The sequence below is a fragment of the Arachis ipaensis genome, chromosome B1 (assembly GCF_059453495.1).
Source record: "Arachis ipaensis isolate K30076 ecotype BB chromosome B1, ASM5945349v1, whole genome shotgun sequence".
Taxonomy (NCBI): Eukaryota; Viridiplantae; Streptophyta; class Magnoliopsida; order Fabales; family Fabaceae; genus Arachis; species Arachis ipaensis.
This window is the reverse complement of record NC_142436.1, coordinates 127,087,319-127,231,497: the sequence shown is the minus strand read 5'-3', so window position 1 is coordinate 127,231,497 and position 144,179 is coordinate 127,087,319. Positions and strand designations below refer to the sequence as shown.

General features: G+C 35.2%; 11 protein-coding genes, 2 non-coding genes and 1 pseudogene across 14 annotated transcripts; 5 read left to right on the top strand and 9 right to left on the bottom strand.

The window, feature by feature from the left end:
* The first annotated feature begins 3,128 nt into the window (after nt 1-3,128).
* LOC148578313 (small nucleolar RNA R71) lies at nt 3,129-3,236 on the top strand. Its single transcript, XR_015903911.1, has one exon. It is a non-coding gene; the product is annotated as a small nucleolar RNA R71 (small nucleolar RNA).
* Nucleotides 3,237-27,215: 23,979 nt separating this feature from the next.
* On the bottom strand, nt 27,216-27,323 carry LOC148578312 (small nucleolar RNA R71). The gene has a single exon (XR_015903324.1). It is a non-coding gene; the product is annotated as a small nucleolar RNA R71 (small nucleolar RNA).
* A 14,161-nt stretch (nt 27,324-41,484) lies between these two features.
* LOC107618997 (myb-related protein 306) lies at nt 41,485-43,024 on the bottom strand. The gene is made up of 3 exons (XM_016321205.2): nt 42,714-43,024; nt 42,514-42,643; nt 41,485-42,372 (listed from the first exon to the last, which is right to left on the bottom strand). The coding sequence occupies exons 1-3, from the start codon at nt 42,844-42,846 to the stop codon at nt 41,718-41,720; spliced, it is 918 nt and encodes a 305-aa protein (XP_016176691.1). The 5' UTR covers nt 42,847-43,024; the 3' UTR covers nt 41,485-41,717.
* A 4,218-nt stretch (nt 43,025-47,242) lies between these two features.
* Nucleotides 47,243-66,997, bottom strand: LOC107633213 (alpha/beta-Hydrolases superfamily protein). The gene is made up of 5 exons (XM_016336856.2): nt 66,187-66,997; nt 49,386-49,802; nt 48,881-49,193; nt 48,139-48,298; nt 47,243-47,926 (listed from the first exon to the last, which is right to left on the bottom strand). Exons 2-5 carry the CDS (start codon nt 49,551-49,553, stop codon nt 47,458-47,460), a joined length of 1,110 nt encoding a protein of 369 aa, XP_016192342.1. The 5' UTR covers nt 49,554-49,802; nt 66,187-66,997; the 3' UTR covers nt 47,243-47,457.
* LOC148578311 (uncharacterized) lies at nt 49,904-55,488 on the bottom strand. The gene is made up of 5 exons (XM_088499309.1): nt 53,995-55,488; nt 52,167-53,671; nt 51,032-51,959; nt 50,866-50,952; nt 49,904-50,764 (listed from the first exon to the last, which is right to left on the bottom strand). The coding sequence occupies exons 1-5, from the start codon at nt 55,486-55,488 to the stop codon at nt 49,904-49,906; spliced, it is 4,875 nt and encodes a 1,624-aa protein (XP_088355435.1).
* LOC107633217 (Tetratricopeptide repeat (TPR)-like superfamily protein) lies at nt 66,463-69,074 on the bottom strand. Its single transcript, XM_088501704.1, has one exon. It carries the CDS (start codon nt 68,922-68,924, stop codon nt 66,993-66,995), a length of 1,932 nt encoding a protein of 643 aa, XP_088357830.1. The 5' UTR covers nt 68,925-69,074; the 3' UTR covers nt 66,463-66,992.
* A 4,042-nt stretch (nt 69,075-73,116) lies between these two features.
* On the bottom strand, nt 73,117-73,797 carry LOC107610568 (uncharacterized). The gene has a single exon (XM_016312607.2). The coding sequence runs from the start codon at nt 73,795-73,797 to the stop codon at nt 73,117-73,119; it is 681 nt and encodes a 226-aa protein (XP_016168093.2).
* Nucleotides 73,798-78,185: 4,388 nt separating this feature from the next.
* Nucleotides 78,186-80,069, top strand: LOC110266426 (uncharacterized; annotated as a pseudogene).
* A 12,279-nt stretch (nt 80,070-92,348) lies between these two features.
* LOC107633223 (Pentatricopeptide repeat (PPR) superfamily protein) lies at nt 92,349-97,164 on the bottom strand. 2 transcript variants are annotated; one of them, XM_016336867.3, is made up of 3 exons: nt 96,414-97,150; nt 95,885-95,932; nt 92,349-95,164 (listed from the first exon to the last, which is right to left on the bottom strand). In XM_016336867.3, the coding sequence occupies exon 3, from the start codon at nt 95,037-95,039 to the stop codon at nt 92,718-92,720; it is 2,322 nt and encodes a 773-aa protein (XP_016192353.1). In that variant the 5' UTR covers nt 95,040-95,164; nt 95,885-95,932; nt 96,414-97,150; the 3' UTR covers nt 92,349-92,717. The 2 variants fall into 2 exon arrangements, with proteins under 2 accessions (XP_016192353.1, XP_016192357.1); XM_016336871.3 differs by lacking the exon at nt 95,885-95,932 and having other exon boundaries at nt 96,414-97,164.
* Nucleotides 97,165-100,544: 3,380 nt separating this feature from the next.
* Nucleotides 100,545-101,115, top strand: LOC148578310 (uncharacterized). The gene is made up of 2 exons (XM_088501302.1): nt 100,545-100,589; nt 100,681-101,115. The coding sequence occupies exons 1-2, from the start codon at nt 100,545-100,547 to the stop codon at nt 101,113-101,115; spliced, it is 480 nt and encodes a 159-aa protein (XP_088357428.1).
* An 11,611-nt stretch (nt 101,116-112,726) lies between these two features.
* On the bottom strand, nt 112,727-114,324 carry LOC148578309 (uncharacterized). The gene is made up of 4 exons (XM_088503003.1): nt 113,973-114,324; nt 113,559-113,821; nt 113,342-113,438; nt 112,727-113,118 (listed from the first exon to the last, which is right to left on the bottom strand). Exons 1-4 carry the CDS (start codon nt 114,322-114,324, stop codon nt 112,727-112,729), a joined length of 1,104 nt encoding a protein of 367 aa, XP_088359129.1.
* A 4,883-nt stretch (nt 114,325-119,207) lies between these two features.
* Nucleotides 119,208-120,250, bottom strand: LOC148578308 (uncharacterized). Its single transcript, XM_088503002.1, has 2 exons — nt 119,408-120,250; nt 119,208-119,303 (listed from the first exon to the last, which is right to left on the bottom strand). Exons 1-2 carry the CDS (start codon nt 120,248-120,250, stop codon nt 119,208-119,210), a joined length of 939 nt encoding a protein of 312 aa, XP_088359128.1.
* A 1,768-nt stretch (nt 120,251-122,018) lies between these two features.
* On the top strand, nt 122,019-124,973 carry LOC107633236 (transcription regulator/ zinc ion binding protein). Its single transcript, XM_088501702.1, has 4 exons — nt 122,019-122,217; nt 122,843-123,520; nt 123,605-123,703; nt 124,250-124,973. Exons 1-4 carry the CDS (start codon nt 122,062-122,064, stop codon nt 124,607-124,609), a joined length of 1,293 nt encoding a protein of 430 aa, XP_088357828.1. The 5' UTR covers nt 122,019-122,061; the 3' UTR covers nt 124,610-124,973.
* Nucleotides 124,974-126,883: 1,910 nt separating this feature from the next.
* Nucleotides 126,884-129,264, top strand: LOC107610577 (putative methyltransferase PMT2). The gene is made up of 6 exons (XM_021123682.2): nt 126,884-127,436; nt 127,512-127,713; nt 127,807-128,095; nt 128,370-128,723; nt 128,820-128,897; nt 128,977-129,264. The coding sequence occupies exons 1-6, from the start codon at nt 126,921-126,923 to the stop codon at nt 129,206-129,208; spliced, it is 1,671 nt and encodes a 556-aa protein (XP_020979341.2). The 5' UTR covers nt 126,884-126,920; the 3' UTR covers nt 129,209-129,264.
* Nucleotides 129,265-144,179: the final 14,915 nt, after the last annotated feature.

Here is a 144,179-nt window from a genome sequence, read left to right as displayed (position 1 = left end):
AACCATGTACTTCTTGTTCTTTTGTTTTTAGAACTTTTTTTTCTTTTAAGAGAGGTTATGGATTCATATTCATAACTTTAAGGCATAGACACTTAGACACTAGTGATCATATAGTAAAGACACAAACATAAATAAAACATAAAGCATGGAAACCAAAAACAGAAAATAAATAGACAAGGAGATTAAGGAATGAGTCCACCTTAGTGAGGGTGGCGTCTTCCTCTTCTTGAAGAACCAATGGTGATTTTGAGCTCCTCTATGTCTCTTCCTTGTCTTTGTTCCTCCTCCCTCATAGCTCTTTGATCTTCTCTAATTTCATGGAGGATGATGGAATGCTCTTGGTGTTCCACCCTTAGTTGTCCCATATTGGAACTTAATTCCCCTAGGGAGGTGTTGATTTGCTCCCAATAGTTCTGTGGAGGAAAGTGCATCCCCTGAGGCATCTCAGGAATTTCATGGTGGGGAATTTCCTCATGCTCTTGCTGAGGTCCATGATCTCTTGTTTTGCAGTCAAATGCTCTACTACTGAGCTATGGACCCTTGAGATGAATCTCTTCATCTCCCATGACTCAGAGGTGGAAGCTTTTGTCTTCCCTTTCCTCTTTCTAGAGGTTTCTCTGGCCTTAGGTGCCATAAATGGTTATGGAAAAATAAAAAGTAATGCTTTTACCACACCAAACTTAAAATGTTTGCTCGTCCCCGAGCAAAAGAAGAAAGAAGTGAATAGAAGAAGAAGAGAATGGAGGAGATGGAGGGAGGTGAGTGGTTCGGCCATGTGTGGGTGGGTTTGGGAGGGGAGAGTGTTGAAGAGGTGATGGGAAAGAGAGAATGAGGTAATTGGTGAAGGGTATTTGTGGAAGAGAGTTATGAAAAGGTGTGAAGAGGAGAGAAGAAGTGGTGGGGATACTGTGGGGTCCACAGATCCTGAGGTGTTTGAGGATTTCTCATCCTTGCACCTATTAGGCGTGTAAACGCCCTTTGTAGGCAATCCTGGCGTTTAACGCCAGAATGCAGCATGTTTCTGGCATTAAACGCCACTTCCATGCTTGTTTTGGGCATTCAACGCCAGTCTATAGCATGTTTTTGGCGTTGAACGCCAGTGTGGTGCATGTTTCTGGCGTTAAACGCCAGTCTGATGCTTGTTTCTGGCGTTTAACGCCAGCTTTCCTCTGGGTGCAATCCTGGCGTTTAAACACCAGACTGCTGCTTGTTTCTGGCGTTTAACGCCTGTTTCATGCTCTGTTCTGGCGTTAAATGCCAGCCAGATGCTCCTTACTGGCGTTTAAACGCCAGTAAGCCCTTCCTCCAGGGTGTGCTGTTTTCAATGCTGTTTTTCATTCTGTTTTTGATTTTTCAGTAGTTTTTGTGACTCCACATGATCATCACCTAATAAAACATGAAATAACAAAGAGAAAATAAAATAAAAATGATTAAATAACATTGGGTTGCCTCCCAACAAGCGCTTCTTTAATGTCAATAGCTTGACAGTGAGCTCTCATGGAGCCTCACAGATAATCAGAGCAAGGTTGGAACCTCCCAACACCAAACTTAGAGTTTGACTGTGGGGGCTTTGGTTGACTCTGCATTGAGAGAAGCTTTTCATGCTTCCTCTCCATGGTTACAGAAGGAGATCCTTGAGTTTTAAACACAAGGTAGTCCTCATTCAGTTAAAGGACCAACTCTCCTCTGTCCACATCAATCACAGCTCTTGCTATGGCTAGGAAGGGTCTTTCAAGGATGATGGATTCATCCTCATCCTTCCCAGTGTCTAGGATTATGAAATCAGCAGGGATGTAAAGGCCTTCAACCTTTACTAACACGTCCTCTACTAGTTCATAAGCCTGTTTTCTTGAGTTGTCTGCCATCTCTAATGAGATTCTGGCAGCTTGCACCTCAAATATTCCCAGTTTCTCCATTACGGAGAGGGGCATGAGGTTTATCCCTGACCCAAGGTCACATAGAGCCTTCTCAAAGGTCATGGTGCCTATGGTACAAGGTATTAAGAACTTTCCAGGATTCTGTTTCTTCTGAGGCAATCTCAGTTGATCCAGATCACTCAGTTCATTGGTGAACAAGGGATGTTCATCTTCCCAAGTCTCATTACCAAATAATTTGGCATTCAGCTTCATGATTGCACCAAGGTACTTGGTAACTTGCTCTTCAGTAACATCCTCATTCTCTTCAGAAGAAGAATATTCATCAGAGCTCATGAATGGCATAAGGAGGTTTAATGGAATCTCTATGGTCTCCAGATGAGCCTCAAAGTCCTTTGGTTCCTCAGAGGGAAACTCCTTATTGATCTCTAGACGTCCCAGGAGGTCTTCTTCACTAGGGTTCACGTCCTCTCCCTCCTTTGTAGGTTCGGCCATGATGATCAATTCAATGGCCTTGCACTCTCCTTTTGGGTTTTCTTCTGTATTGCTTGGGAGAGTACTAGGAGGGGTTTCAGTGATCCTTTTACTCAGCTGGCCCACTTGTGCTTCCAAATTTCTAATTGAGGACCTTGTTTCATTCATGAAACTTAGAGTGGCCTTAGATAGATCAGAGACTATGTTTGCCAAGCTAGATGGGGTCTGCTCAGAACTCTCTGTCTTTTGCTGAGTGGATGATGGAAAAGGCTTGCTATTGCTAAACCTGTTTCTTCCACCATTATTAAAGCCTTGTTGAGGCTTTTGTTGATCCTTCCATGAGAGATTTGGGTGATTTCTCCATGAGGGATTATAGGTGTTTCCATAGGGTTCACCCATGTAATTCACCTCTGCTATTGCAGGGTTCTCAGGATCATAAGCTTCTTCCTCAGAAGATGCCTCTTGAGTACTGTTGGATGCAGCTTGCATTCCATTCAGACTCTGAGAAATCATATTGACTTGCTAAGTCAATATTTTGTTCTGAGCCAATATGGCATTCAGAGTATCAATTTCAAGAACTCCCTTCTTCTGAGGCTTCCTATTACTTACAGGATTCTTCTCAGAAGTGTACATGAACTGGTTCTTAGCAACCATGTCAATGAGTTCTTGAGCTTCTGCAGGTGTTTTCTTTAGGTGAATGGATCCACCTGCAGAATGGTCCAATGACATTGATAGTTCAGATAGACTATCATAGAATATATCCAGAATGGTCCATTCTGAAAGCATGTCAGAAGGACACTTTTTGGTCAGTTGCTTATATCTCTCCCAAGCTTCATAGAGGGATTCACCTTCTTTTTGTCTGAAGGTTTGAACATCCACTCTAAGCTTACTAAGCTTTTGAGGAGGAAAGAACTTGGCTAAGAAAGCCGTGACCAGCTTATCCCAAGAGTTCAGGCTATCCTTAGGTTAAGAATCCAACCATATTCTAGCTCTGTCTCTTACAGCAAATGGGAAAAGCATAAGCCTGTAGACCTCGGGATCAACCCCATTGGTCTTAACAGTATCACAGATCTGCAAGAATTCAATTAGGAACTGAAAAGGATCTTCTGATGGAAGTCCATGAAACTTGCAGTTCTATTGCATCAGAGAAACTAATTGAGGTTTAAGTTCAAAATTGTTTGCTCCAATGGCAGGGATTGAGATGCTTCTTCCATGTAAATTGGAATTAGGTGCAGTGAAGTCCCCAAGCATCCTCCTTGCATTGTTATTATTTTCGGCCATATCTTCTTCTTTTTCGAAAATTTCTATCAGATTTTCTCCAGAGAGTTGTGCTTTAGCTTCCCTTAGCTTCCTCTTCAGAGTCCTTTCAGGTTCAGGATCAGCTTCAACAAGAATGTTCTTATCCTTGTTCCTGCTCATATGAAAAAGAAGAAGAACGCAGAAAAGAAACTATGGAATCCTCTATGTCACAGTATAGAGCTTCCTTTATGTGAGTAGAAGAAAGTAAGAATAGAAGAAGGAAAAGATGAGAATCCAAACACAGGGATGAGGATAGAAGTGTTAATGGATGAATAAATAAATAGAAGGAGATTAGAGATGAGAGAAGAATTCAAAAATTTAACAAAATAAAATAAAAATATTTTAAATTTAAATTTAAAATTGGAAAATTAAAATTGAAATTAAATTAAATTAAAATTAAAACAATTAGTTAATTAAAACAAAATTTTGAAAAAAGAGGGAAGGGATTTTCGAAAATTAAAGGTAGAGAGTTAGTTGGGCAGTTTTGAAAAAGATATGATTGATTAAAAAAGATTTGAAATTTGTTTTTGAAAAAGATATGATTGAAATTGAAAAAGATATGATTGAAACAAAAAGATAAGATTGATTGAAAAAGATTTGAAAATCAATTTTAAAAAGATAAGAGGTTAGGGGAGAAGTTAGAAAGAATTTTGAAATTGATTTTGAAAAAGATGTGATTGAAACTTAATTTGAAAAAGATTTGAAAAAGAAATTTAAAAAGATTTGATTTTGAAAATTAAAGTTGATTACTTGACTAACAAGAAACTAAAAAGATATGATTCTAGAGTTTAAAGATTGAACCTTTCTTACTAGGCAAGTAACAAACTTAATATTTTTTTGAATCAATCACATTAATTGTTAGTAAAGATTTGAAATTATGAAACAAAATAAGAAAAAGATTTTTTTTAAAATCATTTTGGAATTTTCGAAAATTATGAAAGAAAAAATGAAAAAGATTTGATTTTTGAAAAAGATAGAATTTTTAAATTAAAAATTTGATTTGACTCATAAGAAATAACTAAATTTTAAAAATTTTTGAAAAAGTCAACTCAAATTTTCGAATTTGATGAGAAGAAAAAGGGAAAGATATTTTTTTTATTTTTGAATTTTTAATGATAAAAGAGAAAAACATCAAAAAGACTCAAAACATGAAAATTATGAATCAAAACAAGAAAAATATGCAAGAACACTTTGAATGCAAAGATGAACACTAAGAACACTTGAATGTCAAGATGAACACCAAGAACTTATTTTTGAAAAATTTTCAAGAAAAGAAAATATGCAAGACACCAAACTTAAAAATTTTTATTCTTTAGACATTAATAATTCAAGAATGCATATGAAAAACAAGGAAAGATACAAAACAAGAAAATATGAAGATCAAACAAGAAGACTGGCCAAGAACAACTTGAAGATCATGAAGAATGTAATGCATGAAATTTTCGAAAATAAAATTTTTTTTAGAAAATAAAAAAAATGCAATTGACACCAAACTTAAAACTTGACTCTAGACTCAAACAAGAAACACAAAAAATATTTTTTATTTTATGATTTTATAATTTGTTTGGATTTTTTTTTCGAAAATTGTTTTGGAAAAACGAAAAAGAAGAAATATTTTTTTGTATTTTTCGAAATTAAAAGAGTAAAAACAAAAAGGTTAAAATTAAAATAAAATTACCTAATCTGAGCAACAAGATGAACCGTCAGTTGTCCAAACTCGAACAATCCCCGGCAACGGCGCCAAAAACTTGGTGTGCGAAATCGTGATCATTCCTTCCTTGGTAACGGCGCTAAAAACTCAATACGCACGTTCATGTTCTTAATTCTGTTTCACAACTTCGTATAACTAACCAGCAAGTGCACTGGGTCATCCAAGTAATAAACCTTACGTGAGTAAGGGTCGATCCCACAGAGATTGTCAGCTTGAAGCAAGCTATGGTCACCTTATAAATCTCAGTCACGCAGATTCAACTGATTTTATGAATTGATAAGTAAAAGATAAATAAAATATAAAATAGGATAGTGGTACTTATGTAATTCATTGGTGAGAATTTCAGATAAGCGTATAGAGATGCTTTCGTCCCTCTGAACCTCTGCTTTCCTGCTGTCTTCATCCAATCCTTCCTACTCCTTTCCATGGCAAGCTGAATGTTAGGCATCACCGTTGTCAATGGCCACCTGTCCTCTCAGTGAAAATGGTCCAATGCGCTGTCACTGCATGGCTAATCATCTGTCGATTCTCGATCATACTGGAATAGGATCCATTGATCCTTTTGCGTTTGTCACTACGCCCAGCACTCGCGAGTTTGAAACTCGTCACAGTCATTCAATCCCTGAATCCTACTCAGAATACCACAGACAAGGTTTAGACTTTTCGGATTCTCAAGAATGGCTGTCCATGGGTTCTAACTTATACCACGAAGACACTAATAACTCGGACTCGGTCACCTGTATTAGATATCCAAGAGATATCCATTCAATCTAAGGTAGAACGGAAGTGGTTGTCAGGCACGCACTCATAAGTTGAGAATGATGATGACTGTCACGATCATCACATCCATCATATTGAAGTGCGAATGAATATCTTAGAAGTGGAATAAGTTGAATTGAATAGAAAAACAGTAGTACTTTGCATTAATCTTTGAGGAACAGCAGAGCTCCACACCTTAATCTATGGTGTGTAGAAACTCTACCGTTGAAAATACACAAGTGATAAATGTTCAGGCATGGCCGAATGGCCAGCCCTCACAAAAGTCTAAGATATCATAAAACTAATCAAAGATGATCCAAAGATATAAACATAATAGTAAAAAGTCCTATTTATACTAAACTAGTTACTAGGGTTTGCAGAATTGAGTAAATAATGTAGAAATCCACTTCTGGGACCCACTTGGTGTGTGCTTGGACTGAGCATTGAGCTTTACACGTGTAGAGGCTTCTCTTGGAGTTGAACGCCAGTTTGTAGCCTGTTTCTGGCGTTGAACTCCACTTTGCAACCTGTTTCTGGCGTTTGACTCCAGAATGTAGCATGGAACTGGCGTTGAACGCCAGTTTACGTCATCTATCCTTATTCAAAGTATGGACTATTAAATATTGTTGGAAAGCCCTGGATGTCTACTTTCCAACGCAATTAAGAGCGCGCCATTTGGAGTTTTGTAGCTCTAGAAAATCCATTCCGAGTGCAGATAGGTCAGAATCCAACAGCATCAGCAGTTCTTTTTCAGCCTGAATTAGATTTTTGCTCAAGTCCCTCAATTTCAGCCAGAAATTATCTGAAATCACAGAAAAACTCACAAACTCATAGTAAAGTCTAGAAATGTGATTTTTAATTAAAAACTAATAAAAATACAATGAAAATTAATTAAATCATACTAAAAACATACTAAAAACAATGCCAAAAAGCGTATAAATTATCCGCTCATCAAACTTCTACAACACTGGGCTCATGATACTGTTGATTTTTGCATTTAAGACAAGAACACCTACTCTCTCTCTCTCTCTCTCTCTCTCTCGCTGTGTGTGTGTGTGTGTGTGTGTGTGTGTGTGTGTGTGTGTGTGTGTGTGTGTGTGTGTGTGTGTGTGTGTGTGTGTCACAAGAAAAAGTTACAAATTCGCATAAGTCTATCAGCAAGTCATCTATGTATCCATCTTTGTTCGGAAGAATCTTATTGTTGTACATCCATCTACGATGGTCTAAAATTTTTATTTGCCTCCTAATCAAGTTAATTAGCAAAATAAGGCATTGAGTGGGCTAGGGTTTAGTTTGGCCAAAAAAACATATTGTAATTAAGGAATTAGAAAATCACAACTAAGGTGGTGGTTCAAGGATCTCAAGCATAGAAAAACAAATAATAAGATTAAAGGAGGCAAGAACTAGATAGACAAAGGATTAAAGAAAATTTACCAGGACTACATATGACTGCACGTGGGAGTAAAACATCAAAACTAGATCTTGCAATTTGTGGGCTCTTTCACACTTGTTTGCTACTCTTCAATATTTTTGTAGATGGAAAAATGATTTATTAGATCCAACCCAATAAATCTATGCTGAACACCAGGGGAAATCAAATATTGTTACTCTCATTGCATTAAATTATGTGGAAATAATGCAACTATATAATACTTCTTTCGATTATTATATTAGAGCAAGATAATTTCAAAGCAACAAGTAACTCATGAATACACATCAAAGTAAAGCAAAAACTAAGCAAGTAAGGCCGAAGCGGCAAACTAGAGGCAAATCAGGGGCGAGGAGCGAGCAGCGATGGCGAGGAGGAAGGAGCTTGCAACAACCGCAACAGAGAAGTAAGGTTTTGATAAAGTGGGTGAAGAAATTGTCAAATCATCGTTCCTTACCACGAGGTTGAGGGTGATAAAGAGGGTTTTGATAGAGTGGGTTTCTTACCGTGAGTTTCAATTTTTTTAAAAATATTAGGTGTGAGAATATTAGTTGAGTAAATGAAAATTTTGGTGTCAAACTTTTATCATGTTAAAAAAGATTTTTAATTAATTTATAAAATATTTTATGAAATTTGCAGAAAAATTTGCAGAAAATAAAATTTTCAACTAATTCTACAATATAATTTTTGCAACTAAAATCATAGGAATGAAATTTTCAGTAAAATTTGTCAGAATGAAATTCACAGCTAATTCTACGACAAAATTTTTGCAACTAAACCTACAACAATGAAATTCACAGCAAAAATTTGTGAGTAATGAAAGTCATAGCAAATTCTGCAACAAAATTTCTGCAACTAAAATCACAATAATGAAATTTGCGGCAAAATTTGCGAAAAATAAAATTTGCAACTAAACCTGTAACAAAGAAATCTATAGCAAAATTTGTAGGTAATGAAAGTCGCAGGAAATTCTGTACCAATATTTTTGCAACAAAATCTGCAGCAATATAATTTGTAACAAAATTCACAAGAAAGTTTATTCGAAGCTAAATGCACAACAATTTTCTCGCAGCTAAATTCGCAAGAAATAAATTCGCAACAAAATTCACATAAAACTAAAATTTGCAACTAAAAATTCGCAACAAAAGTTTGCCATTAAATCTGCAAATTTTGTTGCTAGGAATTTTGCTGCAAATATGACATGACTCAAACTTGTTGCCAAATTACCTACAGATTTTGCTGCGAATATTTATTCGCGAATTTTTTGTAGCAACAATTTGCAAGTAATATTTATCGATAAAATGATCCCTGAATGATTGTCAAATTTAACAAATGTGACCATCCATCGTTTGATTCCATTTTCATTGACGGAAAACGCTAAGTTGGCCAACAAATTTGATAAAATCCTTAATTTACCAATAGTCACAAATCAGAATCCCATCCTCTCCCAACCTTTCCCTCTCTCCCCAATTACCACTGCCACCAACCTCTCACCCTATCCCAATTCTATCATCCGCTCTAACTTCTTACCATACAACTTCATCATCATCTTGTTCTTCATCAATAATATCAAGAACAGATTTTTTACAGACAAGAAATAAAAAAGACAGATCTAGAAGAAAAGAAAGATTGAGATTCTTTGAGACCATGAGAAACAAATTACTAAAAAAGAACATCGCAGTGCCCTAAGCTTCTTCCATGGCGGCTGCTACTGCTAATTCTCCACCGCACCGTAACAATGATCATCCTTATGCCATTGTCTTCGTGCTTCTCTTGGGGTTCTCTTTGTTTCTATCGCATCATGTTCTCTAAGGTTGGGATCTGGTATTTGTGTTCTTCTTCTTCTTCTTCGTTATGGTGGTAGTGTTCTTGGAGGTGGAGGTCTTCTTTGTTGACGAAGGAGATGCTCTAGTGCGGTTCGGCTAAGCTTCACCAGGCTATTCTATGGTGCTATTTTCATTTTTTTCTTATTGATTGTTTCTTTAATAATGTGTTTTGCTTTAATTATATTTGATTTTCATTGTTTCTATTTTTCTTTTCAGCTACGTTGTTGTTACTTCCATTTTTCTTCTTCCCCACTTCCCTGTGGGCGTATTGGGCCAAGGGGGTTGTGTTTATGGAAACACAAAGGACCACTTGATATCTGAAAAGAATGGTTGGCTCACTTGAAATTTATTTAAAACCAAAGACTAGATGCAACTTCCCATTTATGAAAGTTCTTCAGTTGCTCAAAAATGTCTCATCCCGATCTGAGAGACAAAAACCTCAAACAACACATAAGCAAAGTTAAAACAAGAATTCATAACTGAGTATATTAGCCAAAGATTTGGTAAATATATCATCCAGTTGTTCCCCCTGATTTAACAAATTGAATGTTAATATTCCCCTTTTAAACATGTTCATTATTGAGTGAAATCGCACTTCAATATATTTTGTTCTTGAGTGCAAAACGGGATTTTTGAAAATATTAATGGCACTCATGTTATTACAAAATAAAAGAATATTATCCGCATTTAATTTGTAATCACCTAACTAAGTTTTCAACCATAATAATTGAGAACAACACGATGAAGCAGCAATATATTCGGCTTCAGTAGTGGAGAGTGCCACTATGGGCTGTTTCTTGCTTGACCAATGACGATAGCCAAATTGCATAGGTTAGGAATTTTCCATCAAAATAGAATTGGCGTTGTAAGTATAGTCATAACCCGAAAATTGACCATCAATCAAAAGAAAAGTCACAATCAACACAATAATAAACCGAGAGTATTTCGACTCCTGGGTCGTCTTCCCTAGGAGTTGCAATTAAGTGTCATGTTATTGGCTATGAGAGAAATGGGGATTGGATGACAAGAAAATGTAAATGACAATAAAATAAACAAGCATGCAATTAATTAAATGGAAAGCAAGTAAAGAAAGAAAAAAAAGGAAAATTAAATACTAAAAAGGACTCTTGGCAAGAAGTGGGTAGTTAGGGTTTGCTATCCTAGTTGTGGACCACAAGCATGGTAATTGTGTGTGGATTAATCCCAATTAGTCAACCCTACATCAAGGATAAGTCAACTAGGCATAATTACCTCAATCCCTAAGTCCTAAGTTAACACTAGTGGGTTACTTAGAGTCAAGGAAAACTAAATTAATTAACAATCCTCACACAATGTGGAATGGACATCCACCACTCAAGTTCACCCAAACACCCAATTTCTCAACTAAGAGTGGGATAAACTAGACTAAACCAACCCAAGCATTTTATCAAACACTTGGGAGGCATGAAAATAAAGCATGGTAAAATAATAAGAATAAATGCTACATCTACCAAGCAAGAAAAGTAAAGATAGCAACTCAATAAAGCAATAAATGACATGAAAACATAAATTGTATTAAATGTAAATTAAAATAACAAAGGTGTGCATAGACATGAAAGGCAAGGAAAATAAGAAATTAACAAGATAACATAAGGAAATTAAGACAATAAAATAAAGAAAGGTAGAAGAAACTAGATGACAACAAGAATTAAAAAGAGAAATTACATAGAAATTAAACTAAAAACCCTAGGTTCTAGAGAGAAGGGGGAGCTTCTCTCTCTAGAAAATGAACTACATGACTAAAATCAAACCCTAATTGCTCTCCCCCCCCCCTTTCACATGGAAATAGGCCCTCTTTGATATAGCACTCAATTAGCTTTAGAAGGTCCAAAACTGGGCTCTGGAGGCCCAGAAATCGCCCCCAGCGATTTTCATTAAGTGAGTCACGCGCTGGGACCTGTGCGTACACACACACCTGATATTTTCCTCATGTTTTCTCCCAATTCCATACTTTTCTTCCACTCTTATCAAGCCATTCCAACCTATTACACCTAAAATCACTCATCAAAACCATCAAGGCATCGAATTGAATGAAAGTGGGATAAAATTGATTAAATTTAAGCACAAAATAATATGTTTTCGCAATTAAGCTCAATTTAGGGAGAGAACACAAAAGCATGCTATTTGGATGAATAAATGTGGGTTTATGTGATGAAATCCACTCAAATCAAACCAAAATATATCGTCAAATATGGATTCATCAATTCCCCCACACTTAAACAATAGCATGTCCTCATCCTAATCACAATCAAAGGAGAAGGGTAAAGGGGAAAACAATTTATTCAATGTACTAACTACATGCATGCAACTATGCAAAATGCTATCTATCTATATGTATAATATGATGTCCTATGAAGTTTGGCACAAAACAAACAAGAGAATCTCAATCAATCCAAAATTAGTCTTAGGGCCAAGGTAAGAAAACATAGCAATATGATCCATGTCCAAAGATTTGGTTTGAAATTTTTAAAATTAAGTTCAACAACTTACAAGAAGATACAAGATAAGCGATGGAACATAGAATTGAACAATTGAAACCCTCACCGGATGTGTTTACACTCTAATTGCTCAGTGTGTAGGGTTCGATCACTCAATCCTCCTTTAATCATATTTTTCTAAGATTTTCAAGTCATCTAACAATCAACTAATATTTGATAAATGAATGCAAATATCATGAGGACTTTTGTGGGTTGTAATGGGGCTTCGGTAAAGGTAGGATTAATATGGTTAAGTGGACTAGCAAATTGGACCTTTGATTAGCTCAAGTATCCCACCTAATCCTATATTAACCTATTTACACTCAAGAAACAACCTAACTTTCCATTCTTTTCCTTTTCTCACATTCACTCATGCATCTTCTTTCTAATTCACACATATATGCATCCTTTATTTACATCCTTATTGTCATTTCTTTTTCTTTTCTTTTTTTTCTTATTTTTTTTTTATATACACCAAAATTTTTTTTTCTTTTATAATAAAAGAGAGATGCATATGTTTCAAGTAATGAATACATGAGTGTTTACCCATTTTCCAAAATTTTTCTCAATGAATACCCAAAGAAAACTAACTACCAATGTTTCCCACAAATTTTCCCACATTTGAATAATACACACTCCTCAAACCCAAGCTAATCAAAGATACAATTCATGATCACAATGGTTTTTCACTTAGGGAAAATGGTGTGCTTAAAATTAGAACAAAGGGGAATTAAAAGCTCAAAAGTGGTTTTCAAAGGTAGATGTAAGAGTTGACCATATGGATTAGTGAGTTCAACATCAAAAATGGCCTCAATCATACTAAATACATACAAAACAACAAATATAGGACCTAAAGATTAAAGCAAATCTAAGATCACAATCATAAAAGAGTATAACACACAAGAACAAAATTTTGTGGTTGAAAATGTGCAACCATCCATTAAAGATCAAATCTCACCAGGTAATTTTTTTGTTCAAGATCTTTTCTATGTTCCACAAAAAGATACTTCAAGCAACTTCAAAAACACGTTTCAAATCTAATCAATGGAACGCCCTAGAAGGGATTTCTTGAAAATTCTTTGTTGTTTTACAAACTTATTTACTATTCTAGGTAATATGCAAATTTTACTACTATAAAGCTATAAGCAAACTAAGATATATACAAGCATACTAAGAAAAATGAAATGTCATGCAACACTAAACAAATATTCACAAAGAAATAACTACTAAAAACTAGAAAATAATGCAAAGTGTTGAGAAAGAGAGTTTTACGCCCCAAAATTGTGGATCCTCCCCCACACTTAAACGTTGCACGGTCCTCCATGCATGCACTCAATCTGGGGGTGAAGAGATGTGAGGTTCCACCTTCAGCTGGTGGGCACTGGGACTCCGGGTTGCGGTATAAACACATAAATAACAATTGAGGAAAAGTAAGATGTGTGGCATGATGAAAGACAATGGGTGTTCTAAATGTGCACAGTTTAGAAAACACGCATTGGCCGGATAAAATGGTAACCACAAAAGTAAAAGAAATAGCATATTCCCCAATCAAGTATTCCTAGGTTGCAAGTAGAGAAAAATAAGAGATAGGACACAAACAAACCTAGGTGACTACAACTAAAGTGCATTGAATATATAAGACATTGGTTATTCAAGTTGTGCAAGTGAAAGCGCAAGGTGAATAGAAAATGGCACAATCAACAATAACCAATCCACTGAAGAAAAGCAAATTACTTGTTCATCATGACACATAATGCAATAGTCACATAATAAAGGTACTTGTTGCAAAAAGTAACAAGCTAGATAAGAATCAAGTTAAGTCACTCAAACAAATGCAAAGTATTAAAAAGAAACAAGTACCGGACATGTGATGAATTTGATATGAAAATCATGATGAACAAGTAATTACAACTCAATTCACTAAAGTAAAAGTGCACAATTCAAGATGCTACACAAGGATAAAGTCTAACACATATTGTCGCGACAACATATGAATCAAACTCACAATTCAATTAGGCAATCAAGCAAATGCTTACTGCTTAGTGCACATATTCATCAACAATTAAACCAAGACTTAAGTAAGAAGCAACCCATTCAACATCAATCAAATACTTGCAACTTATTTAATCATAAACACTTAAACTAAAACTAATATAATCACTAAAACAAAAATGAGATGCAATGAAAACTAACAAGAAAAAGTAGAAAATGGGGCAAAAGTAAGAGAAGAGAGGGGTGGAAGAGAAAAGAAGAGAAGGAGTAGAGAGAAGAGAAGAAGAGAAGTATAGTGGTGAGAAAACAGGGGCGTGCATACGCACAGGTACGTGTGCATACGCACACTAGGTGAAAATGGAGTTATGCGTGCGCACAGCAGCGTGCGGGCGCTGCAAACAGAAAGGAATTTGGTGTCTGTGCGCGCGCACAAGAGATGTGTGCGGGCACACAAGAGGGAAAAGAAGGGGTGTTCTCACGCACAAGGGGTGCATGTGCTGCGAGCAGAGGGGTTGCTGAGGGTTGTGCGTGCGCACAAAGCTGTGCGCACGCACAGGTAGGGTTTTTTTTGGATGAGGATCATGTGTGCGTGCGCACACAGGTCCGTGCGCTCACACATGAACAAAATTGGACAGGGATTCATGTGCAAGGCTGTGCCAGCGCTGTGAACAGAAGGCAAAAATCATGCGTGTGCGTGCGCACAGGTTGGTGCGCGCGCGCACATCGCTGAAAATAGAAGTTGTGTGCGCATGCACAAGTGGGTGCGTACACACAGATGCTCTGTTTTTCAAAAATTTTTCTTTCAAATACTAAGGCACCAAGCCTTTGCTCAACCAAAATTAAACCCCAAAACATGCAAGAACCCATATATTCATGATCCAAACCAAAATTAACCTAACAAAACTCAAAATTAAACTAATTCTAAGCTAACCAATCAAACAAAAGTATGCAATTAAGGCAAATTATAAACAAAGAAAAGGGTTGAAACAATGTTACCATAGTAGGGTGTCTCCCACTTAGCACTTTGGTTTAATGTCCTTAAGTTGGACTTATGGAGAGCTCTAATGGAGACTTGTGCTTATACTCATCTTGGAGCTTCCTCAATGTTTGAATCTCCAAAATTTCCAATTGATTGTACCAATGCTTGGATGGAGTGTCCAACAAGCTATGAGCTCCCAACAAGAAAAACAAAAAGTAAACAAGATAAATATATTCACAATATCAACCAAAAAGCAATATATCCACATATCAACATATTCACAATAACAAAAATTAAGCAAGCAACATATGTACAATCACCAAAAATAAGCTATTCACAATATGCACAATAGCCACTAACATAACACCATTGCAACTCCTCGGCAACGGCGCCAATTTTGACGATAGCCAAATTGCATAGGTTAGGAATTTTCCATCAAAATAGAATTGGCGTTGTAAGTATAGTCATAACCCAACAATTGACCATCAATCAAAAGAATAGTCACAATCAACACAATAATAAACCGAGAGTATTTTGACTCCCAGGTCGTCTTCCCTAGGAGTTGCAATTAAGTGTCATGTTATTGGCTATGAGAGAAATGGGGATTGGATGACAAGAAAATGTAAATGACAATAAAATAAACAAGCATGCAATTAATTAAATGGAAAGCAAGTAAAGAAAGCAATAAAAGGGAAATTAAATGCTAAAAAGGACTCTTGGGAAGAAGTGGGTAGTTAGGGCTTGCTATCCTAGTTGTGGACCACAAGCATGGTAATTGTGTGTGGATTAATCCCAATTAGTCAACCTTACATCGAGGATAAGTCAACCAGGCATAATTAATCTCAATCCCTAAGTCCTAAGTTAACACTAGTGGGTCACTTAGAGTCAAGGAAAACCAAATTAACTAACAATCCTCACACAATGTGGAATGGACATCCACCACTCAAGTTCACCCAAACACCCAATTTCTCAACCAAGAGTGGGATAAACTAGACTAAACCAACCTAAGTATTTTATCAAACACTTGAGAGGCATAAAAATAAAGCATGGTAAAATAACAAGAAAAAATAAATGCTACATCTACCAAGTAAGAAAAGTAAAGATAGCAACTCAATAAAGTAATAAATGACATGAAAACATAAACTGCATTAAATGTAAATTAAAATAACAAGGGTGTGCATAGACATAAAAGGCAAGAAAAATGAAAAATTAACAAGATAACATAAGGAAATTAAGACAATAAAATAAAGAAAGGTAGAAGAAACTAGATGAAAACAAGAATTAAAAAGAGAAATTACATAGAAATTAAACTAAAAATCCTAGGTTCTAGAGAGAAGGGGGAGCTTCTCTCTCTAGAAAATGAACTACATGACTAAAATCTAACCCTAATTACTCCCCCTTTCACATGGAAAGAGGCCCTCTTTGATATAGCACTTAATCAGCTTCAGAAGGTCCAAAACTGGGCTCTGGAGGCCTAGAAATCGCCCCCAGTGATTTCCATTAAGTGAGTCACGCGCTGGAACCTGTGTATACGCACAGGTGTGTGCGTACGCACACATGCTGATTTTCCTTCTGTCTGTGGGCACAGGCTGAAATATTTTTCTCCTTTGTTTTCCTAATGTTTTCTCCCAATTCAATGCTTTTCTTCCACTCTTATCAAGCTATTCCAACCTATTACACCTGAAATCACTCATCAAAACCATCAAGCATCGAATGGAATGAAAGTGGGATAAAATTGATTAAATTAAGCACAAAATAGCAAGTTTTCTCAATTAAGCAAAATTTAGGGAGAGAACACAAAAGCATGCTATTTGGATGAATAAATGTGGGTTTATGTGATAAAATCCACTCAAATCAAACCAAAATATATCGTCAAATATGGATTCATCAACCAAACATTCAGAGACCTGCCAAAAAAATAGTAAATACCAGAAGTACTTCTCCTATCAACTCTATCTCCAGCAAAATCTGTATCAGAATAACCAACTATAGAAAAATCATCAGACCTAGGATATCATAAACCAAATTTGGATGTATCATGAACATATCTAATGATTCTTTTAACTATAGAAAGTTGTGACTATTTAGGTTGTGATTGGAATCTTAAACAAACTCCAACACTTTGCACAATATCAGGTCTAGAAGAAGTAAAATACATAAAAGAACCTACCATACCTCTATATCTTATTTCATCAACATCTTTCTCAGTTATATCCTTTTCCAACCTTGAATTCAAATATATTGGAGTGCCCAAAGGCTTGGCATTCTCCATTCCGAATTTCTTAACTAATTTCTTGGCATACTTCTCTTGATCAATAAAAATACAATTTGAAGTTTGTTTTCTTTGAAGCTTGATAAACCACTATTTTGCGGTTTATTTTGTATTGAATTGAGTGGATTTTATCAATTATTCATACACTTATTCATATAAATTTCATGGTTTTACAAATCCTTCCCAATTTTATGCTATGATTGAAAACATATTTTTTTGGCCTTAAATTTGCTAATTTTAATCCTCTCTCATTAGCATTCGATGTCGTGATATATTTGTTAAGTGTTTTCAAGGTTTATAGGGCAGGAATGGCTTAGAGGATAGAAAGGAAGCATGCAAAAGTAGAAGGAACACAAGAAATTGAGAATTTCAGATGCTGGTAGACGACGCGTATGCGTGACTAGTGCAACAGACATACGACGCGCACGCGTGGCTGACGCCTACGCGTGGCCAGGTGCAAGGTTAAACGACGTGTACGCGTGACTGATGCGTACGCGTGACTAGTGTCACGTGCCTCAATAAAGCGAATTCGCTGGGAGCGATTTTTGGGCTGCTTTTGACCTAGTTTCAGGTCCGAAAATACAGATTAAAGGCTGCAGAGTGAAGCTGGAAGGGGGATCATTCACTTTTCATTCATTCATACTTTAGGTTTTAGATGTAGGTTTCTAGAGAGAGGCCCCCTCCTCTCTCTAGGTTTTAGGATTTTTAGTCTTGTTCCTTCTCAAATTCAGATTTCTACCTTACTTTAATTTAGTTTTCTTCTACTTTTATTTGTTCTAGTACTTTACTTATCTACTTCTATCATTGACTCCTTTATGTTGCCAATTGAGTTTATGAATTTTACTTGTTTCCTTTAATCCATATTAATGCAAGTTATGTTTTCATGTTTAGGATTGCTTTGTTCTTCATTTGTTATTATTGATTCCTTGCAATTGTTGGTCTTAGATTTTACATTCTCTTATTACTTCTCTACGCTTTTAATTTGTGCCTTCCAATTGTTTGATAAAATGCTTGCTTGGATTTTAAATTAGATTTTTGTATTCTTAGCTTGGATTGAGTATTTAGAGACTCTTGAGTTATCAAAAGTCTTTTGTTGAATGGTAATTGGAGATTGCTGGTTAGCTTGAACTTCACCAAAGCTAGTCTCTCACTATGAGTTGACTAGGACTTGTGAACTCAAGTTGATTGTATGCACTTGACCTTCCTCCATTGGTTAGAGGTTAACTAAGTGAAGGCAATTTACATTTACCATCACAATTGACGATGATAATGAGGATAAGACTTCTAATTCTCCTTCCTTGCTAAGAGCTTTCTTAGTTATTAATTTATTTTCTCGCCATTTTACTTTCTTGTTTCTTATTACAAAACCCAAAAATATGCTTTTTCATAACCAATAATAAATACACTTCCCTACAATTCCTTGAGAGACGACCCGAGGTTTAAATACTTTGGTTAATTTTATTGGGTTTGCTTAAGTGACAAACAATTTAAACTTTGATTGAGGTTTAATTGTCAGTTTAGAACTATACTTGCAACGCGATGTTTTTATAAAAATTTTTACCGACATTTTTCCTCCCATCAAAGCCCAAGGAAAAAATGAAGTTCACACATCATACTCATGTCAAATTCACTAGTCATGAGTTTACTAAAATCATCACAAAGCAACTCATCGGCTGAACCAAAAATTATTTTATCAACATAAATTTGCACTAGCATGAAAGAATCATTAGAATTCTTAATGAAGAGAGTAGTGTTGGTGGTGCCTCTATGAAAATTATTTTTCAAAAGGAAAGAATTAAGTCTTTCATTACCAAGATCTTGGAGCTTGTCTTAAACCATAAAGTGCTTTAGAAAGCTTAAAAACATGGTTTGGAAATTCTTTATTTTCAAATCCAGGAGGCTGAGCCATATACACTTCTCTATCAATAATACTTTTCAAAAATGCACATTTCACATCCATTTGAAAAAGTCTAAAGCCACAATAGGCAGAATATGCAAGGAGAAGCTTTATTGCTTCTATTCAGGTCACTGGTGCAAAGGATTCATCAAAATATATTCCTTCCTCTTGATCATATCCTTGAACCACCAATCTTGCTTTGTTCCTAGCTATGCTTCCATCTTCACCCAATTTGTTCCTAAAAATCTACTTAGTAGCCATCACTTTCTTTCAAATTGGATATAGAACAAGTGTCCACACTTGATTCTCTCAAACTATTGTAGCTCTTCTTTCATGACTTTGACCCAAGAAGGATTACCAAGAGCTTCATTAACATTTCAGGGCTCTATTTGAGAAAGAAAGGCCAAATTATTTTTCTCCAACACCCTTCTTGAAGTGGATCTTGTGGTGACACCTTGGGAAGAATCCCCAATGATGAACTCTTAAGGATAGCTCTTTAGAAATCTCCATTCACGAGGTCTTGGTGATTTAGGAACAAATTCAAACAGATTTAGTTCAATGGTGCTGGTATTCCAAGGAATTTCACCAGTTGTAGGAGAAAGATGAGATTGTTTCCTGCAGAATTTTCTGCAGCAGCTGATTCAGGATCAGGTTGCCCAGTTCCACCTTTTTCTTGATTTTGGGCTTCACTTCTATTGCTTTTCACTTGATTGCCTGCATCACAGTCTTTCAACACACTTGAAACAATATTAGAATCACAAAATATAATATGTATGGACTCCTCAATTATTCTAGCATCTTGATGATAGGCTTTGCTAGTTGTGAAATAATTAACAAAGATACATTCATAAGATTTTGGATCAAATTTTTTCTAGATTTTTTTTGTATGTTTAAAATAAAGCATTTGCATCCAAAAATATGAAAGTAATTCAAATTTAGTGGATTTCCTTTCCAAAGTTCATAAGGGATTTTTTTCAAAAATTTTCTTATGATTGTTCGATTCAAGATGTAGCATGCCATGTTTATGGCTTCAGCCCAAAGGAATTTAGGAACTTTATTTTCACACAACATGGCCCTAGCCATTTCTTGAAAACTTATATTTCTTCTTTTCACAATACCATTTTGTTGGGGTATTCTTGGATAAGAGAAATTATGTGAAATTTCAAGTTCATCAAAAAAGGATTCAAAAAGTTAATTTTCAAACTCTTTACCATGATCACTTCTAATAGAAGCAATCTTTAAATCCTTTTCATTTTGAATTCTTTTGCAAAACACTTGAAAGGTAGAGAATGCATCATTTTTATGTGTAAGAAATAGAATCTAACAAAATCTTGTATAATCATCCACAATTACTAAGCAATAGTGTTTACCATATAGACTTTGAGTTCTAGTTGGACCAAAGAAGTCAATATATAGCAATTCAAAAGGTCTTTTAGTAAAAATGTCTTCCTTTGGTTTGATAGAATTCTTTGTTTGTTTTCCATTTAACAAGCATCACAAGTGATATATTTGTCAAACTTGATTTTAGGAAGACCTTTCACTAAATCCCTTTTAACAAGCTTGTTAATTTAAAATATGCTAGCATGGTCCAATCTTTTGTGCCATAGCCATTTTTCAGATTCTTTTGAATGAAAATAAGCTATATTTTAACTCTTAAGTTCATCTAAAGTGAAGCCATACATGTTACCACAATGTTTTGCCACAAACAACACTTCATCAAATTTTTCATTCAAAACAAGACATTCTATCTAATCTTTTAAAAATTACCAAGTAACCCAAATCACATAGTTGGCTAATACTCAAAAGATTGTGTTCCAATCCATCACTCAAGAAAACATTATCAATGAAAGTGGAGAGACCTTTACTAACTTTTTTAATTGCAATGGTTTTTTCTTTACCATCATCATCAAAAGTCACAAATCCTCCATCATACTTGTTGAGTTTGACAAAAAAAATATTGACTTTTCCGTGATGTACCTAGAGCATCCGCTGTCCAAGTACCATATGTCTTTCTTCTTCTTGGATGCTAGGCAAATATGTATACATTCTTAAGTAATATTAGGTATCCAAACTAACTTAATTGGATCTTTTGAAGTTAATCCATCTTGGTTATCCAAGAGCATTGAAATCACAAACAATCTTGTATGTTTTGTTTCCCACTACTCTTTTGACAATGAAGCATTGAAAGAAAGAATGACCATGTTTATTGCAAGTTGAACAATGATTTCTAAATGCATGATGTTAAAAATGATTAAAGGTTTTGAATTTTATGATTTTTGGGTTAAGTGCATCTCTTTTGATAAACCTATTTCTAGCATCAGCACCTCTTTTAGCCATATAGCTCAAATTAGAATTTTTGACACAAATTTAGTTCTTGAAGATGAGGCTTTTTTGTCAAAGTATGATTTTTCAAAAGCAACATCATTGTTAGCAAAATAACCCATACCATAATTTTTTGACAATTGTTTGGTCTTTGATGATGATGTATCTTTATCAAAAAATAGTTTTCCAAAACTAGCATTAGTTTTAGTGAAGTAACCTAAGCCAGAATTTTTAAATGAGGGTTTATTTCTTGAGGATGATGTCTCAGTTTTAGTGAATGATTTTTCAAAAACTGCGTCATCTTTTGTCACATAACCCAAACCAGATTTTTCAAACAATGGTCTTTGATTAGTAAGTAATTTGTCCAAGTTGCTGGAATTTTGTGCAAATTTTGCTAAATCATTTTTCAACCCTTTAACCATTTCATTTAATCTTTTGTTTTCAGCAATGAGTTCTTGAGAAGGATCAACCACATGCTTTCCTTTAAATTTTTCAATTTCAAATTTTAAAAATCTGTTTTCTTCAACAAGATCAATAGCATATTCGATTTCCTTCACTTTTTCTTTCAAAAAATCATTTTCTGCTTTCAAAGTTTCATTTTCAGACTTGTATTTATTGTATTTATTCAGCAATTTTTCAAAGTGATGAGTGAGATCATCAATAATAACATGTAAATCTTCAATGGACAAGTCAAAGTAATTTACCTTATCTAACTGATCATGACTAGCCAACAGATTTGTGCTTCGTATTCGGAGTCTTTATCCTCATCAGAACCCTTGAATCCATAAGTACTTTCTTCTTTTCTTTCTTTGCCTTGTCTTCTTTCTTAAGCTTAGAACAGTTGAACTTAAAGTGTCCTACCTCCTTGCAGTGATGGCAAATGACTTTGCTAAGATCTTTCTTTTGCTCCTTTGAACTTGATCCTTTGCACTTGCCTTTACTCCTCATTAGCCTTCTTATTCTTCTAGCAAAAAATACAAGTTCATCATCTGAAAAACTATTATTGGAGTCATCATCCAATGATTCAACTTTTGATTTTAGGGCTACTCCTTTCCTTTTTGTGTCTTGACTGGTGTGTGTGGTTTCATATGCTAGAAGTTGCCTCTCAACTCATCATAGGTTAAAGGACTCAGGTTGTTGCTCTCGGCTACCACAGTGGCTTTGGTTTCCCACTCTTTTGATAAGCTTCTAAGAAATTTTCTCACAAGTGTTTGTTTAATGTGGGTCATACCCATAGCATCCAACTGTTTATGATGATTGAGAACCTCTCAAACATCTGATCAATAGTTTCTCCATCCTTCATGGAAAATATTTCATACTCTTTTCGCAGTATATCAATACTTATTTCTTTGATTTGTTTGGTACCTTCGTGTGTGACTTGGAGTTTATCCCAAATCTCTTTAGCCGTCTTGCATCTAGATACCTTCTGATACTCCTCGAAGCTGATAGCACAATGCATCGAGTTGATGACTTTGGTATTTAACTCCACCTTCTTCTTGTCTTTATCATTCCATTTAGCTTCTTTAATTGGAATCACTACTCCTTCAGCCCTTGTCTTGGTAGAAACTTGAGAACCATTTACAATGATCTTCCATATATTGTAGTCAATGGATTGAATAAAGATCTGCATCCTTTTCTTCCATTAGGCATAGTTCTTCCCATTAAAGAAAGGATGCCTATTGTTTGACTGACCCTCTGTTAGAGTGTAGGTCACAGTGTTTGCACCCAAGTTGTTAGTCATTTGACCTTTTGATGAGCGGATAATTTATACGCTTTTTGGCATTGTTTTTAGTATGTTTTTAGTAGGATCTAGTTACTTTTAGGGGTGTTTTCATTAGTTTTTATGTTAAATTCACATTTCTGGACTTTACTATGAGTTTGTGTTTTTCTGTGATTTCAGGTATTTTCTGGCTGAAATTGAGGGACTTGAGCAAAAATCAGATTCAGAGGTTGAAAAAGGACTGCTGATGCTGTTGGATTCTGACCTCCCTGCACTCAAAGTGGATTTTCTGGAGCTACAGAACTCGAAATGGCGCGCTTCCAATTGCGTTGGAAAGTAGACATCCAGGGCTTTCCAGCAATATATAATAGTCTATACTTTGGCCAAGAATAGATGACGTAAACTGGTGTTCAACGCCAGCCTTCTGCCCAAATCTGGCGTCCAGCGCCAAAAAAGGATCCAAAACCAGAGTTGAACGCCCAAACTGGCACAGAAACTGGCGTTCAACTCCACAAATGGCCTCTGCACGTGCTACACTTAAGCTCAGCCCAAACACACACCAAGTGGGCCCAGGAAGTGGATTTATGCATCAATTACTCACTCATGTAAACCCTAGTGACTAGTTTATTATAAATAGGACCTCTTACTATTGTATTAGACGTCTTTTTGACCATCTTTGAATGCATTGTTCTTAGACCATAGGGGCTGGCCACACGGCCATGCCTGGACCTTCACTTATGTATTTTCATACGGTAGAGTTTCTACACTCCATAGATTAAGGTGTGGAGCTCTGCTGTTCCTCAAAGATTAATGCAAAGTACTACTGTTTTCTATTCAATTCTTCTTATTTCTCTTCTAAGATATCCATTCGCACCCAAGAACGTGATGAAGGTGATGATTATGTGTGACGTTCATCATCCTTCCCCCTTATGAACGCGTGTCTGACAAACACTTCCGTTCTACATGAATTAAGCTAGAATGAGTATCTCTTAGATCTCCTAACCAGAATCTTCGTGGCGTAAGCTAGAATGATGGCGGCATTCAAGAGAATCCGGAAGGTCTAAACCTTGTCTGTGGTATTCTGAGTAGGATTCAATGATTGAATGACTGTGACGAGCTTCAAACTCGCGAGTGCTGGGCGTTAGTGACAGACGCAAAAGGAGGGTGAATCCTATTCCAGCATGATCGGGAACCGACAGATGAATAGCCGTGCCGTGACAGGGTGCGTGAGCATATTATTCACTGAGAGGAGGGGATGTAGCCACTGACAACGGTGATGCCCTTGCATAAAGCCAGCCATGGAAAGGAGTAAGACTGATTGGATGAAGATAGCAGGAAAGCAGAGGTTCAGAGGAACGAAAAGCATCTCCATTCGCTTATCTGAAATTCCTACCAATGATTTACATAAGTATCTCTATCCCTATTTTATTATATAATATTCGAAAACACCATTATCACTTTATATCTGCCTGACTGAGATTTACAAGGTGACCATAGCTTGCTTCATACCAACAATCTCCGTGGGATTCGACCCTTACTCACGTAAGGTATTACTTGGACGACCCAGTGCACTTGCTGGTTAGTTGTATCGAAGTTGTGACAATTATGTATTGAGATCAGAGCACCAAGTTGCTCACGTTGCCGGGGATTGTTTGAGCCTGGACATCACAATTTCGTGCACCAAGTTTTTGGCGCCGTTGCCGGGGATTGTTCGAGTTTGGACAACTGACGGTTCATCTTGTTGCTCAGATTAGGTAATTTTCTTTTTGTTTTGTTTTCAAAAAAAAAAAATTTTCTTTCAAAAATATTTTCAAAAATCTCTCATCTGTTTTCGAAAAAAAAAAATAAAAATGTTTTCAAAAATTTATTCAAAATTTTTAAGAATGAATTCTAGTGTTTCATGAAGCATGTGAAGCCTGGCTGGCTGTAAAGCCATGTCTAAATTCATTTGGACTGAGGCTTGCAATTTGTTATCAAGAGCAAATTAGTTGTTGCTCATCCACCTGCTGCTGATCCATGATCACCTGCTGAAGCTTGGCTGGCCATTGGCCATGTCTAGTGTTTTGGACTAGAGCTTTCTTTGAAAGCTTGGCTGGCTAGTGAGCCATGTCTAATTCCTGGACTGAAGCTTTAGACTAACATGGCAAGATTCCTGGAATTCATATTAAAAATTTTTGGAATCCTTATTTTTCCTTTTAATATGCGAAAAATATAAAAGAAAAATCCAAAAAAATTAGAAAATCATAAAAATCAAAAATATTTTGTGTTTCTTGTTTGAGTCTTGAGTCATATCATAAGTTTGGTGTCACTTGCATATGCATCTTGCATTTTTTCGAAAATATCATGCATTCATAGTGTTCTTCATGATCTTCAAGTTGTTCTTGGTAAGTCTTCTTGTTTGATCTTGATGATTTTTTGTTTTGTGTCTTTTCATGTTTATCATATGCATTCTTGAATTCTTAGTGTCTAAGCATTAAAGAATTCTAAGTTTGGTGTCTTGCATGTTTTCTTTGCATTAAAAATTTTTCAAAAATATGTTATTGATGTTCATCATGACATTCAAAGTGTTCTTGGTGTTCATCTTGACATTCATAGCATTCTTGCACGCATTCATTGTTTTGATCTAAAAAAAAAAATTCATGCATTGCATATTTTTCATGTTTTTTCATAAAAATTTCAAAAATCAAAAAAAATATCTTTCCCTTTTTCTCTCATCAAATTCGAAAATTGAGTTGACTTTTTCAAAAACTTTTAAAAAATCAAGTTGTTTCTTATGAGTCAAATCAAATTTTCAATTTGAAAATCTTATCTTTTTCAAAATCTTTTTCAAAAATCAAATCTTTTTCAAAATTCTTAGTTATTTTCGAAAATTCCAAAAATATTTTTCAAAAATCTTTTTCTTATTTTTATACCAAATTTTCGAAAATAACATAATCAATTAATGTTTTGATTCAAAAATTTGAAGTTTGTTACTTGCTTGTTAAGAAAGATTCAAACTTTAAGTTCTAGAATCATATCTTGTGATTTCTTATGAATCAAGTCATTAATTGAGATTTTAAAAATCAAATCTTTTTCAAAATTAGTTTCAAAAATATCTTCTTATCTTATCTTTTTCAAAAATATGTTTTCAAAATATCTTTTCTAACTTCCTAACCTCTTATCTTTTCAAATTTGTTTCAACTAACTAACTAACTTTTTGTTTGTTTCTTAACTTTTTCAAAACTACCTAACTAACTCTCTCTCTCTAATTTTCGAAAATATCTTCCCTCTTTTTCAAAAATTTCTTTTTTATTAACTAATTATTTTTATTTTTTATTTTTGATTTCAAAAAAAAAATTTACTAACATTTTTCAAAAACCATTTTTCAAAAATCACTAACTCTTTTTCAAAATAATTTTCGAAAATTATCCCTCCCCCATCCTATTCTATTTATTCATTCATATCCTAACATCTCATCTCACATCTCTTCCATCCGTACAGTTGTGTTTCTTCCTTTACATCACATTCTTTGTCTCCCCCTCTTTTCTTCCACTCACAAAGGGATCCCTATACTGTGGTATAAAGGATCCATATTATTATTACTATTTTTTCTGTGCCATCTTCTTTGTCATATGAGCAGGAGCAAGGACAAGAACATTCTTGTTAAAGCAGATCCAGAACCTGAAAGGACTCTGAAGAAAAAATTAAGAGAAGCTAAAATACAACAATCCAGAGATAACCTTTCAGAAATTTTCGAACAGGAAAAGGAGATGGCAGCTGAAAATAATAATAATATAAGGAAGATGCTTGGTGACTTTACTGCACCAAATTCCAATTTACATGGAAGAAGCATCTCCATTCCTGCCATTGGAGCAAACAACTTTGAGCTGAAACCTCAATTAGTTTCTCTGATGCAGCAGAACTGCAAGTTTCATGGACTTCCATCTGAAGATCCTTTTCAGTTCTTGACTGAATTCTTGCAGATATGTGATACTGTTAAGACTAATGGAGTAGATCCTGAAGTCTACAGGCTCATGCTTTTCCCTTTTGCTGTAAGAGACAGAGCTAGATTATGGTTGGATTCTCAACCCAAAGACAGCCTGAACTCTTGGGATAAGCTGGTCACGGCTTTCTTAGCCAAGTACTTTCCTCCTCAAAAGCTGAGCAAGCTTAGAGCTGATGTTCAAACCTTCAGACAGAAAGAAGGTGAATCCCTCTATGAAGCTTGGGAAAGATACAAACAGTTGACCAAAAAGTGTCCTTCTGACATGCTTTCAGAATGGACCATCCTGGATATATTCTATGATGGTTTATCTGAGCTATCAAAGATGTCACTGGACACTTCTGCAGGTGGATCCATTCACCTAAAGAAAACGCCTGCAGAAGCTCAAGAACTCATTGACATGGTTGCTAATAACCAGTTCATGTACACTTCTGAAAGGAATCCTGTGAGTAATGGGACGCCTATAAAGAAGGGAGTTCTTGAAGTTGATACTCTGAATGCCATACTGGCTCAGAACAAAATATTGACTCAGCAAGTCAATATGATCTCTCAGAGTCTGAATGGAATGCAAGCTGCATCCAACAGTACTCAAGAGGCTTCTTATGAAGAAGAAGCTTATGATCCTGAGAACCCTGCAATAGCAGAGGTAAATTACTTAGGTGAACCTTATGGAAACACCTATAACTCAACATGGAGAAATCATCCAAATTTCTCATGGAAGGATCAAAAGCCCCAACAAGGCTTTAATAATGGTGGAAGAAACAGGTTTAGCAATAGCAAGCCTTTTCCATCATCAACTCAGCAACAGACAGAGAACTCTGAACAAAATGCCTCTAATTTAGCAAATCTAGTCTCTGATCTATCTAAGGCCACTGTAAGTTTCATGAATGAAACAAGGTCTTCCATTAGAAATCTGGAAGCACAAGTGGGCCAGCTGAGTAAAAGGATCACTGAAATCCCTCCTAATACTCTCCCAAGCAATACAGAAGAGAACCCAAAAGGAGAGTGCAAGGCCATTGACATAAGCGCCATGGCCGAACCTGTGAAGAGAGGAGATGACGTGAATCCCAAGGAGGAAGACCTCCAGGGACGTCCAGTGATCAATAAGGAGCTTCCCTCTGGGGAACCAAAGGATTCTGAGGCTCATCTAGAGACCATAGAGATTCCATTGAACCTCCTTATACCCTTCATGAGCTCTGATGAGTATTCCTCTTCAGAAGAGAATGAGGATGTTACTGAAGAGCAAACTGCCAAGTTTCTTGGTGCAATCATGAAGCTGAATGCCAAATTATTTGGCATTGATACTTGGGAAGTTGAACCTCCCTTGTTCATCAATGAACTAAGTGATCTGGATCAACTGACATTGCCTCAGAAGAGACAGGATCCTGGAAAGTTCATAATACCCTGTACCATAGGCACCATGATCTTTAAGGCTCTGTGTGACCTTGGTTCAGGAATAAACCTCATGCCCCTCTCTGTAATAGAGAAACTGGGAATCTATGGGGTGCAAGCTGCTAAAATCTCACTGGAGATGGCAGACAGCTCAAGAAAACAGGCTTATGGACAAGTAGAAGATGTATTAGTAAAGGTTGAGGGCCTTTACATTCCTGCTGATTTCATAGTCCTGGATACTGGAAAGGAAGAGGATGAATCCATCATCCTAGGAAGACCTTTCCTGGCCACAGCAAGAGCTATGATTGATGTTGACAGAGGTAAAATAGTCCTTCAATGGAATGAGAACTCCCTTGTATTCAAAACTCAAGGATCTCCCTCTGCAACCATGGAGAGGAAGCTTGAAAAGCTTCTCTCAAAGCAGAGTCAACCAGAACACCCACAATCAAACTCTAAGTTTGGTGTTGGGAGGCCACAATCAAACTCTAAGTTTGGTGTTGAACTCCCATATCCAAACTCTAAGTTTGGTGTTGGAGAGTCTCAACAAAGCTCTGCACATCTGTGAGGCTCCATGAGAGCCCACTGTCAAGCTATTGACATTAAAGAAGCGCTTGTTGGGAGGCAACCCAATGTTTATCTAATTCTTATTTTTATTGTTTTTCATGTTTTCTTAGGTTCATGATCATGTGGAGTCACAAAATAAATATAAAAATTGAAAATGGAATCAAAAACAGCAGAAGAAAAATCACACCCTGGAGGAGCATCTATCTGGCGTTCAGCGCCAGAACAGAGCATGGTTCTGGCGCTGAACGCCCAAAATGGGCAGCTTCTGGGCGCTGAACGCCAGAACAGGCATGGTTCTGGCGTTCAACGCCAGAAATGGCACACAAATGGGCGTTGAACGCCCAAAATGGCCACCAACCTGGCGCTGAACGCCCAGAGTTGGGTACAAAGGCATTTTTACATGCCTAATGGGTGCAGGGATGTAAATCCTTGAACACCTCAGGATCTGTGGACCCCACAGGATCCCCACCTACCTCCACTCACTTCTTCTCACCACTCTCTTTCACACAACCCCATAAACACTCTTCCCTAAAAACCCCTCACCAATCACCTCAATCTCTCTTCCCCACTAAACCTTCACCACTCACATCCACCCACTCTTCCCAATAAACCTACCTCATAAACTCCACCTACCTTCAAAACTCAAAACCAATTTCCCACCCAAACCCACCCATATGGCCGAACCTTAACCCCCCCCCCTCCCTTCCCTATATAAAGACCTCCATTCTTCATCAAATTCACACAACACACCCCTCTACACTCCTCTTGGCCGAAACCACATCTCCCTCTCCCTCTCCATATTTCTTCTTCTTCTTCTTCTCTTCTTTTGTTTATTGCTCGAGGGCGAGCAATATTCTAAGTTTGGTGTGGTAAAAGCATAGCTTTTTTTGTTTTTCCATTACCATTGATGGCATCTAAGACCGGAGAATCCTCTAGAAGAGGGAAAGGGAAGACAAAAGCTTCCACATCCGAGTCATGGGAGATGGAAAGGTTCATCTCCAAAGCCCATCAAGACCACTTCTATGATGTTGTGGCCAAGAAGAAGGTGATCCCTGAGGTCCCTTTTAAACTCAAAAGAAATGAGTATCCGGAGATCCGACATGAAATTCAAAGAAGAGGTTGGGAAGTTCTAACAAATCCCATCCAACAAGTCGGCATCCTAATGGTTCAAGAGTTCTATGCCAATGCATGGATCACCAAGAACCATGATCAAAGTAAGAACCCGGATCCAAAGAACTATGTTACAATGGTTCGGGGGAAATACTTAGATTTTAGTCCGGAGAATGTGAGGTTGGCGTTCAACTTGCCATACATGGAAGAGAACGCACGCCCCTACACAAGGAGAGTCAACTTTGATCAGAGGTTGGACCAAGTCCTTATGGACATATGTGTAGAAGGAGCTCAATGGAAGATTGACTCCAAAGGCAAGCCGGTTCAACTAAGAAGATTGGACCTCAAGCCTATAGCTAGAGGATGGTTGGAGTTTATTCAATGCTCAATCATTCCCACTAGCAACCGGTCTGAAGTTACTATAGACCGGGCCATCATGATCCATAGCATCATGATTGGAGAAGAGGTGGAAGTTCATGAGATTATACCTCAAGAACTCTACAAGGTGGCTGACAAGTCCTCCACTATGGCAAGGTTAGCCTTTCTTCACCTCATTTGCCACCTATGCAATTCAACTGGGATTGACATAGAGGGAGATATCCTCATCAAAGAGGACAAGCCCATCACTAAGAAAAAGATGGAGCAAGCAAGAGAGCCCAGTCATGAAGCTCAAGAGGCGCAGGAAGCTCATCACCATGAGATTCTGGAAATGCCTCAAATGCACTTTCCTCCACAAAACTATTGGGAGCACATCAACACCTCCCTAGAAGAATTGAGTTCCAATATGGGACAACTAAGGGTGGAACATCAAGAGCACTCCATCATGCTTCATGAAATAAGAGAAGATCAAAAAGCAATGAGGGAGGAGCAACAAAGACAAGGAAGAGACATAGAAGAGCTCAAGGACATCATTGGTTCCTCAAGAAGGAAACGCCACCATCACTAAGGTGGATTCATTCCTTGTTCTTATTTCCTCTGTTTTTCGTTTTCTATGTTATGTGCTTATCTATGTTTGTGTCTTCATTACATGATCATTAGTAGTTAGTAACTTTGTCTTAAAGATATGAATGTCCTATGAATCCATCACCTCTCTTAAAAGAAAAATGTTTTAATTCAAAAGAACAAGAAGTACATGAGTTTCGAATTTATCCTTGAACTTAGCTTAATTATATTGATGTGGTGACAATGCTTCTTGTTTTCTGAATGTATGCTTGAACAGTGCATATGTCTTTTGAAGTTGCTGTTTAAGAATGTTAAATATGTTGGCTCTTGAAAGAATGATGACTAGGAGACATGTTATTTGATAATCTGAAAAATCATAAAAATGATTCTTGAAGCAAGAAAAAGCAGCAAAGAACAAAGCTTGCAGAAAAAAAAAATAAAAAAAAAATTTAGAAAGAAAAAGAAAAAGCAAGCAGAAAAAGCCAATAACCCTTAAAACCAAAAGGCAAGGGCAAATAAAAAGGATCCCAAGGCTTTGAGCATCAGTGGATAGGAGGGCCTAAAGGAATAAAATCCTGGTCTAAGTGGCTAAACCAAGCTGTCCCTAACCATGTGCTTGTGGCGTGTAGGTGTCAAGTGAAAACTTGAGACTGAGCGGTTAAAGTCAAGGTCCAAAGCAAAAAAAAGAGTGTGCTTAAGAACCCTGGACACCTCTAATTGGGGACTTTAGCAAAGCTGAGTCACAATCTGAAAAGGTTCACCCAATTATGTGTCTGTGGCATTTATGTATCCGGTGATAATACTGGAAAACAAAGGGCTTAGGGCCACGGCCAAGACTCATAAAGAAGCTGTGTTCAAGAATCATCATACTGAACTAGGAGAGTCAATAACACTATTCGAAATCTGAAGTTCATATAGATGCCAATCATTCTAAACTTCAATGGATAAAGTGAGATGCCAAAACTATTCAAGAGGCAAAAAGCTATAAGTCCCGCTCATATGATTGAAGCTTTGCTTCATTGATAGTTTGGAATTTATAGTATATTCTCTTCTTTTTATCCTATTTGATTTTCAGTTGCTTGGGGACAAGCAACAATTTAAGTTTGGTGTTGTGATGAGCGGATAATTTATACGCTTTTTTGCATTGTTTTTAGTATGTTTTTAGTAGGATCTAGTTACTTTTAGGGGTGTTTTCATTAGTTTTTATGTTAAATTCACATTTCTGGACTTTACTATGAGTTTGTGTGTTTTTCTGTGATTTCAGGTATTTTCTGGCTGAAATTGAGGGACTTGAGCAAAAATCAGATTCAGAGGTTGAAAAAGGACTGCTGATGCTGTTGGATTCTGACCTCCCTGCACTCAAAGTGGATTTTCTGGAGCTACAGAACTTGAAATGGCGCGCTTTCAATTGCGTTGGAAAGTAGACATCCAGGACTTTCCAGAAATATATAATAGTCCATACTTTGACCAAAAATAGATGACGTAAACTGGCGTTCAACGCCAGCCTTCTGCCCAAATCTGGCGTCCAGCGCCAGAAAAGGATCCAAAACCAGAGTTGAACGCCCAAACTGGCACAGAAACTGGCGTTCAACTCCACAAATGGCCTCTGCACGTGCTACACTTAAGCTCAGCCCAAACACACACCAAGTGGGCCCAGGAAGTGGATTTATGCATCAATTACTCACTCATGTAAACCCTAGTGACTAGTTTATTATAAATAGGACCTCTTACTATTGTATTAGACGTCTTTTTGACCATCTTTGAACGCATTGTTCTTAGACCATAGGGGCTGGCCACACGGTCATGCCTGGACCTTCACTTATGTATTTTCATACGGTAGAGTTTCTACACTCCATAGATTAAGGTGTGGAGCTCTGCTGTTCCTCAAAGATTAATGCAAAGTACTACTGTTTTCTATTCAATTCTTCTTATTTCTCTTCTAAGATATCCATTCGCACCCAAGAACGTGATGAAGGTGATGATTATGTGTGACGCTCATCATCCTTCCCCCTTATGAACGCGTGTCTGACAAACACTTCCGTTCTACATGAATTAAGCTAGAATGAGTATCTCTTAGATCTCCTAACCAGAATCTTCGTGGCGTAAGCTAGAATGATGGCGGCATTCAAGAGAATCCGGAAGGTCTAAACCTTGTCTGTGGTATTCTGAGTAGGATTCAATGATTGAATGACTGTGACGAGCTTCAAACTCGCGAGTGCTGGGCGTTAGTGACAGACGCAAAAGGAGGGTGAATCCTATTCCAGCATGATCGGGAACTGACAGATGAATAGCCGTGCCGTGACAGGGTGCGTGAGCATATTATTCACTGAGAGGAGGGGATGTAGCCACTGACAACGGTGATGCCCTTGCATAAAGCCAGCCATGGAAAGGAGTAAGACTGATTGGATGAAGATAGCAGGAAAGCAGAGGTTCAGAGGAACGAAAAGCATCTCCATTCGCTTATCTGAAATTCCTACCAATGATTTACATAAGTATCTCTATCCCTATTTTATTATATAATATTCGAAAACACCATTATCACTTTATATCTGCCTGACTGAGATTTACAAGGTGACCATAGCTTGCTTCATACCAACAATCTCCGTGGGATTCGACCCTTACTCACGTAAGGTATTACTTGGACGACCCAGTGCACTTGCTGGTTAGTTGTATCGAAGTTGTGACAATTATGTATTGAGATCAGAGCACCAAGTTGCTCATGTTGTCGGGGATTGTTTGAGCCTGGACATCACAATTTTGTGCACCACCTTTCCTCCAAGATGTGAAGCTTGATTCATGAGACCTAGATCTTGATACCAATTAAAGGTTTTTGATGGCCTAGAGAAGGGGGTTAAATCTGTGGCCTTCTTTTAAACTTGATTAATTTTTCCTCAAACCAAAAAAATAAAACTTGGCTTCTGTTCTGTCTGCGAGATGGATTATGCAGGAGAAATTTTATTTTGTCTCATAAATTGTGAAAAATAGAATCAGTGCAGGGAAGAAGAATATGACACAATCATATATCTTGGTTCAGTTGCTTTATACAATGCAACCTATATCCAGTTTCCACCACAACGTTGGTGGAATTTCACTATCATTTCAAGTATTACATACACCAATTTCCAAGGACTCAATATAATCCTATCAGGGACAAATCAAGTTTCAACATAAACTTGACTTAGCTAGGCAACATCCTAGACTCTCAATGCACTAAGTTCTTACCCAACTTAGCAAGGGATATATCAGATACAAGATGCAAAATAGAAATACAATCAAAAGAGGCAAGAAATAAATTTTGGCTTTTTTTTCAAGTTTTTCTCTATACCTTTTCTCTTAATGGCTTTTTTTAATGCCTTATTTATATGCCTTTTACCACTGAATATAAACAAAGAAAGATACAACATACAAACAGAATACTCAATGATAAACCATGAAGGAGATGATGTTGAATAGCTCAAACTCTATATGCTGAACCTAGATTCTGAACTCTCAAATGTAGCTATTCATCTTGACAGAATGCTCCCTTTAGTGTAGGTGCAATGCTTCCAAGACTTCAAACCAAGATTTGTGAGGTTTCTCTCTTCTCTTCTCACGGATTCTCTCTCTTTGAGCAGAAATAAAGATTATTTTTCTTTTTGTATGAGCTCTGTTTCCTTAGCTAGGGTTTGCTTCCCAAGTCAACTCCTTGAATCTTGAACCAGCTGAGATCTTCCTTTTTTTTTCTTTTCTCAGATCAGAAAATCAGGGATTTGAATTTAGAAATAAGCAATATAGTGAAGGATGAGCAGTGGCAGCTTCATTGATCTTGGATTCCTCAATGGATTTTCCAAATCTAAACCCTTAATCTTATGCTTTGACTCCAAGAAATAATATTAGCCATTGACTCACATAAGAGAAAAGTAACCACCACTTTTTTCACATTGTCTGAAATGGTTGTGCAGATGGAAGAAGAAAACAGCAAGCAATTGACTTGCATATAAATGAAAACTATATTTAACCTTTGATTTTGCTTAACTTGTTTGTGTTGATATTGATTTGACATAGCCTCCTTGATTAGCTTTTCTGTCTTCTTTGGCTCTTGGTAAGAGAAAATTGAACTCTCTTTTCTTCTCTGAGCATTACTCGAAACAACATAGCTTTAGCTAAGGGTTGCTTCTCGTTTTCTTGAATGTCAATGGACTGGGTTATGGATTCATCTCCATTTAGCAGCCTTGGTCCAAGAAACGATGGCTCATATGCTAGGTTTTCTTTGATTGAGTTGATTAATGATATTTAGGCCTGCAACACTAAACAACTTCATCAAATCCTACTTGAGCTTTTAACCAACCATCAACATGTTTTGTCATCATCAATTATTGTTATTATTTATTAAACTCAAAATATATTTTGGATGGATTGTTGAGTGACAATTTGCTTTAATCTATAGGTGTTGTTGTTCCTAAGGACGAAGAGTTTAGAATCAGAATAGAATATAGTTCTAGACAGTCGATCGTCGCAGCAATTAGGAGTTCCACTATCTCTAGAAGAGTCGATTATATTGTGTGTGAGTCTGAGCCACAGACATTCTATGCAAAATGCAAGATGTTTGGTTGCGGGTGCGATTGGCTTATTCGAGCCAGCTTGATTCAAAAAAAATATTATTAGAAGATACAGTGATACACAATGGGAGGCACACGTGCCCATGGGAACGATTTCACCGGATTATTCCAAGTTAGACTCAGACACGGTTGCGAAGGCTAAGAAACCATTGGTTGAAATTGACCCATCCCTAAAGGTGAAATATATAATTGTGGAAGTCCAACCCAAGTTCAACTACACATCAATTATCGAAAGGCTTGGTTGACAAAACAGAAGTCGATCAAAAAAATCTTCGATGGTTAGGAAGAATCTTACCAAGCTTTGTCATTGTGGTGAACAATATAATGGTTCAAAGATGCCTGGCTCAGTTGTCCAAATAGAAACACAACTCCTATATAATAGGAGTAAAAACATGGATGATATCAGAATACTTCGCCAGATTCTGGAGTTTTAATTCCTACATTAGACCGTTTCAACATTACAAGTCTCTAGTTTAGGTTGACGACAGCACACGCCAAAGGTGCCCTTTTGGTTGCAATTGCACAAGATGGAAACCAAAATATTGTGTCGATTGCTTTTGTCATTATGGAGGGGGAGACCACTGATGCATGGTACTTTTTCCTCAGTAATTTACAAAGACATGTTGTTAGGAGAAACTGTGTGGGGATAATCTTTGATTGTCATGAGTGAATAAGGGCAACAGTAAATCGTAGCAACGGTGATTGGGAACCTCCAAAATCATGGTGGATATTTTGTATTAGGCACATCGGTAGCAACTTCTTAAGGGCATTCAAGACCATGTACTTGCATAAGCTTGTTGTCAATATAGATTTTTTATGCTATTATTATTTCTACTTATGATGTGTTAGTGGTGCCTAATACGATAATGTATTGTGTGATTTGCAAGCTATTCAAGGACATTAGAAGAGTATAATATCAACTATAAGAAGTTGGAAGAGTGAGGCGAGGCACATGCCCAGTGGTGTGACAACATCGAACTTCGCTAGTGAGTATTGGCATTTGACGAGGGACATCAATGGTGTCACATGACGACAAACCTATTTGAGTGCATAAATTCAGTGTTGAAGGGTTCCCAAAATGTTCATGTGTTTGCACTCGTCCGAACAACATTTTATCAGTTGAACAAGCTATTTACGCAAAAGAATGTCGAGGCTCATGAGTGCAAGTGTGCTGGATTTACTTACTCTGAATTTGTCACTCAGCGGATAGAAGCAAATATGCAATGTGCAGAAAATATAATTGAATGTACACCGGTTTGATAGACAAAATGAGGTGTTTGAGGTGCGCAAAATGCCCAGTGAAAAAGTGTTAACGGTTAATCTTGTGTGATGGATGTGTGACTGTGGACACTTTTAAGTGGAGCAACTGACTTGTCGCCATGTTATTGCTTGTTGTGCTAACCAACACTTCGATTAGCAAGTGTATGTCAATAACATGTACAAGATATCAGAGATTCATAAGGTTTACATATTTGAGTTTGTTTCGTTGAGCAACATGGAGGCATGAACTACTTACCTAGGACTGATGATGGTCGCTAATCCTACCTTAAGGCGAGTGACAAAAGGTCATAATGGACCCGCTATCTTATTGAAATGGATTCATAGAAAATGTGTGGTCCTTGAATATGTTGTCTTTGTGGAAGACAGGGTCATAGTCGTAGTCGATGTCCTTAGCGTACTGAACCGAGTGGAGATACCGAGATTGGTGGCAATGGTGGTGCGTAAGTTCCTTTAGGTTGTTATATTTAAATTAATGTATTTGTATTTTCAAATTAATTTTATAAATTAATGTATTTAAAACTTTGTGTTAATTTTATGAATTAATGTATTTAAATTTATCTATTAATTTTATGAATTAATGTAATTGAAAGTTTCTGTTAATTTTATGAATTAACGTATTCGAATTAATAAGTTAAGTTTTGAATTTTTTTAATATTAATTTAAAGTTAATATCAGAAATAACAACTAAATACAACTTTTTTGTAAATAAATTAATTTTATTATTAATATAAAAATCTGATATAAAGAACATATACGAAAAAAAAAAAACTAAAAACCTTTTTATTTTTTCTTTTCTAGCCACTTCAACTCTTTTTTTTCATCAACTTTCCAATAGGTGATGGAATAAATTTATCAGGTGAATTAATTTCCGTTCATAAGTTATACGGATGACCTATATCAAAAATATTGATCTCTGTCGTACCCATTTCACCTGCCTCTTTTGGAGAAGACGTACCAAGATTGTATTCATCAACATCCTCTTCTAACGCATTTTTCAAGTCAAACTTAATTGACCTACGTGAAAATATCGGCACACGAGCTATGTCGATTAAAAGATGTAGAGTGATGTTACCACTCCTTCTAAAATCAACTAATGTACAACCTGAGGTGTGGTTAGAAGTAGTATGTCTTCGTTATCGATCGATGCCCGACGTTCATAGGTTACAATAATATAATATTATAATAAAAATTATCCATAAAAGTAAAAATTCGAAATATACAATTTTTATTATTTGCAAAATATAATAAAAATTTTAAAAATATAATTATTTATTAGTTATAATAATAGAAAATTATAATAACATAATGAACATTACAATTATTTAACTTATAATAATATAATATTATAATTACAACTTTTTTTAAAAAAATAATATGTGAAACTATTTTTAATTTCTTAGAGAATATATTATTATTAAAATATTATTATTTATTAGTTATAATCATATGAAATTAAAATAAAATAATATTGTTAAATACAAATATTTAAGTTAAAATAATATTATATTATAATAAAAATTATCCAAAAAATAAAAATCTAAAATATATTATTTTTATTATTTTCAAAAAATAATTAATGTTTAAAAAATACTAATTATTTATAAATTACACTAATAGTAAATTATAATAATATAATAAACATTACAACTATTTAACTTATAATAATATAATATTATAATTAAAACTATTTTAAAATAACAATATCCAAAATTATTTTTATTTTCTTGCATAAAATATAATTATTAAAATATTAAAATTATTATTAATTATAATAATTACAAATTAAAATAATATTACTAAATAATATTAACAAAATAAACGATAACAAACTAATTATAAATGGTAACACTAAAATAATATTAACCAAATAATAAGCTCTAAATAAGTGAAAATAATAAAATATAAATTTTTAAGTACATACTTATAATTTTTTTATGTGTAAAATTCACTCTAAATACACTAAATATTCTCTAAGTCTCTATTTTTTTTTTTGCAAAAGTCGCACAACAATATATTTCTTCCTTCAAATCCTCTAGAGGCTCTCATATTTTTTGTCTATTTCATTCCTTCATATCATTCTCTTTCTCTTACTCTTTCTATTCTTTCATTCTCTATTTTACTGATTGAAGAGAGTTTCATTTATGTCAAATTTAACAACGAAATCTCTTGTTGTGTCGTCTATTTTCAGAGCATGTATTGTCTTCTGCATGCAAGCAATTGCAGCACGCAGTTTCCACACATATTACCAACACGCGACTTATATGTAGAAAAAATAGTTAAACTATTCTAAAAAACTTGAGCATAATTTTTGAAAAAATTACTCTAAACGTAGCAACACGTCTCCTACGTGTTGCGTTAGGGAGCGCCACGCCATCTGAACGAGATTAACACGCGATTTGCGTGTTGTGTCAGAATTTTCACCTACAATTCTAAACATCATAAAATATTCTAAATGTTAATATTCTAAAAATGCATCGCTTACTTTATTTTCTATATAAAAAATAATTTTTGAAGATGATAACATCATTTTGTAACTACCCTTCTATGCAGAACAACATTCTGTAACTACCCTTTATACCAACTTTGCTAACATTCTCTTTGTATGTATCTTTAATTTAATAATTAACTATTTATATACAATAGGTAAAAAAGTACTTTTAGCTTTTAAAATAAATTACTAATAAGTGGATTTGGAAATGCACTCTAGACTGTGAAATATATATGTGGACTCAATGCAAATTGATTAACTTGAATAAACAGCGGATTATACTATACCATGCATAGCGCAAGTTGCTAAATTGTAAGGTTACAAGTTATTGCCTTATTGGCTACACTATGCATGTTTCTATCTTCTAATTGTTTCATCACCGACCATAATTAGCTTCTTTGTTGTTTAATTTTAATTTTTCCTATTCTGTTATTGTTACTCTCTTAGCTTATAGTTATCGGGTTAAGCCTTTATATAGTTCGTAATTAAGTGGAATGAATGGATTTTATAGAATAAAAGATCGAAGTCTTTGAAGAAATCAATAGAACCTGGAAAAGTTGTGGCGACTGGTGTGGCTTCATTATTATTTGTTGATAACAATACTAGAGACAACAATAATACACGTTGATACTATAGATGATAAATTTTTTTTGGTCAATATTAACTAATATTTTAAAAAGATTTTTATTTTTATTATCTTAAATTATAAATTTTAAATTTTTAAATTTTTTGAATTTTAAATTTTAGAAGTTTCATATATTTTTTTAAAAATATACATTAAAATATAAATAAAAATAAACTATTAAAAAAGAAGGCAACATTTTAGATATTTCTTATACATAAATTTTGGATGTTTAAATTTTAAAAGTTTTATGTGTTTTTTTTTTTTTTTTTTTGAGAATGTACATTAAAAAATAAATGAAAACAAATAATATCTTTAAATTTTATATGTTTAAATTTTAGATGTTTCAGATTTTTTTATGATTTTGGATATTTTGTTTCATTAGATTTTGAATGTTCTTTTTAATAATTTTGAAATTTTTTTTGTTAATTTTTGAATTTTTTTTTAATAATTTTAAATGTTTCTACTTCCTTTTTATTCATCGTCTTGTTATAAAATTTGTTGATTTGTTGAAATGTTAGTTGGAGAGAGTGTTGATTAACTGAATTTTTTTATACGTGTATATATATTTTAACAAAAATGTTAGAGAGCTAATAAAATTTATTATTTTTTACTAACAGTTATCAATATTAAAAATGTGAATTAAAAATATGTTGTTAAATTAATAAAATAAAAAATTAGACTGATAACTAAAAAAATTGACTAAAAATAATAAATTATATTAGTTCTTTAACTTTTCTCTATTTAAAATGTTCATCAAGTAGTTATAAGAATCTAAATTAAATTTGGAGAGATTCAAATTAATAAATTTAATTAAAAAATCCATAAAAAGGCCAAACATCACATTTTAAAGCAAAGTACGAAGACATCCGATCTTAATTAATATGTGACCCCGACATTTACTTAAGCAGATGAGTGGGCTGACCACTCGACCAATTCAAATTGGTTACTTACATGACACACTTGAAATCATCATAATTAACAAAGTCTTATTTTTTATAATAACAATTAATTTCTACATACTTTTTTGTTCCCTCTAAATACTTTAATATTAACATATCAAAGATTCTAAAAGGAGTTCAAGAAAATAACATCTAACTATCATTATTCAGATGGATTCTTTGTTATGGAATGCGTTGCTTCTGTTCTCATCAGTAACACAGTGCAGTAACCCTAAAAGGAGGCAATAAAATAGATTATTAGGTTTTTTTATTTATTATTAATTTTCATGATCCAACTTCACTAAATTTTAAGATGGATGGAAGGATCGATCCATTCTTTAAGTAGTCCTCCATCAAAGTTAAAGGATTAGTAACAAATAAGCTTGATAAAATTCTAATAAAATTCTTGGTATGAACTAACCCTAGCTAGCTAGACAATTTGTAATAACCGAAACAACTTTGAAACAATAATTAAATTAATTAAGGTCAAATAATACACATACATAAACTGAACTCTTAATTATTAATTAACAGATACACTCATAATAATAATGAACAATTCTTGATATATGGGAGCGAAGCTAATTAGGGAAGTTACTCTTGACACCTAAACATAGTTCCATTTACACAAAGAGTTCAGCAACACTTGAAATTGGAAGAAAAGAAACCATAACAAAAGGAACCCTAATTAATTCCTAGTTTGAACCTTGTTTGTTTCTTTGTTTTTCTAGAACAAACCTGAAGTACTTTCCTCCAATGACATGTTCATAAGATCTTCATGGCACTGAGCAGCACCATCATCAAAGAGCCACTTCTCGAGCAACGTTAGAGGCACCTGTTGCTGCGCCTCTGATGAGGACAAGTACTTTGGTTTCCTTTCATCGTCGGATTTGAAGCTCAAGAGAGAATCAAAGCCATGATCTGCTTCGCTGTTATTAGAACTAAATGAATTTCCCGAATTTGTGGTCATTTCAGCACACAAGTTCGGGGATTTCATCCAATTCTCCAGCAACTTGGATATGTTTTCATAGCTTGAGGCGTACGAAGAAGAAGAAGAAGCAGCCTGGCTTGTTCTTGTGACAAATGTGGAAGCATCATAAGATGATGACGACTCAGATAAGACATTGTTGTTATTATTGGAGGATTTGCTGAGGGACAAGGCTTCAGACAGGGCTTGTTTGGCCATGTGAATATCTGTCTGAAGCCTTCTCTCCCACTGTCCCTTTGGCTGGGATCTTGAAGAGTTTCCATCTTGGTAGTCGCCGCCGTCTTCGGCCGCTCCGCTTTGATTCTTGGCGAGCTTCTTCTTGAGATGCGTGTTCCAGTAATTCTTAATATCATTGTCCGTTCTTTGTGGAAGGTAGGATGCTATAGCAGCCCATCTGCAGCCATTATATAATTTATATATAACCAGCTCATCATTTCACAAAGTTAGTAAATTAATTAAATGAACATAAAATATTTGACTTGTTTTAGATAATTAATATAAAAAAAATTATTAGCAAATTAGAGATCCAGAATACCTATTCCCTAAAAGGGCTTGGAGGTGGATAATCATCTTCTCCTCATGGTCGGTGAAGTTACCTCTTTTGATACCTGGTCGAAGATAATTAGTCCATCTAAGCCTGCAGCTCTTACTGCATCTCATCAACCCTAGAAAATTAAACATAAAACAAATTAATTAATTAAAAATAATTACTAGCTAGTTAATTAATTACATTACCTGTATTGGTGGGAACGGATCTCCAATTGGAAGGTCCATGTTCTTGGATATAAGAGACTAAGATGATGTCTTCCTCAGGAGTCCAAGGCCCTTTCTTGATCCCAATTTTCTCACAGCAAGGTGGCCTCCCCATTACCCTATCTTTACTTTATGAACTTACTTTGAGATCCAAATGAAGATTTGTATGGTGTTAAAGAGTAGTAGTGGGTAGGGTATGTGGTTTTGTAAATTATTACTACATGATGAGGAATAGAGGAATTGAGAAGGCTAGGTTAGTTTCCTTCTTTGGAATGAAGAGACAAAGCATTCACAATTGGACTTGTCTTCGAAAATACGTTTGTATATATGTATATATAAATATAGAAACAAACCTCGGTTTTAATTTGAGACCATAGGTTAAAGCGGTTACGTTGCCACCGCTCCATTTACTCTTACCTTCCAAATATCACCTAAGTGTCACAACTCACAACTAAACTTTTCACTCATATGCCTATTTTCATCATTTAAACACATTGTAATTTTCTTTATACACGTATCTTATTATTGTTATTATTGTTATACCAATATATATACGTGATTCCTTTAATATGAATTATTAATATTTACTATGTACAAAAACATTCTTATTAATTAGTTCGTATTTTTCCGATAATTATAAAAATAGTTGACTCCCACAGGGAAAAAAAATTACATCAAACTTTAGAATATTCTTTCTTATGAGTAGTCAAACATAGAGCCCAATGTTTACTTTGTTTGATAAATCTTTTTTTTTTTTTTGTAAATTCTGATTACAATCAATAACTAATTAACAAAATGCTTTAATTTTTGTCATTAATTGCTAAAAGTATAACTTGAACTGAGAAGCAAGGTAACATTATGTAGGAGTCATTGTTACACTAATTATTTTAGATTTTTATTTCCCACACACCAAGTGGTTTTCTTTATTGCTCTTTTATATTTTTAGTTATTATATGTGGTTGAAATATGCAAGATCTTTTTCTACTATATATAAGTGTGTTTTTTTTTCCTCTTTATTATCCTTAAATTTGAGTAGTTATGTTTTTATGTCATCTAGCTAATTATTAGATTTTGTATAGAGATTGTTATTTTCGGAAGTAATTAGCCCTCTGACCTTGTGATATGTGACTGATTGATAATGATCTTGCTCCAATGTGCGTGTGTTTGTTTGTTTTTTAATTAATGTGTGGCTCTAAAGTCGTTCATAATTATTATAATTATTATTATTATCTGATCCTACCCTCACTACTACTACTCGTTAAAAATATAGAGGCAGTTGGTTTGGTTTAAGACTTTAGGTTTCAAACGTTGTTGCCTTTTTCAAAGTAAATTCTTAATCAAGCTTTAATCTCTGGTAATTGCCATCATAAATTCATAATATATAATAGGTAGCTATCGTCTTTATTCGGAGCAGCGGTGTAATGCTAATGTGAAGTAGAAGAGATTATTAATCACCTTTATTCTTCACTTGTCGTCATCATCATTATGCATGGTTGCTATAGATTATGTTTAAATATTAGAAGGATATAATTAGAAGAACAAATTAGTACTGTGGTCATTATTCATTAAAATAATCTCTATCAATCATTTGCTGGCTGCAACATATATCTAAGATATATATATAGCAGCTCTTAAGAATTAATGAATTTCACACTATACCATCTATCTTAATCACAGTATCGTCTTAATTAAGTCTTAACATATATTCTTAAATACCCAAAGGCTGAAGCAACATATAATAAAGAAAGTAGTGTTTTAAAACCTACCGCAGCATATGGAATTCACAATAATCATACATTCTAACTGCCATATATATATACTTGATGAAAGCATATATTTCGCCGTTATTGATGATAACCGTCTTTTAAAATTTTAGTACGTACATACTACATACATACATTAAAAAAATATTGAAGTTATGCATATTATTTTGATAAAATATTTTATTTAATACTTCATTCTCAGTTGTGATTATAAACATAAATTTAAAAAATATTTTGTATAAATTAAAATATGAAAATACAATTATCTTATTATTCTTATTCTATTTTATTTCCACTTATTCTAGTAAATGATTACTAATAATGGAAAAAATTAATTAATGTTGCTTAATCTTTTCAAATATACAATTATTTATAATTAAATGAAATTTTAAAAATAAAAAATAACTATTTAAATTTGAGAAAATAAATACAAAATAATAATTATTACAGTTTGAGAGGATTCATTATACTAAAGGAACTAAAAGTAGTAGTACATATTTATTATTAAAAGTAAAAGGTAAACTACTAAAATTATGCATTCGAGTTTTGGAAACATTGACAAAAATAATTCTTACTTTTGACCATAACAAAATTATTCTTAAAAAATTATAAAATACAATAAAAATAATTAAAATAATAATTTTTTTAATAAGTAATAAATTATTTTTGTATTTGGAAAACTATTTATGTATTTAATCTAAAATTTTATTAAAATATTTAGATAACTATTTAAAAATTACATACAAAAAATCAGATAAAAATTTGACCTCTAATTTTTTTTTTAATTTTAAAAAATATTCTTGGCTATTGATAAAAAATCATCAAAAAGAATATACTTAACATAAAATTATTAAATTTTAAATTTATAACTGTCTTATTTTTTAGTAATGCTTAAAAAAATTATATCAAAATTTAATGTATAAACTATTTTTTGAGAATATATATTTAATGATAAATACTTTTGTCGTATTTTAAAATATTTTGAGGACATTTTTATCGTTAATAAAGTAGAGATCATTTTTGTTAATATTCTCATCAGAATTGACTCTAAATAAAAGTAAAAATATTAATTTTAAAAAACAGTTATTACTGGGAAGAGGTAACAACTAACTGCATCAACTTTATATGAAAATATGAAATCAAAGGAGAGGAGAGATCAGAGTAGGTGTATTGTGAAGCAAACAAATCTTAATCGTCTTGCAAGACCAAATCGATATCTGACTAGGTAATACTTCAATAATAATCTTCTTCTTCTTCTTCTTCTTCTTCTTCTTCTTCTTATTATTATTATTATTATTATTATTATTATTATTATTATTATTATTATTATTATGTTAAAAATGACGTGACACACCTAGTGGCTGCAACTACGATTGAGACCAATGTTTTGTATTTAATAATTTAATTGGGTTTGAAAATTGGATGTTGTGGCATATGCAAATGAATGAATTGGGAGGAGTTATTAGGCAACAATGAGCTGTTTGCATGGTCCCATATATATATACCTAAACTTATTAGTTTCTACCTCAATGTAAACCAACCATTATTTTTGAAAGAACCAACTATATAGATATATTAGGTTCCTCATTTTTTGTAAATCTAAACGAAAGCATAGTTTAAATCAAACCCAGCCGTAGGTTCGAACTTCCTCTTTCTGCTCGTTTCAATACTCAATATATTATAGGCTCTCCATCATAATTTTTACCCTATCAATAACAAACATTAGGAAGATAAAAATTCAGAGCATGTAGTTAAATAGTGTATAGTTATTTAGACTAATTAGATACTTTAGTATATCGAATATAAGTAAAATTGTTTAATTTGTGGAAGAGATTGAAAATGATAAAAGATTAAATAACATCTTTAATCCTAATTTTATTTAAATTGACATTAATTTGATAACCGAAACAAGTTCAGTTGATGTAGTTTCTATGGAGTTTTATATCGTGGAACCAATACCTAAAAAAGAATCTAACATCAATGAGCCAACACTTGCAAAAAAAAAAAAAAAAAGTTCATAAGACCTTGTGCTTTTTTACCATAATAGCTAGTTTTTGTGATGATGGTTTTTGAAGTCTATTATAATTTCTTAGGCTACTCTTTTTCCCAATGCTTTAAGTTCGATTCTCATTAGCTTGTAAACCATAAATAATAAATAACAAATAAATTGTTGACATCAATTCAATTCAAAAAGAAAAAAATGGAATCAATTTAAGTCTATGCTTATCAATTGATGGATTAGCTAAATTAGAAAAAAAAAATTGTAGTTAAGGACCAAATTGATGTTAACCGTGAAAAGAAAGTACTCACTGTATAATAAATTATAGAGACAAATGTAAATAAACACTATAATGTTCATTAGTAAAAAGATTGGGTACATATCTTCAATATTATTGTAGTTAATGTAAAATATTTTTTAGAATTCCACGAAAGAACAGTTGCTCTTACATGAATATTTATAACTAATTTAAGGATCAAATTACATCTGTAATGTGTTTTATCATCCAAAGATTAATTTGTTACCCCTTATACATTGAACAACGGAAAGAAGGGGAAAACAACGGAGAATTAAAAGTAATTTTGCATGATAATGAAGTCAATGTGTCAACAAAATAAATAGCGAACAAAGTTGGAATTTTCTTTTTTCTTTTTTAAGTTGAAACGGCGTGGTAGACTGGTAGCCAAGCCGATGGAAAAGAAATTACAAGCAAATTAAAAGAAATTACATATATACGCAGAATCCTTATCTAGACACAAATGACAAATCTAATATTATTAAGTGCACCCACTAACTTTATCTAAGATACACTTAATCATTTATAGGTATTGCCAACTTAAATGTTTGTGTGATTAACAATGATATACTAAACTTGTGAGTCTACAAGAATTTTCCCATAGGAAAGGGGAAAAGTTACAGAACCTCAATATATTATTAAGGGGAAAAAAGTGTCAAAGTTTAAACTTTAAACAGCAGAGACAATGTATTCTTCCAAGAACTTAAAAAGCTCTTGTGCAACTATAGCAGGATACTCCTCTTGTGGAAGAAGTGCACCTGGAACCTCCACAAACTTGCTCACCCCTTTGGCTCCCTTAAGAGCTTCCATCTCAGCCTTTGACCTCTTTGGAGCTCCTTTGGCTGATACAACCAAGACCGGTGTCTTTCCTTCCAACCCCGCAAAGAGTTCGAGGAACTCTTCACGAGATGTTACGGGGTCCAATTCCCCAGTCAAGAAAGCAGCCGGCAAGTATCGTGCTCCTTTTCGTTTTGTCAATGCGTATCTGCTTTCCACAATTCCTGGAGTCACGTTATCCGGGTTTTCATAGACATGGGATTTGTACTGTGATTGGATTGATTTCTCGTTGCTGACAAGCATGTTATACATCATCCAGCCAACTGCAGGAGCCTTTAATGTGCCTCTTAGAAGACCATATCTGTAAAGTTTATTAGAGAAAGAGCAGAGAAACCAGTTATATTATTCATATTAGTGTTCCTTTGGCCAAATCAGACAACATTATTTTGATTTTTAGTTAATATTTAAGATAATCAGGTTAAATCTGCTTCCCTTTAAGTAGTGACCAGAAAGCAATGCAGAGTAACAAAAATATGATCATCACCGGAAAAAGAAGTGCAACAGAAACATTACCTTGTTTCCATGCTGGAATCTCGACCAAACACAATAGGAAGGGGTCCAGCCCAAGTTGGTGCAACTGCAGCTACAGCTTTGGGCTTCACCAAACCCTTTTTTGCCGCACGGACCACTATTGATGCAGCATGCCCTCCTCCGAATATTATCAAATCGTTCTCTAGTTTAACGGACAATGTTAGTCGTAAGCAGTCTAAGCACTAATCAATACAATCCAGGATTGGTTGGACATATCAAACTGCTTAAGGAAAGAAATATACATCCTTGAGGAAATAATGCAAACTGAAGACAATGGATAAACATAAGGCATACATTGCTCCAACAATTCACAAGAAGAATCATCATTTGTGATAGGCATAAATATTCAAGAATACAATGGAAGAAATATATCCACCAATTGGGTCTAGCTATCCTTTATTTAGTGTCTAAAGGCCTTTCCATTTTCCTAAGAAATATCCAAAAGCACCATAAAGAAGTACCTTAGCAAAAATTCATAGTGGAAGTTACTAAGTTTGTAAATACTACTCAAACTTCCAAACTAAACCCCACACAGAATCAGATATACAAATGAAAATTGCTATGGAACAAGAATTTAAAGTATGAAAAATGAAAAGAGAAAGATAAACAGCAATTGCAACCTAACCATCCCATGAAGATAAAAAGAATGATTAAACAAATATACTTCAAAGCTATATAAATCTTAGTCTAATTTAATACAAAATAAGATGGCCTCCCCCAGTACCTGGTTTTATTGGACCAGTGGGTGAATTGATGAAATCAACCAGAAATCTTTCCAATACATCGGCATTGTAATCAATCTTCGGCCGATCCGAATAGCCGAGACCAGGCCAATCAACTATGGTTGCACGCCAATTGATATTGCCGTTACGCTGAACAATGTCACCAGCTACTAATCTCCATTCCTCAACAGTGCTGACATCAGAAATAGTCGGCATCAGCAAGATATTCTGGGAAGGCTCCTCAGCCTCCTTCGCATGTTCCTCATAATAGATGTTTATAGAATTGTCATTGAATTTCCATTGCCAATTACTAGTCTGATCAAGAATAAAAAAAGGGTACAAATCATGAGTCACAGTCACACAAATTCTCTGAAGTTTGGCATGCACAAGCACAATAAAATAAATAAAAATAAATCCAAATTTCAATTTTTAACACAGATCACATAAGTAAAATAAACAGTTTAAGGAATAAAGGGTTAGAAGAGCCAGTTATTAATTTATTATTACCTTCAAAGGTGAGGGTTTTGGGTTGGCGGAGACGTTGGAATAATCAAGAGTGGTTGAAGCGCGAACCTTGAGGAAAGTGAGAGAGTGAAAGGAAAAGGGTCTGCGGATTTTGGAGTAAAGATTGAAGCTTTGAGGTGAAAAAGGCTTGAATGTTGCAGAGAGCGCCATTGTTAGATTACAGGGGAAGAGCTTCGAGTCCAACAAGGAGGCACTGCTGGAACACGGTGGAGATATTTTTTTCTTTTGGTGGAGAAAAATTCTGACAACTGCAATGACACGTCATCAACTTTGTATGCTTGGTGTAACTATTGGGTGTCTCACTGTCTCACACTCTCTTTCAAATATTTCAGTTAACCCCCCTTTGATTCTCCAAATATGACTTGGCCCCAGTCCATTCGGATGCAACTTGGCAAGGCTCTAAGACCATCTCCAACAGAAAATTTATCATTTTTTTTTTTTTTTTGGTGACTGAAATAAATTAAACAAAGAAAAACAAAAGAAACAAAACAAGGAACTGCTTAAATAGAGGGACAGTCCCGTTTAAGACTACTCTTAAACTCCTTCCAAGGTGAAAGAAGCTCCACATGCGAAAGTTGTAACTTCATCGCCATCTTTGCCATAGTATCTGCCACCGTGTTTGCATCTCTCATAATCAAACGAAAGTCAACACGCCAATTCCAATGCATGATATCTCTTATTTTGAGCACCAGTGGATCAATAAACCCAAAACCATCTTGAGTAACAAGATTAAATGCTTCCACACAATCCGTCTCACAAATAACATCTCGTTGACCCACATCCCAAGCTAAGAGATATCCTCTCCAAATAGCAAACAATTCTCCTTGAAGAATACTATTACTCTCAATCATTCCCAAACACCCCCTTTGCCAGCTCCCATTACAATCTCTAATAACACAAGCAAAACCAACACTATCACCCGAACCAAAATAACTAGCATCACAATTAATCTTAAAAGTACCAATGGATGGGGGATTCCAAAAACCATTTAGAGTAGAGGGAAGGGACATACGTTGTAATTCAAAAATATTTCTAAGCTCCTTTTCTGAAGTTAATGCCAGACAAATGACTTTTTCCGGAGGCCAAGTTTCATGGGGATTAAAGATGTCGTTATTCCTTGCTCGCCATATCCACCAAAGTCCCGAAAAGAACTTGAACGGGTGCTCTCTGCTATGATACAAGAACCAGTTCTTCAAATCCAAAGGATGACAAGGAATATCCAACCTTTGCCAGACAAGCTGAGCTTTTGGACAATTCCGAATACAATGTATAACCGATTCCTGGCTAGAAAGACATCTTGGACACCTATCCGATGACGACATCCCTCTTCTAAAGCGAAAACTTGCAGTAGGAAGAGCCTCCTTAAGACACAACCAAGCCAAAAACTTATGCTTTTCCGGAACAAGCTGACGCCAAAGCCAAAGCCAATTCTCCCTCTCCTCCCAACCAAACAGCTGCTTACACAACCACAAGTAACCATTGCGTGAGTCATAGACTTTGGCAGCAGACCCACTCCAATACCAACCCACTTCCGGACCTGCTTGTTCATCTGGATTGTAAGAGAGAATATTATCTTTCAGATTTTGAGATAAAGGAGAATAAAGAGTATCCAAATGCCACCTACCAACCGACCAAATATCCTGTATCCGGAGATTCGAATCAGAAATGTGGACATAATCCATCTCATTAGATAACCGTCCTTCTCTCCTCCAGCTAGAAAACCAAAAATTCTGGTTCAAATCTCCAATACACCAAGCAAACCCATCCTTCAACACTTTCCAAGCCTTGCAAAGACACCTCCAAATGGGAGAGTCCTTGTTCTTAGGATAACTAAAACAGTCATATAGAGATGATCGGTATTTGGCATCCAATAATTGGACCCATAGCTTGTTTGGCTGCTGGAAAAAAGTCCAAACTAGCTTCCCAAGAAGAGCAATATTTACACAATAAGGATCTCTAATCCCCAAACCTCCATATTTTTTTGGAGTAACCAGTACCTTCCAACTAACAAGATTCAATCCTCTTCCATCAACTTGTCCTTTCCAAAGAAATTTCCTCATCATAGACTCCAATTTACTAATGATTCCTTTGGGAAAAATAGAGACCTGCATCTGGTACGTGGGAATAGCAGCGGCAACAGAATTAACCAAGCAGAGTCTACCAGCCCGATTGAGTAAACTCCCTTTCCAGCTTGCTAGCCTACTCCGAATCTTATCCAGGACACCATTGAAAGCTGAACGAGTCACTCTAGAATGGCTAAGGGTAACTCCAAGATACTTGCCCAAATCCTGGACAAATCTGATAGAGGATACCCCAGTGAAAACCTCTTTCCTTGTTGCAGAGACATTCTTGGAGCAAAGCGCTTTAGACTTCTCCACATTAATCTTCATCCCAGATGCTTTGCAAAAAGTCTCTAAAACCAACATCACATTTTGCACTTGTCTCTTTGTAGCTTTACAGAATAGAAGCAAGTCATCCGCAAACATTAAATGGGATATTCTTGGTCCCCCTCTAGAAATAGCAACCGGCTCCCACAAGCCCAAATCAACCTGATGACTAATAAAGCATGCCAGTCGCTCCATACACAACACAAAAAGATAGGGTGACATAGGGTCTCCTTGTCTAAGACCTCGACTAGGAGTAAAGCCATTCAGACGACTCCCATTCCAAAGAATAGATAAGGAAGAAGCAGTGACACAATTCATAATCAAATTAAGTGTAGGAATAGGAAAACCAAAGCTCTTAAGGGTATGAGCTAAAAACCTCCAGTCAACTCTGTCATAAGCTTTCTCCAGATCAATCTTAAAGGCCAGTGTGCCTTTCTTTGATTTAGTCTTCTTCATAAAGTGGAGGACTTCTTGAGCAATAATGATGTTGTCAGGAGTTCCTCGTCCCGGAATAAATCCTCCTTGAAGCGGGCCAACAATCTCCGCAAGATGAGGACGAAGCCTATTAACAAGGACCTTCGTGATGATCTTGTAAACTACATTGCAGAGACTAATCGGCCTGAAATCTTTCATAGATACCGGTGATTCAACCTTTGGAATGAGAACCAGTAAAGTCTCCAACATTCTCGGATCAAGAGTAACACCGGAGAATGCCTGCTTAACCATCTTCCAAACATCAAGACCAATGATCTCCCAATATTCTTTGAAGAAGAAAGCTTGAAACCCATCCGGACCTGGAGCTTTAAAAGAGTTCATGTGAAAAACAGCTGTTTTGACTTCCTCCATAGTAACTGGTGCCGTAAGATTATTGCAAGCTTCCTCATTCAGAGAAGGAAGAGGCACATCACCAAGGCAACCCAAATCAACATCATCCAAATGACAGAATAAGCTTTTATAGAAAGACTCTGCTTCTTGACTCAGAACTTCTGGATCAGTTTCCCACACTCCATCCTTGAGAAAAAGGCCATGAATCTTATTATGCTTCCTTCGCGCAAGAGTTTGAATATGAAAGAATCTTGTATTCCTATCCCCGAACCTTACCCACTGCTCTCTGGACTTTTGGAACCATAGGAGCTCTTCTTGCACTAGAGTATTATTATAATCATCAAGCAACTGTTGCTCTTTCTGACGCAAATAAATACTATCCACCACTTCCAAACGCTTTTGTAAAGAATTAATCTGCTGCTCTAATTCACATTTCTTAACAAAAATGTTACCAAATACCTTCGAGTTAAACTCTAGTGAATTCTTCTGTACTTCTGAAAGCTTGCCATGAATTCCTCTATTACCAGACCACCATGACTGGTTCACAATATCTTTATACCCAGGATGAGTAGCCCAAGCAGCAACAAATCGGAAAGGTCGATTCCCTTTAGGCTGAGGACGACCTTTACAACGCACCAGAATAGGGCAATGATCAGACTGAAGCCTATTTAAAACTTCTGCATAAGCCTCTGGAAAGATAGATAACCAACTACTATTTATACAGACTCGATCAAGCTTTTTTGCCACGTCAACATAATTTTTCACCCTCCTGTACCAAGAAAACTGCCTCCCGATAGTCTTCAGATCAAACAAACCACTATCCCCTAATGAAGTAGCAAACATGTCTGCTCTTTGATGAGAAAATTGACAGCCCTTAGATTCATGAGAAAATTTGACTTCATTAAAATCACCAAGAACAATCCAAGGTCCTTGAAAAACCATGGATTGTGCAACAAGATAATCCCAAAGGAGAACCCTTTTATTAAATTGAGGACTGCCATAAATACCACTACACCTCCAAATTAAATTATCAAAGTGAACCTCAACAATAACACCCTGATCAAAAGCATCAATGAACTTACAACAAACACCCTTCATAGAGGATAGAAACCAAATACCTCCCTTATGCCCCTGTGCCTCTACTATACCAACAGAGTGATACCCCAACCTTTCCCAAAATAATTTTAAATGCTGAAAAGGGGAGTGAGTTTCAACCACAATAAAGAAAACAGGTCTAAATTTCCTAACAAGTTCCTTACAATGCACCCGGGCTAACTTATTAGAAGCACCCCTAATATTCCAAACAATCATATTTAAACTATCCATAAATAATAGGGACAGAATAAATAAGAACATAAACTCTAAACAGAATCACCAACCTCAATAGGTGGTTTGTCCTGCGGTACTGGCACACTCTGATCCTCAATAATTGCCACCTTTGGACCCCCTGACACTGCACTTGCCATGCTTCCATCTACTAAGGTTTCCTCCGTTGTGCCACCATTTTTATCAACTGGCGAGTTCTGCAAGGAGGAAGGCCGAGGACGCTTCCGTAGAGAAATTCCACGACGTGCAGGAGTTCTGCGCGATGGAGATGGCGCAATTTCATGTTTTTCTTGCTTCCCCATCCTAATGCCAGTTGATTTGCCTCCATCACCATGCAAATTGGGCCTTGGAACCCTTCTCGAACCAAACTTGTGCTGCTTTCCATCTTGGTCCTTCAAACCTGATGACTGGCCCATTGTAAATTTTTTCTTACGCAGCACTTGTTGCCAGCCCTCTCCATCATCCATGCATGCCTCATTAACAAGACCATCAGGCACGTGAGGAGCCAATGATTCCGTAACCACATCCTTCCCTTTAACAACTCCTAATTTCTCACCCAAATCACGAGCTTCTGATTCAGCTTCTTTTTGAATCTCATGATTGTTGTGTGGCACTAGTGTTGGGGCTTCATTATTTTTTCCATCACCAAAGGAATTTATGTTTCCTTCCAAGGACTCCTTCTCCATGCACAACGATTTATCATGCCCATACCGTGCACAAGTAGCACAAATCAACTGTAAACTCTCGTACTCCACTTCATAAGTCACACCCTCCACTATAATATGTTTGATTACAGGCAACTCAAGATTAATTTGAACACAAGCTCGGGCATATTTTCCTCTTTCTGCGAGCTTAGTAGCCAAATCTACTTTCACCGGAATCCCAATTGCAGAAGCAATTCGCAGCATTGCTTGTTCCTGGTAGCACCAAATTGGAAGTCCCGAGACTCGAATCCATACCAGCGTTGATCCAAAGGATTTTTCGCATGGCCTAAAATCCACATCCCATGGCTTTACTGCAACATAGTGACCGTCTATCAACCACGGGCCACCAAGAATGACTTTCTCACGATCCCCAGCAATATCAAATTTAACCAAAAAATATCCAAATCCCACATCCAACAAATCAAACCCTCCTTTGATGCGCCATACTATCCGGAGCTTATGCATGAGAGCCGTGTAGCCATAATACTTATCCAACACCTTGATCACGATGGCTTCCTTATAAGGTTCAGCTAGACAGCTCTTTGCCTCCTTGGTAAAACTGACACTTGGTGGACGAGAATCACCCTGCTTACCTGTCACCATTGCGATACCATCCCCAGATAAAGACCCTACTAATGCAAAGGCCTTAGACTTTTCTGCACCAATGACTTTATCTCTAAAAGAGACCTTGGATGGCTTTCCTAACCCCTCTCGAGAAGAACCCTCCTTAACACCGGATACACACCCACCCACGCTCTCCCCCTTATCTCTTCCGATGGCATGGCCATCTTCTTCACCGTGTTTCACCCTCAACCGCTCGCCCCCGCTTTCTCCTTCTCTCATTCTCTTTGAGTACGGAGTACGTACTCTTTCTCTGCTAGGTTTTTCTTTATCATTTTAATTAGTCTTTATTTATGACCTACTTGCTTTAAAAATTAATTTTACATTAATTTTTGTATTTATAACAGTAAATAGGAATTCAAAGCATCTTTCTCTTCTTAATTAAAAGAAATTAACTTTAGTCCTTATTATGGACTTACTTAATTAATTAATTAAAATACTTAAAATTAATATAATTAATTTTTTTAATAATATTTTAAATTTATAAATTTAAAAATAATTCACTATTAAAAGATATTAATATTAAATAAATTCATACATAACAATAATACACAATATATAATTCGAAATTACACTAATTTGTAAAATTACTTAATACAAAGAAAAATATAATTAAACTCTATAGTTGACCACAAGCATTGTGAAATTGCCATGTGTTCAATCAAGTCCTATTTCAGTTGTCTATGCTGCTGCCTATTTCGAAGTTGGACATTTCTTTAGAGAAATTGATGGTATGGTGCAAAATCTTCCTCTCCCAGCTGAGATTGTGATAAGCCATTTTTCGACATCATTATACTCTAAGTCTTGAGCAAAATTTCCTGCATAAGTGTCTCTTTCATCCTCAACAATCATATTATGCAATATAATACGAGCTCTCATTATGTTGGCAAGCTTCTTCTTTTCCCAAAAGCGAGCAGGACCACGTATAATTGCAAAGCGTGCTTGCAACACTCCGAATGGATATGCTCTAGTTGTATCTGGGTTTGTCTGCCAACGATGTATCTGGGTTTGATGAGGATGAGTATGCTCCAGTTGCATTAACATTGGTTCTCTTTGAGCCTCCACTCTGTATAGGTAGTTGGCGTCTCCATTTTTGCTCCAAACGAAACATGTTCTAATGCCTCTCAAACGTGAATTTTTTACCATAATTTGTGAAATAAAGTTTATAGGCCAACTCCTTTATGTCATCAGCATTCGAACTACTCCTTATGTTTCGACTAGCTTGATCGTAGCAACCAGCAAATTGTGCAACAGCCTTGTTGATCTTATACCATTGTTTCTTACATGCAACTACCCCCTTGTCATGTCGGAGCAAAATTCTACACAGTAGCTGTGAATTCGACTCCAAAATATTTCCCCCTTTTGATCGGTACCAACTATAAGGTCAGTTAAAATATTTAACCATGCACTGATTAGCATCTCATCCTCTTTCCAATGCCAATGTTGAATACTATCTTGCCTCCGATCTTCAATATCATCATCATTGAGGTCGATAGCATCTAATCCACGAGGGTTTGCAAAATCTGAATATTCTGAATTTGGACTAGATTGTATCGGAGTCTGAAAGGATGGGTTAGAAGAGCCACCAACACCAAATGAGTTATATCTTGATGCACTGAATTGAGTTGAAAACGGCATATATGTTGGAGTAACATTTTTCACATAGGGGTTAAATATGGATGAAAATGGAAAATGTGGTGTTTGTGAATTTTTATTTTGTGGTTAGAATATAGGAAATTGGTTATTGTAAGGAGTTTGAAAATTGAAATTAGGAAGATTTTGTAGATTTGGATTTTGAAACATATTTGGTAGTGTGAAGTTTTGATTTGGAGCTTGAGAATTTGAGGTTTGAGATTGTTGGTTATTTGGAGTTTGAGAAAAATTTTGTAAAAAATTGAAAAAAGAGTTGAGTTAGTTTGGATCCATTTTTTCGGACAAAAAATAATATTAGCAGAACTTTGATTTCGTAAACTCGAAAGAAGATGAAGAAAAGTAGAAGAAAGTGTGAGAATAGAAGTATATGTAAGTGGTATTTATAGAGTAATAAGATATTAATTTATTAATAATAACGGTAATATAGTAACGGCTAGTTTCCAACGGCTAATTTTGCAACGGCTAGTTTTGTAACGGCTAATTATAATAATGTGATTAGCATTTCAAATTTTAAAAATAAAAAATTATTTAATAAATTAATTATGATTTAATTATTTAATTATGTAAGTGATAGCATTTTAATTATTTAATCTAATTAATTATTATATAAAAAATTAATATAAATTATTAATTAAATAGAGATATAATTATTTAATATAATTTTATAATTATTACTAATTTAATTATTATTTAATTATTTAATTATTTTAAATTTTGTATAATTATTTATTTTTAATAATAACTTGCCAAGTGGCAAGTTATTATTGGTTACAACGAGTTCCTCTGAGTAGAGACTCTCTATTCTTGAACAATGTGCTGGGACTCAATAATGATATGCTCCAACGGTAGGTTCCCCAAAATGTCAGAAAAAGTTGAATGGGAACCAGCCGTTGGAGGTGGTGTAAGACCATCTCCAGCAGGGACTTCATCCTAGTCTCTATTTATCTCCAGCAGGGACTTCATCCTAGTCCCTATTTATGGCCCACCTGTCATAAAAAGTAACTCCACATCAGTTTTTGCGTCATAAACAGTAAATAGGAACTCAAAATATCTCTCTCTTCTCCATTAGGAGGAACTAACTTTAGTCCCCGATGTGGTTCCACTTAATTAATTCATTAATTAAAATACTTAAAATTTTTCAATAATATTTTAAATTTATAAATTTAAAAATAATTCACTATTAAAAGATATTAATATTAAATAAATTCATACATAACAATAATACACAATATATAATTTGAGATTACACTAATTTATAAAATTACTTAATACAAAGAAAAACATAATTAAGCTCTATAGTTGACGACAAGAATTATGAAATTGTCATATGTGTTCAATCAAGTCCTCTTTCAGTGGTCTATACTGCTGCCTATTTTGAAGTTGGGCATTTCTTTGGAGAAATTGACAGTATGGTGCAAAATCTTTCTCTCCCAACGGAGGTTGTGATAAGCCATTTTCGACATCATCATACTCTAAGCCTGGAGCAAAATTTCCTGCATAAGTGTCTCTTTCATCCTCAACAATCATATTATGCAATATAATACAAGCTCTTATTATGTTGGCAAGCTTCTTCTTTTCCCAAAAAAAGCAGGACCACGTATAATTGCAAAGTGTGCTTGCAACACTCTGAATTGGTATGCTCCAGTTGTATCTGAATTTGTTTGCCAACGGTGTATCTGGGTTTGATGAGGATGAGTATGCTCCAGTTGCACTAACCTTGGTTCTCTTTGAGCCTCCACTCTGTGTAGGTAGTTGGCTTCTCTATTTTTGCTCCAAAAAAAACATGTTCCAATGCCTCTCAAACGTGAATTTTTTACCATAATTTGTGGAATAAAGTTTATAGGCCAACTCCTTTATGTCATCAACATTCGAACCACTCCTTATGTTTCGACTAGCTTGATCGTAGCAACCAACAAATTGTGCAACTTCCTTGTTGATCATATACCATCGTTTCTTACATACAACTACCCCCTTGTCAAGTCGGAGCAAAATTTTACACAGTAGCTGTGATTCGACTCCAAAATATTTTCTCCTTTTGATCGGTACTAACTATAGGGTCAATTGAAACATTTAACCATGCATTGATCAGCATATCATCCTCTTTCCAATGCCAGTGTTGAATACTATCTTGCCTCCGATCTTCAATATCATCATCATTGAGGTCGATAGAATCTAATCCACGAGGGTTTGTAAAATCTGAATATTGCGAATTTGGACTAGATTGTATCGGAATTTAAGAGTATGGGTTAGAAGAGCCACCAACACCAGATGAGTTATGTCTTGATGCACTGAATTGAGTTGGAAACGGAAGAGATGTTGGAGTAACATTTTCGACAAAGGGGAATGAAAATGGAGAATGCGGTGTTTGTGAATTTTGATTTTGTGGTTGGAATATAGGAAATTAATTATTGTAAGGAGTTTGAAAATTGAAATTAGGAAGATTTTGTGGATTTGGATTTTGAAACATATTTGGTAGTGTGAAGTTTTGATTTAGAACTTGAGAGTTTGAGGTTTGAGATTGTTGGGTATTTGGAGTTTGAGAAAAGTTTTGTAAATAATTGGAAAAAGAGTTGAGTTCGTTTGGATCCATTTTTTCGAACAAAAAATAATATCAGCAGAACTTTGATTTCGTAAACTTGGAAGAAGATGAAGAAGAGTAGAAGAAAGTATGAGAATAGAAGTATATGTAAGTGGTATATATAGAGTAATAAGATATTAATTTATTAATAATAACGGTAACATAGTAACGGCTAGTTTCCAACGGCTAATTTTGCAATGGCTAGTTTTGCAACGGCTAATTTTAAAAATGTGGTTAGCATTTTTAATTTTAAAAATAAAAATTATTTAATAAACTAATTATGATTTTATTATTTAATTATGTAAGAGTTAGCATTTTAATTATTTAATCTAATTAATTATTATAATTATTAACAAATTAATTATAATTTAATTATTTAATTAATTATTATTTAAAAAATTAATATAAATTATTAATTAAATAGAGATATAATTATTTAATATAATTATTAATTATAATTATTACTAATTTAATTATTTAATATAATTTTTAATTATTTTAAATTTTATATAATTATTTATTTTAGTGGCAAATTATTATCGGTTACAATGAGTCCCTCTGAGTAGGGACTCTCTGTTCTTGAACAACGTGTTGGGACTCAATAATGATATGCTCCAATGGTAGGTTCCCCTAAATGTCAGAAAAAGTTGAATGGGAATCACCCATTCAACTTTTTCCTGACACTTTGAGAAACTTACCGTTGGAGAAGCAGAAAAACAAGTTTCCTCACGGAGATCAAGGTAGATGAGTCCCTGCTCAGAGGGACTCAAGGAGAACCAATGGTAACTTGCCACCTTTTAAATAAATAATTATAATTTTATTTAATTAATAATTTATAATAATTATTTAAATAATAATTAATTAAGTAATTAAATTATAATTAATTTATTAATAATTATAATAATTAATTAGATTAAATAATTAAAATTTTTAATTAATAATTTGTATTAATTATTTATATCATAATTAATATTAAATATTATTTATAATTATATTATTATATTAAACTAGCCGTTGTAAGATTTCGCACCATACCATCAATTTCTCCAAAGAAATGCCCAACTTCGAAATAGGCAGCAGCATAGACAATTGAAAGAGGACTTGATTGAACACATATGGCAATTTCACAATGCTTGTCGTCAACTATAAAGCTTAATTATGTTTTTCTTTGTATTAAGTAATTTTACAAATTAGTGTAACCCCGAATTATATATTGTGTATTATTATTATATATGAATTTATTTAATATTAATATCTTTTAATAGTGAATTATTTTTAAATTTATAAATTTAAATTACATTATTGAAAAAAATTAATTACATTAAATTCAAGTATTTTAATTAATTAGTTAAGTGGGACCACAATAGGGACTAAAGTTAGTTCCTCCTAATGGAGAAGAGAGAGATGCTTTGAGTTCCTAACTTCCTATTTACTGTTCATGACGCAAAAGCTGATGTGGAGTTATTTTTTATGACAGGTGGGCCATAAACACGGACTGTGATGAGTTCCCTACTGGAGATGGTCTAAGTAACTCCACATCAGCTTTGGCGTCAAAAACAGTAAATAGAAACTCAAAGCATCTCTCTCTTCTCCATTAGGAGGAACTAACTTTAGTCCTCGTTGTGGTCCCACTTAATTAATTAATTAAAATACTTAAAATTAATGTAGTTAATTTTTCAATAATATTTTAAATTTATAAATTTAAAAATAATTCGCTATTAAAAGATATTAATATTAAATAAATTCATACATAACAATAACACATAAAATATAATTTGGGATTTCACTAATTTGTAAAATTATTTAATACAAAGAAAAACGTAATGAAGCTCTATAGTTGACGACAAACATTGTGAGATTGCCATATATGTTCAATCAAGTCCTCTTTCAGTTGTCTATGCTGCTGCCTATTTCGAAGTTGGGCATTTTTTTGGAGAAATTGATGGTATGGAACAAAATCTTCCTCTCCCAGCTGAGGTTGTGAAAAGCAACTTTCGTCATCATCATACTCTAAGCCTTGAGAAAAATTTTCTGCATAAGTGTCTCTTTCATCCTCAACAATCATATTATGCAATATAATACAAGCTCTCATTATGTTGGGATGCTTCTTCTTTTTCCAAAAGCGAGCTGGACCACGTATAATTGCAAAGCGTATTTGCAACACTCCGAATGGGTATGCTCCAGTTGTATCTGGGTTTGTCTGCCAACGGTGTATCTGGGTTTGATGAGGATGAGTATGCTCCAGTTGCACTAACTTTGGTTCTCTTTGAGCCTCCACTCTGTGTAAGTAGTTGGCTTCTCCATTTTTTCTCCAAACGAAATATGTTCCAATGCCTCTCAAACGTGAATTTTTTACCATAATTTGTGGAATAAAGTTTATAGGCCAACCTCCTTTATGTCATCAGCATTCGAACCACTCCTTATGTTTTGACTAGCTTGATCGTAGCAACCAGCAAATTGTGCAACAGCCTTGTTGATCTTATACCATCGTTTCTTACATGCAACTACCCCCTTGTCATGTCGGAGCAAAATTCTACACAGTAGCTGAAAATTCGACTCCAAAATATTTCCCCCTTTTGATCGGTACCAACTATAGAGTCAGTTGAAATATTTAACCATGCACTGATCAGCATCTCATCCTCTTTCCAATGCCAGTGTTGAATACTATCTTGCCTCCTATCTTCAATATCATCATCATTGAGGTCGATAGCATCTAATCCATGAGGGTTTGCAAAATCTGAATATTGCGAATTTGGACTCGATTGTATCAGAGTCTGAGAGGATGGGTTAGAAGAGCCACCAACACCAGATGAGTTATGCCTTGATGCACTGAATTGAGTTGGAAACGGCAGTAATGTTGGAGTAACATTTCCGACAGAGGGGTTAAATATGGATGAAAATGAAAAATGTGGTGTTTGTGAAGTTTGATTTTGTGGTTGGAATATAGGAAATTGATTATTGTAAAGAGCTTGAAAATTGAAATTAGGAAGATTTTGTGAATTTAGATTTTGAAACATATTTGGAACTTGGAAGTGTGAAATTTTGATTTGGACCTTGAGAGTTTGAGGTTTGAGATTGTTGTGTATTTGGAATTTGAGAAAAGTTTTTTAAATAATTGAAAAAAGAGTTGAGCTGGTTTGGATCCATTTTTTTGAACAAAAAATAATATCAGCAGAACTTTTATTTCGTAAACTCGGAAGAAGATGAAGAAGAGTAGAAGAAAGTGTGAGAATAGAAGTATATGTAAGTTGTATATATAGAGTAATAAGATATTAATTTATTAATAATAACGGTAACATAGTAGCGGCTAGTTTCTAACGGCTAATTTTGCAACGACTAGTTTTGCAATAGCTAATTATAATAATGTGGTTAGCATTTTAAATTTTAAAAATAAAAATTATTTAATAAACTAATTATGATTTAATTATTTAATTATGTAAGTGTTAGCATTTTAATTATTTAATCTAATTAATTATTATAATTATTTTTTAAATAATTAATAAAAATTATTAATTAAATAGAGATATAATTATTTAATATAATGATTATAATTAATAACAAATTAATTATAATTTAATTATTTGATTAATTATTATTTAATTAAATTAAAATATAATTATTTAATTAATTATTGTAAGGAGCTTGAAAATTGAAATTAAGAAGATTTTGTGGATTTGAATTTTGAAACATATTTGGTAGTGTGAAGTTTTGATTTGGAACTTGAGAGTTTGAGGTTTGAGATTGTTGGGTATTTGGAGTTTGAGAAAAGTTTTGTAAATAATTGAAAATAGAGTTGAGTTGGTTTGGATCTATTTTTTCGAACAAAAAATAATATCAGCAGATCTTTGATTTCATAAACTTGGAAGAAGACGAAGAAGAGTAGAAGAAAGTGTGAGAATAGAAGTGTATATAAGTGGTATATATAGAGTAATAAGATATTAATTTATTAATAATAACGGTAACATAGTAACGGCTAGTTTTCAACAGCTAATTTTGCAACGGCTAATTTTGCAACGGCTAATTTTAATAATGTGGTTAGCATTTTAAATTTTAAAAATAAAAAGTATTTAATCAACTAATTATGATTTAATTATTTAAATATGTAAGTGTTAGCATTTTAATTATTTAATCTAATTAATTATTATAATTAATTAACAAATTAATTATAATTTAATTATTTAATTAATTATTATTTAATTAAATAGAGATATAATTATTTAATTAAATAGAGATATAATTATTTAATTACTTTAAATTTTATATAATTATTTATTTTTAATAATAACTTGCCAAGTGACAAGTTATTATTGGTTACAATGAGTCCCTATGAGTAGGACTCTCTATTCTTGAACAACATGGTGGGACTCAATAATGATATGCTCCAATGGTAGGTTCTCCAAAAAATGTCAGAAAAAGTTGAATGGAACCAGCCATTGGAGGGGTTCTAAGACCATCTCCAACAGGGAACTCATCTCAGTCCCTATTTAGACTTATCTGTCATAAAAAGTAACTCCACATCAGCTTTTGCGTCATAAACAGTAAATAGAAACTCAAAGCATCTCTCTCTTCTCCATTAGGAGGAGCTAACTTTAGTTTCCGTTGTGGTCCCACTTAATTAATTAATTAAATACTTAAAATTAATGTAATTAATTTTTTAATAATATTTTAAATTTATAAATTTAAAAATAATTCACTATTAAAATATATTAATATTAAATAAATTCATACATAACAATAATACACAATATATAATTCGGGATTACACTAATTTGTAAAATTACTTAATACAAAGAAAAACATAATTAAGCTCTATAGTTGATGACAAGTAGTGTGAAATTGCCATATGTGTTCAATCAAGTCCTCTTTCAGTTGTATAGGCTCCTGCCTATTTCGAAGTTGGGCATTTCTTTGGAGAAATTGATGGTATGGTGCAAAATCTTCCTCTCCCAGCTGAGGTTGTGATAAGCCATTTTCGATATCATTATACTCTAAGTCTTGAGCAAAATTTCCTACATAAGTGTCTCTTTCATCCTCAACAATCATATTATGCAATATAATACGAGCTCTCATTATGTTGGCAAGATTCTTCTTTTTCCAAAAGCGAGCAGGATCACGTATAATTGCACGCAACACTCCGAATGGGTATACTCCAATTGTATCTGGGTTCGTCTACCAACAGTGTATCTGGGATTGATGAGGATGAGTATGCTCCAGTTTCACTAACCTTGGTTCTCTTTGAGCCTCCACTCTTTGTAGGTAGTTGGCTTCTCCAATTTTGCTCCAAACGAAGCATGTTTCAATGCCTCTCAAACGTGAATTTTTTACCATAATTTGTGAAATAAAGTTTATAGGCGAACTCCTTTATGTCATCAGCATTCGAACCACTCCTTATGTTTCGACTACCTTGATCGTAGCAACCATCAAATTGTGCAACAGCCTTGTTGATCTTATACCATCGTTTCTTACATTCAACTAACTCCCCTTGTCATGTCGGAGCAAAATTCTACATAATAGCTGTGAATTCGACTCCAAAATATTTCTCCCTTTTGATCGGTACCAACTATAGGGTCTGTTGAAACATTTAACCATGCACTAATAAGCATCTCATCCTCTTTCCAATGCCAGTGTTGAATACTATCTTGCCTCCGATCTTCAATATCATCATCATTGAGGTCGATAGCATCTAATTCACGAGGTTTTGCAAAATCTGAATATTGTGAATTTGGACTAGATTGTATCGGAGTCTGAGAGAATGTGTTAGAAGAGCCACCAAAACTAGATGAGTTATGTCTTGATGCAATTGAGTTGGAAACGGCAGAGATGTTGGAGTAACATTTCCGACAGAGGGGTTAAATATGGATGAAAATGGAAAATGTGGTGTTTGTGAATTTTGATTTTGTGGTTGGAATATAGGAAATTGATTATTGTAAGGAGCTTGAAAATTGAAATTAGGAAGATTTTGTGGATTTAAATTTTGAAACATATTTGGTAGTGTGAAGTTTTGATTTGGAACTTGAGAACTTGAGGTTTGAGATTGTTGGGTATTTGGAGTTTGAGAAAAGTTTTGTAAATAATTGAAAAAAGAGTTGAGTTAGTTTGGATCCATTTTTTCGAATAAAAAATAATATCAGCAGAACTTTGATTTCGTAAACTTGGAAGAAGATGAAGAAGAGTAGAAGAAAGTGTGAGAATAGAAGTGTATGTAAGTGGTATATATAGAGTAATAAGATATTAATTTATTAATAATAACGGTAACATAATAACGGCTAGTTTCCAACGGCTAATTTTGCAACAGCTAGTTTTGTAACGGCTAATTTTAATAGTGTGGTTAACATTTTAAATTTTAAGAATAAAAATTATTTAATAAACTAATTATGATTTAATTATTTAATTATGTAAGTGTTAACATTTTAATTATTTAATCTAATTAATTATTATAATTATTAATTAAATAGAGATATAATTATTTAATATAATTATTCAATTATTTTAAATTTTATATAATTATTTATTTTTAATAATAACTTGTCAAGTGACAAATTATTATTGGTTACAGTGAATCTCTCTAAATAGGATTCTCTATTCTTGAACAACGTGCTGAGCTGAAACTCAATAATGATATGTTTTAAGGGTAGGTTCTCCAAAATGTCAGAAGGTAGATTTTCCAAAATATCACAAGTTGGAGGTGCTCTAATGTTGTAGAATAACTCTACTTGCATGCATTTATTTGAAAATTAATTCTTTTGACTTTTGGTGCCTCTTTAAGCAAATTTTCAACTGCCAAGGTTTATTGAATTGAATGTTGAATAGGGCACCTCATTTTTATCCTTGACCTTGATTAGGGAACAGCCATTTCATTTCTCTCGGGAGAAACTGAAATAAGTTGTTTTTTTCTGTCCTCTTTCTTTTCTAATACACAATGTCAATTTATCTAATAAACAATTGTTAACAGAAGACAAAAATCAAAGGCGGAAGAAAATTTGTAATTAAGGCTGAAATCCTGAGTTGAATCAATTCAACTTTAATACACAGGTCGATAGTGTTTTTTTATGAGTGTCATTATAAGCTCTTCTGCTGCATTGAATGCCACTGAGTCGATAACGTTTTATTTCTTTCACTTTAGTTACCACTGTATTGCTCCAATGACTGAGAGAATTGAGCACTAACATTGCCACCAAATAACGTGCAATGTTAAATTAACCACTTGAATTTTGATGGGTGGTAACCTCTGTTCACGAACTCTATCCGCAAACCACCACTTCGGTATTGTTGTGATCAGACTTTAGCTTTGCTATACTTCTAAACAGTCCTCGTTTAACTCAATTTAAACTTGGTTAACACTTGACAGAATAGCTGAATGCTTCTCTTGAAGCCTATCTGATTATCATGATTCAGATATGTCCAATGTTGTTATGGCATCAGCATTGAGTCATCTAGTTCTGTCAATTCGGTGAGAGCAATCAAGGTAGACTTAAAAAATCACTTTTATCACCACTCACCAATAATCTCTGCAAGAACAAAAACCATCTTTGAATGAGTGGAAGCGGCTTCTATCTCTCACAATGATTTCTACCTCATAAACTTTAGAAATCAGCTTCATGTAAGTATGGCAGTCCCCACAAACCCTCAGGTTCTTCACTATTCTTAAAACCCTTCCCTTAGGAACTTTTGCTATTCCAAAAGCTGCAGCAAGCTTCTCGCTGTGCTTAGACACCGAATCCTCTTTTTCCTCCTCTTCAATATCATGCAAGACACTCCTTACTTGTGGCGCATAGCCTACTTCTGCTCTGAGTCTCAGCATGATTTCCCTCAATTTACTATGAGCCTCTTCTGTAACCTCGTTCGGCTTTTCACCTGCCACAAAACCATATATGACTTTGTCAATTTCAATCATGCTCCAACCAGGTGTTTTTTTCATGCTCCTTTCAGTCATTGTTCTTCTTATGCTGGCAACATCCTTCCATTTCCCTGCTACAGCATAAACATTGGAGAGCAGTACATGGTCACCAGAGTTGTTTGGATCCATCTCAGCAAGCCTTGCTTTCACAAGCTCTGCCAACTCGATATTACCATGAATGCTGCAAGCCCCTAGGAGAGTCCTCCAAATGATAGCGTTGGGTGAAATTGGCATTTGACATACAAATTCATAGGCTTTCTGCAACTGAGCGGCTCGACCATACAGATCAACCATACAACCATAATGCTCAACAGCAGGTACAATACCATACATATTCTTCATCTTGGAAAAATAAGCACAACCTTGGTCAACCAAGCCGCTATGGCTACAAGCATATAGAAGAGAGATGAAGGTAATACCATCTGGCCTAACTCCAGAGTCTTCCATCTCATGGAAAAGCCGTATTGCCTCTTCTCCATGACCCTGCATTGCAAGGCCTGCTATCATTGACGTCCATGTCACAATGTTCCTCGCCATCGGCACATTTTCAAACACTAACCTAGCCATGGCCACATTCCCACATTTGGAGTAGGTATCTATGAGAGCATTATTCACCGAAACAATGTGAAGAAACCCAGCTTTCTCCATACACCCATGTAAAATCTTCCCAAACGCAAACGCCCCGGCTTGAGCGCAAGCAGACAACACCCCAGTAAGGCTCACCTCATTCGGCCTGATCCCCTCTCGCAGCATCTCCCTGAAAAACCCAAAAGCTTCATCAAAATAACCATTGTGGGCAAACCCAACAATCATGGTGCTCCAAGAAACACCATCCTTCAGAGTCATCTCAGAATAAACTCTACTTGCCAACTCAAGCTCCCCTGCTTTGGTGTAACCAGCAAGCATCACATTCCAAGAGGTCAAATTCCTAATAGGCATCTGTTCAAACGCACCTTGCGCGCCACAGATATCCCCACACCTGAAACAAGCAGTGACAACAGCATTCCAAGTTACAACATTTGGGTCTGGCATTTCCTCGAACACCTTCCTTGCAGAGCAAGAATCACCGCATTCGCCATACATACTAATCAATGTCGTCCCAACAAAAACATGGGTATGAAAGCAATGACGTAGAGCTTGACAATGCAACTGAACACCAGCTCTGAGGTCTCCGCAGTTAGCGAGTCCTTTGAGCGCAAAAGCGAAAGTGAAGCTATCGGGAATAAGGGTGTCGTGGCGGCGCATTTGGAGGAAGGGGTGAATGGCATGGTGAGGGATTTCTGAGAGAGCGAGTGCGCGAATGAGGGTGTTGTACATGAAGGTGTCAGGGTTAGGGAAGTGGTGGAAGAGACGGCGAGCGTAGTGGAGAGCATCGGATACGGAAACTGCGCAGTGGAGAAGAAACTTCCCGAAGACGATTGGGTCGTCGTGGAAGCCGGTTGTGTAGATTTGAGCGTGGACTTGCTTGGTGGTCCTCACGGTGCAGCACTTGCTCAGCAATGAAACCCACCGCTGTTCCGAGATATTCATCACTTCTTCTTCTTCTTCATTCCTCTGCTTTCATCCTGAGTTCACCGATCGGGGCTTATGCCCGCCACATTTAAAAATGACTTCATTCCTCTGTTTTCAACTTGTAATTTTTGTGTAATTTGGCTAGTGCTGAAATCAAAATAACCCCTCTTCGCTGAAATTTCAAGGAAAAGATTAAAGAGTGAGTTAATTCAGCCATTAATTTAAAAATTAGCAAAAATTATAAAGGCTATTGAAACAGAGTAAAATCAATTTTAAGGTCTATGATGCCGGGACACGGTACAAATATGGGAACTGAAATGATACGAAATATGTAATACACAAATTTTAAAATTTTATAAGATACAAGAATAATATATATATAAAATATAAAGTATTGTTTAGATAAATTTTAAAAATATTTTAATATTTATTAATATTAAAATATAAAATAATTCAAAAATTAATTTATTTATAAAAATTAAAATAATGATGTGTAATTATATTATGCTATTGTGTAATTCATAAATATAGAATTGTTAAAGTCAATAACATGTAAAATGTAGGTTACGTTTTCACTTAATTGAAATTTAAAAAGCTGCATGTAACTGCAAAACACAACTTGAGTTTGGCAGGGGAGGAGAAGGAAGCCTTAAAACATGTCTCTATTCCATGTATGCTAACATGTCCGGAAATTTTGACTATCCTCGAAACTCCAAAATGCAACATGCATGGGTTTGTTAGGGTGCACAGACAAAACGCAATCTGCGATTGGCAGCCTCCCCATCTGCATGTGTGACACATGTAAAGGAGAGTGGTGGAGCCGACCTTTAAAAGTAAAACACAGGCCATGAATGTTTTACCATTTTCCTTTCATTTTACTTGCTGTGAGTGAGAGTTTTGAAAGTAAAAGGGTTGGATTGAGAGTGAAAAGAAATAAGTTTGTGAGGAAGAAGAATCACATAAAGTTTGGGGTTTCATTTTATGAAAAAGAAAAAATGGTTCATAATTTTATTTTACCTAAAGAACACATTATTAAATATCTAAATCATTCTCAATGGGTAAATGATTTTTTTTTTAATTTTATGATGAATAAATAAATTTTTGTTCTTTATTTATATATTTTAACTAATAAATTTATTGTTAATTTTATTATTATTATTATTATTATTATTATTAGTAGTAGTAGTAGTAATAGCAGTAGTAGTAGTAGTGACATTATTATTATTGTTATTATTATTATGCTTAACTCTCGAAAAAAAAATTGTTATCACGATTAGTATAATAGAATATTGTTGAGGATGATAATAATAAATGATTATTATTATTTTGTAATAAAAATAAATAGTACTGTTTAATAAATAAATATTTATTATTTTTTAATAACTTATTAATATTTTTTAATAATAAATGATACTGTTTAATAATAGAATATCATTTAAGATAATAATAATAATAATAAATTGTTATTATTTTTTAATAATAAATAATATTATTTAATAATTTTTTATTATTTTTTAAAAATTGTTTAATAAATAAATAAATAAATTATTTTTAATAATAATAAATAAATATCGTTTAATAATATTGCTGTTATTATTTTTTGAATAAACTATTAACTGATATTATTTAGAATTTAAATAATTATTATTTTTCTTTTTGCAAGCTATCAGGAATTTGTTGTCTAGAAAACTCGATCCGCCAGATACCTTTAACGAGATAGCTGCAGTATCACTGGCGTTTACTGGGTTTCAACATGTTTCGCGAGTAGGCAAAATAAGAGGCCATTCTACAACTGCTGAGTGCATTGGTGGAATGGTGGAGGCCGAAAACTCACACGTTTCACCTTCCAGTTGGGGAAGTGACGGTGATGCTGGAAGACGTTACGTATATACTTTGCCTCCTGGTTAATGGGGAGCCCGTGACGGGTAGAATAGACAGCACTCACCAGTTTTTTATGGAGAACTGCATTGCTTGTTTTGGTCGGGAGCCAGGTCCGCAGGATCACGTCTTGGGTAAGGTGAATCTTGCATGGGTTCGGCGGTGCAGAGACACCGAACCGTGTGACACGCATTGAGCAGTATGTCTGGGCTCACATTTTCTGCGTGTTTGGAATGGTTGTGTTTCCGAATAAGTCCACACTTCATTGAGCTCGAAGTTTCTGCCTCTGCTTCGCGATTTTCACCGAAGTCCAGCTTACAGTTGGGGGGCAGCCAATCTGGCACATCTATACAGATCGTTGTGTCGTGCATCACGATACAACTGTAAAGAGATGGATGACCCCCTCATACTGCTTTTTGTTTGGGCGTGGGAGCGTATGCCGCTCCTGACACCTATATCCCGCGATCAGCTCGGCAATGTTGGTATTCCACTTGCGCGACGGTATTGTGTTTTATTGTACTTATTGTTATTGTTATTGTTGTTGTTGTTATTGTTGTTTTTGTTGTTGTTTAGGTGGAGTCATTGGTGTCGACATACAAAATATATACGGAGGCCTACTACGCATTTTAGGCGAGGACTCGATGACATGGGAGTTGACAGTGTAAGTTTTAACTATTAATGTCCAATATTTTTATTCAGAAGAATAATTTTCCTAATCAGCCTCTTGGTAACTAATTTGCAGTTTATATGGCGGCCGTATATGGGAGTGGGGGTTCCGGATGACCTCGCTGCCCATTTGTTTTTGTGCTCCACGCAGTCGCCGCTAGTGTCATTCGAGTGCATAGAGTGGCACCCGACAGACCGAGTTAGACGACAGTTCGGGATGCAATAGCTTCCACCAAGCCCGGCATCAGGCCCGACATTTGACCTTGGTCGTGATCATTGCAAGCGTTTGACAGGAACACAGAACCATGAATGGGGAGAAATTTACAGTCAACGGGTTAATAGGTATAGATCTGACTGCTATAACACATGGTAATTAGGCAAGGAGATTATTGACTTTCATCCTCTCCCAGTGTACTACATGTGGTACACACAGTAGTACGGGATTCACCTACAATTGTCAGATAGAGTTGTAGGTGAAGAGGTTGGCACGAATGAACCAAAGCCATAACAGGAAGAACTAGCTGGTCCTCAGAGCAAGTCCCGCCTCATGAGCAGCAGTTTCCGATATTATTAATAATTATTATTATTAATTTTTACCGTTTTAAATTATTATTAATTATTATTGTTTAGGTTTATCTATTATCATTAATTACTATTAATTGTAATTAATTGTTAACTAGGTTCCGATATATGAGCACCACTATTAAGTCCAGGCATAAGAGCACCAGTATCAGATGCCGATATATGAGCAACAGTTTCAGGATCCGGCATATACCCAGCAGTTTCAGGCACCGGCCTACGGCCAACAGCAACAAGAGTGGTCGGCATATGAGCAGCAGGCACCATACATACTGGAACCACAGCCATATGAGGCACCTGAGCCCTACATACCACAGCTGGTAATTCCAGTCGATGGTCACTTTAGTCCGTTGGGTGGATCTGACACCCTCAGCTTGTCTTAGGTCATGAGAGATACAGATTATCTATTTCCAACGCCACCGCAGGAAAGGTCTGCTCCATCTCAGCAGTCTGGTGGTCATCGCGCCACATCAGGTCATGCCAGTGACTTTGACTTTGATCGATCGACAGGTCATATAGATCCGCCCGGTCCTTCCGCACCACCGCGTACCCAGTTGTTTGATTTGAATGAGTACCCACAACAGGAAGAGGGAGATTTGGGACATGACTTGCAGCACTGGTATGATCTTGGTGGAGCGAGTGCTTCAGGGATGAGTGGTTCCGATTTGTATGACACTGGTGGTGCGAGTACGCCAGATTTTGGTGGTCCTGACGTTGGCATTGGTCTGAATATCGGTGTGTCTCAGGGTCATCCGTATAACTTACGGATACAGACTGCGCCTCCGGACAAATACACCCCATTCTTGTATTCGAAGAAGGCGCCGGGGAAGTAGTCTGTTGTAGTTGATCTTGTATTCAGTGTTGTATGCAGAGTTGTATTCAGTGTTGTATCTTATATTCAGTGTTAAGATTATCATATTGCACTTTTGTAACGAAATGTTTATTTATTAAAAAGTTACATAATGAGGTTAAAAACTTTATTTATTATAAATTGTTAACTAGGTTAACATAAATGACGAAGTTACATAAAAAGTAACATATAATTGTGAAGTAGGTCATAACAAAGTTACATTGAAAAGCTTAACCACTAATGACCTCCAGCGGAGCTTGGACCTACGCACTGAGGACATCGGCTGCGGCTATGTCCCTCGCGTTCACATACAGTACACCGGTGAGGACCATGCATATCCCGCGAATCCATCTCATTCAAGTATCGGGTTGACTTCGGTCTTCCTTTTGTCGCGCGCCTTAATGTCCAGTTGGCGATCACCTTCGCTCCTTCATATCTATCCCACGTAGATGGGTCACCCATCAGAACAAACTCGCCTCTGTACACGTTGCAAATTTCAGACATCTTGTACACATCGTGCACATATACTTTCCAATCAAGATGCTGGTTAGCGCAACATGCAAGAACGTGGTGACATGGGAGTTGCTCGACCTGGAAATGGCCACAGTCGTAGTGTCGTTGTGCAAGGTTAACAGTGTAAACAGAACCATCTTGCATTTTGCGAACCTCAAACATCTCATTCCGCCTATCGAACTGGTTGACCACAATGTTTCCTGCACGTCGAAAGCTTTCTTCAACCCTCTTTGTTGCAAATTCTGAATACATGAATCCATTGCGGACACACTCATGAGCCTCGGCGCTCTTCCGAGTAAACAATTCATTCAGCCGATAGAAAGTAGACCTAACAATGGCAGTCACAGGAAGGTTGCGTGCACCCTTTAGGACAAAATTTATGCACTCTACCAAGTTTGTCGTCATATGTCCCCAACGTGACCCCCATCGAATGCCAATATCCATCTCTCAACACCGATGTCATCGCACCATTGAGTATATGCCTCACCCCGCTCTTTAAGCCTCTGGTAGTTTTTGTTGTACTCCTGTTCCGTCCTAGAATAACCTGTTCAATAATTCATTTAATTGTAAGTAGAAACCACAAAATTACTATGAATAGGACCATAACAGCGAAATGAAATACTTGTGTTAACCACTAGTTTATGCAAATACGGAGCCTTGAACCTCCTTAAGAAGTTGGACCTGATGTGCCTCATGCAGTACATGTGCCACGCTCTTGGTGGTGACCATGCACCGTTACTACGATTTACTGCAGCGACGATAGAGGTATGGCGGTCAGAAATAATGCCCACACCAGCAATGGTAACAACATATCTCCACAATTGGTCAGGAAAAACTCCCACGCATCTGCCATCTCACCCTCGACTATCGCAAATGCAATGGGAACAATGTTTTAATTCCCATCTTATGCAACCGCAACCAGAAGTGCACCTTTATATTTACCGTACAGGTGCGTACCATCAACTTGCACCAGTGTCTTGCAGTGTTTGAATGCTACAATACATGGATAGAAGCTCCAAATAATGCGGTGCAATACTCTTACACCTTGAACCTCCTCACTCTCATGGTAAACGGGGAGCGTTTTAATTTGCACACGAGACTTTGGCATCTTCACAGTCATTGCTTTCAACCATATTGGCAAAGTCTGGTAAGAAACTTCCCAATCACCGAAAATTTTTGTGACAGATTTCTGCTTTGCCAACCAAGCCTTACAGTAACTTACAGTGTAGTTCAACCTGGATTGAACTTCAGCAATAATAGACTTCACCTTTATCGACGGGTCTGCTTCGACCAATGGCCTAATAGCCTCTGCAATTGTGTCTGAGTCCAACTTGGCATAATCTTGTGAAATTGTGCCCATGGTGCACGTGTGTTTGCCATTGTATCTTCTGATCTCCCAACAAGATTTTTTTCAAATCAAGCTAACTCCGATAAGCCAATCACAACCTGCACCATAACCCTTGCATTTTGCATAGAATGCCTACGGCTCAGACTCATACACAGTATAATCAACTCCTCTAGAGATAGTGTAGTTTTTGATTGCAGATATCACGGACTCTCTCAAACCAAATTCCATTCTGACACTAAACTCACCATCTTCCGACGCAGCGTTGCCTTCACCTACGACATGGTCAGTCAGGCAAGGCAAATAAAAGGCAAATAAAATAAACACCGTAGGTAACTTGAATTAATAATCATAACATACTCATGTTCGCATACTCAGAAAATTTCGGGGCATGCATGACTTTGAGATCTAGAGTCCGCATAAAAGACGAAACACCAAACGGGTGCTGGCTTACAATTGCATCCGCTTCATTCTGCACCGCTGGATTGCCTGTCAAGTCTCCGTCATCGTTTTCGTCATCGACTTCATAGTTGGCTTCGAACTCCTCTTCACTGTCATTATTATCTTCTTCCCAATCTATATCCCTAAACTCATCAACATTGACCTCCTCGCCAACCGCGCCCAACCCCGACTACTGTTCGAACTCAACGTACAGCTCTATCATCGGCACGTGAAATCGGATTTGTTGATAAATACATAACATCTACTGCATACTGCCATCATCAATGATGGACATCATTTGAAACTGTATCAACCCACTAAATACTTGTACAGGATTCCTGTATAAAATGTTGCTCACCCTTTTCTAAATGTGGCTTTGAATGTTATTACAAAACCCATTTTGCAACTCTACAAAACTCATGGTACATGGAATAGTAAATAGCAACGGACATTCACAAACAAAAGTCACTCCTTCATGTGTGTTTGGTATAACCTCACCGTTATAATACACTCGCAAATTCGTAATATTTTCCATAACTTCAACATCACCTAATCCGACTTCTTCGACACACCTAACTGCCAAAAAAACTAAGAACTACGACAAATGTGCAAGAAAGAAAAAAAATTTTACTACCCATAGCTAAACGCATGCTACATTTGGGCTTAAAAGGAATAAAAAAAATTCGAAAACCTTGGAAAAAAACAAAACGCAGGCTGCGTTTGTTTATTTTCCTGAACAAAAAAAATAAGAAAAGGAATAAAACGTAACCTACATTTTGGATTGACACCATAACAGTGCAAATTTTGTCCATACGTCCATTTCATTGCACAACACCAACACCTTTTCCATAACCAAAAAAATCAACCAAAATAATTTTTAATTATTTTTAATGTTTTTTAATTATTAAAAATATTAAAAATATTTTTTATTTTAATAAATAATAATATATATTATTTCTAAACTCATTTCAAGAATACATATTAAGAATAAGGTTAGACACACTTATATGTGATAGTATTTAGGTGTGTCCAAATGTATTCGAAAAAAAATATATTTTATTAAAACATAGTTGGACACCACAGACACACGTGTCAGACAAATGTTGATGAGTATTGTGTTCGAAATGTGTCCAATACGCGGACACAGCAATTCAGTATATTGTCCGTGCTTTATAAATTTAGATTTTTTACACATAAAAAAATTAATTTAGGTTTAAATTTTAAGAATTCTTAAATTTTAATATTTAAGATTTAAAATATAAGATTTAAAATTTAGTATTTAAGATACTTGGTTAATAGCGGTAAATGACCAGCCTACAGAGGCGGTTTTGTGGCCGGCAGTGGTAATGATGATGAATGGCAAACAGTGAAAAGTGAAGTTGTAGTGTTAGAACTTGGAAAAATGAGAAAGAAGTGGGAAGGAATAAGATAATAATTAAAAAAATAAAATAAAATAGCGAATCAATGGATTTGGCTGATGACATTGACCGATCCTTTGCTGGTTCTTAAATTCTAATTTAAAAAATGTTAGATGATTAATATAATTTATTTTTTTTATTCGTAGTTAGTTATTAACTAATATTTTTGCTTTAATAGAAATATAATTTTTTTAAAATTATATAAACTTTATCTTGATATTATAGATTATGACTGAAAAAATTTATAAAATCACACTATTTTTATAAAAAAAAAAAAAAGTTATAAGATGCTAATATGATATTGTATCAAGAGATAGAGAAAACTAAATAGAAATTAAAGAAAATAGAATAGAGATTTCTAGAATTAGAGCCAAGAGAGGAATTAGAGTTTCTAATTATATCATATTTATCCACATTATTATATTATATTCTTATTTATAGCATAAGTAATATTTTTACTCGTAATAATATTATGGGAATATAAATCTTTTAAAATTACATAGGTCTTGACATTACAGATTATGTACAAAAAATTTATAGCATTAAACTACTTTTACAAAAAAGTCGTAACGTAAGAGACAAAAGTTTCCATCTGCTAAGAAGACTAGGGTCTCTGTAGATAAAAAGTAAATAATAAGTTTTTTAGTTATTATTTTCATATGAAAGAGTTTAATTTTTTACTAATAATTGATTTTAACATCATTATCTAAAATTTGAAAGAATTTAACGTATATACTTTTATATTTGATTACGTATTAAGTCTGTTACACAAATAGAAATAATTAATTTTTATGCTTGTTATTTAAAAATAATATTTTTATATATATATAAAAATATTATTAGATATTAGCATAAAAAATTTATATTGATAGTTATAAAATTAACTCAAATTTATTCTTTTCTAAAAATAATTGAATCTTGATTCTAACTTTTAATCACAATATTAATATTTTCTATAAATTATATGCAATAAAAATTGAAGAAAAAAAAGTGAAAATATATATTAGAAAGTAAACAGTAAAAGTTTAAAACTAAATAAAAAATACGCATATAATAATATTTTTTATTTAAATTATATTATGTTATTAATTTTTTTTTTTTTGTAGAATAGAAAGGAAGAGATATAGAGAATGAGAGAAAAGAGAGAGAGAAAGATAAAGCAGAAGAATAAGAAAGAGAGTTTGTTAATTTTGGAAGCTAAGAAAGAATTTTATTTTAATTATAATGAAAAATATCTGGTGACACATTTTAATTTGTCAAATTACTAATATAAAATATAAATTATAAATTATATATACAAGGCCAGATGTATTCAGCAGGTAGTGGGGGCAACTGCCCATAGTGAAATTGAAAAAATTAATGAGTAGTTCTTAGTGAAATATCTAATTTGCCCCCACCCTCCTAATTCCTAATCCTTCTCCTTCTCTCCTTTTTTAATTTTGTTCCTCTGCTCCAGCCTCCGCTTCCAGACTCCAGTCCTCCAGAGTTACTGCCGTCTGCTGCCACTCCGCCAGTTTCTCTGTTGCTGTCCCGTTCAGCCTTTCTCCTGTGTCGGCTCCGTCGGTTTCTCCTTGCATCGCCGCGTGCCCATGTCTAGTTTTGCCGCTGCGTTCCTTCGGCGTCTGGTTCTGTCTTTTTCTTCTTCTTCCTCTTCCTCTTCAGTCTTCACAGCTTCACTCCTCGGTCTTCAGCAGTTCAGCCTTTGTCCTGCTGCCGTTGGGTGCCGCACAGCTGCTAGGTTCTGCCTCGTGGAGTTCAGGGTTCTGCAGTTCAGTCTTGGACTCTTCACTCTTGCCTCTTGGCACATACATTCATGATTTTTAATTGCTTTTTGTTGATTGCCTCTTGGGTTCTGCAATTCAGTTTTGTCTATGTAATTGCTTTTGGTTTCCTTAATCTGTTTGTTAATTGTTTTGTGTATTGACTTATTTTAAATTAGGAATTTAGGATATTATTAGTTCATTAGTGCCATTGCAATTTGGAAATCAATTTGAATGACACATGTTTGTCAATTTTGTATTTATAATTTTATACTGTATTTTAAAATTTGTGTAGAATTGTGAATTATTTATATTAGTCAATTAACTTAGATTTATAATTTATCCTATTACTAATGGAGAAATATTTCAAAAGAATGTCATTGTTGGGGTTAGATCCCAAAACAATTCGTCAACCTCTTCTAACAAAAGGAGATTTTTAGAATTCGAAGTAGAGAGTCTTATAGCAGATCCATGACAACGACCAAAGATTTCAAGCTATCATCCAAATGACAGAGACAAAGTTAGGTGTGCATATTTGCAAAAAGGTCCTTATCAACCAAGGACTCATGATTTTTCACAAACTGCTTGTGGTTCTTCTTTTCTAAGATTTAATCCAAATTGGTTTGATGACTATGGCAACTGGTTAGAGTATAATATATCAAAAGATGTCTTTTGTCTCTGTTGTTATCTTATAAAATCTGAGATTGAAGGTGGTGATGCTTTTGTAACTAATGGCTTTTTAAATTGAAAAAAAAAAGAGAGACTACAAATTCATGTTGAAATTTATGATAGTACTCATAATCAAACTTGGAGAAAATGTGAAGCACTTGTGAAGCCAAAACAACACATCAGTGCTGCTATTGAAAAACAATCTTATCAAGCTAAAAAGAATTATCAAATTCACTTGACAGCCACAATTGATTGTATTAGATTTATTTTGCGACAAGGATTGGCCTTTCGTGGTAACAATGAGACAGATGATTTTATTAATCAATGAAATTTTTTGGAACTTCTAAACTTTCTTGCGCAACATAATGAAGAGATTGATCGTGCTTTCAAAAATGCTCGTGGAAATCTTAAACTAAGAGCACCCTCAATTCAAAAAGATATTGTAAGAGTTGCTGCAAGTGAAACGACAAAAGTTATTATTAATGATCTTTGGGATGAATTTTTTGCTGTTTTGATTGATAAAACCCGCGACATTTCTATTAAGGATCAAATGTCAGTTTGTTTAAGGTATGTGAACAAAGAAGGGCAAGTTAGGGAGCATTTTCTTGGTCTTGTTCATATTTCTAATACCAATGCTCTATCTCTAAAATTAGCATTGGAGTCATTATTAGAAACATATAATTTAAGTTTATCAAGAATATATGGACAAGGATATGATGGTGCAAGTAATATGCAAGGAGAATTTAATGGTTTGAAAACTTTGATATTGAAAAAAAAAATCCTTATGCTTTCTATGTGCATTATTTTAACCACCAACTTCAGTTAGCTCTTGTAATGGTTGCAAAAAAACAAGTTGCAATCGCTTTGCTTTTTAATTTGTTAACCAATTTGTGCAATGTTGTTAGAGCTTCGTGTAAACGAAGATATATGCTTCGTGATAGTCAGATGATTAAGACAATTGAAGCATTACAAAGTGAAAAAATTTCTAGTAGACGTGGTTTGAATCAAGAAATGGCTTTAAAAAGAGTTAGAGACACTAGATAGAGTTCACATTATGGAACTATACTTAGATTAATTTCTTTGTTTCCTTCCGTGGTCAATGTTCTTGAATGTGTTGAGGAAGATGAAAATAATTCAGAACAAAGAGCTGAAGCATGTCATTTATTGAATGTCATTCAATCCTTTGAATTCATTTTTAACTTTCCCTTGATGAAAAATATCTTGGGAGTTACTAATGAGTTATCTCAAGCGTTACAAAGGAATGATCAAGACATTGTATATGCTATGACATTGGTTAAAGTGTCTAAGTAACGGTTGCAAAATATAAGAGATGATGGTTAGTCCCTCTTACTTGATGAAATCTCATTGTTTTGTGACAAACATAATATTACTGTTCCAAAAATAGATGATATATTTGTATCACAAGGAAGATCAAGACGCAAAGTTCAAAAGATCTCAAATTTGCATCATTTTCAAGTTGAGATATTCTATCAAGTAGTTGATAGACAACTTCAAGAACTTAACAATCGTTTTACAGAGGTGAATACTGAATTGCTTCTTTGTATAGCTTGTTTGAATCCAAGACACTCACTTTTTGTGTTTGATAAGGAGAAGTTGATCCAATTAGCTCAATTCTATCCATTAGAATTTTCTTCCACTCAACTTTTGGCACTTGATAGTCAACATGAGAACTTCATATTAGATGTGCGTTCTGATGATCAATTCTCAAACTTAAATGGGATTGGTGCTCTTTCTGAGAAATTGGTTGAGACTCAAAAAAATATTGTTTATCCATTAGTGTTTCTTCTTTTAATGTTAGCTTTAGTTTTGCCCGTAGCAACTACATCAATTGAAAGAACTTTTTCTACTTTGAACATCATAAAGACCCGGCTTCGTAACCGTATGGGAGATGAATTTTTAAATGATTGTTTAGTCACATATATAGAAAGAGAGATATTTGATTGTATTGACAATGAAAAGATTATTCAATCTTTTTAAAATATGAAACCCAGAAAAATAAAATTTAAATTATTTGTTATTCTTTTAAATTATTATTTTATTATTTTAATTTGTTAGTTAAATAATTTGAGAAGTAATCATATTTTATAATATCATAGTACAATTATAAAAATTATTATTATACTATATATATATATATATATATATTGTCTCCACGGACAAAATTTTCTGGATTTGTCACTGTATATATAGAGTGGGAAGAATAGAGAGAAATAGAAAAAAATAGAGAAGTAGATAAGAAAATGTAAGAAGGAGATTTACTCATTTTTTAGGGAAATATTTTCTCTAAATTTTAATAAGAGAGTGTTACGTGACACATTTTAGTTATTAAATTAGTTAGTAATATATAAATATAATATATAATATAGCTATATTTTAATTTTAATATTTAATTTTAATTTTAATTTAATTTGAATGCAATTAAAGAATGCCATGTTGTATATTTTGATTATCAAATTTGTAATTAATCATTGATAATGATATATAAAAGAGATAGAGTGAGTGAAGAAATGAGAGAGATAGAAAAAGGAAGAGAGATGAGGGAAGAACTCTTTAATTTTGAAGGGAGAGATTTGATTTCAACTGCAATGACGAAGTGACATGTGGCACATTTTGGTTGTAAAATTAGTAATATATATAATATATAATAGATAATAGATATAATAAATTTTTTAAGTGAGTTATAGGCCCAATACTAATCATATCATTGCCCTCCCCTTTAAAACAACTTTGTCCTCAAGAGGTTGCGGAAAATAAAAATCCTAATTAAAATTGTAAATGTAAATTACAATTAATAAAAGAAATCATGAATTCTAAAATATTTTTATGCTACTACTCAAAAAATAAAAATTTACCACCAGAATTCAATTATTTAAAAATGTTTAGACCCATTAAAATATCAAAATATTTCTCTTTGGAAGTTAGCCTGATAACTGATCCACCTTGCAAAAATCGAATTTGGATTGAGCACACCAACTTGAGGCCCAACCCATGAGAAGGAGGCAATACCTTCCCCTCTTTTTCATTCCTGAAGGTGAAGATCAGAAAGGGACCAACCATCGCAGCTCCAACCCGCATACCACCGGTTGTCGCAAGCTTGCATGGAGGAATCGGCGATTTGTGCCACTTTTGGTCTCCTCCGGTGCACCTGATACTGCTGTCCAGCTCCCGTTCCCCCTTTGTCTTCTTTCTCTGTGGTTCTCTGTGGCGTTATTTCTGCCTCTTGTCGAAGTCGTTGCTCGCTACTACAAGTCATCGTCGTCTCATCCTCCACTGCGATCCCACGGGAAGATAGCTAATGTGAGTGGTGGTGGATTAGCCATAATCGGAGAGACTTAATAGAATCCACAAGCTTGGAGATCTCCGCCTCTTATGGTGGTTGTGATGGCATGAGCACTCACCATTATTACTGGAGCACCACGAACTTCTTTCTTCCACTTTGTGAAAGCGCCAACCTTGGCGCTGCTCCTGGCATCGTCATGGTCGCTGAATCTCCATAGATCGTGACCATTCTCATCCCTTCTCATCATGGAGGCACCATCCTCAGTGCCTATTGCAAATCTATGGTGCTGCCTTGCATCGTCGTCTGTGACAATCGTCCACAGTTTTGACGCCTCCCATGATAGAAACCACCATTCTCCCTCCCCTCTCGCTTCGCAATCTGTCCTCAAATCTCCTTTTCGTGCCATCATAGATTCGAACCACGATTGATCTTCATTCCACACAGTATCGCTATCACTAGGTTCGTTTGTAACTTCCTCATTATTCTTGTTCATAATTTCTGGAACTACTTTATAATTGTTTGCTTAGGGAAGTGCTGGATTTGTTGTGGTTGGAAACTCTGGATCTATGGCTAAATTGCTGTGTGATTGATATATGAATTTGGACATTGTTTCTTCTAAATTAATTTTGTTATCTAAAATGTTGTTTGCTGTAATATCTTGTAATACTGGTTAAAAATCTGGTTGGTAACAATGCAGAAATGCTAGCTCAAAGGTAGGCCAATCTGCTACTAGATTACATTGTTGCCAGAGCATGAACCACGACAGATCGCGGTCGATCAGTCCCCTAGTGACCTCCTAAAAACATTGAGCCTCTGAAGTTTCTCTGGCATTCTACAGCTTCCAAGTACAAAGAATCTACCAATAGCCGTTAGCACCATCGAACATTGAAAGAGCATCATGCCAAGGAATGTGACTTGAATCCAAACCACCATGGAAAGCGGCGATCGCCGCCAACATGGTGTTTAGTGAAAGCACCATTTGATACGACATTGTATCAAGAGATAGAGAGCTAGATAGAAATCAAAGAGAATAGAATAGAAATTCCTAGAATTAGGACCAAGAAGGGAATTAAAGTTTTCAATTATATCATGGATATCCACATTATTACATCATATTCTTATTTATAGCATAATTTTTTAAGTGAGCTATATGTCCAATACTAATCCTAACATTCATGTGAAAACCAGGGTCTCAGTACATTAAAAAAATCAAATAATAAGCTTTTTAGATGTTAGTTTTATGTGAAAGAATTTAAATTTTTTACTAATTAATATTAGGGTAAGTATATTTTTTGTATTTAAAATTTGTCAAAAGTTTTAAAAAAACTCCTAAGTTTTATTTTGTTTCAAATTTGTTCTAAAATTTTTCGATTTACATCAAATATATCTCTTAAAGCTAAATTTTTAAAAAAATTAGGACTAATCTAACAATAATGCATGACAATTATCTCTGATATGCTTGTGTTGATGGTTATTCTTATAAAATTGTTGCTGAAGTAGTCCTAAGCTTTTTGAAAAATTAGCCGTCAGGGGTATAGATGATGCAAATCGAAAAATTTGGGGACAAAATTGAAACAAAATAAAACTTAGGGGTATTTTTGAAACTTGTAACAAACTTAAAAGACAAAAAATATACTTTATCCTTAATTTTAACATTCATTATTTAAAATTTGAAAGAATTTAATATGTATACTTTTACATTTAATTAGGTGTTAAGTTTATTACACAAATAAAAATAATTAATTTTCATCCTTATAATTTAAAAATAATATTTTTTTCTCTGTATATATAAAATATAATTACATATTAGTATAAAAAATTTATATTAATAGTTATGAAATTAATTTAAAAATTTTTTTTTGAAATAATTGAATCTTAATTCTAATTATTAATTACAACATTAGTATTCTCTCCAAATTATATGTAATGAATATTTGAAGGAAGATAGGTAAAAATATAGATTAGAAAGATAAGCGGTGAAAATTTAGAACTAAATTAAAAACAAATAAAAAGTGCAAATAATAATAATAATAATAATAATAATAATAATAATAATAATAATAATAATAATAATAATAATAATAATAATAATAATAATAATAATAACTTTTTATGTGAATAATATTACGAGATATTTTTTAATTATATTTAATTATAAATTTAAAATATTTTTATAATTTTATGAATTTATTTGAATTATTTTATTAAATTTTTTTTAGAACAAAAAGATAGAGAGATAGAGAATGAGAGAGAAAGATGAAGAAGAAGAAGGAGAGAAAAAATTTGTTAATTTTAGAAGAAAAAATTTTATTTTAATTATAATGAAAGAATATCTCATGATATATTTTGGTTTGTCAAATTAATAATATAAAATATAAATTATAAGTGGAAAATTTTGTGGTGCTGAAAGAAAGATTCATCTACACATGCTAAAACCTATGTGTCATGGTCTGGAGAAAAATGCGTGTCCCTTGGATGTGATCGTTTGGTGTGAGCTATGGCAATTGCAGCAGTGGAACCCAATCCTTTTCAGAATTTGTCTCACAATGAGCATGATGATAGATATTTATATGATCATCAAGACACATTAATTAATTAAATTTACAAAAATAATTTGTTTTGAAATGTAATATTTTATTTTATTTTTTGTGGACATATAATGCTCGGCTAGACTTTGGACGTTGGATTTGTAGTGGGTTGTGTGAACCCGATGGGTATGATCATAGCCTTTGAAAAATGCATGCACATTACACAACCAAAACAAGTAGGAAAAAATTATGGGACAAAAATAGATTTTTTTATTTAAATTAAATAAATATAAAATTTACAAAAATACATCAAGTACAACGTAATTACATAAATATATATTTGACCACATCTCAAATACTAAGAGGAGTTCTAAAAATTGAACACATCTTGAATACTGAGACTCCACTTTATAGCAAAAGAGTTAAATAAAGTCTCAGTGTCCAAGGTACATGCACAAATAGAATGTAGATTCAGTACCGAAACATATGCACAATGCGTGAATTGGTGGCTCAGTACCCAAGTTATTCATTTTAATTTAAATAATTTTAAATTTTAAAATTATGAAAATATTTCATCTAAAATTTAGATGATTATAATTTAAATTAATAATTTAATTTAATTCAATAAAAATAAATATACTTGTATTGTTATTATTATTAATGTATAGGATTATTATTATTAATGTAATAACCATATTTTAATATTTATTTTTATATATTTAAAAATTATATTTGAGAATTATTTATTTAGTTTCATAATAAATAATATTTTTAAATTTGAATAATTTATTAATTAGTTTGTACTTATTATACTATATATTCAATAATTTATTGAAAAAAATATTAATATAATGAATAAAAAATTTAAAAAGATATTATTTAAAGAATAGAGACAAATAAATCCCTAACCAATTTTAATTTAGAGACAATTAGGCGCATGTCCATTCCTGAACCTGACACGTCAGCGTTTTCCGTTCAGAGTTGACGGAAAAACACCCACAAGACCTCGTTGTGTCACGGAAGTAGAGGACAGGGATCGAAGTGGGTCGTTTTTATTATGAGGGATCGTATTGTCATTATGAAAAATGGACATGGATCGGGTTGGTAGTTCACTCTAATTTAAATGAGATAGTTTCTAAAAAAATAATGTGATGGCATTTTTAAATTACGTAACTTAATCGTTACGGTTTAAATGTACAGTTTTAAATTACGTTTAAATGGGCGATTTTAAATTACGTAACTTGAGTTAAAACCGTCCATTAAAACCGTCTAACACCTATATTAATTGAAATGTTCCTATATTAATTTGAAACGTTCTCCTATACAAGAATAAATTGTTATAAATATTATTTATGATTATTTTAAAAGAGTACTATATTTAATAAAATTATTATCTCTTAGGTATTATCGTGTGATATTATTAGAGTAATTTTATATTGTATTTTACCATACCAAGATAGAAGATGGCGTTATTAGACTAAGTATGCACGTAGAGGGGAGCCAATTTATTTTTATATGTTCATGACTTAATTTAATAATATTATTTTTTTAAAATTAATTTTACAGTAGTACAACAATACAAGTATATTTATTTTTATTGAATTAAATTAAATTATTAATTTAAATTATAATCATCTAAATTTTAGATGAAATATTTTCATAATTTTAAATTTTAAAATTATTTGAATTAAAATAAATAATCTGAGTACTGAGCCACCAATTCGCGTATTGTGCATATGTTCGGTGTTGAGTCTACATTCTATTTGTGCATGTATCTTGGATACTAAGATCCCATTTAACTCTTTTGCCACAAAGTGGAGTCTCAGTATTTGAAATGGGTTCAATTTTTAAAATTTATCTTAGTATCTGAGATATGATCAAATATGTATTTATGTAATTACGTTGTATTTGATATTTATTTAATTTAAATAAAAAAATTTCATTTCTATCCCATAATTTTTTCCTACTTGTTTTGGTTATGTACTGTGCATGCATTTTTCGAAGGCCATGATCATACCCATCGGATTTTCATCACTTCACACTATGGTTCAGAAAACTGGACCAGGCTGGCCAGTCGCATCGGTTCAACCAGGAACCGGCAATACAAGTGGTTTGGTCCTCCTCCTATAACCGCTCGGGAGAAAACCGGTAAAAAATCGTCGAACCGGCCGATTGGATCAGACCGATAACCGGCCGGTTCCCCTAAAACGACGCCGTTTTTTAATTTGTTTTATATAAAAAAAAAAAAAAAGAAAACCCGATCCACTCGTGAACCCCCCTTCCCCCATTCATTCATCTCACTCCATCGTCATCGAACCCTAGCCCTCTGAAGCAAAGGAACCTCGAACCCTAGCCCTCCATCGTCACCGTTGTTCTGAGATCGTCAGCGCCGCCGCCGTCCCTAGGTCCTCAGCACCGCCACTTCTTCCTCTTCCCCGTGTCCGGAACCCAGTAACTCGGCAGGTCCTCTTCGTCTTCGTTGGCTTCTCAAACTCAGGTGAGTGCTCCTCGTCTTCATCATCTCTGAACTTCTTCTTCAATTTTTGTTCCATATTTCCTCAATTCTTCTTGGGTCTTGGCTTGAAGTTTGGTTCTTCAATTCTTCTTCTTCGGTCTTTGGTCTTCGGCCTTCGATCTTCTTTGTATGTATGGTTTTGATTGCTGTGGAAATTGTATGTATGGATTGGTTGCTAATATTGGAAACTTACTCTGTTATGTCATTTCTATCAACCAGAGTCCAGAACACCTAATATTACTGTTTTAGTATTTTGCTGTTTTGTAAATGTTACTCTGTTTTAGTCCAGAACACCTAATATGCTGGAAACTTACTCTGTTATGTAACTGTTACTCTATTTTAGTGTTTTGTTGTTTTGTTAATGCTGGAAACTTACTCTATTTTGCAGTATTGTTGAATGTTGTAGGCAGAATTTAGACATAGTCTTGAAAATTTAATATCTGTTTTTAATTGTGTTGTGGCTCCTGCTTTAGGTTAAGAACATGGTTAATCATTGTGTTGTGGCTCCTATTTTTAATTGCTGATGGCTCTTAACTTGTTATTTTTCATTGTGTTGTGGCTGTTTTTAATTTCATATCTGTTTTATTAATTTCAGTTATGGATAATAGTATTAATCAAGAAGCAATGGTTGTTAACAATGCTTCTGTGAATAATAACTTGTCTATCGATCCTCCTATTTCGAATGATGCTGCTAATCCTAATCCCCGTAGTGCTAACGATAGTCAGTCACAAGGTTCTTCTAACCTACGGAGAAAAATAGATTTAGCTTGGAAATATGTTGCTCTACAAATAGTGAATGGAAAACCACAATATCAATGTTTATTTTGTCTACAAGTTTTCAATGGAGGTGGAATTCACAGGATGAAGAAACATCTAGCAAAGATTACTGGAGACGTGAAAAAATATCCTAAAGTTCCATATGATATGGAAAAACAGATGGAAAGTTTGTTGAAAGAAATTCAGACCAACAAAAACAAAAGAAAAGTAATTTTTAGTGAAGAGGGTGGTGATGAGCTAGAGGATGCAATTGATGAGGCAATAGCTCAAGAAGAACAGCAGCGTACTTCGAGTCAGCAAGGAGTTGGAGGTGATCCAAAGAAAAAAGTCAAAGTCACTCCTCCTATGTTTGCACCAAGAACAACTCCAGGAGCTCAACCAAGTATTAAAAGTGTTTTGCAAAATAAAGAGGCGATACACGAGGTTGATAAACGGTTTGCTTGGTGGCTTTTGGATTGTAAAATTTCATTTAATGCTGTGATGTCGCTATTTTTCCAAGATATGTTGGATGGTGTTGTTGGTATTGGACCTGGTTACAAGGTTCACTTGTTGGCTGATCTTAAAAGAGAATGTCAAATGCTAGTTGATAGTCATAGGAGTGCATGGAAGAAAACTGGATGTACCCTCATGGCTGATGGTTGGACAGATCAAAGACAAAGAACGTTAATCAATTTCTTGGTGTATTGTTCTAAAGGTTTGTGCTTTGTGAAATCAATAGATGCTTCCAATATCGTAAAAAAATGCTTCACACTTGTGTAATTTGTTTTCTGAGGTGATTGAATGGATTGGCCCTAATGATATTGGGCATGTTGTGGCTGACAATGCAGCCAATTATGTTGCTACTGGTAGGCTTATCAATAGAAAATATGATAATATCTATTAGTCACCATGTGCTGCTCATTGCCTTAATCTTATTTTAAAAGATATAAGCAGCATGGCGCATATTTCTAACCTTGCAACTCGTGCTTCAAAGATCACAGTATTTGTGTACAATCATATGATTTTCTTATCTTGGCTAAGAAAAAGACCTCATTGGAGAGAAATTGTACGTCCTGGTGCAACCCGTTTTGCAACTGTGTTTATCACATTGAAGAGCATCTTTGACTGTAAAAAGGATTTGCAAGCATTAGTTGTAGATTCAATTTTCACTGATCACAAATTTTCATTGATCCTGTTACCTTGTATTGCAAGTGTAACAATTTGGATTCAGTTCAGGCAATGAAAGAAATATATTTATATAGAGATCGGAAGGAAAGTTTTGATAGACCAGAAGCTATTCGAGCTGCATCTGAACTTAAGCCTGGTAAGAATATGGCTGAATATTTGTTTAATTAATAGTAACTTGTTTTATGCTCCTATGATCTTAATTGATAACTTCTAATATGTTATGATTTTATAATTGGTAGATGAATGGTGGAGGTTATTCGGAGGCTCTGCTCCATGTTTACAAAAGATAGCTGTTCGCATTCTTAGCCAAGCATCTGCTTTGTCTGGATGTGAGAGAAATTGGAGTCTTTTTGACCAGATTCATACAAAAAGAAGAAATAGATTGGAGCATGATAGACTGAATGACATTATTTATGTTACCTATAATTTGCGTCTTAAATCCTGGTAATATATGTTTCATGAAATATCATATTGTTTCATATGTAATCTTTAGCATAACAAATTTGTAAATTATTAAATCTTCATATATTGTATTTAACTTTTTAGGAAGGAAAAAGAAAAAAGAAAGCAAAAGACACAATATGATCCAATTGATTATGAAAGCATCAGTCTAGTTGACTTTTGGGTGACTGAAGAGGTTGTAGAGAAAGAGTCTGATCTTCCTAGTAATGTGGATGACTTATTGTGTGAGTATAGTATATTTATTTTCTAATGATTATTAGAATGTTGTTAGTTTATAATATAATAATATGTGTATTTTATTAGGTGAAATTGATGCTGATTTATATCAAAGTGGCGGTGGTAGTAGTGGTCTTTATGCTGCATCTCTTGATTCTTCTGCTCAAGAGGGTGGGAATGAAGGTGAAGATCATCCCACTGGAGCAGATTTGCAACAAGTTCTTGCGAATTTTGATTATTGATAAATCATGATGTTGGGATTCAATATTTAGATATGCTTTTTTACTATTTAACTTTTGAGTTTGGATTTTGATAAGATAATATATATTTTGTTGATGATATTTTATGTAGTATTTTAAATTTTGAAGATATTTTAAGATTTATATTAGACTATAATTATATTTTAGGATGTTTATTTATAATTTATTTATTATTCTATTCTAAAATAGTTTTTTCGGTTGAACCACCGGTTAGACCGGTTAGACTAGTGAACCAATAAACCAGTGACTAGAGCGGTTTGATGACCGATCCGGATTTCAAAACCTTGCTTCACACAACCCACTACAAATCCAACGTCCAAGGCCAGCCGATCATTAAGATATGTGCACAAAAAATAAAATAAAATATTACATTCCAAAACAAATTACTTTTGTAAATTAAATTAATTAGCGATTCTTGATAATCATCTTAACATCTATCATCATGTTCATTGTGAGACAAATTCTGAAAAAGATTGGGCCCACTGCTGCAATTGCCAGCACCAACTGCAATGGCTCACACCAGACGATCACATATAAGGGACACACGTTTTCCTCCAGACCATGACACATAGACTTCAGCATGTGTAGATGAATCTTTCTTTCAGCACCATAGAATTTCCCATTATAAGTTATATATAGAGTGAAAATGGTAGAGAGAAATAGAGAAGGAGAAAAAGATATATAAGACTATTGAGGAAGAAAATTTATTAATTTTAGAGAAAAATATTTTATCTCAATTTTAATGAAAGAGTGTCATGTATCATATTTTGATTATTAAATTAGTAATATAATTTAACTATATTTTAATTTTAATATTTTAAATTTAATTTAATTTTAATTATAATTAGAGAAAATCATGTATATTTTGATTGTCAAATTTATAATTAATCATTGATAATGATACATAAGAAAGATAGAATTAGTAAAGGGATGAGAATGATAACGAAAGATAGATAAAAAGATGAGAAGAGAACTCTTTAATTTTAAAATGAAAGATTTGATTTTAATTACAATAAAAAAGTGACATGTGACATATTTTAGTTGTAATTTCTAAAATTAGCAAAGTATAATAAATATTTAAAAAATATAAATTAAAAGTATATTATTAAATTGCTAGACTAAAGAAATTGAACTAACTGCTAAAAGTATTAACAAAAAGCAATCAACTCTATTGGTCTGAGTTTTTCTCTTTTAATTAATCCAATTTGAATTTCTAAATTTCTAAAAATTTTGATTTGTGATGCGTGTTAGCAAAAATTGAGTTGACTCGTTAAATTACCAAAGTGCAAAGGTTGCTTAAAATTGTGTTATGGAGGAAAAGGAGAGTAAAATAAAGTTCAGAGGATTTTGTATGAGAATGATGATCTCTTTGCGAAGAATGATATAATTTAACTTATTATGAACTTGTTTGGAAATCCTTTAATATAAGAAAAAAATTATATTTTCTTTAAAAAAAAAATTTATTTTTATTTAAAATTCAATTTTATAATTTAAAATGACTATAATATATCAATAGAATATATAATTCAAATTTAAAAAGTGTGTGAATGAATTTAGAATTTAGATTTTTTTTTGTCTGATTTACAAATTAAGAAAAAATGAGAATTAAAAATTCTCAAAACAAATTCAAATCATTTAATTTTAATTATTCCAAAACAAAAAAAAAAAATCAACTTTTGAATAAATTCTAATTCTTAGCATTCCAAGTTCTATACAAGGGCGATGAGACTTCTTTTTTTCTTTCCCACCGACAAATTAAACAAGAAAAATTGCTAAAATCAGAAAACAACATATACCAATCAAATAAAAGATATAACCAGATGCAATTTCTTCTCAATATCCTTTCAACCATTATCTTCTGTAGAATACAAATTCATGTAACCTTACTAGCAGAGCTATCTTTAAAGTTTAAACTATACCTAATTCTTGTAATTATTTTTTTTACCAAAGATAGGGAGACTTGAATCTGTAATTTCTTAAGTGAGTATAGAAAAACTATACCATTTGAATTATAACTCATTCGCTACCTAATTCTTATAATAGTAGGTAAATAGATGCACCTTTTAATGAATTTTGTAATAATATAACATGAAGAACTGAAGACAACTTTCGTCATGGCATTAAATTTAAATATCCTTTTTTTTTTTTGTTTCTTGAGTTATTACAAAACAATTAGATTTCTGATTTCTCTGTACATGTTATATTCTCTCACACTCACACACTCGTGGCCAAAATTTGGTTTAAGTGACACTCCAAGCAGAAGACACATCATACTTTGTGCCCCTTCAATTTCTTGCTATGAAAGTTGGTGATGTGCTTGACATGAATAATCACGTTTTCATGTCTAGATTCCTTGATATTCCCGGTTCCTCTTTTTGTTTTTCTTTCCCAAATGTAAAGAAGATTTTCCACCATGAAACTTCCTACCATTTTGGCAGGATTCTTCTAGTAGAATCAGCAATTTTCTTAAGTAACAGCTGCTGACGTGGCCCTTCGATCATGAGACTTCACTGTTGGAAGCGTTTTCTTAAGTATCTTCCTATCTCTAATGCCATCAAATAGTAGTTCATAGGAATGGTAAGTTATGTGGCCTTTCTTCAACAAATCTTCTACAACAATCTTGGGTGCTGCAACCACCTTTTTATCAGCTTCAAAGATTGTATTTACAATATCCGGGACGATACCCTTTCCGATCATAAGGTTGATGATACCAACTGCTTCATGAAGCTTGTCCTCCATGCAAAGACAATTTAGAACTCGTCCAAATGTAATTAGCGATGGAATAAACCCCTTTTCAATATTTTCCACTAGAAGATTATACCCTTGTGTAACATTTGCAGTTTTGCAAAAGCCATCAATCATGACCCTATAGGTATAGTTATCTGGTTCACAGCCATTTCGCTTCATCTCAGAGAAGAGCTTTACTGCCATTTTCATGTTGAGCTGTTCAGAAAACGCACAAAGTACAATGTTATATGTTGCTGTTGTATGATAAACATTGTATTGTTTTTCCATCCTTCTAAATAAGCTGTAAGCACCATCAAGATCCCCAATCTTACAGAAACCAGTGATCAATGTGCCAAAACTAACCACATCAGGTGCCAAACCCTTGCTTCTCATATCCCCGAGCAAATCCAAAGCTTCATTTACTTTCTTATCTTTACAAAGGCATTCAATGATAATGTTGTATGTAATTATGTTTGGAGCGGATCCCTTCTCCGCCATAGCCTTGAAGATCTCCATTACTTCATCACTTTTCGCAGCCTTGCAAAGCCCATTCAACAAAGTATTGTATGTGATAACATCAGGAGTCACACCTTGGCTCCACATTCTATTTACCATCTCAATTGCAGTGTCTAACTTCTGCTGTTTACAGTAGCCATCAATCAAAGTATTGAAGGTAAAAATGTCAGGTAGGCATCCTTTGGCAATAGCATCATTGACAAGATCATTGGCATCAGATACACAACCCATCTTGCACAGTCCATTTATGACTAAATTGTAAGTCCACATATTAGGGTGAGAGCCATTTTCTGCCATCTCCTTCATCAACTGCAAAGCTGGCAAAATCAGACCCAACTGAGACAACCCTTTAATCATGGTATTGTAAACAACAATGCTTGGCCTCAAACCCTTCTCAATTCCATGCTTAAAAATAGCCATGGCTTGATCAGGATCACCATCCTGGCACAATCCATTGATCAAGGAACAATAAGTAAACTCATCAGGCTGGAAGCCCTTAAAAACTGCATCCTTCAGAATCCTATTAGCATCTTGCACCTTCCCAGTCTTGCAGTATCCATTAATAATAGTATTATAGGTGAAACCATCAGGCTCAAACCCACAATTAACCATCTTATGCAAGTATCCCTCAGCTTTGACAACCTGAGAATTCCTACAAAGCCCACAAATCAAAGTGTTATATGTGACAACATCAGGACTCAAACCTTCTCTCGCCACAACACCAAGCAACCTAACAGCACCATCAATATGACCTCCATTACAAAGCCCTTGAATAAATATATTAAAAGTAAACAAATTGGGATTAACCCCTCTCTTTAAAACCTTGCTCAGAAGCCTTTCACTCTCTCCCACAATCCCCTTTTTACAGAGCCTATGAGCAAGCTTGTTAAAAGTTGTAACATCAGGAAACAAAAGTCTCTCGAGCATTTCATCAAACACCTCACGCGCATCATCAAAACACCCGGATTCATAAAACCCTTCAACAACGTTACAATACGCCACTGCATTCGAATTACACCCCATGAAATGCATGTTCTTAAGAAGCCTAAGAGCAGCATGGGGTCTCCTAGTTCTACAAAACGACTTGATCCTCACGGTGTAGGTGCACACATCGGAACAAACCCCTCTATCCTTCATCCTCATGTAAACCTTATGCGCTTGGTTGTGGTACCCGTGCTCAACCAGAATGTTCATGATAGCGTTGTAGGAGTGTACGGAAGGGTCGCAGTTGAAGAGGTCCATGTGCTCGAACGTGTCAACAGCTTCCTGAACTTTCCCTCTTCTTCCGTAGCTCCTCATGGCTTCGACATACGCTCCTTCTAGAATCGCGTTGTCGAGGTTGGTTCTCATCTCCGAGAGAATGTTCTCCATGTTCTCGAACTCGCCGTGGAGACCAAGCTTCTGAACCATGCATTTGTATGTTAAAAGCGTATGCTTGAACCCTTCCTCGGTTTTCACCGAGTTGAACATTTCCAATGCCCTAAGAGGGTTCTTTTGGGATTTTATTACCGCAGCGACATGTTTCGGAAGAAGAACACGATTCATTCCACAAAAAAGAAACTATAAACATAGTCTTCAGAACCGAACTGGTGATCGAATCGGTCAGACTCCTGATTCACTAGTTTATTGGTTCAACCGATAGATCACTAATTGAACCGATAAAATCGGTCCTACATAAATAAAAAATATAAAATAATTAATTAACAAGTATTAAACGTAAATTAATATAAAATACATGACAACAATCAATTATCAATTTCTAAAAATACCTAAAAAGAAATTTTCAATTAGCATTAAACCTACATTAAAACAATTAAATAAAAATAACAATAAAAATTAAACCTACATTAAATCAGTATCAATCAAGTATTTAACCTACATTAAAACAGCAATAATCAAGTATTAAAATAGTAACAATCAACCGCAACAATTAAGTATTCTATACAAATTTCAATTAGCATCAAATTTTTATTTTAAACTTACATTAAAACAACAGCAACAATTTATACACAAATTCTAATTGCTTTTAAATTTGTTATCAAGTGTCATTCTATACCAAGGTTCTGAAAACCGGACCGATTATCGAACCGCTTTAGATACTGGTTTACTGGTTCATTGGTTTACCGGTTCAACCGTGGTTCAACTAGAAAAATCGTTTTATAATAAACACCTGGTTCTAATAAAAATTCAATGAATAAAGCAACTGGTTATAAACACTCTTCTGCTGCATTTTTTTACTTCAAAGGGGGATCATAAACTACTAGTTCTATGAATAAACAAACTACAATGATATGCAATGCCAAAAATAGGCCAATGATGAAATAATAAAGGGCTTCACTCTTCAATTCTATATTCAAGTTTGTAGGGGACCAGAATCAACAGAGTAATACCGTTGGAATAGTCTTCCTTCTTAATTCTCATATACCTCAAAGAATTTCCTACAAAATGAAAATTGAACACAACACACAGGCTTAAAACAAAAACAGAACAACACTCAGAAATCAATCACCTCTTCCAAACACAGCCTTAAAACAAAACAGAACAACATTCAGAGTATGAGCATTGATCACCAAAAATTGATTTCTGAAACAAAACAAACACAGCAAAACCAGCAGAACAACATTCAAAGTTTGAGCATTGATCACAAAAAAATTATTCCAGAAACTAAACAAACACAGCAAAACCAGCAGCACATCACTAATCATAATCAATAATCAAAAGACATTCAATAATCAATTATCTCACAAGACCTTCAATAATCAATAATCAGCAAAATCACAACACACAAAACAGCAACACAGGAGAACCAGCGCTAATCAGTAATCAAATAATCATTCAATAAAAAATTTAAAACACAAAACATTCAAATAATCATTGAACAGGGCATAAAAAAAACGCAGAAGTGAGCAGTGAACAGACCTTCGAAGTCTGGGGCTCTGGGCAGAGTACGTTGCCGCGACTGACGACGCCGACCACACGACAGCGAGCAGGACGGCGAGCAGATGAAGACGACGCATGGGCCGAGCTTGCGGAAGAAGGGAGCAGGGGTTGGAGACGGGGAGAACAGGACGAAGAGAGAAGACCTGCGTGCGACGGACGGCGGCAGTGGCTAGACGGATGGACGGACGGACGGCGGCAGAGGCTAGGGTTTTCAACTTTTTCTTTGGTTGAGGACTTGAGGTTGAGTTCTGAGTTCTGGAGAAGGAGAGAAGGGGATTGGCTTAGCGCCACTGATTGTAGACAAGACGAAGAGAGAAGCCCATGCTGCGTGCGACGGACGGCGGCAGCGGCGAACTCCTTGCGGCGGTGGAGGAGGCTAGGGTTTCTCTTTGGTTGAGGGAGAGGGAGAGGGAGACGCGTGCGGCGCGGTGACGCAGAGGGAGACGCGTGCGGCGCGGTGACGGGAACCTGTGAGAGGAGAGAAATCAAGCTGAGGCGAGGCGACGACGCAGCGACAAAGGTGGCTGAGGCGACGAGGAGGCAGAGGAGCCGGCAATCGTGAGTGTGAGAGAGAGAAAGTGCCTCTGCAGCTCTGCGGAGGCTGAGTGAGGATGTGAGATTGAGAAAGAGTAAGGTTCACTTCACTGGCTTCAGGGAGGGAGAGGAACTGAGGGTTAGGTTAGAGTTTTCTTTGCATAGGTTGAAGGGAAGAAGATGAAGAAGAAAGAGTAGAGGAGTTTGGTGTTTATCTGCTAGTTCACAGCACAGTTCTCGGACAGAACTGGTCGGTTCGACCGGTCTAACCATAAACCGGAAGTAATTATGGTCTGACTAACCTCATAAAATCGTTGAGCAAAAAATTAATGGTGAATCGCAAAATTGCTCGGTCGGATCAAATCGGAACTCGGCCGGTTTTCATTTTTCAACTAAAAAATTAAAAAAGAAGCCTCCTTTTCTGTGTCTCTCAACTTCCCTCTCTCAAAAAAACCTAGCCTCCAACGTTACTTTCTTCTTCAAGCTGGCCATCGCTGTTGTACTACCGCCGTTGCCGTAGTTGCAATCTGCACTGCGTCCATGATTGTTGAAACACATTTGCTGGCCACGCTTTACCGTCAGTTTTGAGCTTCTGCGTCTGTTCTAAGCTTCTACGGCCTCTGTATCACCGTGCTTCCGTCGCGGTGCTCCCTCCTCGTCGCTTGGTCGAGCTTGCCTCGAGCCCTCGTTTCTGCTCCAGCCCGTTGTATCGCCACAGTTCAACTTCTGTTTTGGCTGAACTTCCGCCGTTGTTCAGCCCTCACCTGAGCTCCCTTTCTCTCATCTGAAATCTTGAATCTCTGTTTTGTTCATTTTTTTTGTAAGTAATTTCTTGCTTATCTCTTTTTTTAGTTTTCTTAGGTTTCTTGAATCAATATAATTTAGTTTGTTCATTCATTATCAATAATTTAATCGCAGACTGATTTTTATTACTGAAAATTAGTAATGAACATTATTGGATATTATTGAGATGTTCTTGTTATGCGTAATGATTTTCTTCGGTTTTTCTATTATGAGTAATTTAGATTATTTTATTTTATAGTAATATGGAAATGTTTTTGTTGTTCAAATGTATTCTTTTATTTACTTGTTCAGTGTTGTATTTATTATTGTTGCTGATTATTGCTGTTTGTTCTTGAGGGTTTTGATTGTTGATATTTGTTTACGGTTGTATTTGTTTTTGTTCCGTTCGTGTGCAGCCGAGGTATGAAGATTCCTTCCGCTAATGTTCAGCTTCGATGGAGAGTTATACATCGTTCTAGGTGAAGGATGAAACACCTCGGTGAAATGAAACACCACGGCAGGAGCACCTGCAAAAAGCACTCCGACGCTCAAGTTAGAATAAGGTGTTGAGAAAGCAATGTAAAGAAGAAATAAAGTGGATTGTGTGACCTATCCTTCACCGAGCTTATTGGCTCGTTTAGATAGATGAGTAAAGTGTTAGCTTTCTTTTGTTTGTTCCGATCTTTTAGTAATATTGTGGGTGCCGTTATTATTGGTAACGGACTGTAGATAATGTTTGACTAATTTGAAATTGCAACCGAGTTGCGTAATTGAGCTCTTCTGCTAATTTCTCCGAATTGTCTGGTCAGTTTCGATTTGATCTTATTTTCGAGTTTATAGGGTACACGTCATAGCCCCGAAGCTTGTCTTGCTTTGTAAAGAAAAGCAATAGGCAAGCTTTTAATATTTCTGCCTTGGATTTTTTGTTGGCTTTGGCCGAGGTGTTGGAAAATGAACAGTTTTGCATTTAATGTTTTCTTAGTTTTCCGCGCCTATTGAATTGATTGGTTGGCAGACGTGGCGGCGTTTCGGTGTGTCCTTGACCATTGGATGCGAAGTAATAATGGGTTGAATGAATGGCTTGGATCTTCGAAATGGTTTTTTAGGAACATGTATTGCCTATATAAGTGGAACTACGCTATTGTATTACCTATATAAGTTGAGGTGCAAGTTGAGCTTTTTGTAAGTTATACCTCGGCTTAATGCATGACCCTTTGTATCCCCCAAGCTTAATGATGCACCAAGGTTTATCAAGCTTGGGTTTTCTAAAAGTCGCTTTTAAATGGGAAAATAAAATAAAGTAAAAAGAAAGCACAAAAAGTTTTATATGACATTTTTACCTTGTGAAACGTGTTACAATTAATACCTTCTCTTTTCTTTCAACCTTCTTTCACCGTTTGGATTTTTGATGCTCGAACGGTTATTACTTGCGTTACCCACTAAGTTAGTAGGCTTGTAATAATACCTTGTTGCTGTTTTGTCTTTGGGAATTGACGTTGTGATTTTTCAAATTTCTGTCTCAAGTTGAATCCAGTATGACTTCCAAAGGTTAGTGTCTTCTTCTTTGCTTTTTCCGTTTTTACAATGGTGAAAGGGATGGAGAAAGAAAAAGAGAGAGAAAAATAGAAAGTGGTTGAAGTAAGAAAAGAGAATCCGTATCATTGGGTACATGAGGATGTGAGGACTCGTTCTTCGTCGTATGTGGACGCCGAGTCTCTTCGTGAACTTAAGGGTTTGAAACTTGTTAAAAATTGTTTCGGTGTGGCTGTCGAGCTTCTTTACTGTTCTGGTGAGGATAGGGTTTGTGAGAGGAGGGGAGATTGGCAATATTTCTATATGTACACTCCTTGTCTTACTGAACTGCGCGTGAGATTTCCTTTTTCTGGTTTCGAGTGCGATGTTCTTACCCAACTCAACTGTGCGCCTTCGCAGTTACACCCTAATTCTTGGGCGTTTCTGCGTGCTTTTCAGTGTCTCATGGATTTTCTTTTGTTTCCTCGTTTTTTATTTGTCTTTTTCTCGTTGTTTCAATCCAAAAGGGTGCGGAAAAGGTTATAGGTGTTTCTGAGTAGCTTTCCTGGTCGTTCTCTTTTCCTGCTATACAAATCTTCCTTCAAAAATTTTAACCCCCTGTTTGTTAAGGTGCGATCTGTAGAGACCGAGTACCCTTTTTATCTTGATGACGAACTTATAGAAAAGTTTCCCCTTTACTGGTGCTCCAAGCCAATTCAAATTCTTGAGGCTACTGAGTGGAGCGAAGAGGAGGACTGTCCTTTAGATTTTTTGATAGAGAGCTTTGCTACTGGGGAATGTTTGTCAATTTCTAAACTTCTACATTTTCATGATATTGGTGACAAAGAGGGTTTGAAAGCTTATATAGGTAATACTGATTTGTATTCTTCCTTGCAGATTTTGTATTTTCTGACTTTGTGTTGTACCTGTAGGTGGACGAGTGCCCCTCCTTGATCCTTCTCGGCTTCAATCTTTCCTCAAGAAGAAAAAAGAGAAAGATGCGGGTGGTTTTGGAGTTCTAAAGGAGGGTGGAGGGGATGCTGCTTACTCTACTGCCCAGCCTGCGTCGTCATTTAAAAAAAAAGGGATGATACCGAGAAGTCTCTGGAAGTTCTATCAGAAGGTGATAAGGAAGATGTTGGTGGTAATGAATCTGCCTTTGATAGGCAAAAGAGGCTCCATGGTTTCATTCCTGATACGAATCCGCATTCACTATGGAGCAATCAATTTCCCTTTGCCAAACTTTCTGATAGGGTTTCCCAATATCTTGGCGACATGCTTATGACCTGCCGAATTGGCATGGAGGGGATGGGAAAATTTATCCAGGTCAACTGTATATTTTTGGTATATATGTTTTGCTTGTTGTTGTGTTTTTATTTTTTATTTTTTGTTATCTCATTGTTGTCTTTTACTACAGATTGTTGCTTCACATTTGATGTGTGTAGGTCGCACGACCGAACTGCTAGGGGTTGAGCAGCAGGTGGCCATGGATAAAATTGTTGAGTTAGTGTGGTCGTCAAAGGAGAAAGACGACGTCATTATTGATGTGACGGCAAAAATGAAAAATTCTAAAGAGGAGATTATCCGACTTCAGGATCAAGTTCGGCTTCTTCAGGCAGAGATCAAAGAAAATGTTAAGACTAAAGGGGAGCAAACTTCCAGGATTCATGAGTTGGAAGAGGAGGGGATGGAGATGTTTACCTCCGGATTTGATCGTGCCGTTAGTCAGTTCGCCGTGCTGGCTCCCGAGTTTGATTGCGGTCAGCTTGATGTGACCAAGATTGTTATTGGTGGCAAGCTGGTTGTAGATGGAACTGTGGAGGATCATGATGAGAACATTCCTCCTTCTTGATTTGATATATTATGAGTTGTTTTTTTTTGTTAATACTTCTGTTGCCGATTTTAGATCGGATCGCTATTGTCTTTTGCTCTGACTACGTTAAGTTAGGTTGTGATGGTAATCAGTGGCTAAGAAAAGGGGAGATTGAATCTTAGCCCCGCTTTGTTGAGTATTAATTGCTGCCTTTTCAAAGAAACTTTAGGAGATATTTCTATTTTTGTCTCATAACTAGTCAAGGGACATTTTCTTTTTGTCTCGTAACCAGTTACGAGATATTTTTCATTTTTGTCTCCTACGCAACAGAAACAGAATAGGAGTAGAAGAGAAAGAGAGAATCACACCCAGAAGTATCCTAGTTCAGCTACTAAGTGCAATGCAGAATACATCCAGTCTCCATCACAACTGTGATGGAATTTCACTATAATCATCAGATTACATGCACCAATTCTTCCCTAGGAACTACCCATTCCTATCTGGGACAAATCGACTTGGACACCTACCAAGCTTTAAACTGCAAAGTGCTAACCCAATTTGCAAGAGAATCCCCACAAGATCATGAAACACAACATACAGATGTACAAAGAAACTCTTAGACATCTATGGCTTTTTCTTTAATTTTGCTCACTGCCTTTTCTTCTCTCACTGGCTTTTTTTTACAAACCTCACTCTGTTTGCCTTTTACCATGAGACTCAGACAGACAAAACTAAAGAAAAGAAAATAAAATGAAACTCATTGAAGGAGAAGAACTCTGTTAGCTTCGGGTAGCTATGAGAACTCTGTGCTTACTCTCCTTGCTTCAACCCTTGGCCGTTCACCCTTATTATAGAAGGGGAAGCTTCCAAGGTTAAAACCTGTTCAACCAAGTCACCAACATCTTCTCCAACACACAGCCGGTTCGGACAAAGAGAAGAGAGAGGTAAAATAGAAATCAAATCAACATGCATGTACCTCTCTCAACCCTTTTCATCAAACTTCTTCAATCTGAGCCTTTGATCTTGATTTTGGCTCCAAGAAAGAACACTGACCCTTGATGAACCTCTGATCTTTGACAGCTCCTTCTTTTTCATATTTGCTTCTTCCTCTTCATAGTTCCAGTAGCTACCTTCTCTCTTGGATGAACAAAAATGAAAATGAGCTTTACCCACTGAGATCTTCTTCTCTGATCGAGATGGATCTTGTCTATTCTTGGCATGAAGATCTTGAAGCTTCTTCTTGAAATCTTGCCTTCAATGGCAAAGATCTTAGCCAAACCATGCTTCGGATCTTTCTTCTTCAGAAACCATCATCAACCTAGCCTTTTTCTTCTTCATAGCTTCACTGTTTTCTCTGATAACTTGTTCACTCTTCTTTCCTGAGTGAAGTGACAACCGAAACAACAAAGAGAGAAAAAAGAGAGAAGAAACAAAGCATTTAATGTAAAATTAAATGAAATTGAATTGTGGACTTCGGTTACCTATGTGAGCATTTAATCAAATTGAATTTTGTGTTCCAGTACCCAATGCATACATTCAATTTAATTAAAATTTGAATTCCACCATCAAAAGAGAGTGGGTAACCGAACCACTTCTATTTCCATTCCTTCTTTCTTCAATTTCAGACCAAAGGCTTTGTTGTTCTATCAAAAAGATTGTTTTGTGCTGCACATTGGTTTCCTGGCCCAATTAGCTTTTGATTCAAAATGGATTTTCACAAGGTTGTTCATCATTGATCCAATTTGGGCTTGATCAAATTCTGGCCCAATGCTAAAACTGCACACTAACCAAAATCCATTAGCTAAACAATTTGAGAATAATAATTTTATAAATTTTCTAATTCATATATTAATAATAATGCTTAATCATCACAAAGAATTCAAGTTTTCCAAAATCAACAATCTCCCCCTTGATGACAAACATTATTAAAAATGAATTGAAAAGGATTAGGATTAGAGAATTTCCTTTGATGATTTGACGAAATTCTTCCCTTTTCAATTGATCAAATTGCTCCCGCTTAATGTGTGCATTTATCCAATGGAAGCAATACCTGTAAACATGCTTAAATAGTTCCAAACAAATATTTTATGTTTTCAAAACATGGAACTTAAAGAAGCATAAACCATATTTATCAAGAGCCTGATTTTGAGTAAAAATATTTTTATAAACATAATCAAGGCTTCCAGTTGTTATGCTGCTAAAAAAATCTTCTTACAAAAATATGAAACAGAGTATGTCAGAGTACATTCAGAGTACATATCAATAAATGATCAAGACTCAACATACTGCTTAAAGCAACATATTCAAAGCATAAAAAAAATTTGCCAACAAAGCAACAAATCATATGAAGTAATAAAACACATAGCAAGCAATAAAATATAATGTTCAGCCACTAAAACAGAGTATCAAAAAAATGGCATGAGACAATAATCAAAAGGGCTCAAAAACAGAGCACAAGAATTGGCAGTCCCAATTCTATTTTTCAATTCAGCCCCTTTTTAATTTTCCTCCCCCTTTTGTCATCAAGGAGGGAACCTGCAAAAAAAAAAAATAGCAATGCAATGCATATTATTGATATTAAAACACAAACAGAGTATCAAAGTTATTGAATACAGTCATCCAACATAAAATAGTTCAAGAGAAACTAAGTCCAAAAACTAACAAAAGAAAAATTGTCCAAGTTCATAAGCAGTAGTGAGCGAATCTTTAAGCATCAGAAAGATTGATATCAGAATCAAGATGATCGTCTTCCCCTTCAGAATGAGCCATGTCCTTCTCCAAGCTTTTAATCAGCCGATTAACCCTTTCATGGCATTTAGTACATGCCTTCTCATTTTTCATAGGCTTGCTTTCGAGCCTCTTTATATGATCTGACCATCATACTAGACATGTTGGAGAACTCATTCAGAACATCCTTGATAGTTTCAGAAATCCGAGCAGATTCCGAAGGAAGACTTTCACTTTCACTATTAGAAAACATTGATGCCGTTGAACTCTTGCCCTTTTTACCTTTAACAAAATCGGGAACCCCTCCTCCTTTAATTGTGGAAACCCTATTCTCAACCGGCTCATTGTTCAAATCCACATTAAAGTACTCAAAGATGCATGTTAGAAACATTCCATATGGCAGATTTGCTTTCTTGTCGCTGCGGACACAGTCACATATATGTCTCACCATAAGATATACAAATGAAATGGATGCAGAATTTAGAATAGCAAAAAGCACAAGAGTGTCACAAACCGTAACCCTTTGGTAAGAACCGCTTTGAGGCATCAAAATATGATTAATGATACGATGAAGCAAGGCTCGCACAAGTCCGAGAGCCTTGTGGGTCAAAGTTGTGCCATCAAGAGCAGAGAAATTTTCACAAACCCGAAGTCAGGGCTACTTGAAGGGAAACCCCAACATGGGTGTCCTATTTACCAGACATGTAAGTCCTGGCTCCTTCATCTTGGTACCCCAAGGCAGCACTTACAGTATCTCTATTTAAAGTGAGGTGAACCTTTTTAACATATAATTGTAATGCACTATCATGAAACATCATATTAGCATAAAATTCTTGAACCAAGTTCGGATAATCTGGTTTTCAAATTTTGAAAAGAGGAGCCCATTTGAGATCATCAAAAAATGTAGTGAAATCAATTTCTTTTTCACAAAGATTTTCCAGATTTACTACATAAGAAGCACAAAGGTGACGATTCACCAAAGCTTGAGAGTGAAACTCAAAAGCAGCACAAGATATGAAACGGGCAGGATCAAAGTGGGAGTGGCTTTTACCATATTTGCTTTTGAAGTCTAATGAGTCCAAGTTTGAGGGTTCTCTGGTGTCATGAAGGACTGGCCTTTTTGAACTTTGAGACCGACGTAAGGGATGAGGAGTGGAACGCCTGAGGTGGTGGTGACGGTTGTGAAGATGGAAGTGGTGATTCTTCTTCCTCTTCAGGGACTTGATTCTTTTCCTTTGTATTCCTCTTAGATAAAGCAGCTTCCTGCCTTGATGTCGCCCTTGCATGGGTTCCTTTACGTGCCATGGAATCTGTTGAGTGAGAGGAAGGTGAAGGGGATGAGTGGGAGTGAATGTGAATGTGTGTGTATGATTGAGGATCTTTGGAAGATGAAGGATTTTTATAATGGGGGTTCAGCTACTTCTTTATCATGATGAAGGAAGTGAAGTGGAGAGGAAGAAGTTGAAGAGAGGCCGAAGAGTGTGGAAGGTGGAGAGAGGTTAGACCACAATAAATGCTTAGTGGAGAGAATCTCATTTAAGGCCCCTAGCATTAATGAAAAACGGTTTTGATAAAGAAATTTAAAATAAAAACAAATAACTGAAAAGACCTTTCCTTGAAAAGAGGGAGAAGATATGAGAAAAAGATTTGATTTGACAAAAACTTTCTTTTTGAAGATATGATGTGAAGGGAAAAAAATAAAAAAATAATTTTATTAAAAGCATGATGCAAAAAAAATTAATTAATGAGCCAGTATCATGGAATGGGCTTCAAAGGAGGTTGATTGGGCTTGAGTCTAAGGTACCAAAGTTCAGTCTCCCCCTATTTAATGGCTCATTCATCATGTGCCAAGATTTGTCTCCATGCTGCCTACGAGACAAAAACAAACAGAGGCATGAAAATCACATTTTTTTCAACAGAACTCAAATCCATCATTCCCAAACTGTTTCTTAATGAACAGAATCTATCTTCACATAGTGGTTTAGTGAAGATGTCAGCAAGTTGCTCTTCAGATTTTACAAATTGGATATCAATAGTACCCTTTTGCACATGTTCCCTAATAAAGTGATATCGAACCTCAATGTACTTGGTTCTAGAGTGCAGTACATGATTTTTTTGAAATGTTTATTGCACTCATGTTATCACAAAACAGAGGTATACTATTGATTTTCAATTTGTAATCTTCCAATTAAGTTTTTAACCAAATTAATTGAGAGTAACATGCAGCGGCTGATATAATTTAGCTTCAGCCATGGACACATTCCGGAAGTGCTTCTTCTATCCACTCGATCTCCCGTATAATCTGCATCACAAAACCTACTACACAAAATTCATTAGATTTTGGATACCACAAGCCAAGATCACAAGTGCCCTTAATGTATCTAATGATTCTTTTAACGGCCGAAAGACGGGATTCTTTTGGGTGAGATTGAAACCTAGAGCACACACCCACACTTTGAACAATATCTGGTCTAGAGGATGTAAGATACATGAGGGATCCTATCATTTCTCTATACTTTGTTTCATCCACATCTTTTTCATTTTCATCCTTGTCAAGTTTTGTGTTTGGATGCATAGGAGTTCCCATTGGTTTGGAATTTTCAAGACCAAATTTTTTGATTAACTCTTTGGCATATTTACCTTGGTGAATAAAAATTTCACTAGGAGTTTGTTTAATTTCAAGACCAAGAAAGAAGGTTAATTCTCCCATTAAACTCATTTCAAACTCACTAGTCATAAGTTTTCCAAACTCTTCACACAAGGATTCATTAGCCGAACCAAACACAATGTCATCCACATAAAATTGAACAAGAAAGATATCATCATTAGACTTTTTTATAAACAAAGTAATATCGGTGGTACCCCTTTGAAAATTGTTTTCTAACAAGAAGGCACTAAGCCTTTCATACCAAGCTCTTGGAGCTTGCCTAAGGCCATAAAGAGCCTTTGAGAGTTTAAAAACATGATTTGGAAACTCTTTGCTTTCAAAACCGGGGGGTTGAGACACAAATACTTCCCTATTTATAAAACCATTAAGAAAAGTACATTTGACATCCATTTGGAACATTTTAAAACTCTTGTGGGCAACATAGGCAAGAAGTAACCTAATTGCTTCCATTATTGCTACCGGGACAAATGACTCATCAAAATCAATTCCTTCCTCTTGATCGTAACCTTGGGCCAATAGTCTAGCCTTGTTACGAACCACACTACCATCCTCACAAAATTTATTTTTGAAAATCCATTTTGTATCGGTTACCTTTTTACCATTTGGATTTGGTACAAGGGTCCATACCTCATTCTTTTCAAATTGTGCTAGCTCTTCTTTCATGGCTTTAACGTATGAGGGATCTTCAAGAGCTTGCTTCACATTGTGAGGTTCCAATTGGGACAAGAAGGCAACATTGCTTGGTTTCACTTGCTTCTTGCTTGAGGATCTAGTGGTTATGCCTTGAGAAGGATCACCAATGATGAATTCATGAGGGTAACCCTTCAAAAACTTCCATTCTCGTGGCCTTTGAAGAAAGGTTCTGCCTTGTTGAGTTTTAGTAGACAACTCTGTTATGGATTCTCTGGCTTGTTCAGGAGACAAAACAAAAATATCTCCTTCATTCTGACGAGACATTTCTGGACAGACAGATTCAACAGCTGGGACAGACTTGGAATTTTCTTGACTGGCTTCTTGGTTCACATTAGTTTCACAACTTGCATCATCATCTAACCCAGCACTTGGAATAGAGTTAGAATCACAAAAAGATACATGTATGGATTCCTCTATTGTTCTATGTTCTTTGAGATAAATCCTAAAAGCTTTGCTAGTGGTGGAGTATCCAATAAACATTCCTTCATAGGATTTTGGATCAAATTTTTCAAGGTTTTCTTTATTGTTAAGTACAAAACATTTGCATCCAAAAATGTAGAAGTACTTAAGATTAGGCAGGGTTCCTTTCCAAAGCTCATATGGAGTTTTCTTTAAACCTTTTCTAATGATGGTTCTATTAAGAATATAGCAAGCTATGTTTACAGCTTCTGTCCACAAAAATTTTGGTACATCATTTTCACAAAGCATTGCCCTAGCCATTTCTTGAAGGCTTCTATTCCTTCTTTCAACTACCCCATTTTGTTGAGGAGTTCTAGGACATGAAAAGTTATGAGCAATACCAAAATCATCACAAAATTTTTCAAAATCTTGATTTTCAAACTCTTTTCCATGATCACTTCTCAAGTGGGCAATTTTTAAATCTTTTTCATTTTGGATCTTTTTACAAAGAGAAGAAAAATCATGAAATGTATCATTCTTGTGAGCTAGGAAAAGAACCCAACCGAATCTAGAGTAATCATCCACCACCACCAAACCATAGTATTTACCACCCAAACTTTGAGTTCTAGTTGGATAAAAAAGATCAATATGCAACATTTCTAACGGCCTCTTAGTGGAAATTTCATCTTTTGGTTTAAAAGAAGATCTTACTTGTTTGCCTAGTCGACAAGCATCACAAGTAATATCCTTATCAAATTTAATATTAGGAATTCCTCTAACCAAGTTTTTCTTAACAAGCTTAGAAATTTGGTACATGCTTGCATGACCCAATTTCTTATGCCAAAGCCATTTTTCATATTCAAGAGAAGTAAAACATGTTACTTTTTGATCTTTTAAATCCTCTAGAGTTAATTCATACACATTATTACATCTTTTTGCTTCAAACAAAATTTCACCAGATTTTTCACAAATAACCAAGCAATCCAATTTTCTAAAAATAACCTCATAACCAAGATATCACAATTGGCTAATGCTTAGTAGATTGTGCTTTAATCCATCAACAAGCAAAACATCATTAATGAAAGAAGAGAAATTCTTACCCACTTTACCTATGGCTACTATTTTTCCTTTTCCATTATCACCGAAAGTAATGAAGTCTCCATCATACTCATCAAACTTGATGAAGAATATTGACTTTCCGGTCATATGCCTAGAGCACCCACTATCCATATACCACATGTTGTCTTTTCTCTTGGATGCTAGACAAACCTACAAAACAAGCCTAAGTGACCTTAGGTATCCAAATATTTTTGGATCTTTTGATGTCAAACCATCTTTTTTGTCCCAAGCCATTATAATCACAAACAATTTTGTAAACTTTATCTCCAACCATCCTTTCTCTTATGAAACCCTGAATAGGAAAATGTCCATTTCGATTGCATAATCTACAGAATTTGTAAGTTGCTAGTTTTCTTAAGCTTGTTGGGTTTTGAAACCTTATGTCATCCAAAGAGGCTGCCATGTTGGTAAAAGAAGGATTTTCAATGAATTTTTCAGATTTGTGAAAACCCAAACCAGCTTTATCATAAAGAGATTTTTGACTTGCCAAGAATTTATTTAAATTTTCAGAACTTTGAGTAAAGTTGGCTAAGTCCTCTTTAAGTCCTTTTATCTCTTTATGCAACCACTCATTTTCCTCAAAATAGCTTAGATTTGCAGTCACAGAATGATGAAATTCACAGCTCTTAAGTTCAGCTTTTAACTGTTTGTTTTCTTCAACAAGATCAACAACATTTTCTGCTTCCCTTAATTTATCTTTAAGAAAGCCATTTTCTGCTTTTAGTATTTCTATTTGGGACTCAAGATCTTGGTTTTCATTTAAGAAATATTTAATCTTTTTAGAAAGATGATCAATCATAAGATGAAGGTCTTCAGTTGAAGGATCAAGAAATACTACCTACTCTATGTGATCGGCCATGAGACAGGTTTGAGACTTAGTTTTTGATTCTTCATCTTCATCAGAGTCATTTTCCAAGTTTTCCCAAGATGCCATGAGACCTTTCTTCTTTTCTCTTTTCGGCTTGTCTTCCTTCTTCAGTTTTGGACAATCAGACTTGAAATGCCCAGCTTCTTTACAGTTGTAACAGATCACTTTGCTGAGATCCCTCTTTGGCTTCCTTGAGCTGCCTCCTTTGTTTCGTTCCTTCAGCTTCACTATTTTCCTGAATTTTTTAGCAAACAAAACAAATTCATTTTCAGATGAGTTATCACTAGATTCATCATCCAGTGGTTCAGTAACAAATTTGAGAGCAATTCCTTTCTTTTTTATATCTTTTTTCAAATATGTATTTTCAAAGGCAAGTAAATTTCCTCTCAAATCATCATACGTCATAGTATCAATGTTACTACTTTCAGCTATCACTATTGCTTTAGTTTCCCACTCTTTTATGAGATATCTCAATATTCTCCTCACAAGCACAGATTCGGAATATGTGATCCCCATAGCATCCAAGCTAGTCATGATGACGTTGAATCTTTCAAACAGTTCATCTATCGTCTCTCATTCCTTCATTGAGAATATTTTATATTCTCTATTCAGCATGTCTATTTTGGATCTCTTAACTTGAGTTGTGCCTTCATGAGTGATTTAAAGTTTGTCCCAAATTTTCTTTGCTGTTGTGCATCTTGATACTCGTTGGTATTCCTCGAAGCTGACTGCACAGTTGAGCAAGTTGACTGCTTTGGCATTGAGCTCTACTTTCTTTCTGTCTTCTTCATACCAATCGGCTTCACCTTTGAGTGTAACCACACCATCAGCTCCTGTAGTGGTTGGAAATCGTGGACCCTCCAGGATTATCTTTCAAAGTCTGTAATCTACTGATTGAACAAATATCTTCATTCTTTTCTTCCAGTAACTGTAGTTCTTTCCATTAAAGAATAGAAGTCTGTTGTTTGACTGCTCTTCTGTCAAAGTGTATGCCACCAGATTTGAGCCACAGTTAGCCGCCATCAGGATCTTTTCTCCATGCTGCAAAGCTTAATCTCTTTGAGACCAAGCTCTGATACCAATTGATGGTAATCAGTGGCTAAGAGAAGGGGGGTTGAATCTTAGCCCCACTTTGCTGAGTATTAATTGCTGCCTTTTCAACGAAACTTTAGGAGATATTTCTGTTTTTGTCTCATAACTAGTCAAGAGACATTTTCTTTTTGTCTCGTAACCAGTTAGGAGATATTTTTCATTTTTGTCTCCTATGCAACAGAAACAGAATAGGAGTAGAAGAGAAAGAGAGAATCACACCCAAAAGTATCCTAGTTCAGCTACTAAGTGCAATGTAGCCTACATCTAGTCTCCATCACAACTGTGACAGAATTTCACTATAATCATTAGATTACATGTACCAATTCTTTCCTAGGAACTACCCATTCCTATTTGGGATAAATCCAGATTCTATCCCCAAATCTGAACTTGACTTGGACACCTACCAAGCTTTCAACCGCAAATTGCTAATCCAACTTGCAAGGGAATCCCACAAGATCATGAAACACAACAAACAGATGTACAAAGAAACTATTAGACATCTATGTTTTTTTTTTAATTTTGGTCACTGCCTTTTTTCCTCTCACTGTATTTTTCTTATAAACCTCACTCTATTTTCCTTTTACCATGAGACTCAGACAGACAAAACTAAAGAAAAGAAAACAAAATAAAACTCATTAAAGGAGAAGAACTCTGTTAGCTTCGGGTAGCTATGAGAACTCTGTGCTTACTCTCCTTGCTTCAACCCTTGGCCGTTCACCTTTATTATAAAAGGGGAAGCTTCCAAGGTTGAAATCAGTTCAACCAAGCTACCAACATCTTCTCCAACACACAGCCAGTTCGGACAGAGAGAAGAGAGAGGGAAAACTGAAATCAAATCAACATGCATGTACCTTTCTCAACCCTTTTCATCAAGCTTCTTCAATCTGAGCCTTTGATCTTGACTTTGGCTCCAAGAAAGAACACTGATCCTTGATGAACCTCTGATCTTTGACAGCTCCTTCTTTTCTATATTTGCTTCTTCCTCTTCATAGCTCCAGTAGCTACCTTCTCTCTTGGATGAATAAAAATAGAAATGAGCTTTACCCACTGAGATCTTCTTCTCTGACTGAGATGGATTTTGTCTATTCTTGGCATGAAGATCTTGAAGCTTCTTCTTGAAATCTTGCCTTCAATGGCAAAGATCTTAGCCACACCATGCTTCGGATCTTCCTTATTCAAAAACCATCATCAACCTAGCCTTTTTCTTCTTCATAGCTTCACTGTTTTCTTTGTACTTCTCTTTTATCTGATAACTTGTTCACTCTTCTTTCCTGAGTGAAGTGACAACCGAAACAACAAAGAGAGAGAAGAGAGGGAAGAAACAAAGCATTCAATGTAAAATTAAATGAAATTGAATTGTGGACTTCGGTTACCTATGTGAGCATTTAATTAAATTGAATTTTGTGTTCCAGTAACCAATACATGCATTCAATTTAATTAAAATTTGAATTCCACCATCAAAAGAGAATGGGTAACCGAACCACTTCTCTTTCCATCCCTTCTTTCTTCAATTTTGGACCAAAGGCTTTGTTGTTCTATCAAAAAGATTGTTTTGGGCTACACATTGGTTTCCTAGCCCAATTAGCTTTTGATTCAAAATAGATTTTCACAAGGCTGTTCATTATTGATCTAATATGGGCTTGATCAAATTCTGGCCCAATGCTAAAACTGCACACTAACCAAAATCCATTAGCTAAACAATTTGAGAATAATAATTTTATAATTTTTCTAATTAATATATTAATAATAATGTTTGATCATCACAAAGAATTCAAGTTTTTTAAGCTCAACAGGTTGAACGTTGGATATTTTGATATTTAGAAGTATGCAAGTTTGACTACTGTTTATTTGCATTTGCGCAATTGTTTGAAAGTAGAATAGGAATAAGAGATCGTTTATTCATACGTCAGTAAACTCTCTGTCCTTGTAATAATTGAAAATTGACATATTGGGTGTCTGGCCTCATTAAAACCCTCCTTAGGTAAAATCTGTATTTGGGAAAAAACCACTAAGGGAGAAAAAAGAGTACCTTCATCTGCTGATTGAAAAGTTTACAATCTATACAACTTTAGTGAAGAAATATTCTAGTTTCCCAATAATGAGTCGCCTTTTGGTATTTGTAGCTGGTAAGCCCCCATTCCGAGTACTTTTGTAACTAGGAATGGTCCTTCCCAGTTTGCTGCGAGTTTTCCATGTGATGGAGGTCGTCTTGCTTCCTCTGTTCTTCTGAGGACGAAGTCTCCTTCATTGAATGTTCTGGGTACCACTTTCTTGTTATGTTGTCTTTCAATAAGTTGCTTCATTGCTCTTTGTTTTATAGCTACAATTTCTCTATCTTCCTCCGTGAGGTCTAGTTCGGCTTTCCTTGTGTCAATATTGTGGCTTTGGCTGTATAGCTCAGCCCTTAAGGTAGTGATGCCGACCTTAATTGGTATTAGTGCCTCCGTTCCATATACCAATTTGAATGGAGTCTCGCCTGTAGTGGTTTGTATTGTCATGTTATAGCTCCACAATATTTCTGGGATCAAGTCTGCCCATTCACCTTTCGCATCGATGAGCCTTTTTCATTGCCTGCAAGATTACTCGGTTAGCAGCTTCGGCCTACCCATTTGTTTGTGGGTACTCGACCGAGCTAAAATGATGTTGTATGTTAAAGTTTTTCAAGAATGATGCAAGTTTACTATTTTCAATTTGCCTACCGTTATCCGATATTATTTCTTTAGGTATTCCAAATCTACATATGATATTTTTCCATATGAAAGACTGTACCTTTTCGGCTGTTATTCTTGCTAATGGCTATGCTTTTATCCATTTTGAGAAATAATCTATTGAAACTAAAAGAAATTGTACCTGTCCTGGTGCTTTTGGGAATGGACCGAGGATATCGAGTCCCCATCTATAGAAAGGCCAGCTTACCTCCATGTTGTGTAACACTTCGGCAGGCTTCATTGAAATAGCGGCATGCTTTTGATAGTTGTCACATGTTTTTACCTTTGCTATGCAGTCCATTTTCAGTGTTGGCCAGTAATATCCTGTTCGGACAATTTTGGCCGCCAGTGCTCGTCCTCCTATATGGTTACCACACACACCCTCGTGGACCTCGGTCATGACTTCGTTGCCTTCGTCCTTGCCGAGGCATTTTAGTAGTGGTTGTGAGAAACCACGTCTGTATATTTCTCCTGCCACAGTTGTATAAAAACTTGCTTTTCATCTAAAAGATTTGAGGATTAGTCTCATTTCTGGGAATGGTCTCTGTACTAATATACTCAAGAAAAGGCATTCTCGAGTCATTTGTATGAGTGTTGTTCATTATGCACAGTGATTCGATACTAGGATTTTCTAGTGTAAGTTGTGCTAGTGCCGATGTGTGTGTGTTTGCTTTAGTAGCGGCGAGTTTGGACAATATATCTACTCTAGTGTTCTTCTCTCTATGCACATGCAATATAATAAATTCATCAAACTTTGAAATAAGATCTTTTGCTATGAGCCAATACCGCTCTAACAGAAGATCTTTTACTTGGAAGTCTCCTTTGATTTGCTGAACTACCAACAGGGAATCACAGTATACTGTTAGGCAGTGTACATGGAAACTGAGGGTGAGCTTTAGACTTGCTATGAGCGCCTCATACTCGGCTTGGTTGTTGCTCGCCGAGAAGTGGAATTGAAGTAATTGTTCGGCCATTACTGTTTCTCCTTCCTTTAGTACTATCCCAGCTCTGCTCTCCTCGCGGTTTGATGCTCCATCCACCTGTAACTTCCAAACCTATTCGTCATGTTGCTCATTGGCGGTAAGTTCAGAAACAAAGTCTGCCAAGATCTGTGATTTCAGAGTTGGTCTTGATTGAAACTGAATATCAAACTCAGAAAGTTCGATGGACCATTTGGTCAGCCGTCCTGCCAATTCTGGCTTTGTCAGTATCTACCATAATGGTTGGTTCATCCTTATGACTATTGTGTGGATCTGGAAGTATTGCCTTAGCCTCCTTGCTATTGTTACCAATGCTAGGGCCAATTTTTCTATTCTGGGATACTTTTTTTCAGTTAGTTGCATGACTCTACTAACGAAGTAACTGGTTTTTGTGCCTTTCCTGTCTCGATAACAAGAACTGAACTTACAGAATGATTAGAAATAGATAAGTACAAATACAAAGGTTTGCCGATATCTGGACTTTGTAGTACTGATAAACCCCATATTTAGGGTTTATCTTGTGTTGAATTTAGCGGGTTTTATCATCTTTTCCCACATTTATTCAATGAAATAGCATGGTTTTGTAAATTCTCCTTTAATTGTGCGTAAGAGTGAAAACATGCTTTTTAGACCCTTAATTGTTTAATCTTAATTCACCTTGATTCCATTAGATGCCTTGATATGTTTGTTAAGTGATTTCAGATTTAGGAGGCAAAGATTGGATCAAGGGAATGAAGGAAAAGCATGTAAAAAAATGGAGAACTCATGAAGAAATGAAGGAATTGCAAAAGCTGTCAAGCCGACCTCTTCGCACTTAATTGACCATAACTTGAGCTACAGAGGTTCAAATGATGCGGTTTCAGTTGCGTTGGAAAGCTAACATCCGGAGCTTCGAAACGATATAAGATTTGCCATAGTTGCATCATGTTTAGGGGGCACGCACGCACCGATTTTCACGTGAATCATTAAAAGCAAATTAGTGGCCAGCGAATTCAAAAGCCTTGTGGGCCCAATCCAACTCATTTCTAATGCTATTTGACCCAAGAATTGAAGAGGGATGAGACATCTAGTCATTAGTTAGGTTTTATTTTAGTTTTTCACATGCTTTTAGTTAGTTTTAGAGAGAGAAGCTCTCTCTTCTCTCTAGAATTAGGAGTAGGTTAGATCTAGATTAGGGACTCTTAGATCTAGTTTAATTTCATACTTTGATTTACTTTTCTCTTTGCAATTCTTCTTCTTCTACCTTTCCTCTTTCTAATTTTGTATTTCATTCTTGTGATTCTCTACTTTTATGTTGATGCACTTTTGTTTCTTCTATTTTCCTTTAATGCAATTTATGATTCATGTTCCTTTATTGTTCATTTGATTTGTTGTTGTTTAATTCCTTGCAATTGAGTAGTGTAGATTTACTTTCCTTACAATTTTACTATGCTTTCCTTTTATGCCTTCCAAGTGTTTGATAAAATACTTGTTTGGGTTTTAGAGTAGAATTTTATGTTCTTAGCTTGGGAAGGTAACTTAGGAACTCTTGAGTTACTAATGTCCAAGTGATTGATGATTGGGAGCCATTAACGCTAGATCTCACTAATTGATTTGGTGGAGAACTAGGACTTATGGTCTTGGATTGACATAGCTCACTTAACTTTCCTTTATTAGTTAGAGGATGACTTAGTGGGGTTGGTCCTTGCCAATTCTCATGTTGTGGTTAGTGATTAGGATAAAGATCCTTGACCACCAAACCTTGCCAAGGTCTTTTTAGTTATTAGCTTATTTTCATTGCCATTTACATTTCATGTCTCTTATCCCAAAACCCCAAAACATACTCCATAACCAATAACAAGAACACTTTATTGCAATTCCTAGGGAGAACGACCCGAGGTTCCAATACTTCGGTTTATAAAATTTAGGGGTTTGTTTTAGTGACAAACACAATTTTTGTATGAAAGGACTTATGTTGGTTTAGAAACTATACTTTACAACGAGATTTCATTAGTGAAATTCTAAAACCATCAAAAGTCCAATCATCAAGTACTGGTGGTGAGGATAGGATAGCCTTAAGCTCGGAAAATGCTGTTTGACATTCTTTGGTCCATTCAAACTTTTTATTCTTGGAGATCGTCTGGAAGAAGTGGTATAATCGGTTTCATACTGCGGGCAGAAATCGTGATAGTGCGGCTACCCTTCCTGCTAACTGTTGTACTTCTTTGATTGATTTCGAACTTGCCATGTTGAGTATTGCCTCACATTTTTTGGGGTTCACCTCAATCCCGAGTGAAGTCAGCATAAACCCGAGGAATTTTCCTCTTTGTACCCCAAAAGGACATTTCTTTGGATTGAGTCTCATATTATATGCTCGGATCTATTTGAATATTTCCTCTAGGTTGTCACAGTGTGATCCTTCTGATGGAGTCTTGGCCACCATGTCATCTACATAGATCTCCATATTCTAACCTATTTGCTGATGGAATACCTTGTCCATTAGTCTTTGATATGTTGCACCTGCATTCTTTAGGCCAAATGGCATTACCTTATAACAAAAATTCCCATGTTCTGTTATGAAAGCTGTTTTGCTTTGGTCTTTTGGATGCATAAGAATCTGGTTATAACCAGAGTATGCATCCATGAAGCTTCAGCTTTTAAACCCAGAAGCATTATCTACTAGTTTGTCAATACAAGGCAATGGGTAAGTATCTTTTGGACATGCCTTGTTAAGATTTGTAAAGTCGACGCACATGCGCCATTTACCTGAGTTCTTTCTTACCATTACCACATTTGAGAGCCATGTGGTGAAGCGGATCTCTTTGATGAAGCCAGCATTAAGGAGCTTCATTGTCTCTTCCAGGGCTGCCTTCTCCTTTTCCGCTCTGAGGTTTCTTTTCTTCTGAGCCATGGGTCGGATTGTTCTGTCGATGGCGAATTTGTGGCAAATGACGCTCGGGTCTATCCATGGCATGTCTGATGGGGTCCAAGCGAACAAGTTGGCATTGTCTTGTAGTACCTTTATTAATTTTGATTTTTCCTCTCCTTCAAGAGCTCGGCCAATATACGTAAACTGTTCTACCTTTGAGGTCAGAGGAACCCTTTGGAGTTCATCTACTGGTTGAGGTCTTTCCTGGGGATCTTCCCGAGGATTGAGTTCTACTAGTGATAGTACTTCGTTTATGCTGTGGACGGCCTACATTTCTTGTTGAGGTTTTCCTCCTGTGTTGGCCCCTTTTAGGCTTGCATTGTAACATTACCGAGCTTGTTGTTGATCTGAGTGTATTGTTGCTATCCTGCCATCTGATGGGAGGAAAAATGCCGGTTAAGAATTCCTGAAAAATATTTTCTAAAACAGCGTTGCAAGTACAGTCTTGACCGATGAAATTTTCACTATCAATTTAAATTATGTCACAATTAATAATAAATAACCGTGAGTAGAATCCCGAGTCGTTTCCCTCAGAGTTGACACGAGATGCAAATTATTGGTTAGGATTTTTCTGAATATTTTCTGAATTTGAGAACGGAGAAATAAATGGCTAGGAATTAAAGCAATGAATGAATAATAAGAGGTGATATGTATTTAAAATAAAAGGCCTTGGTTAGGGGAGAGAATTGGAGTTTCTATCCTTGTTGTCTTTCCCAAGTATAATAGTAAAGGTTCATTGCTCCCACTTAGTTATCCTCTAACAGTTGAAGGAAAGTCAAGTGGCTATCACTAACTCTGACTCACAAGTCCTAGTCACTTCATGGGGAAGGACTAGAGTTGGTGAAAATCAAGTTAGCCAGCAATCCCCAATTACAGATTAATACTTGAGTATCACAATTCAAGGGTTTCCAGTTACCCAACCCCCAACCAAGTTGGGAGTTTTACTCCATTAACATGAATGCCATTTTCATAAACACATAATAGGAGTAAATAAAAGACATGATAATTATGAAAAATTAATTAAATCAAAATTGGCACGAACAATAATTAACATGAATCAACCAAGTAATAAAAATAAATATAAAAATACTCCAATGCATTAATAAGATTCAAAAGTGACAAGATCAAACATGAATTCAATAATCAAATGGAAAAGAGTAAATAAGGAAATTTAAGAAGAAACTAGGAACAAAATGATGAGGAATGAAGATAGCCTTAGCTCTCTCAAAATCCAATTCGAAGATAAAACTAAGAATGTCAAAACCATAGAGAGAAGTAGGAGTTTCTCTCACTAGAATTCAAAAACCAATAAAAAACTAAAGTGAAAGTGAAAGTGTAGTCAGTCTCAGCTCCATCCCTGCCTCTAGTCTGTGTTTTCAGGCTTGAATCTGGGTTCAAATCAGCCCAGAAATTGCCCCCAACGAGTTCTGTTAAGTGCAGCACGTGACGCTCTGTCACGCGTACGCGTCGGCCACGCGTACACGTTGCTTAACGACGCTCCTAGTCACGCGCACGCGTCAGCCATGCATGCGCGTCGCTCCTCGCTTCTCAACTCTTCAATTTCTTTTGTTCCTTCCACTTTAACCTGCTTCATCTTTCTCCTTTAAGCCATTCATGCCCTATAAACCTGAAAACACTTAACAAACACATCACGGTTTCGAATGGTAATAGAGGAGGATTAAAAATTAATAATTTTAAGGCTTAGGAAGCATGTTTTCAATCATAGCACGAAATTAGGAAGGAAGCTTAAAAACATGCAATTTACATGAATAAGTGTGAGAATAGTTGATAAAACTCACTCAATTCAGTCCAAAATATATCATAAAATAATGGTATATCACCATCTTGTACCTGAAACTTAACACATAGATGTAAAGTAGATACCACTGCTCTGAATGTGTTCAGAGCAGGTCTTTTTTTAAGGATAATATTGTAAAGACTGGGGCAGTCAACTATAAGGTATTGGACATCAATGGTCCTTGATAATGGGGTATTTTCCATTGTCGTTTTTAACCATATGTAGCCTTTTATTGGGACCATTTCCCCAGAGAACCCAACCAGTTCTCTGGATGAAGGTTGCATAGTTTTTTTAGATACTTTTATTTTTTGGAAAGTAGAATAAAATAGGACATCAGCGCTACTACCTAGGTCCAGGAGGACCTTTCTTACCAACAACTCTCCTGTTTGGATGGAAATCACTACTGGGTCGTCGAGGTTTGGGCCTGGTGAGGATAGGTCGGCCTGGATGAAAGTTATTTTGGGTTCTATTGTATCCACCTTTCTTTGGGGTACTGTTTCTTCAATTGCCAGCATTGCCCGGTAACTTCGTTTTTGTGCCGCATTTGTCTCACCTCCCCCAGCGAATCCTCCGGATATGCAGTGTATGACCCCCTTTGGTGGATTGGGGTTGGACCATCTACTGTAATCTTTTTCTTCCGAGGTTCTTTGACGCTCTTCTCGGTCCCGAGTGCTTTCCCTATTTCTTCGTCCTTCGACATACTTGTCTAGGAGACCTTGTCGGGCTAATCTCTCTAACAAGTCCTTGGCAATTATGCATTCATCTGTTATGTGTCCATACTTCTGGTGGAAAGCACAGTGTTTGCTTTTGTCTACAAATCGCTGATCCTGGTAACTTCCTGCTCGGCCAGGGGACTTTATTATTTTGGCATTGAGAATCTCTTTGATTATTTTTTCTTTCTTTGTATTGAATCTGGTATAAGTATCGAATTTTGGTGTGAGCTTGAAAGATTTCTTTGATTCCTTGCTTGGTAATTTGAAAGCCTTTTCCTCTTCTCTTCTGGGCGGTTGTCTATCCGTTTTCTGAGCTTCACGGAGTTCTTCAACCTCCATTTGACCTGCAGCCCTTTCTCGGAACTCTTCCAATGTCTTTGGTTTGGTTACCGCAATTGTCTCCCGGAACTTGCCAGGTCTGAGGCGGGTTTTAAGGGCGTGTAGGTGGACTGACGGGTCTAAGTCTGGAATCTCCATGGTTGCTTCAGTGAATCGAGTCATGTAGTCCTTTAGGCTTTCGTGTTGTCCTTGTCTGATTGTGCCTAGGTAGTCTGATCCGTGCACATATATTCTTGATGCGGCAAAGTAATCGATGAAAGATCTCGCTAGCTCCTCAAAAGAAGAAATTGAACCTGCAGACAACTTGGAAAATCAGAGTAATGCAACACCATCAAGATAAGTTGGAAAAGCTCGACAAATCACAGGTTCATTGTTAGTGCCATTAAAAAACATCATAGATTGAAATTTCTTAACATGAGCATGGGGATCACCAAACCCCTTGTATAACTCAAGGGCGGTGGGTAACACAAGGTTTTTTGGCATCTGAAACTTGGTGATCTCTTCGGAGAAAGGGTTGTCTAAGGTCAGCTTTTCCTTTGGCGGGCTGATGTTCAGAGAGTCTGTATTGCCCTGAGCCGAGCTTTTGGAGTTTCCTTCCTCATGCTTTCTAGCATTATTGGTGGAAGACAGCTCGGCTTTTCTCCGAACTTCTGCCTGAAGCTCAGCATTCTAATCTAGGAGCTCTGCTTGTGTGGGTTGTTGGATCCCATTATCGGCCATGCTTGAGGATCGGAAATCTTGCAAAAAAAAGTAAAAAGCCAGGCAAAGAAAATAGTAGGGTTAGATAAATTCTGGCACCATGGTGGGCGCCAAATGTTCTGTTTATGTGCAGCCGAGGTATGAAGATTCCTTCCGCTGACGTTCAGCTTCGATGGAGAGTTATACGTCGTTCTAGGTGAAGGATGAAACACCTCGGCGAAATGAAACACCACGGCGGGAGCACCTGCAAAAAGCACTCCTACGCTCAAGTTAGAATAAGGTGTTAAGAAAGCAATGCAAAGAAGAAATAAAGTGGATTGTGTGACCTGTCCTTCACCGAGCTTATTGGCTCATTTATATAGATGAGTGAAGTGTTAGCTTTCTTTTGTTTGTTCCGATCTTTTAGTAATATTGTGAGTGCCGTTATTATTGGTAACGGACTGCAGATAATGTTTGACTAATTTAAAACTGCAACCGAGTTGCGTAATTGAGCTCTTCTGCTAATTTTTTTGAATTGTCTGGTCAGTTTCGATTTGATCTCATTTCCGAGTTTATAGGGTACACGTCGATTTTTATTGTTCTTGTTCTTGATTGTTGCTATTTTTTATAGTGTTGTTTATTTGCTGTGTTGCTATTTTTCATATTTTTGAATTCTTATGCTGTGTGTAGTTTAATTTTTATATTATTTGTATTGTACTTTGATTATTTAATTGAAGAATTGCTCCTAACAAAGTTAATAAGAGTAATAGAAAAATTATTATTTGGGAGTATGTGATCCAATGAAGTAGTTAAAGGTTCTTGAATATGACTCTTGTCTTTTAATTTTGATGATTAATAACAAATTTTAATATTTATCTTTAATATTTGGATAATTATTTAGTTTGTATTTAAAAAAAATTATAACATTTTAGATGATATAATACTTTTAATTTAGATACCATTTTAAAATTTATATTAGAATATAATTATGTTTTATAATTTTAATGTATTTATTTATATTTTATTATAAAATAATTATTTCGACCGACGCATTGAATTGGTTGGATTAATAAATTAATAAATCATTAAGTAAAGTAGTTCGATGAAGATCTGGTTTTCAGAATCTTGGTTCATAGTGTGATTGCCACGTCATAAAAAAAGTGGGGTCCTCGAGTGGGTCTTGGATTGTTCACGTGGCAAGATCATAATGGGTGCTTAACTGCTTATATAAATTATGTAAGGACTGCGATGTAGGGAATCATTATTTTGCGATTTTGGGAGAGAGATAAAGAGGAATGGGATCGGCGGGGGAGTGGCTTGAGAAGGCGCTGGTGGAATTGTGTTCGAAGATAGAGACGGGGTTGGGTTTGGGTTTGGATGAAGAGATTATAAAGGGACTTGTTTCTTACTGTGACCTTGCTGAGCCTCGCGATGCTAAGGAGTACCTTGATGTAAGTTATCTCTTCCTTTCAGCTGGAATATATATATATATATATATATATATATATATATATATATATATATATATATATATATATATATATATATATACTTCGAATTATGTTTTACGGGATTTAGGGTTCAATTGCTATGAATTAATTTTGTTTGAGAATCTAACTTACTTTCTAGTTTATTTTATGTTTACTTTATACTGCAGAAGGATTAGGATGCTGTGTAATACCAATTTTGGGCTCTTCTGATGTTTCTTTGATTGATTATGTGTAAATTTTGATTACATTAAATTGTGATTAAAAATTCGTGATGAGATTAGGTCTGCATCTGCTGAATGCATTTCTCTTATATTGGTCAACAATGAACGTCATGATTTAGCTTGTAATTTGAGATCTAATAGTTGGATTCAAGAACCTTGTTTCATAACTGAGCTTTACAAATCAGTCACAAATCTATGACATAAGGCTTTCATGTACAAAAATAAACTTTATGGCACCTTAATATTTGGTCGTAGAGTAGGTTTGCAAAAGAGATTATCTTTTTATGAGTGGGTGGTGTCTTTTAGTGTCTCACTTGAGTAGAAGATTTAACTCTGAATTACTTTATCTTTATTCTCCTCTGCAGAATATAATTGGTCAGGAAGCCGGGAAGCCTGTGATTGAAGAATATTTAAGACGGAGGGGTCACTTAGAACTCACAACCAAATCCAATGTTCCAACTGCCCAATTGCATGCCTATGTCAAACCTTCAGTTGAGGCATCTGCAGGTGGAAGTAAGAAATCATCGAGAGCACCAAAAGCAGTTACAGTCCAAAGAAGTAATGCCGAACCCATCAAGAATGCAGTTCCCAGCAATCAGAAAAATCAGGTTCCAACTTCAGGCGGTGAATCGAGTACATCACAGAAAGGAAACCAAGGGAATTCCAAAAAGAAGAAGGCTGGGAAAGCCATTTCGCTTGCCGAGGCAGCCAAAGGGTCAATTGTGTTTCAGCAGGGAAGACCGTGCTCTTGTCAAGCTCGTCGTCACAGGCTGGTCAGCAATTGCTTATCATGTGGCAAAATAGTTTGTGAACAAGAAGGAGAGGGGCCTTGCCATTTCTGCGGCGCACTTGTGTTGAAAGAGGGCAGCTCGTACGCTGGTCTGGAAGAAACATTGCCCCCTTTATCGAATACCGAAGCTGCTGCTGAAGCTTATGCAAAGAGGCTTGTCGAATATGATCGAAATGCAGCAGCTCGTACAACTGTTATCGATGACCAAAGTGACTATTATGAGATTGATGGAAACAGTTGGTTGTCAAAGGAGGTACTGTATTTTACTACTTGTATGCAACTTGCAATGATGTATACATCTGGTAGTCTGATAAAATTTTTTCTTCTTTTTCTTCAGGAGAAAGAGATGTTGAAGAAGAAACAAGAGGAGATGGAAGAAGCTGAACGAGCCAAACGGAATAAAGTGGTTGTGACTTTTGATCTGGTTGGACGCAAGGTTAGTATTTTGCCATGTCTTCCTGCTTAAAAGTTTACTAATTGGATTCACTGCGGGATGACATGAATTATCCTATGTCCTTTGAGTATGACTAGAAATAGATACCTTTCACCATGATATTTTTTCCTGTTATTTAAATATGTATCTCAAGTTATCCTGCTTTTTCCATTTCTCTGAGGTTTCACATATTATTTGTTATGTTGTTTACTGAATGAAAGTCTTGAAGATGACATTAAATACTCATGAAACAAGCTTTGTTGTTTTTGCTATAACTACAATTATTGGTATGTAGTTTAGCCTAAACTGTAAAGTACCTAGGATACATGTTTTCTTCTCTGCCTTTCTTTAATGGCCCTTATAGCAAATTAGCAACAAGTTCATGTATTCTTTTGTAAAGTGATTACCTTTGGAAGTTCTTATAAAATTGATTCTGACACAAAATAGAAAATTTTCACTTCTCGCTGCAAAGAAAAGATCTGTTATGAAACATGCACTTGATATACTTGTTTTCTGCGAACAGAGTTTAAAGGGGTCTGCTTTTTGTAGGTTCTTCTGAATGAAGATGAAGTTTCAGAACTAGAGTCTGACAATAGAATACTACGTCCACCAAATGAAAAGGAAGTGAACCGTATCAGACCAAATCCAAGTCTTAGAATACAGCCCATTTTTGTAGACCTAGGATTCACTAAGAAGCTTACAAAAGATAGGCAAACAAACAAAGGCGTAAGCAACAGTTTGTGCCTGGAGATTACTGGGAGGGTGCAACATGAAAGCAATGACATGAAGTATTTTATGATGGACAACCAATTGGCAGCAGCAGCTTCAAGTGAAAAATTTTGGAAAGCATCTTCTGCAAATGGAGTATACGATGGTGATGATGGTGAATGTTTTAGGAGTAACCAATGAACTGAATTATATGTAGCTTTTGCATACTTGAGTCTAAGCCTTTTGGATTCTACGAAGGAAAGGAAGTAAATGAAGATGAGAATTTTAGGCAGATCTTTTAATACCACCAGGATGGCACTATCAATCTATACGTGTTATCCGTTTCTATTTTAGATTTTGCGGTGTGACTGTTTTAGTGAAGTAAATTTGCATGACTAGCGTACACCGTGATTAGCAATGAAATCAGAAGGGCCAGTGGTGTTTGAACAACTGAAAAAACAGTGCAACAGATTGTTAGATGTTTTGTTGTTCTGTTTAATGCTAGCCTAAATTATTTATTAAGAACGCTTGTTAAAGGTACTATAATGGTAAGTTTTCAACCAAATTTACTAATTATTTCACATGCATATTTCCTTTCCTTTCTGATAAACTAAGGTTTTTGAACACGTATCAATACATTTCATTGCTACTATCCCCAACAGCAAACAGTTGCAATAAGTAATTTAAAAGTACGACATATTTACTGTAAAAGCAATCTATATTAGCTTAATCAAGTACAAAATGGACATTTTTTTCCCAAGAATAATTGAAGTGTCTTAACCAACATAATGAAGTATATGAAACAAGATAATATAAAATTTTCCTGCTGAAGCTAAGTTTTTATGTATCTGGTTTTCTAGTCATTCAGAGTTATGAGTGAGATGTGAGCAATTTTGTGCTAATCTGCTCCTGTTTCCTGTTGCATCTTTCATGTGAGAGGCCAGCCAAGTATTTCCAGTGTGTATAAATTGGCAAGGGAAGACATTAATGAATGCGAAGATCCCGGAGCTGTGGGAAGATGCAAATCCACTGGGGCAGTTCCTCTAAATTGTTACATGAGATATGGTTACTGTTTGCACTGAGGCTAGGCAGTTAAGGAACTGGCAATCAAGGTTGTCCCTCATTTCTCTAATAAGCAACTCTTGCAGAGCAGCATCATGAGGAAGATGCTGCATATGCTGTAGGCTTGGTATTCCCACAACTTGCCGGTTTCTCAAGACAAGTCAAATTGCGCATCCATTACAAGACAATTATTTTAATAAACTCAAAATATATTCATTAAAAAAATTATTAATTATTATGTTTTAAATGAATAAATGTTTTTTAATATATCAAAATAAAAGTTATTGATTACAAACCTCAACTTAATAATATTGTTATTTAAGTGGTGAACAATATTTTTACTTACAATATTAAAATATATAAAACCGTGTATTCCTTATAAGAAGACTTGGTTACAAGGCTCTATTATCTCACATGTGACTCCGTCACAAGTATCACTAGTCATCATTGGGACAAGCTTTGCCAAGTTTTGTCAAGCTGCTCCCTACATAAGGAAAGAAGGGTTAGGTATCGAATAACCATTCCACAAATGAGAATATTTTTATCTCTTTATGAAATAGCATCTGTATGCTATAATCCACCTTGAAACTATTTTCTCTTGTTATGTTTTCATTGTTTTGGTTCATTATACTTTTTATATTAGTTTAGCCATACATATTTATTGATAAAGAACATAAACGTGGCTTCTTCAATGTTAGTTCTTGTATTCATATTTTGTTTTTATATTATAATTACAGTATTTATTAAAGAATAATAATTTAAATATTTGTCATATTCAATTCACAATATTCTTATTTTATTAATTTTATTCATAATTGTACTATTGTATTGTAACTTGTTGATTTTTATTAATATATGCGATATTTTAACGTAGTTTTAAAAAGAAAATCATTGAAAAATATTTATACGAAAGATATAATATACGTTTAATAATTATTTAAGAATATCTATACAACAAACATAAAATATACATATAAAATAAATTATTCAAGAATATTTATACAATAAAATAGAATGTATATAAATTAAACAAATTAATAAAAAAATAAACTTAAAAATTCTAACAAAAAATCCTCTAAAATAAAAAAATTATAAAATAATGAAATAAAGAATTAATTACTATTAAAAATTTATCATTTTTATCGTACATAAATTCCTCAATTTTATTTTAAAGATAATAATTAGACTTGGTTTTACTATTTTAACAACATTTTTCAATTCAAAAAGCTTAATCCTTTTAAAATTGGATGAGGGAAGAAAACGAAGTGAAGGGTTGTGACTGGTGAAGAGTTGAACCGCCAAGTCAACTAACCCAACGGAATGCATACAAGAAGCAGGCGCAACAGTTGAGTGTCGCAACCAACAAACTAATCCCCATTATACGATACATATTTCCACTTCCATTTACATACGTATATGATCTGCAGTTCGGAGAAAACAAAGAATCATCATGTTAACAAAGGGCAAAGTACAAGGAGGAGACACCATTAAAAAGAATTGTTCATTAACTTCAGTTTTGATTGTAGTTGGATTGTGCGGTTTCTTCTACGTAGTTGGTTTATGGCAACGAAGCGGTTTTGGAAAGGGAGATAGAATAGCCATTGGAGTTATCAAAAGAACAGAGTGCATTACTCTCTCTGATCTCATGTATGACACTCCCAACAATCACAATGATGGTGATCATATCAAGGAATACAACTACAAGCCGTGTGATGCAAGCTTCATCGATCACACGCCGTGTCACCGTCGCAGCGGCGAAAGCCAAGAAAGGCACTGCCCTGCTCAGCAAGAAAAGTTGAAGTGCCTCATTCCTGCTCCTAAAGGGTATGCAACACCGTACCAGTGGCCCAAGAATAGAGGAGGAACACGGTTTCCTCAAGAACTTGATGCATACATTGATGAACTTTCATCTGTTATACCCTTCCACACGGGAATGATTAGAACTGCATTGGATACTGAGTGTAGGGTAAGTCTTGTTTTTCATGAGTTTAATTATTGCTTTCTACCTTCTTGACTTGGAATATTTTTTTATGGATGTTAGGTTGCTAGTTTTGGTGCATACATGTTTAAGAAAAATGTAATTACTATGTCAATTGGAGGACATGAATCTCAAGTGCAATACGCAATGGAAAGAGGTGTTCCTGCTATCATTGGCGTTCTTGCAACCATGAAGCTGCCTTTCCCTTCAGGATCTTTTGACATGGCACATTGTTCTCACTGTCTCATTCCATGGGACACAGAAGGTGATGATAAACTATGATATGATGCTCCTTATTTACTTACTATTCACTGGTTCCTTGACAAGATCTGAAATTTTGGAACTTATTGTTGCACAGATGGAATGTACATGATGGAGGTTGACCGAGTTCTCAGGCCTGGTGGTTACTGGATACTTTCCGGTCCACCTATCAATTGGAAGAATAACTACCAAGAATTGCAGCGTTCCCAACTGGAACTTGAGAAGGAGCAAAGGAACATTGAAGATATTGCCAAACTTCTTTGCTGGGAAAAGAAATATGAAAAGGGTGACATTGCCATATGGAGAAAAAGATTAAATTGCAGCCAACAAGACACTCCACCCACGGCGGCAGCAGTATGCAAATCCACCCATGCTGATCATGTCTGGTAACTTGCTTCACTTCAACCTCATGAGCAGTTGAGAAACATTGTTTCAATGTAATAGATATATAATCATTTGTGTATTTTTTCTATCAGTTTAAACTTTTGAAATAAGTAATTTTTTGATATGGTATCACAGTTTCTATGATCTCTAGAATTTGATCTTTATTGATCCTGATAGATATATAATTATTCATATATCTCCTCCTATCTGCTCAGACTTTTTTGGGATAAGTAGCTTCATGTATAATAGTACAACATATACATCACTGTCTACTAGGTACAAGAAGATGGAAAAGTGTGTAACTCCTAGCCCCGGACCAAGCCGTTCATGGAAACCATTCCCAGAGAGGCTCAACGCCATTCCATCAAGAGTAAGCAGAGAATATGTGGAGGTATACAAGGAGGACAACCGATTGTGGAAGAAGCATGTAAATGCTTACAAGAGGGTCAACAAAATCATTGACTCAGGAAGGTATCGCAACATCATGGACATGAATGCTGGTCTGGGAAGTTTTGCTGCAGCTCTGAATTCAACCAAATTGTGGGTTATGAATGTTGTGCCTACCATTTCTCAAAAAGCTTCTCTTGATGTTATCTTGGAGCGTGGATTGATCGGCATTTATCATGATTGGTAAATTCTTAGACATGCTTTCCTTTGTGTTCATCTGTTTGTTAAGAAGCACAACATTTTCATAAACCTTAATTTGTGTAATTCTGCCTCTACAAGGTGTGAAGCATTTTCCACATATCCAAGAACATATGATCTGATCCACGCAAATGGTGTTTTCAGTTTGTACAAGAATGTGTAAGTTGGTTAATGTTGTTTCTGTTATTTCATTAACAATCACATGAATGTGTAACTGAAATGAAATTGATTTATGCAGATGTAGTGCAGAAGAGATGCTACTGGAGATGGACCGGATTCTGCGGCCGGAAGGAGCAGTGATATTGAGAGATGAAGAGAATGTGTTGAGGAAGGTTCAGAGAATAGTGAGGGGAATGAGATGGAAGACCAAAATGGTGGATCACGAGGATGGTCCACTTGAGCAAGAGAAGCTTTTGTTTGCTGTCAAGCAGTATTGGGTTGAAGGTGACACCAACATCACCACCACATGAAAATATCATAGGGCATGTCTTGTATTTCAAAGAGAATATTTTACTTGACTTGGATTATTTTCCCTCCATTCATAATTATGGTCAAAGGCATCGCCTTTACCTCAATTATACTAAACAACATAAAAAAAAAAAAAATCATTTATTAGAAATTTATTACGAGTTACGAATTTCATACTTAGATAATATATGAATCTAAAATAGACATTGTTTATTTATCTTAATTTAATTTTATATGAATATCTTTTATTCCTAATTTATAGGATTAACTAGTATATGTTCCCGTGTCCTGCACGGGATAATACATAAAATTATATAAAAAATTTTTATTAAAATTTAAATGAAAAATATCTATAGTAATTATTATTATTATAAATATTTTACAATTTAAAAATATTAAAAATAATTAATATTTGTTTTAATCAATTTGGATTGGGTGAATGGTCATCTCATTTGTCCGTTTAAGCAAGTATTTAGAGTTCGAATCTCACCTTGTGTGTATAACAATCCATTAGTTAGCGACAGACCCTTAATAAATAGAGCATCAGTATGTAGTGGATTAGTCATCGACTTGCCGAGTTAGGAAATTTGTAGAAGTAAATTGTATTTGTCTTTAAAATAGATTAATTTTCCATTAATGGCAATATTTATGGACTTTTGTTTTGTTGAAATTTACTTGGGACAATTTTATTTGTTAGTATCATATTTATTCTTGAAGTCAAAATAATATGATCAGCATTGTTACTTGTTAAAACTTCACATTTTATGAAATGATTTCTAAATTTTCAAATTCATAACATAGTGTACCGAAACACTATCGTTGAGTATTAGTTAGTGTGAAGAGAAACCAATAACAACTTTTATTATTCAATATATAATTTATTCTATTAAAAAATAAATTAATATTTTCTAAACTTCTAAATACATTTTTTTCTAATTTCTTACACTATTTTATTTGACAATATTTACCATTAAAAGATAGCAAACGACCATACTATTTTATAATATATATATATATATATATATATAAGGGAAGTTCTATGGTGGCATTGGTTTTGGTGGCTAAATGTGGCATAAGTTTGACCAACAAGTAAAATATTGACATACGACAAAAAAATTAAATCTAAAATAAAAATATCTCTTGTAATTTTTTATGATTATTTTTATCAAAATAATTTCTTATAATTATTTTCATAATTATAAAAAATAATTTTAAAAAAATAACACCAAAATAATTTTATAATTATATTTATTTTTTTAATTATATTTATAATTAATTTTTTTATTATTATTATTTTTATTTTTTAAAAATAATTTTTATAATTATTTTTACTAAAATAATTTTTTATTATTATTCTTATTTTTTAATTATTTTTATTATTATTATTTTTAGTAATTTCTAAAAATAACACTAAAATTATTTTTTAATTACTTTTGTTATTATTTTTATTTCTAAAAAATAATTTTTTATAATTATTTTTTTATAATTTCGAAAAACTAACACTAAAATGATATTCTCCCTCTTGGTGTTAGTTTAAAAATAATCATAAAAAATTATAAGAGAAAGAATATTATTTTGGTTTTAGTTTTCCAAAATTACAAAAACAAATTAATTATAAAAAATTTTATTTTGATAAAAAATAATAATAAAAATAATTAAAAAATAATTTTGATATTATTTTTAGAAATTATTAAATATAATGATAATAAAAATAATTAAAAAATAAAAATAATTATAAAAAAATTATTTTAGCAAAAAAATTATAAAAATAATTACAAAAAATTATTTTTTAAAAATAAAAACAATAATAAAATAATAATTAAAAATATAATTAAAAAATTATTTTAATATTTTTTAAATTATTTTTATAATTACAAAAAAATTATAAAAATTTATTTTGATAAAAGTAATTATAAATTATTTTAGTTTTAGATTTAATTTTTTTGATATGTGTCAATATTTTACTTGTTGGTCAAATTTATGCCACCCTTGGCCACCAAAACCAATACCACCATAGAACTTCCCTATATATAATGTACAAAGTAATTTCTTATCTTGAAATTAATTTTGGTTAGTGAGATAAAATTTAAAATATTTTTTATTTTCTTACTCAAATTTAAATTTAAATTTAGAATTCATTAACAACTCATTTTTTTAATTTTAATAAAAAATAAATTGGTTCGATACAAAATATTGAGTATTTAATAATTTAAATCATTTAAATTTTAATTACCAAAAATTGAATTAAAAATTAATTATAAACTTAATAATCAATAATATATATTATATTATATTATTACGTAAATAATAATATCTAGTGTATTAATTCTTTATTTTTTTGATATAATTAATGTATAATTTATTGAGGATTGATTTATTATCCAAAATTTTTTTCATAAGCTTTGTAATAAATAATGATCTTATTTTTTATTATTATTTAAAAAATTCTTCATAATTTTTTAATTATGTAATTAACTTAATTCATAACCTTTATTATTGCTTTTATACTAAAAAATATCAATTTATATTATTTACATATTTTTCACTACTAATAAATAAATAAGTATTTTCACTATTATACTTATTGTCCTAGATAATGACTTAAATTATTTGTTTTGTATGTTAAATAATATTTTATAGGGTAAAGTACTAAATTAGTCCCCTACGTTTGGACGTAATCCTGTTTTGGTCCTTAAGGTTTAAAGTGTCCTATTTGAATCCAAAAAAGTTTCATTTAGCTTCAATTTAGTCCCACCGTAAGGTCAAAGATAAATAATTAACAAAATGTTCTACATGACAGCAGTATAAGAACAAGGTCGATAATTTGGAGAATAAGTAGAAGCTCCAGAAGCACAAAATCAATCGTGGATGAATCAATACATGCATTTAACATTTTTTTTAGTTTTATAGAAAATATTTTATTTTAATTATAAGAAAAATGATAAATAAATGTATTGATGCATCACGGTTGATTTTGTACCTCTGGAGCTTGTACTTATTCTCTAGATTATCGACCTTGTTCTTATACTGCTGTCATGTATGACATTTCGTTAATTATTTATCTTTGACTTCCGGTGGGACTAAATTGAAGCTAAATGAAACTTTTTGGGATTCAAATAGGACACTTTAAACCTTAAGGACCAAAACAGAATTATGCCCAAACGTAAGGGACCAATTTAGTACTTTACCCTATTTTATATATTAAATTTATTAAATATTAAGATGAAAAAATTGTTCAATAAATTATATAAATAGTCATTACAGAAAAAAAAATATATATATATCATATATAATAATCCTTGATATATATAATGTCATGTATATATTAAGATGATCTATTTTAATTATGTGAGTAATTATTGTTATTTTCACTTTTTCGTTACATTAGAAAATAATATTTAAAACTAAAAAAGAGATAGTTATTTCTTTTTAATTTGAATTAAAAAATATCTTATAAATATATCCAACTTTTATATATACTAAATGTTATAATATTAAATAGTATAGTATTTACTATAATAATGACTTAAAATATTAATCCAAGATATATTTGGGTCTAATAAGACCTCAATGCAAGCAAGATCAACTAAAATTCATTGTTAGGGTTCCAAATCCGACTTAGGTTCATTACCTTAAATGCCCAACGTAGATGAAATCTACGCGTCCCCTCTTAAATCGGCTTAGATTGGATCCCGTTGCTAGTTAGATACTTAGATATGGTAATGAATACTTAGGGGAACGTGAGAAGCCCCCTTCCCATCCCTCACTCCTATTTAAAAAAAATGCCCCGTTCCTTCTCTGTCATTGCAAGTTCCTGTTTAATTACTCCTTAGGGAACGCAGATCTCCTCGGGTATCTACGAATATTTTTTGAAAACTTTTGAAAAAAAATTAACACAAAAAGACATAATATAATAATTATAAAATAATCGATTCAATATAATTTAACACAATTTATAACATATTCGTTATGAAAAATAACATTTCAAAAGGAGAAAACATAAAAATATATTTCAACATAATAACATAACATAATTTTTTGGGACAATATTGAGCGACGTAGTGACGGACTTGAGAGGCAGAGAAAGTGAGTTAGAGAGAGAGGATCGAGACTGAGAATGAGTCTGGAAGAAAAAGGAAGAATTTGAATTAGAGGCAGAAATTAATGTTACTAAATTCAAGAAATAGATTTATGTATATATAAATTAGGATAAATTAATAATTTTATATTTACGTATATTTAATAGGTTTTATGGGGCAGGTACTTATGTCCATGTCCCTATTAGGGTGACAAACAGAAAAGTCCGCCATTTCTTGCCAAAAACCCGTCATCTGGTGGGCTAGCCTGCCTCGCCTTGCTTAGTAAGGCGGTCCTGAAAATATCTCAGTTTCCTATTTTATTCATAAAATTATTATTTTAATGACTAATAAATTAATCAAATTAAGTAATTAGTACACACAATAAATTTGGTTTAATAAATTAAAAGAAATAAATTAAAAATACTAACAAAATATTAAAATAAATAAATTAAAAAATATTATCAAATCAAATTGATATAAATTATAATAAATTATATGATATTTAAATATCTAATCAAATCAATTAGTTGATATAGTTATTTTATCGTAATAATTTGTATTTAATGCGTTAAAAGAAATAAATCGAAAAACACTCTCAGAAGCATGCCACGTCAGCTCCATCATTAAGTGCAGAAATCCGATTTTTATATAATAAAATAGATAGTCTCTTAAGAAAATATCATATGAGATAAATTAATCTTTTCATTAATTTTTTTGATGATGTGTCGTTGATAATCGTTAATGTGTAAATTCAAATTCTTATCTACAATTTTGGTCTTTTGCATTAAGTCTAATAGAGCATTTTTAAAGTATTACTTTTAATATTTTAAAAAAATAAATTAATTTAAAATTAAAATTTGTATTAAAATTAATAGATAAAATAAAATAAATCTCACCTTAGAGAGATGATATGTTAGTATCACTTTAATAGAGAACCAATAAAATTTTTTTATTTGTATAATTATCTTAATAAAATAATTAAAAATAATATAAAATTCTAATTGAATCGAGACACAATATTAGAATGACAAATCTCACTTTTAGTTTCTATTCCGAGAATTACCTGGAACGTTGATTTGGGTATGAATGTGAGGTTCAGACTCTTTATGAGGCAGCGTCCAACTTGTTGCGCTGAGGTGCCACCATCCGAGTTCCTCGTGAGGAGGTGGGGGATGGTACCTACAAGAGACTCCAATGTTTAAATTAGCAAAGATTTTAAGTAGGGTTTTAGTAGAATAGAGCGTGTGTATACTTGAGGGGGGTGTCAGTGTATTTATAATAGAATTTGATGACCACATTTTTTGGAGTAGTTCCACTTCCACCTTTAATTGATGGATAACCGTTTCTTTTATTTTTGGGAGTTCGTTGGAATCTATTTTTTAGGAGAGACAGAGATAGCAGCAGAGATTTGGGGAGGCAGTTACTTATTTAGATAAGTAACGCTGGACTTTGTCGCCGTGTCCGACCTCTTAAAGAGGTCGGGTAAATGGTAGAAGCTACTCTTTTTGGATGGGCCTTTTTGTCCTTGTTGAGCCTAGCTCTATGTTTTGGGCCAGGGTATGAACAGTGTCCCTGCTTAAGTCCGAGCTTTCATGGGGTCGTGCTCAAGCATTTCGTGGCTTCATTTTTCATTGTCAGGTACGCAACCTTCAAGAGGTCAGGTACTCGACGTGTTTTGAAATTTTGAACGTTACCACTTTAAATGAGGGGTGAACGTTACGTGGCAGTTCCCTTGCAATCCGCGCATGGCTTTAAAGAGGGATGTGAAATGACTGTTTTGCCCCTTCTCTCTTATATAATACTTCGCGCTCTCCTTCTTCTCCCTTTTCCATTTCTGAAAACGCCCCTTTTGCTTCCTTCATTGCAAAAAACTCCTTCAATTTCTTTCTTTGTTTCTTGTTTCGTAACCATTTTTCAATTTCAAGATTTTCTCTATCTTGATTCGTTTGAAGAGTTCTTGGAGCTTTCGAAGAGGATCGTTCGTGATTTTGCTGCTTGACGTGCCTTTCCGTTTTTCAAATTTCATCAAGGTTAGTGTTTTTATCCACTTTTGCTTATTGTCTCGATTGTTCTGCATTCATGACACTATTCTGAATGGTCCCCTGAATAGTAATGTTGGTGATGAATTTTGTTTTTACGTTATCGATAATGACGTCTTGAGATTTTGATAGCTTGTTTAACTGTTGTTGCTTTGTTTATTGCTAAAAACCCTTTTGAAACTATTTTGCCGTCTGGGATCACTGTTATGAACTTTGGCTATGTCTCTGGAATTTTTGAGAAATTGTTGCCTTTTGTAGAATGCTATCGTGTTGTCCCCTAATGGCATTGCTTTTGCTAGTGTAGGAGTGACACCATTTCTAAAAAATCTTTTGAAATTGTATATTTGTTTTATTTTGCTTTACCCGATTTCTTTTGATTGATGTCCAAGCTCTTTAGTGAGGACTTCTTTTTGTTGCATTTGTAGGTATAGCTTTATGTCTCGATCCATTATTCACAACATGTCAACAAAAGTCCCTCCTTCCCTTTTAGCTTGGGAAGATACTTCTGTCCTTACCATTGTTCTTGTAGTCGATAGAGAATATGCCGAGACCTTCTGTAGACATCATAGGCTCTGTGAGAATCGGGAGGATTAGCGAAACTATGAAATAGTAGTGGCCGATCCCTAGGAGAGGGTATGTTTTCCCCCTTAGATAAGTCGGAGCGTCCCTTTTTCTATGCTTATGATTGTTTTTTCTCGAAACTAGATGTTAGGCTTCCTTTCTCTGATTTTGAGAGTAATGTTCTTTGGACTTGTAATATTGCCCCTTCCCAACTTCATTTTAATTCTTGGGCCTTTCTCAAAATATACCAACTCCTGTGTCGGGAGCCTGATGTCCTACCTTTTCTCAAGGTCTTCTTTTACCTCTTTGTTCTGACCAAGCCCTTTGGTTCAAAATAGCTAGCTTGGTTCCTTCCGTGCCATTTAGGGTAGGAAATTTTTTTTATTTTTGATGAGTCCTTCCACGACTTCAAAATTATTTTTTCAAGGTCCGAGCGGTAGAGAGTGCCTGACCTTTCTTTTTGGATGAGAATAATGAACACTGTTTCCCGTTATACTGGGAGAAAAAATCCGTGATAGCTAAGTATAGTGTAGATGCCTTAGACAAGCTTGAGAAGACCGTAGTTGACTTGTTTCAAGAGTGTTAGGGTCGAGCTCCTCACTTGGACACCAAAAAATTCTCAGGGGACCCCGGTCAACTTCGGTCCAAGCTAGGTAGTTTTCTTACCTTTAGCTTTTGATTTTTTGTTGTGATTTGTGTTAGTAATTAATGTACTTTTACTTTTGTTTTGCAAAAAAAAAATGGCTCCAAAATCTGCTGCGATGAAGACAATACAGGCCACAGGAAGAACGTTGTGGCTCGTGGTATTCAGCAGAAAGAAGCCGGGGGTTCCTCTGTCTGATCTAATCCCAAGAAGTTAGACTCGGGTCCTTCAGCTCTAAAGGAAGTTATCCCCGTTCTAGCTTCTCGGTTAATTTCTCCCGATTCTCCTTCAGGGAGTGCTGGGGACCATCCTTCTCCTTCATCCTTGGAACCTCCTCCCAAAAGGCAAAAGACTGTTGAAGCGGGAAGTATTTACGATAAGGGTTTTGATGGGCTTGCCTGGAGTGAGAGAAATATTCTCTCTCATAGCCGTATCAGTATAGACGATGTGGCTATTCAAAACCACCTTCAACACATGGCCCGACATGGAATTTAGATGGTGGGTGTGTGTACTGCTCTGGCTAAGGAGTTAGAAAAGACTCCTATCAGCATCACACATAGTTCTTTGGTAGCTGCCCGAGTTGAAGTGGAGAGGCTAAAGGAGATCAAGTAGGAGCTGGAGGAAGAGAGGGATGGACTAACGTCCGATTTGGAAAAAAATCAGCTAAAGTGAGGAAGGCTGAGGCATCCTTGGCCATGGCGGAGGGGTTGAAGAAGAAGGCCGAGGAGAGCTACACCCAAGTTTTTGGGAAGAAGCTCGACCTCCAAGAGGAGTTGAATAAAACAAAGGAAAGATATGCCATACTTAAAGAGTTTCTGGTTGAGGGGATGGACGAGATGTTTGCCAACCTGAAGGCCCAATTTCAAGTTCTTGCCCCAGAGGCCGATCTTTCCTTGTTTAGCCAAGATAACATTGTGGTGGATGGAAAGATCGTCCCGGCCCCTGAAAACAACGAGGAGGAGCTTTCACCCGACCCAAAGTCTTCGGGTGTAGGGGTCGGTCAAGCCTCTGAGACTCTCGAGGCCCTCCCCGAGGTTGTCAATGCCGAGCTCCCTCTTTCGCCACCTGGTGCCATCCCGGCCGTGCCGGTCTCTGAATACGCCTTGACTCATTCTACTTGAGGCAAGGATGTCATCATTGGGAATGACCTTAATCCTTCGTTGGGGGATTCTTAGAAGTTTCAGTGTGTTGAATGGCCCAATGTGTGAGTCCTTTTTTGATGGACAAATTCTATTTGCAGTATTTTGGTAGTTATATGAATAATTTATTTCGTGGTAGTTGTATTTTAAACAACTTTATGGCATTCGTGCAACTTTAATAATTAAAGAGCCTCTTTTCATCTTAATAATGATTTTAGGTCTTTAAGTAATTGTTTGAATTAGCTCTTAGATAGTTGCTCAGTTGGAGGTTATACCTTGACAACTTTTTAAATGTCATTTCTTTGCTAGTTGATGTCGGTGAGTTTGTTATATTAATTTCCTTTCATAAGTTCCGACTTTGTGTAATCAGACTTCATTAAGTTACTTTTACACTTTGTTTTTGTTCCGCCTTAGTCTTGAGGTCGGTTTTCACGAGTTGTTTGTATAACTTCTTACATTAATTTGTACCTCGTCACTTCATCTTGTTAACCCTTTTAGGTTGGGCAATAATTTTTGCGGTTTGTCGAGCTTAAATTAATGCATTTTTATAGGAAACTTTTGAAGAAGAAATGGATCTATCATTGATAAATGAAAAATTTCTTTACATAAATTTGCTACTAAGAGTTTTGACTACCCTTAACACTTGTTATGGTGCCTCGTTAAAACCCCCTTCAGAAAAAACCCTTATCGGGAAAAAATCTTTGAGGTTGGAAAAATGAGTACACTAGGGAACAAGGTGTGCTACCTAACTGTAGTAATTTTTTTGTTACACACGTGTCACGACTTCGGGAGTTCCCTTCCTTGTAGGTCAGACACTTTGTAGAAACCTTTTTCTAAGACTTCGACAATCAGCTAGCTTCCCTTTGCCCGACTTCTAAACTTCGATGTCATTTCTGATCAGTATGAGGTTGTATGTGGCAAAGCTTCCTTTCTGATCTGAGCTCGCTCTCGGACTTCTGGGAGGAGGTCGAGCTCTTTCTTTTGTGCTTAGGTATTGGCCCCATTCATTGTAGAATATAACCCTAGATGACTCTTAAGTAATTTCTATGGGAATCATGGCCTCCATTTCGTAAGCAGGTCAGAAAGGTGACTCCTCGGTTATGGAATGAGGGATTGTCCGATATGTCCATAAGACTTGGGGGAGCTCTTCTGCCCTGCTCCCTTTGCGTCTTGTAGTCAGCGCTTCAACGCGGTCAATATGACTTTGTTTGCAGCTTCAGCTTGTCCATTAGCCTGAGGATGCTCTACCGATGTGAATTGGTGCTTTATCTTGTGATCGATCACCATATTTCTAAAGATTGAGTTGGTAAACTGGGTTCTATTTTTCATGGTGATGGAGTGGGGAACTCTAAACCTTGTGACAATATTTTTGTAGAGGAACTTCCGACATCTCTAGGCAGTGATAGTCGCTAATGGTTCCGCTTTAATCCACTTAGTAAAATAGTCAATTCCTGCTATGAGGTATTTGACTTGTCCCGAAACTTGAGAAAATGGTCCAAGGAGATCAAGACCCCACTTTGCAAATGGCTATGGTGAGGTAACGCTAATAAGCTCTTCAGGAGGCGCAACATGGAAGTTGGCATGCTTCTGACAAGGCGGGCGCTTTTTAATGAACTCGGCTACTTCTCTTTATAAGGTCGGCCAAAAGAAGCTGGCTCGGATCACCTTCTTGGCTAGTGATCGGGCTCTCAAGTGGTTCTCACATATGCCGTTGTGTACTTCTTTCAGGACCTTCTTTATATTGGATGTCGGGACATACTTTAGGAGAGGTGTTGATATTCCTCTTTTGTATAGAACATTGTGGACCAGGGTATAATTTTGTGCTTCCCTTACGAGTCTTCGAGCTTTTTCCTTTTCATTTTCAAGAAGGACATCAAATTTAAAATAGTTGACTATGGGGTCATCCATCCTAAATTTTGATTGGATATGACCATTATGTTCGAGTTGTCATCTCCCTTTGATATTGACGGTGCGTGGAGTGTTTCCTAGATTAGGCATCTATTATTGCCCCCTGACTTGGTGCTGGCGAGATTAGATAGGGCGTCTGCTTGGGCATTTGACTCCCAATTATGTGTCGGACCTCTACTTTCGAGAATTGTGCTAGCTGTTCCCATGCTTCATCTAAATATTTCTTCATGTTGGGGTCTTTGACTTGGTAAGTGCCATTAATTTCTGAAGTTACCACTTGAGAATCACTAAACACTATCAATTTTTGTGCTCCCACTTTTTTAGCTAGCTTCAAGCCAGCCAGCAAGGCTTCATACTCTGCTTGGTTGTTAGAAGCAGGAAACTCGAATATTAAAGAAAGTTCTATCCGAGTTCCTTGCTCATTTTCGAAGATAACACCTACTCTACTTCCAGCTTTATTGGATGACCCATCTACGTATAGATTCTATGTTGTTGGGCTTCCCTGGCTTTCTGTGTATTCGACTACGAATTTGACTAAATATTGAGATTTGATTGCTATCCAAGCTTTATACTTCAAATTGAACTCGGACAGTTTTATAGCCCACTACAGCATCCTTCCTGCTAGGTCCGTCTTCTGTAAAATATGTTTCATTGGTTGGTTAGTATGGACCTTTATTGTGTGAGCTTGGAAGTAAGGTCGGAGCCTTCGAGAGGTAAGGATAAGAGCATATGCAAACTTTTCTATCTTTGGATAGTTTAGCTTTACTCCTTGTAGGGCTTTGCTGACAAAGTAGATAGGTTGCTGCCTGTTTTCATCTTCTCGGATCAAGGCTGAGGCTATAGCTTGGGCCACTACTGCCAGGTAGAAAACGAGCTTTTCTCCCGTAACCGGTCGGGTAAGTATGGGTGGTTGGCCCAGGAATGGTTTAAATCCTTGAAAAGCTTGTTCACACTCCTGGGACCATTCAAATTGCTTCCCCTTTCTAAGGATTGAATATAAGGGTAGGGACTTCAATACCGACCCTACCAAGAATCTGAATAGTGCTGCTAGCCTTCCATTTAGCTGCTGGACTTCCTTGAGACAAGTTGGGCTCTTCATCTAGTATGGCTGAGAACTTGTTCGGGTTTACTTTTATGCCCCTTTGGGTGAGCATGAAACCTAAGAACTTTCCCGCTTTCACTGTGAAGGTACATTTGGAGGGGTTTAGTCTCATTTCATACTTTCTGATTATGGAGAATACCTCAAAGAGGTCAGACAAGAGGTCTAAGCTGTCTTTAGTTTTGACGAACATGTCATCCATATAACTTCCATGAGTTTCCCTAGGTGAGGAGAAAACACCTTGTTTGTCATTTGCTGGTATGTGGCTCCAGCATTCTTTAAACTAAAAGACATTACTACATAATAATAGTTAGCCTTTGGAGTGATGAAAGAGGTCTTTTCTTGGTCCGGTTTATACATCAGGATTTGATTGTATCCCGAATAGGCGTCCATAAAGGACAGATACCGATAACCTGAGGCTAAGTCGACTAGAGCTCAATGCTCGGGAGAAGGTATGGATCCTTAGGGCAAGCTTTGTTGAGGTATATGTAATCTACACACATTCTCCACTTTCTATTCTGCTTCTTCACTAGGACCATGTTAGCCAGTCGTAATGATACTTTACCTCTCTTATGAATCCTGCTTCTAATAAGTCTTGCACTTGCTCTTCCATGACTTGTGTCCTTTCGGGCCTGAGTTTCCGACGCTTTTGTTGAATAGGTCTCGAACCCGGGGTAAAAGGTGAGCTTATGAGACATCAAGTCGGGATCTATACCAGGCATGTCGGAGGCTTTCCAAGTGAAGAGGTCGGAATTTCTTCTTAGGAGGTCAATGAGCTGTTCTTTTAGACCTCCTTCTAGGTTATCCCCTATATTTGTAGTTTTTTTCAGGGTGATCTCCAATCTGCACTTCTTCCACTTTCTCTCCAAGTTGGGGGCGCAGTTCTTCCCGAGTTTGAACACCTCCAAGATCGATAGTGTTGACTTTTTTTCCCCCTTGGCTGCCCTTTAAATTAAGGCTTTCATTGTAGCATTTTTGTTCCAACTTTTCATCTCCCTTTATGGTGATAATTCCTTCTGTAGTAGGAAACTTCATGCAAAGATGAGGTGTGGAGACAACTGCTACAAGTCGGTTCAAATTTGTCTGACCTATTAGGGCGTTATATGCTGAAGTGATGTCAACGACGATGTAGTCGATGTTTAACGTCTTTGACTTTGTTCTCTTTCCAAAAGAAGTGTACAGGGAAATAAACCCAAGAGGTCAGATCGACGTGTCCCCCAGTCCGAAGAGGTTATTTGGGTACACCTTTAGATCCTTCTCTCCCAATCCAAGTTTGTCAAAGGCAAGTTTAAACAATATATCGGCCAAACTGCCTTGATCCACTAGGGTTCTATAGAGGTTTGTGTTGGTGAGGATTATTGTTATCACTATTGGGTTGTTATCTCCAGGCGTTACCCCTTGAGCATCTTCTTTAGTGAACGAAATGGTTGGAAAGTCGGGAGTTTTTTCATCCTTCTCGACTTGATACACCTCTTTTAGTTGCCTTTTTCGTGATGATTTCGAGATTTCTCCTCCAGCAAATCCTCAATTTATCATGTGTATGTGTCGTTCTGGAGTTTGAGGTGGACGTTCTTGCCGACGTCCTTCTTCATCTCTCTTTCTTTTCCTTTGGTCATCCGACCTATCAACTAAGTACCTGTCTAGCCGACCTTCCCTGGCTAGCTTTTCTATGACATTCTTTAAGTCATAACACTCATTAGTAGAATGTCCATAAAACTTGTGGTACTCGTAGTATTCTGTCTGACTTTTTGCCTTTTTATGTTTGATTGGACGAGGAGGTGAAACTCGGTGTGACAGATCCTCCTGTAAACGTCTACAAGAGAAACTCAGGGTGGTTTATAATTATGATACCTTCGAGCTTTTTTCGAGTTGTACTCCTCTTTTTTCTTGGCTTCTTTCTCCTTTTCTCGAGGTAGATAGGGCAGGCTGGGCCATGGAAGGGGATCTCTTAATCGTGAATTCTCTTCTATGTTGTTATATTTCTCTGCTCATTCTTGTACTTTGTACAAGAAAGCCAGGTGTCGCTTGGATATGAACTGAGAGAACGGTCCTTCTTTAAGACCATTAACTAGTCCTGTTATAATTGCTTCAGTAGGTAAGTTTTGTATTTCCAAGCATGCTTTGTTGAATCTTTTCATGTAATCCCGGAGTGTTTCTCTAACTTCTTATTTAACTCCTAGCAAGCTTGGGGCTTGTTTCACCTTGTTTTTCTGAATTGAGAATCTAGTAAGAAACTTCATTGCCAAGTCGTCAAAACAAGTTACTGACCTGGGAGGTAAGTTATCAAACCATTTCATTGAGGCTTTGGTCAAGGTTGTCAGAAAGGCTTTGCAACGAGTAGCATCAGAGGCGTCGGCTAGGTACATCTGACTTTTGAAATTACTAAGATGATGCCTCGGGTCAGTCATTCCGTCATAGGGATCCATGTCGGGGGTTTAAAAATTGCTTGGTACTCTAGCCCGCATGATCTCTTCAACGAATGAATCTTCACCTCCCAAGGGCTTTCTTCCCCAATCTACGTGATTGCTCTGTCTTCGGAGGACAGATTCCAATCTTAAGAGCTTTTTTTCCAGCTCTTTTCGTCGTCGTACCTCCCTTCGCAATTTCTGTTTTGCTTCCCGTTGTTGTTCAGCTTCTAACTCAAGTTGCTCCAATCGTCCACGGTGTCCGTGGACTAAATCCAGTATCTCCGTTGGATGGGGAGTTTTTTCGTCTTTTGGCGGATGGACCTCTGATTGGATCCACTTTGGTTGAGGGTTTCTCAAAGTCCCTTCTCAATGGGGAATGTGTGTCCTTTCCCGAGAAGGAGGTATGGCAAGTGTGAGATCATCGCGGTGGGGCTCTGGTTCTGATTTAGATGTAGTGTGACAGTTTTCGTATTGATCATCCACCATTATCAAGGGTTGAATTCCAGGTCCCTGGCAACAGCGCCAATATTCTGAGGGTTACCTGAAATGTTGATTTGGACCAGAACGTGAGGTCTAGACTCTTTATGAGGCAGCGTCCGACTTGTTCTTGCACCGAGGTGCCGCCGTCCGAGTTCCTCGTGAGGAAGTGGGGAATGGTACCTGCAAGAGACTCCGATACTTAAGTTAGCATGGGCTTTAAGCAGGGTTTTAGTAGAATAGAGTGTGTGTATACCTGAGGGAGTGTCAGTGTATTTATAGTAGAGTTTGATGACCACATTTTTTGGAGTAGCTCCACTTTTAATTAATGGATAACCGTTCCCTTTATCTTTGCGAGTTTGTTGGGATCTATCTTTTAGGAGAGATAGAGATAGTAGGATAGATTCGAGAAAGTAGTTACTTATTTGGATAAGTAATGCCAGTCCTTATTGCCGTGTCCAACCTCTTAAAGAGGTCGGGTAAATGGTAGAGGATACCCTTTTTGGGTGGGCCTTTTTGTCCTTGTTGAGCCTGGCTCTATGTTTTAGGCCAGGATATGAACAGTTTCAAATCACTATCTATGATATATAATCCCACAAATATTGATATGTTATCTTGTA

Excerpts from the sequence above, each read along its gene's own strand:
- LOC148578309 (XM_088503003.1), bottom strand. The coding sequence starts at position 114,324 with ATGGCCGAACAATTACTTCAATTCCACTTCTCGGCGAGCAACAACCAA. Across the intron at positions 113,822-113,972 it reads ACTTACACTAGAAAATCCTA|GAGAAATATACAGACGTGGT; the intron begins GTATCGAATCAC and ends CAACTGTGGCAG. Across the intron at positions 113,119-113,341 it reads AGAAATAATATCGGATAACG|GCGAGACTCCATTCAAATTG; the intron begins GTAGGCAAATTG and ends AAACCACTACAG.
- LOC107610568 (XM_016312607.2), bottom strand. The coding sequence starts at position 73,797 with ATGACGACAAACTTGGTAGAGTGCATAAATTTTGTCCTAAAGGGTGCA.
- LOC107633217 (XM_088501704.1), bottom strand. The coding sequence starts at position 68,924 with ATGAATATCTCGGAACAGCGGTGGGTTTCATTGCTGAGCAAGTGCTGC.
- LOC148578308 (XM_088503002.1), bottom strand. The coding sequence starts at position 120,250 with ATGACTCGATTCACTGAAGCAACCATGGAGATTCCAGACTTAGACCCG. Across the intron at positions 119,304-119,407 it reads TCCAAACAGGAGAGTTGTTG|AGAACTGGTTGGGTTCTCTG; the intron begins GTAAGAAAGGTC and ends ACCTTCATCCAG.
- LOC107633236 (XM_088501702.1), top strand. The coding sequence starts at position 122,062 with ATGGGATCGGCGGGGGAGTGGCTTGAGAAGGCGCTGGTGGAATTGTGT. Across the intron at positions 122,218-122,842 it reads ATGCTAAGGAGTACCTTGAT|AATATAATTGGTCAGGAAGC; the intron begins GTAAGTTATCTC and ends TCTCCTCTGCAG. Across the intron at positions 123,521-123,604 it reads ACAGTTGGTTGTCAAAGGAG|GAGAAAGAGATGTTGAAGAA; the intron begins GTACTGTATTTT and ends CTTTTTCTTCAG.
- LOC148578310 (XM_088501302.1), top strand. The coding sequence starts at position 100,545 with ATGACCTGCCGAATTGGCATGGAGGGGATGGGAAAATTTATCCAG. Across the intron at positions 100,590-100,680 it reads GGATGGGAAAATTTATCCAG|ATTGTTGCTTCACATTTGAT; the intron begins GTCAACTGTATA and ends CTTTTACTACAG.
- LOC107633213 (XM_016336856.2), bottom strand. The coding sequence starts at position 49,553 with ATGGCGCTCTCTGCAACATTCAAGCCTTTTTCACCTCAAAGCTTCAAT. Across the intron at positions 48,299-48,880 it reads CACTGGTCCAATAAAACCAG|AGAACGATTTGATAATATTC; the intron begins GTACTGGGGGAG and ends CCGTTAAACTAG. Across the intron at positions 47,927-48,138 it reads GATTCCAGCATGGAAACAAG|ATATGGTCTTCTAAGAGGCA; the intron begins GTAATGTTTCTG and ends TAAACTTTACAG.
- LOC107618997 (XM_016321205.2), bottom strand. The coding sequence starts at position 42,846 with ATGGGGAGGCCACCTTGCTGTGAGAAAATTGGGATCAAGAAAGGGCCT. Across the intron at positions 42,644-42,713 it reads ATCCGTTCCCACCAATACAG|GGTTGATGAGATGCAGTAAG; the intron begins GTAATGTAATTA and ends TTAATTTTCTAG. Across the intron at positions 42,373-42,513 it reads CAAGCCCTTTTAGGGAATAG|ATGGGCTGCTATAGCATCCT; the intron begins GTATTCTGGATC and ends TAATGGCTGCAG.
- LOC148578311 (XM_088499309.1), bottom strand. The coding sequence starts at position 55,488 with ATGAGAGAAGGAGAAAGCGGGGGCGAGCGGTTGAGGGTGAAACACGGT. Across the intron at positions 53,672-53,994 it reads AGGACAAACCACCTATTGAG|GGTGTTATTGTTGAGGTTCA; the intron begins GTTGGTGATTCT and ends GCTTTTGATCAG. Across the intron at positions 51,960-52,166 it reads TATGACAGAGTTGACTGGAG|TCATCAGGTTGATTTGGGCT; the intron begins GTTTTTAGCTCA and ends ATGCTTTATTAG.
- LOC107633223 (XM_016336871.3), bottom strand. The coding sequence starts at position 95,039 with ATGAATCGTGTTCTTCTTCCGAAACATGTCGCTGCGGTAATAAAATCC.
- LOC107610577 (XM_021123682.2), top strand. The coding sequence starts at position 126,921 with ATGTTAACAAAGGGCAAAGTACAAGGAGGAGACACCATTAAAAAGAAT. Across the intron at positions 127,437-127,511 it reads CATTGGATACTGAGTGTAGG|GTTGCTAGTTTTGGTGCATA; the intron begins GTAAGTCTTGTT and ends TATGGATGTTAG. Across the intron at positions 127,714-127,806 it reads CATTCCATGGGACACAGAAG|ATGGAATGTACATGATGGAG; the intron begins GTGATGATAAAC and ends ATTGTTGCACAG.